This window comes from Haemorhous mexicanus, chromosome 15 (genome assembly GCF_027477595.1).
Source record: "Haemorhous mexicanus isolate bHaeMex1 chromosome 15, bHaeMex1.pri, whole genome shotgun sequence".
In the NCBI taxonomy this organism is placed as follows: domain Eukaryota; kingdom Metazoa; phylum Chordata; class Aves; order Passeriformes; family Fringillidae; genus Haemorhous; species Haemorhous mexicanus.
This window is the reverse complement of record NC_082355.1, coordinates 618,744-747,500: the sequence shown is the minus strand read 5'-3', so window position 1 is coordinate 747,500 and position 128,757 is coordinate 618,744. Positions and strand designations below refer to the sequence as shown.

The 128,757-nt window shown below is 56.7% G+C and overlaps 2 protein-coding genes across 2 annotated transcripts; one reads left to right on the top strand and one right to left on the bottom strand.

Annotated features, from left to right (window-relative positions):
- Positions 1-22,850: 22,850 nt before the first annotated feature.
- YIPF5 (Yip1 domain family member 5) lies at positions 22,851-29,510 on the bottom strand. Its single transcript, XM_059859893.1, has 6 exons — positions 29,370-29,510; positions 29,075-29,183; positions 27,744-27,916; positions 26,690-26,835; positions 24,702-24,883; positions 22,851-23,889 (listed from the first exon to the last, which is right to left on the bottom strand). The coding sequence occupies exons 2-6, from the start codon at positions 29,173-29,175 to the stop codon at positions 23,727-23,729; spliced, it is 765 nt and encodes a 254-aa protein (XP_059715876.1). The 5' UTR covers positions 29,176-29,183; positions 29,370-29,510; the 3' UTR covers positions 22,851-23,726.
- A 7,440-nt stretch (positions 29,511-36,950) lies between these two features.
- Positions 36,951-92,615, top strand: KCTD16 (potassium channel tetramerization domain containing 16). Its single transcript, XM_059860515.1, has 2 exons — positions 36,951-38,076; positions 92,164-92,615. The coding sequence occupies exons 1-2, from the start codon at positions 36,951-36,953 to the stop codon at positions 92,613-92,615; spliced, it is 1,578 nt and encodes a 525-aa protein (XP_059716498.1).
- Positions 92,616-128,757: the final 36,142 nt, after the last annotated feature.

Here is a 128,757-nt window from a genome sequence, read left to right as displayed (position 1 = left end):
CAGGAGCAGCCCTGAAGAGGAGATGAAAGTCAGAGCCTGGAGATGGAGCTGAGAGGGGAAATGAATTAATTCCCTTTGTACTCCGTCACGTGCACGAGGAGCGAGGGATGCTCCCCAGGTTCCAGAGACATTGAAAGAACCTGGGTCCAGCCCAGCAGGGACCTGTCACTGCTTGCCAGCAGGGTCACAGAGGTCAGAGAGGATTTCTCTCTGTCTCCCAGCCCTCAAGATAACATGAAGCAGCTCGTGGGGAGGATCCTGTTTTATTTAAGGGTGTCCTGCAGCTGCTCGGCAGCGGCGGAGCCGCATTCCTGCCAATCCTGCCTGGAAATGATGCAGCTCCTTGCGTGACCAGAAGCTGTAAAGAAACCCTTGTAAGGGCAGGCAGGCAGCCCTGAATGCACAAAAGCAGCCCCAGATTCGATACCCCGGGTTAAGGCAGGAAAACTTTGTTTGCTCTGATTCCAGCAGAGGACACAGAGCAGGAGCTGGTCCTGGGCACAGCCCTGCAGGCTCCTCCTGCTGCTCCTGCAAGGTGCAGCTGTGCCCCTGGAAGGTGCAACTGTGCCCCTGTGCAAGGTGCAGCTCTGGCCCTGCAAGGTGCAGCTGTGCCCCTGTGGAAGGTGCAGCTGTGCCCCTGCAAGGTGCAGCTCTGGCCCTGCAAGGTGCAGCTGTGCCCCTAGAAGGTGCAGCTCTGTCCCTGTGCAAGGTGCAGCTCTGTCCCTGGAAGGTGCAGCTCTGTCCCTGTGCAAGGTGCAGTTCTGTCCCCTGCAAGGTGCAGCTCTGGCCCTGCAAGGTGCAGCTCTGGTCCTGTGGAAGGTGCAGCTCTGGTCCAGCAAGGTGCAGCTCTGTCCCCTGGAAGGTGCAGCTGTGCCCCCTGCAAGGTGCAGCTCTGTCCCTGGAAGGTGCAGCTCTGTCCCTGCAAGGTGCAGCTGTGCCCCTGTGCAAGGTGCAGCTGTGCCCCTGCAAGGTGCAGCTGTGCCCCTGCAAGGTGCAGCTCTGTCCCTGCAAGGTGCAGCTGTGCCCCCTGTGCAAGGTGCAGCTGTGCCCCCTGCAAGGTGCAGCTCTGTCCCTGGAAGGTGCAGCTCTGTCCCTGCAAGGTGCAGCTGTGCCCCTGTGCAAGGTGCAGCTCTGTCCCTGCAAGGTGCAGCTGTGCCCCCTGTGCAAGGTGCAGCTGTGTCCCTGCAAGGTGCAGCTCTGTCCCTGCAAGGTGCAGCTCTGTCCCTGGAAGGTGCAGCTCTGTCCCTGGAAGGTGCAGTTCTGTCCCTGCAAGGTGCAGCTGTGCCCCTGGAAGGTGCAGCTGTGCCCCTGGAAGGTGCAGCTGTGCCCCTGCAAGGTGCAGCTGTGTCCCTGCTGCCTTTGGGCTGAGAGGAGCCCCTTGCCCACCGTGCCCATGGCACTGCAGCCCGGGTGTCCCCAGGCACACAGCACAGCAGGCAGGGGACACCGGGGGTCACCGGGGTGTCACCCCCTGCCACCAGCCCTGCCAGCTCTGCCTTGGCACCCTTGCAGCAGGTTTGGTGGCAGGTGACAAATGGCTCCCAGAGGAGGCACAAAAAGGGAGCCGGTGCTCCATCAGGAAGCTCCAGCTCCAGAAGAGCTGTGGCTCTCCCCAAAGGCTCAGTGTGGCTCCTGCACGTTTCCATGGGCAGGAGTGCTGGTGACAGCTGCATAAATCAGAACTAACTGGAGATATTTACTACAATGCTGAAGCTGAGGAATGAGGTATTTGACCTGGGTTTGAATGCCAGCCATCACATTTAATAACTGCAGGGAGCCCCTTTATTCCTTGGGCTCTCCCAGCACCCATGGCAGCATGATCCATCCTGTGTGCAGGGAAGGGGGATGTTTGTGTAGGCTCTCAAGCCGTGAGCCCACAGATTAAATTATCAACCTCTCCTTTTGGCCCTGCCCCAGGAACGTGAGGATTTGTTCCCGTGCTGTCCCTGGCTCCCAGCGGCCGGGGCACGGCACGCACACAGCTGGCTGCATCTGCACAGCCCCTCCCGCCTGCTGCAGCACCAGGACACCCACAACAGGAAGATCGGGGGGTTGCCACATCCTCCAGCTGTGCTCAACGTTTCTGCAGAGTCAAGAAACCAGGGGGAAAGGAGCTGAGGCTCAGATCTGGCAGCAGCAGCGGCTGCACCCGTGTACAGCAAACACATCCCTGCCTCTGCAGCCCCAGGGCCAGCCTGGGCTCATCCTGCTGCTCACACAGCAGCACTCACAGCAGCGCAGGGTGGCACTCCTCTCTGTGGCTTGCACAGAAAGCAGTTGGTTTTCTCGGGCTGCCTCACCAGCAGCTTGCCCCAAGGAGCAGTAACAGCATCCCCCTGGCCAGCAGCAACAGCTCAGACACCCCCAGGGACACGGCCCAGGAGCAAAGCCCCTGTGCTAAACAGGGCTGCATGACTCATTCCCATTACAGCTTTCATTTAAAAGGAAAATAAATTAAACACCTCCTCAGAAATTAGGAGGTTTGAGGCCCTAGCAACAACAAAGTGCACACGTGGGTTTTGATGTTAAAACAGCGTGGGGCTCCATCCTCATCCTTCCCTGGTTCTCCTGCTCCCAACCCCTGCAGGATTTGTGGGCACCTCTGAGCTGGAATTTCTGGGAAATGACCTTGTGTAGCCCTGAGACAGAATCCCAGGACTGGTAAGGTTGGAAAAGACCTTGAAGATCATCAGGCCCAATTGTCAGCTCAGCCCCACCGTGTCCCCCTCGAGGTCCTGCAGTGAACAAAGCCCAGATCCAGCCCAGCCCAGCCTCTGGCCCTGCAGCAGCAATAAAATGGAAACCCTGCAGATTTACACCTCTTCCCCAATGTCATTCTGCTAATTGGGCCTTACATCACTGCACCTAAAATAGTTCTGTGACTGGGCACATGCATTGCTTCAAAAATAATGATAGAAATGACACAGATTTCCCCCCGTTGCCTTCCTTACACCCCTGGTGATTTCAACTCCCTGGCAAAACACACCTCAGAAGGTTTGCTGTGCTGCCTTGGCAATCCCTGGGGTCAGGTATCAATCAATCCATCCATCAATCCATCCATCAATGTCTCTCCTCAGGTTCCTGTTGGTTTCATTGCACAATTTATGGCCCCTCTGTCCCAGCTCAGTGCCACCCCTCTGCCTGTCACTGTCCCCCACCACCAGGACCAGCACTGGTCCCCTCTGTCCTGCTGGCAGCACACACCAGTGGCAGCAAGGTTGTTTGGGTTGTTTTATGATTGGATTATACAACCCCAAATTAATTTGCATACATTATCCTAAGCCAGAAAGGAAAAATGAAGCAGGACGTCCCCTAGCCAGTTAACAAAGATGATTAATTAAGGAGCAATTGAAGAGTAGGGAAACATCTTTTTGCTAAATATTTTATCCCAGCTGAGATTTTAATCAAGATTCTAAAGAAATCTCTCCAAAGGCTTCAACACAAGTTGCTGAAAAGATTTGCACAGGTAAAACCCACTGTAAATAGTTACTTGTACCTGTCACTAACAGAAATATTCTCATTCTTTGCCTTTTCTTTTTTGAAAGGACAGTTTGTGACGTTTGTAAAACTGTTGTGCTGTGCTTTGAAAGCCAAGATGACAAATCCCCCTCTGAGAGCAGCAGAGTAAAACAAATCTGGCCTGATAAAAGCCCGAGCACAAGGCAGCACAAGGAATTCCAGCATCACCCTGAAGCACCAAGAAACTCCCAGGTGAGCAGCGCTCCCATCCCACCTCGGGGGCCCAGGAGAAGCACACTCTGTCCTGCAGAGAGCTCTCAGCCCCCCTCGTGCTTCTGGGGCCAGTTTAGCAGAAAGGTTTGAATTCCCCACAGGTTTTAGACAGGAAAGTGCAGAATTCCTTCTCCAGGGTTGACTCATGAGCTTTTAGAGATCCAGTGGCACCACTTTAAAGTAATGGCCAGGCCATTATTCACCACCATGACATTTATTTTAATAACATTAATCATAATGAACTCGTTTGGTATTAATGCAGGTGTCACAAGGCCTTTGATAGAATTCCTCAGGCATTCATTAGGCTGGGCCATTATTTTTATTATTTCTCTCAAAGTTAATTTAGCAGTGCCTGAAAGGTGCTGGGCTGGCAGAGCCTGGTTGGGGTCTCTGTTTGCCCAGGGAGCAATCATGAATCAGTTGCTGAAGCACAGAGGCTTTGGCAGGGCCCTGGTGGGGCCAGGAACCATTGCCCTGCTGTGCCCACGGGCACCTGCTGGCACCCAGAGCTCCTGAATCCACCACTCACTCTGCATTAATACCCTCATCTCCCAGGCAGGCCCACGTTGCCAAGCAGCTGAGAGATGGTGCCAGACCTGCCTCTCTGCAGGAAGCTGTGAAATCCCTGAATCCCAGAGTCCCTCCCAGCCCATCCAGCCCCAGCTGTGCCCAATCCCCAGCCCAGAGCTCTGGCTGCCACCTCCAGGGATGGGGATCCAGCCCTCCCTGCCATGAGGAAATCCTTCCTGAAAAAGGAGCCTCTCTTCCTCTGGCTGCTCTTGAAGGGACCAAAGCTGGGTTGGTGTCCCAGAGCACCCCCAGGGCTCCTCAGAGTCTTCCTCTGAACCAGATAAGCAGAGCAGCTGGTCCAGACTCTTCATTTTCCCTAATCCAAACACTGCCTCGGCCATAAATATTTGTGTTTCAAAGTTCCTGGCTCTGCCAGGAGCTCGCAGGGAGAAGGAAAACACTGTAGACATTAAAACTACAGCTGGAAATCCTGAGAGGGAAACCTGCTCCTCAGGGAAATCCTTCCTAAAGGAAAAATGTCCCATTTGGAGCTGGATCCCTGAAGAGGAGGGTGCAGCCAGCCAGAGATGGAAAACTCAAACATAACAGGGGTAGAAGAGAGAGATCAACGCCAGAGGCACAAAAAGAAACCCCCAGCACTGCTGAAATCTCTCCAGCTAAGTTTTAATTCAACAGGCACATGCCCCTTGGATGACAGCTCCTGTAGGGTGTAACAAGGAAATAATGTGAATTCTGGCTTCCTCAGCTGCTTTATGGCACATTCCAAGGGAGAGTTTACAACCACCCACATCCCTGAAATCCTGGGATTGTCATAATCTTGGAGAAAGCACCCAAAGCTCCCGGCAGTAGCACTTGGAAAGTGATTTTCAGTGGAAAAGAACGAGATGTGAGGGGAGGGCAGCCTCCCCACTCCTCTGGGACGGGAATCTCAGCTGTGGCAGTGCCAGGAGCACTGGCATGGGGCAGGAGGAGTTCAGCCCTGGCTGCTGCAGATGTGCAATTCCTGCTGCACAGGCAGGCCCTGCTCTGGCAGTGGGCTCTGCCTGGGGCTTCCCAGCCAGAACGTGCTCAGTTTTATAGTCCAGGCCTCTGCAGGAAGAACTTTCCAGTAACACCAGGTGACTCAAGAGCCTACATAATGCTGGAATGAGTCACCCCGAGAGCAGAGCTGGTACCACAGGAACCCCGAGTGGTTCAGCCACAGCCGGGCAGCGGCAGCAACAGCAGGAGGAGGAGGAGGAGGAGGAGGAGGAGGAGGAGGAGGAGGATGATGCTCGGCAGGCAGACATCGCTGCCGGCTCTCCGGGAGCGGGGGTTTTCCTGCCCGGGGAGAGCAGTCCTGCCCCGAGGCACGCTCCCTGTCACGGGCAGCCCTGAGCCAGCTGTTCCAGCTGTTGGTTCAGCCACAGCCGGGCAGCGGCAGCAGCAGGAGGAGAAGGAGGAGGAGGAGGATGATGATGATGATGATGATGCTCGGCAGGCAGACATCACTGCCGGCTCTCGGGGAGCGGGGGTTTTCCTGCCCGGGGAGAGCAGTCCTGCCCCGAGGCACGCTCCCTGTCACGGGCAGCCCTGAGCCAGCTGTTCCAGCTGTTTCAGCTGTTGCAGCAGCCCGAGCTGGGAGCGGCTGCCCCTGGAGCAGCCCTGCCCAGCCCATCCCCCGAGGGCCAGCGCTGCTGCCAGAGCCTGGCCCCGCTCTGGCATTTAATGGGACCTCAGAAACCCCCCGTGCCCGGGCAGACCCCTCCAGCCAGGCCCCCGAGGACCAGCCCGTGGCACTGTGCTCGTTCAGGCTGCTGGAGCAGAGCTCACAGCCATGCACCAAGCCCCTGTTGCCAGCTCTGTGCCCTTCTGTGCTGTGGGAACAGACACCACCTGCTGAACCTGCTGCAGGCTGGCAGGAGCTGAGCCAGAGCTTGAGCCACAGCGGCCCGGCCGTGTCCCTGCTGAGTGTCACTCAGGGGAGCCAGGGGTGCACTGGGCACCTCTGTGCCTGGCAGAACAGCATTCTCCAGGCACAAGACTCCCCATGCTTTTAAAACCCCTGCCCTTGAAGAGGTAATGGCTGTGTCAGACAATGAAGTTAAAATGAGAGATGTGAAAGTCATAAAACACTCTGCACGGCAGAGCAGGTCCAGCCCTTTCACCCTGACACACCAGGATGTCTCCTTCCCCCAGAAGATAAGCTGAGAGAGATGACTACTCTGAAAATTACATTTGAGCTCCAATGAATCACATTTTCCAGCCTGAAGTTGCTCACAGTGAAAGCACGGTGTGCCCAAGGACTCTGGTTTCCAGAAATAATGCTTGGGGTGGCTGGGAAAGGCCCCACTGAGGGGCTGCAGGGAGGCAGGGACACTGCTGAGATGTGCCTCGCAGTTTCCTCCAAGGAACACCATCATCCCTCAATTTTAGTCCTCCAGGGTCTTTAGCAAAGGACTTTTGTGCTCATTCTTTTCCCAGCCCAGGCGGGGTTACGGATGCCCAGAGGCAGTGCTGGGGACAGAGGGACAGAGCCCAGGCACAGGAACACAAACTGTCTTTTCTTGGTGCTCTCACACAATTCACCTTCCCACTCTCCCCCCATACTTTGTTTTCTCCCTCTGCTGCCTTCTCCACGTTCTGCTGGCAATGGTAATTATGGTTTTAAATGCAAGATGAAAGGGATGAGCTGGTTGCAGAAAATCACAGCGCTTTGTGTACTCACCAAATTGAATGTTTTCCTTTTCTTGGATGTTCACATGAGCTATTAATTTTGTTTTCTTTTAGGTATGGAAGTCGGAGCTTCAAAATAATCACTTGGCTTGTTTATTTGCAGAAGATTTTCTGATTTAATTATTTATAAGAATTATGAATTAAGAACGATGAATAAACATGTGTGACAATTAATGGATTCTTTGTTGAATTCTCCTATGGAACCAGATGGCCTGACTGATGCATGTAAACAGATCATTTATTTCATTTGGAATTCTGAATATTGAATAAGAAATTAGATATTTGCAGTTGAAGACCTCACCAAATGTTTAAGCCCATTCAGAACAGGGCTGGGGAATGGGTTGTACATGGAGATCAATCCAGGGCCTCACCAGAGTGACCTCAGTTTACCAGGAGCTCATCCCAGCTGCCCAGCGTGCACGGGAGGGAAATATTTCCTATTGCCAGTCCCAGTGCCCCAGCCAGGGCAGCTGCAGCTGGGCCAGCCCTGGAGCTGCCCCAGCAGCCTGCCCTGGGCTCAGGGGGCTTTGCCTCCCTCAGCAGTGACCTGCCCAGAGGGCTGGGGGTCCTGCCCTCCCCCTGCCCAGCAGGCACTCTGGGCAGGGCAGGGCCCCCAGCAGCAGCTGCTGAGGAGCCAGGGCACAGACACTCTGTTCCCACTCTGCTCTGAGGCACTTTGGTATCGACCACAACACCATTTTCCTGGGCAATTACTGCAATGGAGCTATTGAAAAGGCAAGGATTTAAAAATGAACTCCCCGGCTACCAAAAAAAGTAAAAAATCCAATAGTTAAAGTGTCATTAGTGATAGAAATCACAAAGATTTTCACAGCTTTTAACTATAGATGGAAGAATGAAAATTTTATCTCTAATTTTGAGGTTTGGGAGGGCCTGAGGTCCAGCTGGGATGATTGGAGTCAGCAGCACCAGTGGAAATCAGCCCCTATTCAAGCACTGAACAGAGGTTTAAAACAGCAGCATTATTGTTTATTTGACAGCTCATCAGCCTTGGCTTTGAAATTCTAGGAAATGCTGGGCACACAGCTGGAAGGGCCTGTCCTGAGCCAGGGGCTCTGCCTCTGTGGCACGGAAGAACCCAGTCCTGGCACCCCAGTGACTCAAAAAAAGGAGCTGCAATGATGCTCCTGGCACCCCAGTGACTCAAAAAAAGGAGCTGCAATGGTGCTCCTGGCACCCCAGTGACTCAAAAAAAGGAGCTGCAATGATGCTCCTGGCACCCCAGTGATTCATAAAAAAGGAGCTGCAATGATGCTCCTGGCACCCCAGTGACTCATAAAAAAGGAGCTGCAATGATGCTCCTGGCACCCCAGTGGCTCAAAAAAAGGAGGTGCAATGATGCTCCTGGCACCCCAGTGACTCAAAAAAAGGAGCTGCAATGATGCTCCTGGCACCTCAGTGACTCAAAAAAAGGAGCTGCAATGGTGCTCCTGGCACCCCAGTGACTCATAAAAAAGGAGCTGCAATGGTGCTCCTGGCACCCCAGTGGCTCAAAAAAAGGAGGTGCAATGATGCTCCTGGCACCCCAGTGACTCAAAAAAAGGAGCTGCAATGATGCTCCTGGCACCCCAGTGATTCATAAAAAAGGAGGTGCAAAGATGCTCCCTTGCCCCTCCCCACATCCAGCCCCCAGCTGTGTCCCAGGCCCACTGAGGAGAGGGCCAAGCCCAGCTCTCCTGTGGGCTCCTGGCTGGTTTTCTTTAGCAGTCCAAGGGCCAGGACACACAGCAGCGACCAGGGCTGTGTGCCCCCCTGCCAAGCTGGCTGTGCCTGTGGGGCTGCCAGGGCAGGAATCCCCTCAGAGCTGTGCCTGGGGCACACAGCAGCATCCCAGGATCCCTGAGGCTGGAGAGCAGCTCCAGGACCATCACACCCAGCCTGTGCCCGTCCCCACCCTGTCCCCAGAGCCCCGAGTGCCACCTCCAGCCCCTCCTGGGGCACTCCAGGGATGGGGATCCAACCCTCCCTGGGCAGTGCCAGTGCCTGAGCCCCCTTTCCATGGGGAAATTCCTGCTGTGCCCACCCTGAGCCTGCCCTGGCCCAGCCTGAGGCCGTTCCCTCTCCTCCTGTCCCTGCTGGCCTCAAAGAAGAGGCCAAGACCCACCTGACCACATCCTCCTCCTCCTCCTCCTCCTCCTCCTCCTCCTCCTCCTCCTCCTGTTCCTTAACCCAGAAAATGGAAAAGCTCGGTTGGGAGCAATTGCTTTTACCTTTGTTTTTCATTTCTAACTTTCCTCCTTGCTGTCTGAAGAGCCTCAGCTCCCCTTCCAGCACAAGCAGCCCTGTCCCTGTGCCTGTCCCTGCTGGCCCCTGGCTCCCTGCTCCCAGGGCAGGCTGAGCTGCAGCCACGGCCACCAGGGAACCTCGGAGCTGGGCTGGCACAGGTCCTGCAGCCCCTCAGCACCACCTGCTCCCCAGCAAACCCTCCCTGAGGGACCCCAGTGCCAGCCCTGCCCCTGGGGCTTCTCCCCAGCTCCCACTGACTGCCAGGGCCTGACCTGACCCCCCAGCTCCTCCAGATCCAATGGGATCTGGGGCCTCCGCTGGGAAGGGGAAGCCTCAGCCAGGGCTGGGGCTGTGCCAGGGGTGCTGCTGCTGCTGTTTTGGGGTTTGGAAGCCAAAGGGAGCCCATGAACAATGCTGGGGGCTGGAGCAAAGCAGTGCCACTACCAGAATTCCAATGATTAGCTGAGCTCAGGAGATGCAGCCACCTCTAAGTGACTATGAATATTCAGGTAAATATGTTTGGCTGAAATATTGAGTCAACAGCAGACACTACATGCACAAAATGTACTCCTGCCTATTTGTCCCTAATTTCAGCACCGTGCTGGCCAGCACTGCTGGCACTGCACGCTCAGGCAGGCTGCCTTCCCCTGGCATGCACAGGGCACCCGGGGCACCAGCTCCTCACAGCTCCACAGAGATTGCAGCTCAGAGGGGCTTGGAGCCCGAGGAGAGGAAGAAAGGGCTGGATGGCCTGGCTCTCCTTACAGAGGGGAGAGTTGTTGTTGTTATGTGTGTTCCTCCCAGATCTCTGGTTTCTGTTGCATGGAATCTTTGCTCAGGTCTGTGCCTGTTGCTGTGTGACCCCAGCCCTGTCCCAGGCTGAGCACAGCCCTGGCTCATTCCCTGCTCTGATCCCCCCAGGAAAGCCTCACCCTCTGTGCAGAGCCTGCCCTGCTCTGGAGCCCAGCTCAGCACCCCAGCTCTGCCCCACTGCCCCTCCCAGAGCAGGACAACCCCACTTTGCCTTTCCCTGTGACCCCTGGGAAAGGGGACACCTGCACAGGTAGAACTGTTCTCTTGCCTGGTGGCCCCTGCCAGCCCAGGACCTGCCTTGGGTGTCCCCTGCCAGCCCAGGACCTGGCCCAGGTGTCCCCTGCCAGCCCAGGACCTGGCCCAGGTGTCCCCTGCCAGCCCAGGACCTGGCCCAGGTGTCCCCTGCCAGCCCAGGACCTGGCCCAGGTGTCCCCTGCCAGCCCAGGACCTGGCCCAGGTGGCCCCTGCTCTCCCTGTCTGGGGAGGAAGGGAGGGTGATGTGTTCTGGGTTAGGAAGGGGTTCCTACAAAGCTCCATTTATTGCTTTACCCATTCCTAGGGCAGAAATCCAGGGTTAGGAACACCAGCCTGGAGAATTGTAACAGTCCAGACAAAGGGTTAAAAACCAAACTGGCAACAGAAAAGGGCAAAGCCAACCCCTAAGGACATGCAAACTTCCATTAATGTAAGAGCTGGGTTTATCCCATGGTTAGGAGGGATTCAGCCAAGAAAATGGCCAAGGAGAGCACAGAGTGGGTGGGAATGGCTGCAGCTTTCCAAGCCCTGGTTCCAGTGCAGTGCAAGGCAGGGCTGGGCTCACTGGGATCTGCTCAGGGCAGGGCTGGGCTCACTGGGATCTGCTCAGGGCAGGGCTGGGCTCACTGGGATCTGCTCAGGGCAGGGCTGGGCTCACTGGGATCTGCTCAGGGCAGGGCTGGGCTCACTGGGATCTGCTCAGGCCAGTGCTGGGCTCACTGGGATCTGCTCAGGGCAGTGCTGGGCTCACTGGGATCTGCTCAGGGCAGGGCTGGGCTCACTGGGATCTGCTCAGGGCAGTGCTGGGCTCACTGGGATCTGCTCAGGGCAGGGCTGGGCTCACTGGGGTCTGCTCAGGGCCGTGCTGGGCTCACTGGGGTCTGCTCAGGGCAGGGCTGGGCTCACTGGGGTCTGCTCAGGGCAGGGCTGGGCTCACTGGGGTCTGCTCCCCTCGGCAGGAGAACTGACCCCTTCCCCTCCCTCAGCTGTCAATATTCACACCCTGTCCTTTTCACACATCTAACATCCAGTCTAATGCCTACAAAGTGTTCTGGATCAGGCATCACCTCTTGCCCTGCACAGGGGCAGAGCCCCATCAATCTCAGCTCAGGGAGAATCCCAGAGCTCCTGTGGGGCCCCACAGAGCCACCTCTGCCCCGGGGTCAGGGGGCACCCAAGACGCCCCTCAGGCAGCGTTTGGAACGTAAAACTCCAGTATCACACTTTTCCTTTTAACCCAGCACTGAGCCAGGATAACTCCCAGGTGCTCACCCTGCCGGTAAAGCAGCACTGGGAGCACTGGGGGGTTTGGTGGCCACAGCATCAGCCACAGCCCGAGGGCTCCCTGCGGGACGGGAGACACCAGGGGAGCCTTGGAGATGGGCACAGCCCCATCCCGGGGGGGCACAGCACCCACCCCATCCTGGGGGCACAGCACCCACCCCATCCCGGGGGGGCACAGCACCCAGCCCATCCTGGAGGCAGAGCTCCCACGTCATCCGGGGCCATCCTCATCCCGATATCCCGGGCCATCCCCTCCCCGATATCCCGGGCCATCCCCTCCCCGATATCCCGGGCCATCCCCATCCCGATATCCCGGGCCATCCCCATCCCGAATTCCCCGGGCCATCCCCATCCCGAATTCCCCGGGCCATCCCCATCCCGATATCCCGGGCCATCCCCTCCCGGTTATCCCGGGCCATCCCCATCCCGATATCCCGGGCCATCCCCATCCCGAATTCCCCGGGCCATCCCCATCCCGAATTCCCGGGCCATTCCCTCCCCGATATCCCGGGCCATCCCCATCCCGAATTCCCCGGGCCATCCCCTCCCCGATATCCCGGGCCATCCCCTCCCCGATATCCCGGGCCATCCCCATCCCGAATTCCCGGGCCATCCCCTCCCCGATATCCCGGGCCATCCCCGTCCCGAATTCCCGGGCCATCCCCGTCCCGATATCCCGGGCCATCCCCATCCCGAATTCCCGGGCCATCCCCTCCCGGTTATCCCGGGCCATCCCCTCCCGGTTATCCCGGGCCATTCCCATCCCGAATTCCCGGGCCATCCCCTCCCCGATATCCCGGACCATCCCCATCCCGAATTCCCCGGTCCATCCCCATCCCGATATCCCGGGCCATCCCCATCCCAATATCCCGGTCCATCCCCATCCCGAATTCCCGGGCCATCCCCATCCCGATATCCCGGGCCATCCCCTCCCCGATATCCCGGGCCATCCCCATCCCGATATCCCGGGCCATCCCCTCCCCGATATCCCGGGCCATCCCCATCCCGATATCCCGGGCCATCCCCTCCCCGATATCCCGGGCCATCCCCATCCCGATATCCCGGGCCATCCCCATCCCGAATTCCCGGGCCATCCCCGTCCCGAATTCCCGGGCCATCCCCTCCCGGTTATCCCGGGCCATCCCCGTCCCGAATTCCCGGGCCATCCCCTCCCGGTTATCCCGGGCCATCCCCATCCCGAATTCCCGGGCCTCCTGGCGGAGCAGCCCCTCTCCGGATTTGCCATTTTTCACGCAGCTGCAATATAAACAGCCCCGGCCCCGGGTAAATGTTAGCTCTCTCTGACAGCCGCGGCACATACAGATTGCATACAGTTTACTCTGCCTGTTTTGCTTAGAAGGTCACAGGAGTGCTCAAATATTTGGAAGAGGCACGAAATTTACAGCACCTAAGGAATTGCGGCGCACGGCGAGCACACCCACACCTATTTATGTGTCTGCACAGCCAGAGGGAAGGGCTCAGCCCGGGCAGCGAGTTCGTTCCTGCTGGCAGCAGCCGGGCAGGGAGCTCCTGCTCCTTGGCAGCTCCTCCAGCTGTGGCACACAGCGGCCGATGCAGATTTCTATTGACATTATCTTTATTTAATTAAACTGCTTTTCGTACACACAGCCCGTGCAGCTGACGCTCGCGGCTCCCCCTCTGTGCCGAGGAAGGTTTCCTCTCCTCTCTGCGGCCCCTCTCCAGATGTTTGCGTTTCGGAGGCTGCAGGGCTCCCCCAGCTGTGGAGGGCGGGTGGGGTGCCCCGGGGCAGGGAGGGGGCAGCAGGAGCGGCCCCGACCCAGCCCTGCCCTCCCTGGCTGAGGATGGGAGCCCGTCCTGGCCCCGGAGCTGGCAGGGCTGGCAGTGCCAGAGCCACCCCAGAGCCCTCCGTGCCAGCCCTGCCAGCTCCAGGGGAGTTCGGCTGGAATCCATGGAAGGATTGCAGCTGCAGCTGGGCTTTGGACACAGAGCTCTCCTCCCTGCAGTGGTTCCAAGAGTGGCTGGAGTTCACTGCTCCTGCACCCAAGGCTGGCCCTGGGCAGCCCCTGGAGGTTCTGCAGCACTGAGTGACCCCGGAGCAGGACTGGGTGCCTCTGCTGTCGTTTTTCAGAGAACAGACTCAGGCTCAAGCCTTGCCTTTCACAGCACAGAACGAGTGGGGAGAGCAAAGGAGTCAAAGCTCCTGAGCTGGGTGAGGAGGGCAGGGAGGGCAGCCAGGTCTGCACACCAGAGCACTTCACCTCCTGGGGGACTCCCTGTAAAGCCACTCCCTGTAGCTCCCTGGCTAAAGATGATTAATTGTCACCCTTTGCCTACACAGCCACCAGCCCACAGCCAAGTCCTGCCCAGCACTCACAGATCAGGGAATCCCAGACTGGCTTGGGTGGGAAGGGACCTCAAAGCCCACCCAGTGCCACCCTGCCATGGCAGGGACACCTCCCACTGCCCCAGGCTGCTCCAGCCCCAGTGTCCAACCTGGCCTGGGCACTGCCAGGGATCCAGGGGCAGCCCCAGCTGCTCTGGCCAACAGAGACCAAGCCATGGAATAGCTTCTGCTGCTCCAGTTGGTCCCAGCTTCCAACAGCAGGGTTTGCTCAGGAAGATTTTTAACTTAACCTAAAGTTGAAGTTTTTCCCTCAGATGGAGCTTCAGGACTGGGACATTCAGGGTCTGAGCAGGACCCCCACAGTCTGAGCTTCTCTCTGTTCTCTCCCAGCTGCTCAGCCCCAGCCTGGCCAGAGCTGCTGCCCAGGGGTTCATCCCTGCAGTGCCTGACCCTTCCAGGCTCAGAGCCACAGGCACAGCAAAACCCACACAGAAACTTCAGAATTCTTCACACAGAAAGCATTTTAAAGCCCTCCTAATTAAAATAAAATGTGGTCATTTTTATGTACATCATCTTTTTCCTCTTGGTCTATTTTTGGGATTTGAGTTGCCATAACAACATATTTTACCATATAGCACATCCTGAAATGAGTCTGGGCTTCCTCGTGGTGTGCAGCAGAGCCCTGACCACCTGCACGGCCCCGGGGGATGGGGTTCCCTATCCCAGGGCACCCCCAGACCCAGCACTGGCCCCACCCAGAGCAGGGCCAGGGTCCCAGACAGGCAGGGGACACAGGCAGACAAACAGCCCAGCAGCCCCAGGCAGCTCTGTCCCGCTGCAGCCAGTGCTGCACAGCCCCAGGAGCCCCCAGGAGCCCCCAGGAGCCCCCTCACAGCCCAGCACAGCCTTACCTGCAGCCAGACCCCTCCCTGCCAGCAGAGCAACCCTCGGAGGGACAGCCAGAGCCCCCTGGATGTACTGATGAACAGGAGGGGGAGGGGGGCACGGGGCGGGGGGCACCTGTGGGCAGGGGCATATTGGGAACACCTGTGGGGATGGGCACATGGGAACAGCTGTGGGGATGGGCACATTGGGCATATTGGGAACACCTGTGGGGATGGGCACATTGGGAACACCTGTGGGGATGGGAATATTGGGAACACCTGTGGGGATGGGAATATTGGGAACACCTGTGTGCAGGGGCACATGAGAACACCTGTGGGGATGGGCACATTGGGCATATTGGGAACACCTGTGGGCAGGGGCATATTGGGAACACCTGTGGGGATGGGCACATTGGGAACACCTGTGGGGATGGGCATATTGGGAACACCTGTGGGCAGGGGCATATTGGGAACACCTTTGGGGATGGGCACGTTGGGCACATTGGGAACACCTGTGGGGATGGGCACGTTGGGCACATTGGGAACACCTGTGGGGATGGGCACATTGGGCACGTTGGGAACACCTGTGGGGATGGGCACGTTGGGAACACCTGTGGGGATGGGCATATTGGGAACACCTGTGGGGATGGGCACGTTGGGAACACCTGTGGGGATGGGCATATTGGGAACACCTGTGGGGATGGGCACGTTGGGAACACCTGTGGGGATGGGCATATTGGGCACATTGGGAACAGCTGTGGGCATGGGCACATTGGGAACACCTGTGGGCATAGGCATATTGGGAACACCTGTGGGGATGGGCACATTGGGAACACCTGTGGGGATGGGCATATTGGGAACAGCTGTGGGCATGGGCACATTGGGCACACCTGTGGGGATGGGCACATTGGGCACACCTGTGGGGATGGGCACGTTGGGAACACCTGTGGGGATGGGCACATTGGGAACACCTGTGGGCAGGGGCATATTGGGAACACCTGTGGGGATGGGCACATTGGGCACACCTGTGGGGATGGGCACGTTGGGAACACCTGTGGGGATGGGCACATTGGGCACACCTGTGGGGATGGGCACATTGGGAACACCTGTGGGGATGGGCACGTTGGGCACATTGGGAACACCTGTGGGGATGGGAATATTGGGAACACCTGTGGGCATGGGAATATTGGGAACACCTGTGTGCAGGGGCACATGAGAACACCTGTTGGCATAGGCACATTGGGCATATTGGGAACACCTGTGGGGATGGGCACATTGGGCACATTGGGAACAGCTGTGGGCAGGGGCACTTTGGGCACTTTGGGCACACCTGTGGGCAGGGGCACTTTGGGCACACCTGAGGGCAGGGGCACACGTGGCTCATCAGATCAGCCAAATGATTGCTGCAGGTCCCTCCCAGCCCAGATGTTGTGCTCCGTGCCATGCCAAGGCATTCCCCCGTGTGCAGGGCACACCTGCAGCCTCCCTGGCCCCTCTCTCCCGGTGCCCAGCAGGCTGGCAGGAGCAGGATGCTCTGTGCTGCCCCTGGGCAGAGCTGGGGCAGGCACGGGGGTCCCAGCTGGGCAGGGGGACAGCAGCAGGCAGGGAGGGGTCTCTGTGCCATGGTGCCCCAGGCCTCAGCCCCATCCCCTGGCACCGTCAGGATGCAAACCTTGGCAGTGAGCAGTGGTGCTGCCAGGGCTGAGGGGTGCCTGCAGGGGGTGGGATTGGCTGGGGCTGCTGCTGCCAGCGCCCCTGAGTCTCCTTGGGAATAGACTGTACAGGAGCTGTTTGCTCCTTCGGAGGGTGTTGGATCTGGGGTGCTTTTCTCCTGCTCCAGCAGGACTTGGCTCCCAGGAGCTGCCTGTCGCTGGTCACTGAGGGCAGGGAGCTGGGCCCAGCCCAGCCCAGGGGTTACTGAACACGGCCTTCAAACACTTCCAAGGGTTTGCTCTCCCCTGACTCCCCTTTCTGCAGTGAGGATGGCAGTGCTCTTTTCCAGCCAAACAAGGCAGAGGCAGGGGCAGCAGGTGAGCCCCCCTGGCTGCTCCTGCAGCTGGGACCCCTCAGCCCTGGGGAAGGACGTGCTCAGACCAGCACAGGGCTGGGGGAGGCACGTCCCGTGTTTGAGCAGCTGAAGGCCTTTAATGAAAACCAGGGGGAAAAGTTTTAAGTATAGAAAACACTATTTTCTCCAAAATTATTTGCTCTGCTTGAAAGCTAATGCTCTGTTTAAAGTCTGGTTTTATATGTCTCTTGGACTTGAGTTACGGCACATTAATTATGGCCAGAGGCAATGAAGAAGTGTTATTTCTTTACAAAGGAGATGGAGAAATTCAGTTAAAAATAGATTATAAGGCAGTGCTGTCAGGCAGAGGCATTTTCCTGCTCCTCTGGATTTCTGTTTTCCATCGACCAAGGAGGAATTTGCTTGCAGAATATAAGGAATTTTTTATATTAGTCAGCACAATTAAGTGTAGCTGGTTAAGTGACTGTGGAGGTCACTAGAACAGCCAGTAACTTTTCCCTGCTAAGGGAAGTGGCAGTTGGCCAGAACCCATTATCCTCTCCACCCCTTTCTGGATTTTTAGCATGGCTGCAGAGGATTTGGAGCTTCTGTGGGGAGGACGAGGAGGAGCGGGTGCATGCCCTGTGCCCCGGGTGCACCCTGGGGTGGCACCGAGCTGGCTCAGGCTCTGGAGTCCCAGTGACCCTCCGGGGACCCGGAGTCATCGTGGGCGTGCTCAGCAGGCACAGAGCCTGGGAACAGAAAACACCGACCGTCCCTTCCTGCGCTTCTCAAACGAGTCCCTGCGCCGGCTGAGGTGTTGGGGCTGGGCTGGGCTGGGTGATCTTGCAGGTCTCTCCCTACCTGGTCATTCTGTGAATTCTGTGAGGCAGGGGCGAGCTCTGGATAATGCTCAGATCAAAGGCAGGGTTTCTCTCTTATGCTCTGACATGTTAAATGTCTCAAACACATCACCAGGGAGTACCCAAAAGCAGCCCCAGCTCTGGCCGTGTCTGCCGGGCTGTCCCCAGCTCTGGCCGTGTCTGCCGGGCTGTCCCCAGCTCTGGCCGTGTCTGCCGGGCTGTCCCCAGCTCTGGCCGTGTCTGCCGGGCTGTCCCCAGCTCTGGCCGTGTTTGCCGGGCTGTCCCCAGCTCTGGCCGTGTCTGCCGGGCTGTCCCCAGCTCTGGCCGTGTCTGCCGGGCTGTCCCCAGCTCTGGCTGTGTCTGCCGGGCTGTCCCCAGCTCTGGCTGTGTCTGCCGGGCTGTCCCCAGCTCTGGCCGTGTTTGCCGGGCTGTCCCCAGCTCTGGCCGTGTCTGCCGGGCTGTCCCCAGCTCTGGCCGTGTCTGCCGGGCTGTCCCCAGCTCTGGCTGTGTTCGCTGGGCTGTCCCCAGCTCCTGCCCGGCTCCGGGACCAGCTCCGGGCCCCGCTGCCGGGCTGGCACCCCGGGCAGTGCCCGCACAAGTCCAGCAGCCGGGGGCGATGGCACCTGCAGCATCCCTCAGCATCCCTCAGCATCCCTCAGCATCCCGCAGCATCCCTCAGCATCCCTCAGCATCCCTCAGCATCCCGCAGCATCCCGCACCATCCCTCAGCATCCCGCAGCATCCCGCACCATCCCTCAGCATCCTTCAGCATCCCTCAGCATCCCTCAGCATCCCTCAGCGTCCCTCAGCATCCCGCACCATCCCTCAGCATCCCTCAGCATCCCTCAGCATCCCGCACCGTCCCTCAGCATCCCGCACCGTCCCTCAGCATCCCTCAGCATCCTTCAGCATCCCTCAGCATCCCTCAGCATCCCTCAGCATCCCTCAGCATCCCGCACCGTCCCTCAGCATCCCTCAGCATCCTTCAGCATCCTTCAGCGTCCCTCAGCATCCCGCAGCATCCCTCAGCATCCCTCAGCATCCCTCAGCATCCCTCAGCATCCCGCAGCATCCCGCACCATCCCTCAGCATCCCGCAGCATCCCGCACCATCCCTCAGCATCCCGCAGCATCCCGCACCATCCCTCAGCATCCCTCAGCATCCCTCAGCATCCCTCAGCATCCTGCACCATCCCGCACCATCCCGGGCTCTCCGGGCACGCTCCGCCTGGCACGCACCCATCGGAATGAGCCGGTTGCCATCTAGTGGCACCCAGAGCTGGCCTCCCAGCTCTGTCCCCTGCTTTGGTGGCCCTGGCCGGTCCGTGCCTCTGCAGGGCTGCTCTGAGCTGGCTCCGGCGTCCCCCCGGAGCCGTGACCCCGCCACTGCCATCCGCAGTGCCCGGGCTGTCCCTGCTGCCCGCAGGGGTTCCCAGGGGACCGGGGTCACCCCTGCTCCCCTTCTCGGGCACAGGGGGTGCCCCAGCTGGCATCATGGCTTTAAGGTGAATAAAGAGCCCGTCTGTAAAGCCTGGGGTGAGTTACCCATCTATGGCCACCTGCCCTAGGGATCTGTGCCTAACCAGGGGAGGTGTGCTGAAATAAAGCCTGGAAACAGTGAGAAGTGGCGAGAACCACAGCAATAAAAAAGCAGTCAGAAACTCCTGCTTCAGAGACTGATGCAGGTAAATTGCTGATAACAGGATTGATGAGAAGAAGGTAAAGGCAACCTGCTGTGCTGGGGTTGTTTTCCCAGCACACCTGGGGGGCTGGGCCAGGCTCCTGCTCAGGGACCTCCCAGCAAACATTCTCCTTCTCTGTGCCCCAGTCCTCCCCCTGACATGCAGAAATTATAACAATAATTAACCAACACCTTTGTAATCTGCTCTGCAAGGAGAGGTGCCAGTGCCTGAGGGACTGGCATAGGCTGGGCAGGGGCTGGGCAGGGACTGGCACAGGCTGGGCAGGGGCTGGGCAGGGTCTGGGCAGGGGCTGGGCAGGAGCTGGGCACAGGCTGGGCAGGGACTGGCACAGGCTGGGCAGGGGCTGGCAGCGTTCCTGCACCTGCAGCACCTCCAGCCCTTCCCTGCCCGGCTCCTTCCCCGCAGAACGGGCACAGCCCAGCCCCGGCTCCCTGCAGGGCTCCATCCAACGGGGTCTGCAGAGAAAACGGGGCCATGGCAACCAGGCCAACAGAGCTGGGTGGGATCTAAACACGAGCCCGGCGCCGGCGGAGCGCGCGGAGTTGTTTGGGGGATCACACTGCAGGTTTCCATGGAAAAAGCTCCCTTAGAACAGCCTTCCAGACAAATTACTGGGTAAACTGCAGAGGTTTCAGAGCTGCAGCCTGATGGTTTTAATGGGTGTTATCTCGCTGCTGCCAGCACTTTACAGGTCCAAAACTCAGTTTCGCTGCCTTTCCTCCGGGGTCCAGAACTGTGCCTGTGTTTGCTTTGAAATAAGGAAGGCCTGAGAAAGGGAGCCCGTGGTTATTCCATCACCTGCTCAGCAATCCAGGGAGCAAACAGGGAATGTGCAGAGGCAGAAGCAGGGAGAGAGCTGAAGGCAAGGCCTGCTGTTCCCCACCAGGAGACTGGCTCTGTGTTGTGGGTGACCCCCACAGCTCCCTGTGCTCGCTGAGGACTCCCCTGGGCCCCTGTGCCAGCCCTGGGGCTTTATTTCCCCCTGGCACTCTCTAGCCAAACCCCTGTGGCCTGCAGTGGATCTGAGGAGGGGGGGATGCAATTCCATTCCATCCACGGGCTCCATCCTGGCACAGCCACCCCACCTGGGAATGGGGGAAGTTAGTGGGAGCACTGACGGGGTGGGGAACTAAGCCCAGCCAGGTGGAGGCAGGAGGATCATCCTTAAATTCAAGCTCCACATTCAGGTCTGAAACAACACTAAGAATAGATTTGAGGCAGAATTAGGCCTTTTAAGCTCAATTAAAGCTCAGGCAGAACATGGAGATCATCATCACACGAGTGAAGATCTCTTGATTGCTACAAATTTATTCTGAATTAGGAGAGGTGGGAAGGAGGGAAGAATTAATCCAAAGATGTGGGCTCGCACTGATCAATCATTTGTAAGTATTATCTTCTCTTTTGTCAATATGCACACTGGAAACCTAATTCTGACGGTGTGTCCAGCAGGGACAGGGCCGGTGGGCTGGGAGGGCTTTCCCCCGGCGATGCCGGGGCTCTGTGCGGGCTCCGGAGCTCATCGGGAGTGCTGCAGACCCACCCAGCGGAGAGGCTGCAAACAGCAGCGGCGGCTCCGCACGGCCCGGCCCGGCAGCAGCCCGGGGGACACGGGGGACACGGGGGGCTCGGGGGGCTCGGGGGGCTCGGGGGGCTCGGGACAGCTGCTCTGCCTTGTCCCCGTGTCTGGGCAGCCGCCGGGCCGTGGGGCCAAGGCTCGGGCAGCTCTGTCACTACCGCAGGGCCCCGGGGAGCAGGGCAGGTGCCCCCTCCCGGCTGTGCCAGCCCAGCCCTCGCCCACAGGGCACGGTGCCAGCCCGGTGCCAGCCCGGTCCCAGCCCGGTCCCAGCCCGATCCCAGCCCGGTCCCAGCTCGGTCCCAGCCCAGTCTCAGCCCGGTCCCAGCCCCCCCAGCACGGTCCCAGCCCGGTCCCAGCCCCCCCAGCCCGGTCCCAGCCCGGTCCCAGCCCGATCCCAGCCCGGTCCCAGCTCGGTCCCAGCCCAGTCTCAGCCTGGTCCCAGCTCCCCCAGCCCGGTCCCAGCCCGGTCCTAGCTCGGTCCCAGCCCGGTCCCAGCCCGGTCCCAGCCCCCCCAGCACAGAGAGCCCCGGGGAACGTTCCAGCACTTCCCTGCAGCCGGCACTCATCTGTCCCACACCCACAGGGGTGACAGGCACAGCAGCACAGTAAAATCACGGGCTGGCACAGGATGTGCCCAGGAATTTGGTACAGGAACAGAACCAAACAGAACCGGGGGCAGCAGCTGCCCCACAGCACAAGGGACCTGAAAAACAGAGCCACAGCCACTGTCACCAACAGCCTGGGGTGACCACGGACAAACTGGGAAAGGCAACTTGCAGCTCTTGCAGGGCAGGGCATGATTTAAAGATTGGGGGAGTAACAAAAGTGGGCTTGAAAAGGCAACTGCAGCATTTGTTTGAGGGCTGAAAGCTGAGCAGCACAAAGGGAGCCAAAGCAGGACAAGGTGGTGCTGAAACCCAGGGGACAAGGGTGGGGGGACAGACTGAGGGGGAGCTCAGACGTGGAAAGCAAATCCTACTAACTGAGGAAGGCAAATGTGGGAGTGCAGAACTCCAGCCTCCAATCCCGACATTCTATGGGATTGGGAGATTGAATCATCTGAAATGTAACTAAAATTGAAGCAAGAACTAGGACAAAACTTCATTACAGAAAATCGATGGGATTGATTTTGGAAAGGCAATAAAGAGTCAAGGCAATCCCATTAATTACTGAACCAGAAGTTTGGGATCTTTAAGACAACCACTCTAGACATAACTGGTTTTTATCAAGTCCTCCATGAAGTCAAGTGTTTGACCTCCTGCTCTCATCTGTTTCTCTCTGCTCCCCAGAGACCACTTAGAAATTCAGTTACAAACTGCTAAATTCTGTGCAGGGGAAACTCCTGGGTCAACTCTCACTGCTGGAGTAGAACGTGCAGAGTTCTCCACTGCTGACTTTGTGAGCATTTAAATCTAAACAAATCCCTTTTCCTGTGGTTTCTCCAAACTCAGCAGCTCTATTGCCTGGGCAACACTGAGTTGTTCTTCCCGTGCACTGAAGTCTGCTCATGCTGTGGTGAAAGCAAACATTATTTATAGTATTTTAATACCCAGGTGATCACCCTGGAAGGTACCTATGGAATCACTGCAAGGCTTTAAGAACTTCCCCTCTGCAATGTGCAGGCTGAGCTGAAGGAGCTGTTCTCAAAGTCCAGTGTCAGAGTGTTAGAACCTGACTTGCTCAAGCAGCTGAGGGAGCTCTTCTGTGTCCTGGAGCTGTGTTTAATTAGGCTCATTGGCAATCAATGCTATTGATGTGCACAGACCCAGGACAGGAGCTCCTTCCTGCTCTTCACTCACTGTAGCAAACACCAAATCCACCCAAATGAATTCAATCTAAAATGTGATTTTGTTTCAATATGAAAGTTTCTATTTTAGTAACTGAACATCAAAAATAAGGTTAGGAAAATCAAACACCTTTTTCAAAATTTAAGGAAAATTTAATCAATATGCCTTAAATTATTTTACAATAACTACAATACTGACAAGCATAACGCTTTCCAAATGGTGTTTTCCTTGGAAGCACTGTGAGAGAGATTCCTCTTCATCCATCCAGCAGAATTTGCACCATGAGGGAAGGAACCTCTGCCCACGTCCTTCAGAAACCCCAGTTAACATAAAGCTACAGACACCCCAATGTGGTCATGTTTCAAGTGTGACAGAATCACAGATCCCTTTCACTTTTAAGCATCTGTTTTCTACTTCATAATTTAGGTATTTTAAATCCTGAAACACCCTCACAGCAAATGAACAAATAATTGAGACTGGAGAGCTTAGGAGGATATTGGTTAAAATACAGGAAATACTCTAATTACTTTTGTTCATTTGTGCATTTTTGGTGAGAGGGGTCAGGAAACAGGTTCCTCTTTCCTGCAGATTTATCCAGAGTCCCCCAAATCCACGGCAGCTCCTTTCTCCTTTAACTGTTTTGGATAAAAATCTACCAATTTGTAACTGCAACCCTTCGCCCTCCCCTACAAAACAAAACAAAACGAACAAAAATCACAACCCTCAAATAAACAACCAAAAGTTACTTTTTCTAAGTATCTAGGAATGGGAAAGAAATCACAGGAACTTGATAAGCATGAACACGTATTAAAGCTCTGGACTCCCCAGGTCACTGAAAACAGTATTCAAGGTCCTAAAAAAGTGAACACGAGACATTTCCCATTGTTCCAGGTGATTCAAACAGGTCTAAGTTTCATGATAGCAACACGAGACAGTTGTTTGCAGCTGTTTCTGGTCCAAGTCCATGTTCCAAGCTGGGATTTTCCTTCTGGCCCCCAGAGTCTGTTCAGAAGACGGAGATGAGGGCGAAGACTCCGTACAGCAACGCGCAGGGGTAGGCCACGAGCAGCTGCTGGCCCTCCATGGCTAAGGCAGAGATAAAGATCTTGGAAGCAGAAAAGCTGCACCAGCCAATAATTCCAGCCGTGAGAATAATCCCCATCATCCCCCTGGAATGGCAGAAAGAACAGAATTCCTGTGAGCCCTGTGTGTGTCCACCTGCAGGAGTCACACCTGCACTCATCCAACACCTTGTGCAGGTGCTGGGATGAATTTCAGCATTTGGCATTAAAAGAAATATTCCCACTAAAAGCACTGGGAAAGCCCTGGCACAGGGTGCCCAGAGCAGCTGGGGCTGCCCCTGGATCCCTGGCAGTGCCCAAGGCCAGGCTGGACACTGGGGCTGGGAGCAAACTGGGACAGTGGGAGGTGTCCCTGCCATGGCAGGGGGTGGCACTGGGTGGGCTTTTCCAACCCAAACCGTTCTGGGATTCTAGAATTTTAGAACAGTATCAGTCAATTATGACAGTAGAAAGGCTCCTCAAAATTCACTCTATGCACATGAAAATTTCAAAGCAGTGAGTAAAAGAACCGTGCCAAGCTGTTTCTTTGCAGTCCCTAAATTCGCAGAGCCAAGACAAATCATTCTCATTTTCTTGTATTTGTAAAATCCTAATTTGTGTCTTCATTAAGAATTACTTTTGGACTTTACAGGTGCTGAGACCTGTCAGATTCAGAGCTGGCTGAAAACAAACCTGAGATTGCTCTTGGAGCCTAGGTAAAAGCTGTTTGATGACTCAGAGGTCAAGCCAGGATTTGCTCCCTTTCCCCCAGCCATTGATAATTAGTTCTTGCCCTTACTGAAGATTCCTGTCACTTTCAAACGATACACAGCTGCAGCACTGAAGGTGCAAACTCCTCGCAGTGATTCCCTCCCCAGGGCAGAGGGCTCTGAGCCCGAGGGGCACAGGGCAGCACTTACTGCAGCGAGAAGACGATGGCGAAGGAGGAGAGCAGGATCATGGGCAGCAGGCAGTAGCCCAGCACGCTGGCCACGCAGCCGAAGGACACCCCGGTGATGCTCATCAGGTTCAGCAGGCAGAACATGCCCAGGCAGCCGATGGCGCTGATCCCGTACACGTACCCGAACTGGATCTTGCCAGCCTGCAGCCAGGAACAGCACGGGGTCAGCACGGGGTCAGCATGGGGTCAGGATGGGGTCAGGACGGGGTCAGCACAGCACGGGGTCAGCACGGGGTCAGCACGGGGTCAGCACGGGGTCAGCACGGGGTCAGCACGGGGTCAGCACAGCATGGGGTCAGCATGGGGTCAGGATGGAACCAGGATGGGGTCAGCATGGACCCAGCACAGGATGGGGTCAGGATGGGGTTGGGATGGACCCTGCACAGGATAGGATGGACCCCACACAGGATGGGGTCAGGATGGGGTTGGGATGGACCCAGCACAGCATGGGATGGACCCAGCACAGCATGGGATGGACCCAGCACAGGATGGAACCAGCCCAGGGAGCAGATCCACCCACCCTGGAACACAGCAGGGGTGGGCACAGGCACTGGGCACTGTCCCCCAGCCCCCTCACTCCCATCCCACAGGGAGTGTTTCCCCCCCTCAGAGTCCCAGGACACTTCCTGCTCCAGCAGCCTGGAATTCCTCCTGACTCTGTGGATCTTAATGAACAGGTTCTGATCTGGTTGTTGTTCTCTGATCTCAGCCCAGGAACTGTTTAGGGTTTAATCAAGGACTTCTCATGATTGATTACTTGCAATAATGATCTTTACAGAACTGGTGTGTAAAGACAACAGAACTGTAATTCAGGAACTTCCTGACAAACTCAGAGCTAAAGTCCTTTAATTTGTGGTAGAATGCATGAAGTTATGGGACAAAGAAAATTATTTTAAAAATCCCAGGAACAGCTGAGGCTGAGCTGCCAAGCACTGGGTGTGAACTTGGGATTATCTGAGGGAGATTTTCAAAAGCCAAACCCAAACTCTGCTTGTTCACAAGCACAGGGGAAGCACATGTGTGTTATGTCCAGGTATTCAGGTCATTTTCTGGTTTTCCCAGGCTGAGACTGCTGCTTCCCCTCCAGCACCTGCCCAAGGCACCCCTGCAGGACACGGGGCTGTGCAGCTTCCAGGGTGTCCCCCTCCAGCAACTTCCAAACTGGATGTGCTTAGACCCAGCTCTCCTCCTTCCCAAGCAGCACAGGACACAATCACACCTGCTACAACCTCTGTGCCAGGCTCAGCCCACTTCCCTTACCACATTCCATGGATTTTTTTAAAAGCATACAGGAGAAATAAATTTTTAGGAAAAGAAAATTCAAACATATCTATTATAAACATGTTCATTAATTTGACTGGCCTACTTTCCATAAATAGAAGTTACTTATTAAAGTAGGCTTGAAGGCCCCTTGGTACCAAAGTGTGTTTTAACTGTCACAGCAATGTGAAATTTCAGGCAGAAATGACAAGCAGTGCCTGAAGCATTTGAAGCTAAACAGATTTAAACCCCTGAAGCTTTCAATGCCAAGGAACACTGTTTGCTGTCATCTATGAGCCATTAAAGCACAATTATTCCAATTAAGCTCAGTTAGAAGAACTGACCAGGCTCCAGCAGGGCCCACGGAGCAACACAAGCAGTGTGAAAGCAGGTTTGCTCCAGAGTGAGCTGACACTGAAATCCCAGCTGGTGTGGCAGAGCTCACCCACCCCAGCAGTGGGAGAGGCCCCAGTGCCTGTCCCTGCACACACAGATGTCTGTCCTGTGCAGGGTGAGGAGCTGGACTCTGATGATCCCCAGGGGTCCCCTCCCACTCAGGACACTCCATGGAAAGGATGAGCTTTCCTGGCCCCCGTGCCCGACTCCAGGGGCCCTGCAGGTACCACAGCCCCTCTGGCACGTTTCCCAGCAGAGCTGAGCCCAGCAGCCCCCGTGGCAGTGCCTCACCAGCAGCAGGGTGGCCCCAAAGGCCAGGCAGAAGACCATGGGCCCGGCCAGGTCCGTCTCGTTCATGATGGTGCCATCAGCCACCTTCAGGGGGTGCAGCACCGTTAGTGTTTTCTGCCAGATGTGGTCGAAATTGATCCCCAATTCTGCAGGTGAACAGAACATGGATGTCATTTCTTCCCTTCCTGGCTGCCCCACTTGCTCCCCTCTTTGCCTTCCCTGCCTCTCCACTTCCCATCTCCCCCAGGTCTGTGGTGGGCACCAGGGAATTGAGCCCTCCCATCTTTCCTCCTGCTGCCTCCACAAATTCCCAGTCTCAGGTGCTGGGAAGTGCCCAGGTGGTTTCTGAAGGACCAGGGAAGAGCCCAGGCAGAGTTCTGGGTTCACAGAGGTCCTTTCAGCCCAGTTCCCTGATCCTGTTTTACTTATGTAAATAAATTAATAAAAAAGCCCAGGAGGTGGAAGGTACCATGCCTGGGGACAGGTGACAGGTGTGACAGATGCCTGTCTCTCCACCCTGTAACAGTGACAGTTTATTCAGCTGTTGGGAACTGAAAAATAACAGAAATAAGCTGGAAACTGATCCCAGCAAGCCAGCCTGAGCTGAATATCCAGCCTGGCACTCTGCACAGGCTGTACTCCACACAGGCACTTCTGCAGGGTTTAGCATTCCTTATTAGCAAGGAAACATTCCTGTTCTAACCAAGAATCAACTCACAGCACCTGCAGGCACTTACTTTACAAAGTGGGCAGTCACAATTATTATTTGAACACGAGGAATATTAAGTGTTTTGCCACAAAGTCAGGTCTCCCAGTTAACTGATTTAATCTGCCACAGAGCAGCTGGTGTGAAGCAAGAACACACAAATTTCCAACTGCACAAGTTCACACAAGAACAAGGATTTCACATGCCAAAATACAGGTTTAAAAAAAAAAAAATCAATGAGAATTTCAAACGCACTGAGCACTCCCAGCAGCAGGGAATGCACACCCTGCCACCAACTTACCCCCAAACTAGGAGGAGTTCTGGATTTAGGCCACAGCAAAGTTATACCTTCTAATAGTGGAGGCTCATCCTCAAAGTTGCTTCCATAAAAAGACTGTGCTGAGGCTGGAGTGTAGCCCTGTGTGGGCTGGTAGATCTGCCCCGTGTAGGGCTGCTGCTGCTGCATCATGTCAGGGGGCACAAAGCCAGCCTGCTGGGGGTACTCGTAGCCTCCATAGGGCCTGCAAAGCACAACCCCACGTTAGGGCACAGTCAGAGCTGCTGCTGAAACACCTCCTGCAAGGCAAAGCTTCTTCCAGTCAGTACGTCACAGCCAACCCTTCCTTCTGTCTTAAAAAGTTCCACGACATGATCCCATAGGTCCTCCACAAAAAACCCCAAACAAAGCCACCCTCTGCCCTAAACAACTCCTCAGGTATTCTTGCCACTAATCTATCCCAAGTCTCACCACAGAGATTTCCAAAAACACTTCCAAAATCTTTAACTATGGAAACAGAAGGAAAATGCAGAACTCCTCACACTAGCAGAGTTCAGCCCCAGCACAAGGGGCACATTTGTTCAGGTCACAAATGGCACTGACCTGCTCCATCCACCTCAGGGATCACAGGGAGGGAGCAAAGCCCTCAGCCCAGGGCTGGATGTTGACATGGGGCTGCCAGGATCCCCCTGCCCCAGGAACACCCACCACACCTCCCTGCTGCAGCCTGGGAGTCACCAGGACACTGCAGGCTCACTTAGGTGACACTAATTCCTAGCTCCCAAGTGAGTGACAGGAGCTGCAGAAGAACAGCATTTCTTATCCCAAGGACATGCAGATCACTCATATAATAAAGATTGTTCATATACTGTCCTTCAGTCTTCTAACACTTGCTCTGAAATCTACCAGGCAGAGAACTGAACACAAAATTCCTTCAGATCTCCATTTACAGACAGTGAGTTCAGCTCTCCATCAAACAGAACAAATGGGACTGATTTCCAGAAACCAGCAGCTGGCTGAAGTGCCAAACTATTCCTGGAGATACAGACTGTCCCAGAAGTATCCTAAGGAAACCTAGAGGAGAACTGGAGAGGGACTTTGAACAGGGGCCTGGAGTGCCAGAACGAGGGGAATGGCTTCCCAATGGCAGAGGGCAGGGCTGGATGGGCTATTGGGAAAGAATTGTTCCCTGGCAGGGTGAGCAGGCCCTGGCAGAGATTCCCAGAGCAGCTGTGGCTGCCCCTGGATCCCTGGCAGTGCCCAAGGCCAGGCTGGACAGGGCTGGGAGCAGCCTGGGACAGCGGAAGGTGTCCCTGCCACGGCAAGGTGGGACAGGCTAAGATCTGGGGTCCCCCCAAGCTGAGCCCCGGGATGCCGTGCCCCGGCAGGGCACACGAGTTACTTGCTGTACGGCCGCCCGCTGTAGTCGTAGGGCTGCGCCTGGTCCTCGATGCTGTAACTGGTCTGGAAGAATTCGGTGTTGAAGCCGTCGAACCCGGACATCGCCCCCTCTGCAAGAGACCAGCGAGGCGCGTTGCGGCCGGCCCGAGCGGCCCCGCGCGGCGCTGCCCGCTGCCCCTCCCGCCGCGGGCCCGGCCCGAGCGCTGCGCCCCGCGCCCCGTTCCCTGGGCCCCGGGCCGTCTCTGCCCCGCGCTCCGTCCCCGGGGTGCCGCTCCGTCCCCGGGCCCCGACCCCACCTGCGGCCCCGGCCCGGCCCCGCTCCCGCCGCCGCGGCCCCTGCGACGTGTCACGGCCGCGCCTCCACTTCCGGGCCGCCAAGCGCCGCTCCGCGCACGCGCGGGACGGGACAGCGCCAGCCCCGGCCCTCCTTCCCTCCCTCAGCCCAGCCCGGCCCAGCCCGGCCCCGCCTCAGCCCCGGCCCCGGCCCGGCGCGGTCCGGCCCTCAGCCCCTCCTCAACCCGGCCCTCCCTCAGCCCCTCCTCAGCCCGGCCCTCCTTCCCTCCCTCAGCCCCTCCTCAGCCCGGCCCTCCCTCAGCCCCTCCTCAGCCCCGGCCCTCCCTCAGCCCCGGCCCTCCCTGGAGCTCAGGCTCAGCCACACGGGGTCGGTGTGGCTCCGGTGCAGCGGCTTCACTCCCTTTTATATGTCCACAAGAAATATTTTCCTGTGCCACACGAAAATAGCTTTGCTAGAGCTGTGAATCTTCTTGTATCACAGCGCGGCTGTTGGGCCACCCCTCCCAAATAAGCTGCCGTACCCGGGAATACAGGGCCACTGAGGAAAACATGACTGGCACTGTGAACACACTCTCATGTGAAGGAGCTCCTTTTAGGGTCACTCAGGGGTTATAACAGGAAAGGATTTTAGAAGCCTGTTAACTAGAATTTGTTCTTACTAACTCTCTCATGTCCCAGAGCTGAGCACAGGGAGGAGCAGCCATGCTTTGCTGGCTTGGGTGGGCTTTGAGGCGGCAGTCAGGGGAAACCCCGGCTGGGGAAGTGCAGCTGAAACTTCCCCATGAGCTGGGTCAGGACGGCTGCTTTATCCTTGTTTCACACCTCACTGAAGGGCTGTGTGGTGGTGGGGCTCAGAACTACACCAGAACCATTTCCATCCCCGTGCATGATGTTCTCTGAGCTCTGGCAACCTCCTGGAGCCGAGCACCAGCCGTGGGGGCACACGAGATCACGCAGGCCATGTTCCTGGTTTAAGTGTGTGTAGGTTTTTCCTTTGGTTTTTTAAATTCATTTTGGCTCAGGACACAGAGTCATTTTGTTACAAACTTGTGTATGTATTATTCTGCCGGTGAAATGGCTGTATTTAAATTGCAGCCCTGTTCCATGCCTCACCTGCAAAGCAGATCTGGCAGTGCAGAGTCCATGGCACTGCCCAGAACAGGCTCCCAGGAAATGTGTCACTTTGTAGAGCTGAATGGAGTACAGTGGAAAATTGCAGCCACGGAGAACAGAGATCAGTAACTGTGTGGTAAACTGCTTCATGCAAATTTACGCTTTAGGAGAATTAGTGTTTGGAGGCTGGGAAGGTGCTGGCGTTCATGCAAGAGCTGCACGGTGTGCGGGCTGCATCCTATGGCTGCGGCTTAGTGCCCCTCGGCTGAGCTGTGTGCCTCGCTGCAGCTCACTGGGCAGGCAAATGAGACCCAAACCCCAGGCACTGGGCTGTGTAATTGGGACCTGCTGGGGAAACGCTCTGTGCCGAGAAACCTGTTTGGGTTTGCTTAGATTATCAGAATTGCCTGACGGCTTAAGTCGAGCTTTCATCGATGAGCTCTCCCTGCACCAGGCATCTCAGCACTGCTGTAGGGAGTCACGGGATGGACTCCCAGCCCTCCGGGGCAGGGGGTGCGCTGACACAGCCCGTGGGTTCAAGGGGAGGGCAGGCACTGCAGCTGCACAGCTGCTCCTTCCCGCTGGTTTGGGAAGGGCAGCCCAAGGACTGCCTGGAGCTGCAGCCTGGGGAGGCACCAAACACCAAGCCCCAAACACCAAACACCAGGCACTGTCCCTTTGCCGAGGCACCAACTCCAGCTGCATGGGGCGCTACCACACAATGCCAGAATCCCACACTGCTTTGGAGTGGAAAGGACCTTAAAACTCATCCCATCCATAGCCCAGATTGCTCCAGGCCCCACCTGGCCTTGAACACCACCTGGACAGGGAATTTGGATTTGCAAGAGACCTTGAAATGGCTCCAGCCTGGGAAGAGTAAAAGTACTCATAAAAGTCTTTGCTTAGTACATGGGTTACACAGTGCTGGTGTCATGATAATGCTACCAAGACTTTGTTTTAGCTGTAATGTTAAAAAACACTATAATTACACCAGTGTTAATAATAGAATAATTTGAATCAGACTGAGAATAAAACTATTATTCAAAGAACTCTGGAGGAATGGGAGGATGGGGAAAGGGAGAGGAGGAAGATGTCTGCTGAAATAGGCCTTCTTATGGCAGAACTTGAAAGGGAGGAAGGAAATGCCTTGCAGAGGGGAGACTGAAAACGGCAATTTTTGTTTGATTTTAATCCTCGGTTGCTGATGTGTCCATGAGGTCTCTGCCTGCCTGCACATGCTGGCTCTCTTGCAGGGTCAGGGCTGTTTGTGTAGCAGATTGCTTTGTTGAACAGTGGCCATGGAATTCCAGAGGAGTTGTCAGCACACATATATCAATTATTCTCCAGAATGTTCCCCGATGTGTAGTGATTGATATGGAGATCACTGGAACATGATTCCCTCGTACTGTCAGCTTTTGGAAGGCTCAGACCTTGTGCTGTGCGTGTGCTGTGGGCCTGGTGCTCACCAGAAGGAGCAAAGGGTCTCTGTGCAGGAGCTGTGACTCCTCTCTGTGTGATGCACGATGGCTGAAAGTGATGTCGTGTCTCCATTTGAGCCTTGCTCCCAGCCTGTGCTCGCATCCTGAGCAACTGGGAAAGCTGCTCTTCCCTTTGCTTGTTTGGGATGAAAATACATGATGCACTTGAGTTATGAATAAAAGATCAAGGGCAAATCTGTGTAATGCTTTACTCTGTGAATAAACCCGCCTTCATGGCACTCACGCTCTTTGCTGGAAGATCCTTTCTCAGGGACACTCAGCCATTTAGCATTGCTTTATGCTTTTTCTTCAAAGTGAAAGATTTGTTAGGGCTTCCTATTCGCACATACTGCTGGATTTGAGCAGTGAGAATTTCACTGTGTGTAATTCACAGTGCTGGATCAGGGGATAATCTCTGATTTAGCTCAGTATCACTTGTTCTTGCCTGGCTTGCCTTGCAGGGAGCTCTGGAGCTGGCTGATGGGAAGGATACACCCCTGCTGGAGAGGTGTCTGGGTTAGGGGGCTGGAACTCGCAGGAGTCTGCGATTGCTTCCTCCCAGGCTCTGTTCTCCCTGTGGTTGAGGCTGGATTGGCAGTCCTGTCTGGGAGAACCAGTGCAGGACACAGTTTCTGCCTCTCAGGGAAACCACTAGCCCTCATGATAGGCCCAGTCCAGACATTTCCTTATTCCTCTGCCATGCCACCATTCTCAGAAACTGCCCTCTTCTCGCTGGCTTGATGGAGTTCTGCCCTGGGAAACATTGCCTGGGCTCAGAACTCAGACACAAGGCTGCTGAGAAGCACAGAATGTTACAGGAACAGGGCTGAAGGATCCTTAGGTGGCACCTTGAAGTTGTTCCTGAATCAAAGTGCAAGCCTGGAACTGGAAGTGCTGTTCTTCTTTCTTCCTTTTTTATTTTAACTATTGTGTGTAAAGATCACACAGAGTGATGAAAGTTCTCATGTGGCTTTTTAGGTGGAATCTTCTATCCAAAATCCAGCTTGAATGTATTTTTTCCTCAGAATTGCTACTTCGGTTTCTGCTGCTTTCAGTTGCTCCTTCTCCAGGCACCTCAAAGCTCTTGTGTTGTTGCTGATAAACAGCTTCCACATTTCTCGCTATGTGTGGGCGACTTGATTCGAATTTCCAGCCTGTGAGTTTCCTCTGGAGATGGGAGGTGATACACACACACACACCCTGCTACTCCAGCCCAGGTAACGCTGCCCTTCCTTTCTAGCCCTCATTGCTGCTGCTTTTCAGACACCTATTTCTAACACCCACCAAATTCAATAAAGTCACTTGTTCCGTGATTTCCTGAAATGCCAATTTAGCACTTTGTCACAAGGAATGACCTCAAACCTGTGAATGATGTCACAGCATTCATGGATTGGCTTCCAGCACAGCTATGCTGGGGCTTTTGGAACATACACTTTAAGCTCAGACTAAATTTTCCCTTGCCTGTGCTGAAGGTTATGAAGGCATCTGTCAGAAGTGAGAAGTGCTTCATCCTCCTCCCTTTGATGGATACTGCTTTTCTCTTCCACCAGAACTGTAGTTGCTCCTTGGTGTGGTCCTGACACATATTTTACATTTAGGTCGCCATGTATTTGGCCCAGATTTTAAAGTTTCACTCTCTCAAGCTGCATTTTGATGGATTTGGCCCATGGCTTGTGTTTAGCTGGGGAGCATTACGTGATGCTTTTACTCCTGAAGTCATTTCATCAAAGGAAATTGTGTTACAGTGAAATGATTGGAACATCCCATGTGAAGAAATAAAAGCAGGTGCTGAATTGCTTTCATTACTATTTGAAAAGTGCAGTTGCATTTCTAAAGCTGTTGTGATTAAAATTCTATGGGTTTTGTTCTTTTCAAAGGGCAATTCTGATGATAATGTTTCAAAAAGACTTCGAGCTTAGAGCTGTCTCTACTGGCTAATCACAGGGAATCCGTGCCTGCTGCTCGTTAGAGCTTGTCAGGAGTCCCAGGTGTGGATAACTCTGTCCCTGCTCCCTGAGCACCTGCACATCCCACTCGCTGTGGGGTGCTGGCCCCGAGCAGCGCCGGGCTGAGCTCCACCCCCAGCCTCGGGCCTTGGAGTGTTGTCACGGGGACATCACAAACGCTTCCGTGCTGGTTTGAGCACTGTCAGCTCTTACTGGGGAGAGGGCATGGATTCTTCAAGCCCTGCCAGTATGGCACCCCTGCCTTTGTGAAAATGGATTTTAATTAAATGGCAGCATACGAACTCACATGGACAACTGAAATATTTGCAAAGGCTGATGCAATTCTCCCTGCTGTGAACAGGGACAGCACTGGGACTCCCAGAGGCAGCTGTCGATCCCGATCCCTCTGGCTGGTCATGCAGGTGTTAAATCCTGTCTGCACCGACTGCACCAGGCTCTTAAAAAGGTAATGAAGACATTTAAGTGAACATGATCTCACATCCCACCTTTAAATCCTCTGTGCAGGGGTTATGGAGCTCTTGACCTGCACAGCTTCAGCTGCTCTGCAGAGCCGCAAGGGCAGGACACAGGACTTGGGCTTTTCTGAGGCACAACCAGCACACCCTGTAGTGGCACCAGATTCTGCTGGTTTGAAAATAAGGATTCTGAACTGAGAGACAGACTCAGTTCAGGAGTGCAGCAGTTGCTTCAGAATGAATGAATGAAGGTAAAAATCAAGGATTTGCTTAACTGTTCAGCTCTCAGATTTAATTTGAAAAGTCTGTAGGTACACAAGAAATGATTTTCTGTCTTAGCCTTGAAAATTATTCTTTTTGGCTTTTTTTTTTTAAATTACTGCCATGTTTTTTTAGAAGAATCTCATCTGCAGCCTCAGCTGGTGCTAATACACCAAGGTTGTGGATTCAGTTCCCGTGTGGATTTACTTAAAAGCTGGATTCCATGATCCTTGGCCCTTCCAACTCAGAATATTCTGTGAATCTGTGAACTTAAGTGCAGTCAGCAACATCTACCCCTGCATGGTGACTCCATCACAGAGAGACTTCACTCTAAAGCTTTTAGTCAATGTTTGAGTAAAAGGCTTTCCTTTCTCATATGTTATCATTCCGAGAAGAGTATTTTTGCCCAGAAGTGGTGTGAGTTGTCACGGGGCTGTGCTGCCCCGTTCCCGCGGATGCCCGGCAGTGTGGGGTGCTCCGGGGGGCCGCTCCCTCAGCTCCTCCGCTGGGTTTCGGCTGCTGCCAGGATGCCGGCTCCTCTCTCCGTGCCCGCAGCGCCCGGGCCGAGCAGCGGGGACGGACACGAGGTGGCGGTGCCGGCGCGCCCGCGGCTCTCCCCGTTAGAGCCCCACAAGGAAAGCGGGTCCTCCGCACCGCCGGAGCCGCCCCCGGTCCCTCCTCCTCCCTCCCGCGCCCCGCGGCGGGTCCCCTCCCTGCCGGCTCGGGGAGATGAGGAGCGGCGGCAGCGGGAGCGAGTCCCGGTCCTGCCCGGCAGCCGCGGCCGCGCGCACCCGGAGCCCCCGCGCCGCCCGCCCGCATCGCCGGCGGGGACCCCGCGGAGCCGGGACAGGCACGTTGCGGGCGGGCAGGGGACGGGCGCTGCCGGCCGAGGGGACGGAGCGGGAGGGACCGCACCGCAGCTCGGGCGGTGAGCAGCGGGCGGCAGCGCTGCCCGGCCCCGGCCAGGCGGGGACCGGCGCTGTCCGCGGCGCTGCTCGCGGTGCTGCCGGGCTGTGCGCGGCGCTGCCGCTGTCCGCGGTGCTGCCCGGGCTGTGCGCGCCCTGCCGTGCCCGCCTGTCCCGGCGCCGGGGCTGCCCGGCGCTGCCCGCTCGCGGCGCTGCCCGGTGCCGGCGCGGGACGCGGCGCCCATCCCGGCCCGACTCCTTTAAGATGATGCAATCGGCATCGCCCTCCGCGCTGCCGACCCCGCGCCGCTGAGCGGAGCCCGGAGCGCGCAGCGGGGCGGAGCGGAGCCGGCGCGGGGCGGCCCCGGCGGTGCCCGCGGTCCCGGCGGGCCATGGGGGAGCCGCCGGCCGCGCTGCCGCCGCGGGAGCCGCCGGAGCCCGGCAGTGCCTAGCGCAGGCTGCGGGCTTTCTGCAAGTCATCGGGGCCGGCGGACGCGCCCCCGCTGCCCTCCCGCTCCCCCAGCCCAGCATATCCACTCGGGAATTATTTTATTTATTTGTTTGTTTGTTTGTTTGTTTATTTTCTCCCGCCGCGCTGTATGTACTGGTTTCCTCGTCACCCGCCACGGTTTACTTCCCTGTGACTCGGTTTAACACTTGAGACCTCCGTGGATGCTGCTAAGAGCACTTCTCTTGCCTTTGCTGTCCCTTGCTGGGATCGGATTCACACTACCCGGACCCTGTGTGCCTGTATGTGTGTTCTGAGTGTCTTGACATTTTGGTTTTCTTTACAAGAGCTATGCATTAATTGTTACCAAGGTAAGACTCCCTGTTCTTGTTCCCTCATGTGCATGTCTAATTTAGATGTTTCTTTAAAGATGAAGTATGCAATTTCTTTTAAACAGTGGAGTCATATGTAGCCCTTCCATTGATGAATACTTGTCAAATAGAAGCGTAGAACTTGCCAAAAAAAAGAGACCTATTTAGCAGATTTAGCTTGGCTCTACAAACCGCTCTGCTTTTCTCTGTTGCAGCAGCTGTGATGCTTAGAAGAGTAATTTGTGCCTTGTTTTGTTTTCCCTTTTCACAGACCTGTGAATGACCATAGGCTTGGCTTGACCTTGATTTTGATGGCTTTGTTGGAAGATCTGATGATGTGATTGCATGTCATGAGGTGATTGCTCTCCAGACTCCAGCCTCCGTGGCTCAGTGTATAAACCACTTCTGCCACACTGTCACTCGTGGACAATTCAAATTTTTCTTTTAAACAATCCTTTTGGCATTTTTATTTTCTCACTTCTCGTTTCCCCCTTGTTTCTTGTCAATGTTGGGAGCTTTATTCTACCCTCTGATGTGATTGGTAGTCCTGCTTCTCTGTGCTGCTGATTTCCAGTTTAAACTACAATGGCTCTAAGTGGCAACTGCAGGACTTACCTTCCTGCCCGGGAGCAGGGGCCGGGGCTGCACTCCTTCCCCGAGGTGGTGGAGCTCAACGTGGGCGGCCAGGTTTACTTCACTCGCCACTCCACCTTGGTAGGCACCCCTCACTCCCTGCTCTGGAAAATGTTCACCCCAAAGAGAGACACAGCCAACGATCTGGCCAAGGACTCCAAGGGAAGATTCTTCATCGACAGAGATGGTTTCCTGTTCCGCTATATTCTGGACTATCTCAGGGACAAGCAAGTGGTTCTGCCCGACCACTTCCCAGAGAAGGGGAGGCTCAGGAGGGAGGCCGAGTACTTCCAGCTCCCGGACCTGGTCAAGCTCCTGACTCCCGATGACACCAAGCAAAGCCCTGATGATTATTGCCACAGCGACTACGAAGAGGTGTCCCAGGGCAGTGACACCAGAATTTGCCCCCCCTCGTCGCTCCTGCCGCCGGACCGCAAGTGGGGATTCATCACCATCGGCTACCGTGGCTCGTGCACCATTGGCAGGGAGAGCCAAGCAGATGCCAAATTCAGGAGGGTCCCAAGGATTTTGGTTTGTGGAAGGATTTCTTTGGTCAAAGAGGTTTTTGGAGAAAGTTTGAATGAAAGCAGAGACCCGGACAGGGCTCCAGAAAGGTACACCTCCAGGTTTTATCTCAAGTTCAAGCACCTGGAGAGGGCTTTTGACATGTTGTCCGAGTGTGGATTCCACATGGTGGCCTGTAACTCCTCGGTGACGGCTTCCTTCGTCAACCAGTACACAGACGACAAGGTCTGGTCCAGCTACACCGAATACGTCTTCTACCGTAAGTACCAGCGGCGGGGGGAGAGAGGGCCGAGCTCCGGCTGCCGTGCCGCCGAGCGAGGGTCCCGCAGCGCGGGGAGCGCCCGTGCCCGCGCCCGCCCAGGCTCGGGCCGTGCTCAGATCCGGGGCACACCTCTCCGTGCGGGCTGTGCAGGTGAAGCGGGGCTGAGCTCGGCGGGCCGGGCCTGGCTAGGTGGCAGCACAGACTGCCGAAAGCGCCGTGCCTGTGCCCGGAGGACGAGGCGCCTCTGGCGCTGTAAATCAGCGCCCGAGTGCCTCGCACGCTTCCCGGGACGTGTGGGACACAAACCGAGGGTGCAAACACTGCGAAATTCATTACAGAAAACCTTTGACTGGGATTCACTTTGCAAAGGTAGTAGAGGTTTGTTAATCATCAGGCACAGGCAGCCGAGCCATCTGTCAGCTGCCCTGACACGCTTCCACGCAGGGAGGGGAAAACACAATTCCATCCCTCTGGCCGCATTTCAGAGGGGCCCTCTCAGAGCAGCTGCTGTGCTCTGGAATGAGGGCTCGGAGCGGAGAGGGGCAGGGGCTGGGCCTGGTTACACAACACGGCCGTGGAAAAGCGAGTGTCCTCTCCAGGAGCAGCGTGTGCCCTGCTTCCCGCAGCCACCCCGGAGCCACGCTGCTGCTGCCCTGAGCTGGAGTGCTCAAGGGCTCATTAACTCCAGCTGATAGCCAGCTACAGCCTGGTTACCAATGGTAACACCGGGCTAATCTGGATCCCGTGAGGCTGTACCAGAAAATCATTCCGCTTCTGCTGTGCCGAAACGTTTGAGAGGTTCATGAGGCTCTTTGCCTCCATTTTCATTTGAGGAGGATGAAGGATGGAACAGTTGCATCCATCAGTGTAGCCAGCTGCTGCTTTGGCAAGTGGCCTTGAGAGGGATAGAGGGACAGAAGGACAGAGGAATAGAGAGACAGAGGAACAGAGGGACACAGGGATAGAGGGACAGAGGGATAGAGGAATAGAGGGACACAGGGACACAGGGATAGAGGGACAGAGGGATAGAGGGACAGAGGGATGCAGGGACACAAGGATAGAGGGACAGAGAGATAGAAGGAGAATGCAGAGCTGCCACCCTGGGTGTGGTGCTCACAGTGAGCAGGCTCCTGGCGTGGGGAGCTGACAAAAGTTTTCGGTGGAGGATGCATCAGGAAGTGAACAGTTTGGGTGTAATTCCATGGATTCAGTGCCATCTACTCTTGTGTGGGGCTCAACAGGCAGCCCTAATCTGCTTATGCAATGAAGCTTAAGTTAGCATCCTGAAAAGCCATCTGGGTTTTTGACATCTGTAGATTTACTTAAAATTAGTTTTCTAGCTGGATTTCTTAGCAAAATAGTTCTAAGGTCATGGATCCGCTTATATTCTGACAGGGATAGATGATTTGTGTTATTAAGAAGCTTCTGTTTGAAATTACAGTGTCTTGTACAAGTTCTAGGAGGAGAATGAATGTAGGTAAAGGAATGGATTAGAAAAGTTGTGCTGGCATTTATATTTGAAATAGGGAAAAAATATAAGTTCCTTAAAGGCACAATGATCTCTGCTAATTGAAGAGAGGATGAACATAGGCTTTCCCTGAATTAGCAGAACAGACTCCTGATTTTCATATTTCTGTAATTTTTACCTTAAAGGATTGCACACTGCTCCCACATCACTTCAGCCAGGGTAGGGACCAAGAGGAGAGGTACGGTAGAAATTTTGGAGAATGAAAGTCCATAGCAGGTGTCACAAAATCTTCTCTCATCAGTTAAATCCAATTGAAGTTCCTGGAAAGATTCCTACTCAGTTCAGCAGGCTTTGGATTTGGCTCTGATGGGTTTTGTGGGGTTTTGACACGGATACAGTTTCAGAGGTGGATTTTTCAGTGTCCTTCCCCAGGTAAAAGCCAAAGCCATGGCTGTGGTGCCAGACGACCCTCTCTTGTCCCAGCCCGAGTGGTTCAGTTCTGCCTGGGGCTGGTGCTGCTGCCGTGGAGCTCTGGCTGTGGATCTTCCCTGGCCCCACACCCAGGGCTGGCTGCAGCCGACGCACCTGACAGCAGGCTCCACCTGGAGCAAAGGAGCTCCCTCTCCAAATCTCCTGAAATGATTCCATTCCCATTGTCCCAAAGGCCTTTCAGCTGAAACTTTGAGGACCCATAAAACTGACATCTGGCTTTGCAGTGGAACATGGCATCTCCTCTGCAGCTGCTTAGCCATAATTACTTCTTTAGATGCTGCCAGCTGTGTCTGTGTAAGCATTAATCATCTAGCTGCTGTGAGCAGGTTAATGGGCCTGAACCTGGAGGAGTCTAACACAGCTGGGGAGGCAGAGGCAGAGGTGGTCTTTGCAGGGCTGCTCAGGAACTCCCGTGAAAGGTCTGTTGGAGGAAATACTCTCAGCTGGAAATGGATGATTAGCTCCAAAGAAGCAAGAATACAGGGAGGAATGGTGTTTCAATACACCAAGCACATTGTATGCTCCAAATAGCACCGAGAAGGAAAATGCCTGTGGTTGGCACAAAGATAAAGAGCATTTTTCATGTTCAAATCCATCTGAAAGTGGCTGAGATGGAGCGGAGGGGGTGTGAGCTGAGCAGCTCTCACACGGGTACAGCGCGTGCAGGGAAGAAATGCACCATCAATATTGCATGGCCCTTTGTCCCAGGGGCCCGTGCCGTGCTGTTAGGGGGTGTAGGAGAGAGAGCTCCCCGTGGGGGAGGCTTTCCCAAACCAGCCCTGCAGGTCAGCCTGGCACTGCCAGCCCTGAGCTGTTTGCTGAGGAGAGCCCGGGGCGTGGGCACAGCAGGGGCACTGCCAGGCTCCAGCCAGCCCCAAATGGGCCGAGGCACTGCAGGGCTTGGGGGCAGGCTGGGATGGGCCAGCAGAGCCACCCCTGAGCAGTTCTGTGACACACAGCTCCCGTGGGGTGGCATGGGGCACTGCCAGGCTCCTGCTCACAGGAGGGGAGGGACTGAGAGCTGAGGGGCTGCCCATGCATTTCCTTTCCCTCCGGTTTCTCCTATAGCAAAGATATTTCCTTAAATTTTCTACTGGCTATGGCTGGATTTCTGACCAGAACCATTTTGTGGGTTCACCCCTCTATTGCTTTAATGATCTTAAAGTAAAACTTCATCTCCAAAGTCCCTCATTTTTGAAGAGGGTGAACAGCCTCTGCTTGGGTCTTCATTTTCCCCTGTTTTCAGCCTTTACAATGTGATGAACTGAAGGTGTGCCCTCGAACATCTGGTGACAGTGGTGTTGGGGACGGGGGCTGTGACAGCAGCAGGCTGGCTCAGCCCTCCATAGCCTGGCCCCATTCCTGGGCCATGGCAGCACCGTGCTCCTCTCCACCATAACCCACAAAGCAGCACTCTGCTCCTTCCATCCCACAGCTCTGACACACTGCGGGTGACACCCTGCGTGTGGCTGCTGGCACTGCCAGGAGAGCAGAACAGCAGGGTAGGAAGGGACAAGGCCTGAGCTCCTGCCAGCAGTGCTGTGACACTGCGGGATGTGTGTGCCTGTGGGGCAGCTGGCACCTCAGGGACACAGCCAGGGATGGCCTGGCATGGCATGGCATGGCATGGCATGGCATAAAACTGCCTGTCAGCCCCGTCTCACACGGCTATTGCCCCAACACCCTGGAGCCATGTCCCCTCTCTCTCTGAGAAGGGCTGACAGGACGGTTGTTCTGATTTGGTGGAGCCTTTCCTTGCACCAGCCCCTTCCCAGCTGCACACAGGGAGCAGCCCAGGCACCTGCAGATGTGCAGAGGAAAAGGTGAGGCGTTGCTGGTGCTGTAGCTTGAAAGCCAAGGATGGATGAAGGATGCTCCTGCAGGCCTTGTGCTGGCTCTGCTCGCTCCGGGACCTGGGGATGCTGGGGGCCCCCTTGCTCTGGGCAGGAGCTGGCCAGGTGTGCCTTGCAGCTGCTGGCAGGAGGCTGATGGGCAGAGATGTTTGTCAAGCAGGCTGCAGAGTATCCTGGGATAAACAGATGAATCCTCTTGGGTGGGGACGTGCAGGAGGAAGGAGAAATGTCAGGCGATGTTCCCGACGCCTGTCCTTTGGGCACTGTTCCCTGGGATAATCCTGGTGTCTGTTTTACAAGAGGATCCATTTGGGATTGCTGCAGCCAGCTGGGGCCTGTCACTGTGCATGTGTGACTGAGCTAAAGGATCCCATACTGATGTGCCTACCACTGACTCATAAATTCATTGTGTGGCAGAAATTTGACTCACAAAACGGAGCAGCCTTTGCACAGTGACACCCACAGCTGTGCTGTCAAACGGGCAAGATGTGGGAGAGGAACATCACCCAGTTCTCTTTAAACCAATACTGTCACATGATCCAGGAGCTGCTTCTGTCTGGTTTTAAATCAGTGAAGATCAAAATGACCCCAAAGTGAGCAAAATGAAGTCTAATCCAATGAATAATGCAAGCTTCTTCCCTGCTGACAGGAGATGTTTCTGTTTCCAGGTAATTATTGTCATCACTGATGCCTCTGGTTCCTCTTGCCAAAGCAAACCCTCTCACCAGCATGATCATCTGCAGGTGGTGGGGCTGCAGCCAGCCAGGTCTGTCAGTCTGTTCATGGCTGAAGGACCTTCCTCCAAGCTTTTTTGCTCTCCCAGTTTGTCGGGGCAGGCTGAAAAACCTGCAGAGTTGATTAGAGTTATTCCATAGATGAGAAATGCTGTTATTTATTTTATTTCCACCAGTGCTGTTATTTATTTTATTTCCACCAGAAATGCTGTTAGTTATGTTATTTCCACCAGTTGTGTCAAATCTGATTGTCAGATTAGGCCAAGAATCTGCTGCTCAGTGAGTAAGCAAAGCAAAACTTGACGGAAGAGTTGTTTGGATTTAGGGCTCGGAGTTGGTTCTAACAATCTACAGACAGTGATGTTGAGGAGGCAGCGAGGGTGGCTTTGGCTCTGGCCTGTCTCTGCCCAGTACTCGCTGCCCTTTGGCCAGGGTTACCCCTGACCCTTGGGAGTGACCCTTATGGACTGCCCTGCTTCTGTCCACGTCTGTCCCCTGCTCCAAGCACCTCCTGGGCATGGCAGCAGCCCCTGTCCCAGCAGCTGCACAGCAGCCAGGCAGGCTGCTGCTGAGGAGGAGCCTTGTCCCTCTGTCCCTCTGTCCCTCTGTCCCTCTCTCCCATGACTGGGGGAAGGAAGGGGCTTCGTGGCTGAGGAGATAAATCAGCCTGCCTGCAGATGTTTTGAGCGGGTTGTGGCCTGCAGTTTGTGTTTTCCCTCCCTTCCCAAGCTGCCAGGAGGGCAGTGTGCCAGGGGCACTGCAAACACCCCCGTGGGGCCAGGGCCTGGCCGTGGGCACAGCTGTGGGCACATCTTCACTGTCCCCAGCCACCAGTGCTGCCACAGGGAGTGGGGAGGGATGGAGGCACTGCCTCCCCTGGCACTTGAGTGCTGCTGCTGCTGCTGCTCTGTGATCCAGAAAAAGACCATAATGACTAACAGATTAACCAAGGAGAGCTGGCATTTAGGGGGGAAAAAAGAGAAATCCATGTATTTGAAAGTGCAGCTTTGAGCTGGCCGTGTGCCAGGAGCAGCACAGGGGTGCCCAGCCCCATCTGGGAGCTGGGCAGGGTTTGCTGTGCTGGAAGCAGCAGTGTGTGCCAGGGAGGGCTGAGGGCACGGGGAATGCCAGCCCTGCTGCCCGGGAGGGCACTCCTGGGTGGGGTGACCCATGACCCTGGGCAGGGCTGAGAAGGGCTCCCAGCAGCCCCTTTCTGCAGCTCCTCCAGCCTGCTGAGCTCTGCCTCCTCCAGAGCTTGCTGAAATGTGGCTGTGGCTCTCAGGAAAACAGACTCAGAAAGAGTGAAGGAGTGCAAATGAGAAAACACAACCCGACGTTTGCCGTTCAGTAAATACCAGCAACATATTGTGCACACAGACAAACACTGCCTTGCAGCAGGTTGGGTTTTTTCTGTCCAGCCATCCTGGATTTGTTTAATTTTGTAACCACAATATTTTCTCAGTTTCTCCTCTTTTTTTTTTCGGCTTTTCAAGTTCAAGGCTAACGTACAATAAATACGGAGACACAAAGCAAAATATAAATTACATCTTTGCACACAGAAAGAAGAACCCTTTTTTCTTTGAGCTTCCTTGCTCAAAATTGTATTTTTTATGAAGGAAGAAAACAGACTAAAGTGCTTTAGGCTTGGTGGAGTCACTTCAATTGTCACTGAGGTGTGATGCTGCCTGAGCTGGCCAGACCCAGGAATCCTGTGGCAGCGATTCCCCTGCTACTTTCAGATGTACTCAGGTCAATTCTGGAATGCACTCAAACATTGCTGCCATTATCAGGGCTCCTAATGCTGCTCCCAGTGCCTGGGGAACAGAGGAGCTGAAGCTGCAGATGTGCTCGGTGAGGGAGTGTGCTGTGGGGATGGCTTGGGAGGTGCTGAACACCTGGCATGCACCTGGCTCCATCCAGGGCTGCTCTGGGCACTCAGGGGTGGTGCCAGAGCTCAGTGCTCAGCGGATGTGTCCCTCCCTGGCTCAGGGCAGCAGCCTGGCGTGGTCCCAGGCTCATGGACCTGACTGAGCCTTCCCAGCCACTCTGGGCTTACACAGAGAGACTGCTTGCCAGGGCATGCAGTGACAGGGCTTCCAACCCACCCCATTCAATGGTTCCCTGCTTCTATGGCTTCTGGAGCAAATGTCCCTTGGAGTGATTGTCCCTTGGCTCTATCTCTGCTAGCAGGGGCTGAGAAAGTGAAGTAGAGAGTGCCCAGCAGAGCCCTGGCTGGGCTGTTTTCCTTGGTTTCCCAAAGCAGCTTGCTAAGTCAGCTGTCTAACAGTGTTTGAAGGAGAGCGAGAAGTCTGGAGCTGTTAGAATTGTTTTGCATTTCAGTAGCTGGTCCAAGCTGAGTTGAAATGCCCACAAATGTAAATTGGTCAATTGGAGGGTGCCCTGGTGACCCCTCTATCGACTCTCACTCATGTCCTTCCCATCCAGGAGCTGCTCATACATCACTTGTGTTACAAATTTCCCTGCACTGCCTCTGACTCTCCTAAGGATGTGATTAACGATTTCCAGGAGCTCATTGATTAGCTGTTAGGGCAGCTAAAAAATTCCTCTACCAGAAACAAAGTGAGGAGAACTGTGGCCATCCTGGTTTGCAATCCATCCTGGAAATCCTGCTGCTGTGGTGTTGGAACTAAACACTAAATCCCAAAGGAGGAGAATGATCCTGGGCTCTGGGGAGTGTTCCTAGAACAGTCTGGAGGCAGCAGCAGCCTGAGGGGTGCTCCCACCCTGGATCTGAGCAGGGGCTGCAGCTGGGAGCAGACCCAGCACTGCCCTCCTGGCTTCAGGCTTGGCCAGGGCCTCAAAGTCAAGTTTAGAGAGAAAAATCCTCTCTGCATTTTTTGGAGGAGACTCATTTCAGGACTTCAGATTGAATTTCCATCAATCTGAATCAGAGTGTATTTTTACAGTGGAATTAAATCAGGCTGAAATAGAACCCAGTGGAACATGCTGATTTTGACTGAATTTTGCACTTTAAATATTTCCAAAGCAAAAAACTCCAAGCAAAGCTTGAGTGAGGAAAGACCACACCACCAGAGAGCTTGGGAAAGTGTTTGTGCTCCTGCAAAGGGAATGTCACTGGGTTTCTCTCAGCTCAGAGCTTTCCCTGGTGTGGGCAGGTCCAGCTCTGGTCCCAGAAGGATCTCAGAGGCTGATCTCGAGGCTGGGAGGTGAACTTGGCTGACTGCAAACCTGCCCTTTGATGCTCCTATAAAAATGGGATTTTTGACCACCACTTACACTCAATCTACCAGCAGGAGCCATGATGGGGCTTTCACAGACAGCTGGAACAGAATTTTCTCTCACAGTGCCATTGCCTCTGTGTGTTGTCATGTGGCAGGTGAGTGTAGGGGAAACGCTGAAGATCTCAAACCCTCTTGTTCTAATGTGCCAAAATCAATAACAAGGAATTTGAGGAGTTACTGCTTGTTCTAAAAGAATGTTGGCTTTGGTTTTCTTTGGTTTTCTCTCCTGACCATCAGGAGCAGTCAGTGCAGGGAACTGGGTCTCAAGAGGCTGCCTGGTGCTTTTTCCTTTGGTTTGATGTTGCAGCATAATTGTGGGGAAAATAAATGACCATTGTCCTCCTGTGGAATTGCAGAGGGAATTCTTTTTCAGAATTAATGGTCCAGCAGTGGTCAGTGGTAACAAAATTTTTATGCATAAATAATGCCACTTATATTATTGATGCCCTTTCTTGTTGATGTTTTTTTAGAGTCAGAAGAGCAGCTCTGAGGAGCTCGGGTTAATGGCAGGAGCTGTGCTGAGCCCAGCAGAGCTGCAGCAGCTCCCCCAGTGCAGAGCTGGCCCAGCATTTGTGCAGCTCTGCCCTGGCAGTGCGTGCTCCCGTGGGGGCTGGCTAATTGGAAAGGCTGCCATGGTGAATCTCCCACTGTGACACAGGGAAAATATTTCATGTGCTTTGCTTAAGAGCAGCTGGGCTGCCTTGAGAGGTCACTGTCGGAAAAACGTTGCTGAAAACTTCTTGGAAGTTGGGATCCTTCTGTCTCAGGAGTTTGGCTGTGACATGCTGTCACAGAATCCCAGAATCCCAGGATCCATGAGGCTGGAAAAGCCCTCCCAGCCCATCCAGAACTGGCTGTGCCTGATCCCCACCCTGTCCCCAGCCCAGAGCCCCGAGTGCCACCTCCAGCCCTGCCTTGGGCACTCCAGGGATGGGCACTCCAACCCTCCCTGGGCAGTGCCAGTGCCTGAGCCCCCTTTCCATGGGGAAATTCCTGCTGTGCCCACCCTGAGCCTGCCCTGGCCCAGCCTGAGGCCGTTCCCTCTCCTCCTGTCCCTGTTCCCTGGAGCAGATGCCAAATCCCACCTGGCTGTCCCCTCCTGGCAGGAGCTGTGCAGAGCCACAAGGTCCCCTGAGCCTCCTCTGCTCCAGGCTGAGCCCCTGCCCAGCTCCTCAGGGATTATCCAGCCCCTGCCCAGCTCCCTCAGGGATTCTCCAGCCCCTTCCCAGCTCCTCAGGGATTCTCCAGCCCCTGCCCAGCTCCTCAGGGATTCTCCAGCCCCTTCCCAGCTCCCTCAGGGATTCTCCAGCCCCTGCCCAGCTCCCTCAGGGATTCTCCAGCCCCTTCCCAGCTCCCTCAGGGATTCTCCAGCCCCTGCCCAGCTCCCTCAGGGATTCTCCAGCCCCTGCCCAGCTCCCTCAGGGATTCTCCAGCCCCTGCCCAGCTCCCTCAGGGATTCTCCAGCCCCTGCCCAGCTCCCTCAGGGATTCTCCAGCCCCTTCCCAGCTCTGTTCCTGCCTGGCCATGCTCCAGCCCCCCCAGGGCTCCCCAGAGCTGCCCCAGCCCTGGAGGTGCCCCAGCAGTGCCAGCACAGGGACGGGCACTGCCCTGGCCCTGCTTTAACCCCAGTGCTCTGGCTGAGCCCTCCTGCCAGCACTGCCCACGATGACTTTGTCTCAACCCTGCCACCACCTCCTGAGCCACAGCCTCCTGGAGACAGAGCTGTTGTACCCAGGGCCTGAGGAATTCCCCTGGGCGCTGTTTAACCCAGCCCACGTGCAGCCCATGGGCGGCTTCTCTCTCCCTGGCAGAGCCACAATTACCAGGATGCAAAACCTCTCCTTTCTAGCTGGGAGAAGAGCAGTTTCCAGGTATTCTTGATTTCATTAATTTGTGAGCATTCAGGAGAACAAACCCTCTATTCTCTCAAGTCAATGCTCTTGTATTACGTGAGGATTAAATCATTCCCTTCCCTCAGAGCAGAGGCTGCAGACAGAAACCTTCTATGCCTTCCCTTGCCTAGACAAAGAATATTTAAATAAGGATGCTGATAAAAATGCTTTCACTGGTAAAGACTTGATTAAAGAATCTGCAGCTCTAGAGTCCTGTAGGTGAAGGCAGAAGTCAAGAGGTGCCATTTCGTGCAGAGGGATTGAAAAGTTCCTTTAAGTTTGGTGCGTGGGAAGCATTTTCACAGCACAGTGACATCTCCAGGGCTGGGGAGAGCCCAGGCACCAGATCTAGTGGAGATCACTGGTGGGGAGGATCAAACCCTGCTCTATCTTATTTCCACTTCCAAATCTTCAAAATACTTGACTTGTACCTAGGAAGCATCAGTGTTCACTTTATACAAGTTTTCTGGATTTAAGAAGCCAAATAATCTTTGGTGTGCTGAGACTCGAAGGACTGGAGCTGATCCACTGGAAACTGTCAATAATTGCCTGCCTTCCCTCCAGCAGCAGCCCACGAGTCCCCAGCAGGCTGGAACAGGCAGGTGGCACGTTGGCAGCCAGGCCCTGCTCGTGTGGGAGGATGACAGATTTGCCCACCTCTCCCTGAGCAGCTCCACAGCTCTCGGGTTCCTGCAGATAAGGCAGGGGACTCAGGGCTGGCTGAGGCTGCTCTGTTCCCATCATGGGATGGCTCCCACCCCGGGAGTGCCTGCTGTGCAGGAGCACAGGGTCTCCAGGCTGGGACCAGCCCAAGCCTGGCTGGCAGCAGGCAGAGCCCTGGCTCCCACAGCACCCCTGGCTGGCAGCACAGCAGCCTGGCCTTCAGCTGGACCCTGCCTGTCCTGCTTTTGCCCTGGTACAAACACCATCAGAATCCCAGCCTGGAGCTGAGAAGCTTCAGGGCCACCCAATTGTGCCCTTCCAGTGCCTGCCCCTGGCAGGGGTGGCACTGGGTGGGCTTTAAGGTCCCTTCCAGCCCAAACCATCCGTGGTTCTGTGACTCTGTGATGCTGAAGTAGAATTTTAGAATGCCTAAAAACATTCACAGATTTTCTCTGCAAAAAGACAATCAACCCACAGGCAGAGAGGGAAGAGCAAACCCTCCCCCAAAGCCTTTGGAAGCAGCCTGTGCTGATGGAAATGCAGCAGAAATCCAGCATTCTCCTGAGGAAAGCTAAAAGCTACATGGCAGACAGTAAATAAATAATTGCAGGGAAACATTGCACATAGATTTCTTGGGGAACAGAACTTAATTAAATTTTGTGAACATGCCTACAGAGTTCCATTGATCAGGAAAAAATGGATATGGGCTACGTCTGTAAGATTTACTTGCTTGGTTGTGTTTTGCCTTTCTTCCCTCCCTCAGCTTCATTCACTTTATATCCTGCAGTGGTGAGGGAGCACATTTCTGGTTTTCCTCTGTGAAGAAATTGATTCTGAGCAGCACAGGACATGATGTATGGTTTGTAACTCTACAATATTGCTAAGCAAAAAAAATCACTGAAGAAGGCTGTGCAGATATTATATTAATTTCCATTTTAAAATGGATTTCTTCCCACTAGGACCAATAAAAAATATGCAAAGACTTTCAACAACCTCTCTAGTAATGATTAATTAAAAGATGGGATAAATCTTGCTAGGCTAATTTAGCAAAGTAGCTTTTTTTAGACATTTCACAGGACATTTTTTGCCATTGAATCCAAACTTATACCTGGTTTCACCCAGCAGCCACTCTGGCTCTGGCTGGGGTCTCAGATCTGTTTGTCACCACCACCAGAGTCAGGGAGGTGAGTGTGGCTGGTGCCTGGCAGAGGAGCAGAGGGGCTGAGCAGTCACAGCCACCTCCGTGGCCAGCAAGGGCACAGGGAGTGCCAGGGGACTGGACCTGCTCCCCTTTGCAGGGCTGAGCTCTCCTGGGAGGGCTGATCCCTCCTGGAAGGGCTGATCCCCTCTGGAAGGGATGATCCCCCTCTGGAAGGGCTGATCCCCTCTGGAAGGGCTGATCCTCCTCTGGAAGGGCTGATCCTCCTCTGGAAGGGCTGATCCCTCCTCTGGAAGGGCTGATCCTCCTCTGGAAGGGCTGATCCCCTCTGGAAGGGCTGATCCCCTCTGGAAGGGCTGATCCCTCTCTGGAAGGGCTGATCCCCCTCTGGAAGGGCTGATCCCCTCTGGAAGGGATGATCCTCCTCTGGAAGGGCTGATCCTCCTCTGGAAGGGCTGATCCCCTCTGGAAGGGCTGATCCCTCCTCTGGAAGGGCTGATCCTCCTCTGGAAGGGCTGATCCCCTCTGGAAGGGCTGATCCCTCCTGGAAGGGCTGATCCCTCCTGGAAGGGCTGATCCCTCCTGGAAGGGCTGATCCCCCTCTGGAAGGGCTGATCCCTCTCTAGAAGGGCTGATCCCCTCTGGAAGGGCTGATCCCCCTCTGGAAGGGCTGATCCCTCCTGGAAGGGCTGATCCCCCTCTGGAAGGGCTGATCCCCTCTGGAAGGGCTGATCCCCCCCTGGAAGGGCTGATCCCCTCTGGAAGGGCTGATCCCCTCTGGAAGGGCTGATCCCCCTCTAGAAGGGCTGATCCCCCTCTGGAAGGGCTGATCCCTCCTGGAAGGGCTGATCCCTCCTGGAAGGACTACACATGCTGCTGACTCTGCAGGATGGCAAATGGGTGCTGCTGTGGAGAACAGAATATGCCCTGTGAGAACCCAGAGGATTTTTTTCCTGTTCACATTTTACGGTTCAGATGTCCAGCCCAAATTTCCCTGGGGGCTGTGGGGGCTCCTGGGGTGCTGCTGGTGGCCTGGGGCTCCTTCCCCCAGCCCAGGGAGGAGAAGCCCCTGCTTTGCTTTGCCTGAGCTGGCTCCAGGCTGCTCCCCTCCCAGTAAAGCCCAGCCCCAGCAGGAGGGTTGGTGACTGAGGGGGCTGCTGTCCTTGCTGCAGGATTGGGAGCTGGCATATTGGTGAGGCATTAAAATTCCAATGGAACAGATGGTGGCAGGATTTTAACTTATGTTTATGAGATGCAGATGGTCCAAGGAGTGAACTTGTTCACCAGTTATTTTTATTTTGAACAGGTTAAGAACAAATTACTCTCTGACTATTGTTGTTACTGCTCTGCTTGTCATTTCTCCTTTCCCTGCGAGCGTTTGTGTCTGTGCACATGTACAAGTCTCAGAATCTCTTCTCCATGGAATGACAGACTGAAATAGCCCAATTTCTGCCTAAAACTCCTCTCTCAATATTTTATTTACGGTTCCCATGTGCTCACCTACCCTCCTCTTGAAGAACTGTCCCAGTGCCAGGGCAGCTCGGCCCTGGCCCAGGCTCAGCCCTGACCCCCACCCTGCCGACTCCACACCCGAGGCAGGGCTTGCATACCTGGGGTGAGGATGGCAGGGCAGGCTGCTGCTCTTGGTTGCACTGAAATAACCCCAGGCTGACCCCACTTTTATGCCATAAAGGATGGGATTATCTAACCTTGTCATGAAACAGGGGGTTGCATTTTTGTCATAACTTATGAGCTTGTTTCATTTTTTATAGAAAGAAAATACATGTACTGCTACAAATTATTAATGTCCACCTGAATATTTTACACCCACCACGCAGCACTCATTTTCATGTGAAGGCCCCAGCGTTTGGCACAAAGCACCTGTGTCCATTTTCCAGCCTGGTGCCCCTGTCCAGTGTCACACACTCAGGGAGGGACCCAGGAGTTCCCTTTCAGCCACGTGCCCCCTGTGCCAGCCTGGCTGTGCTTGGGCTCCGTCCCTGCTGGGGCTGCAGGTGGCACCTCCCGAGGGGGTGAGGAGTGACCTGGCACTCGGAGCTGCCCCTGCAGGAGGTTTGCTGTGTGTGCTGGGCACGGGGAGCTGCTGCCAGCTGCTGCTGCTGTTTGATTTAGAGCCCAGTGCAGAGAGCAGGAGAGTCCCAGAGCTCCCTGCGGCTGGAACAAGCTGGAGGTGTTTGAGATCTGTAGATTGGGGAAAACAACGTTTCCCAAGGGTTACAGCATTGAGGAAGTGTCTGCCCAGCTTTCTCCTAACAAGGAAGGTATTGCTGAGGTCTGACTGTGATCAAGTGCCTGGGCCAGCAAAAATAAATCTCTGTCTGTTCCCTGTCCTTGGTGCAGTTCCCGTGTCCAGCCTGGAGCACGGCTGCAGGGAAGGGTCCCAGCAAACCCCACAAGCACATGGGCCAGGGCAGAGCAGCAGTGCAGGTGTGGGCTAATCAGGTTCAGCTATTCCTCCCTCGTGCCTGCTGCCATTACTCATCCTCTCTCCCGCATGCAAATGTGCAATCACAGCTCTCCCTGCTAAAGCCCACGGAGCCTCGGTGGCTCTGTTCCCACCCTCCAAACACAGCAGGTCTGGGAATGCAGCACTGGGGGGACAGAGGCACCCGGGGACCCTGATCCCACCCTGGCTCAGGGCCCTGGCTTGTCACTTTACTGGTGGAGATGTGAAGGGTTTGGGAGGGGGCAGGGGCTGGCTGAGGGCTGCAGGGAGGCTCAGGGATGCCTGACCACATCTCCAAAGCTGTGAGAAGCCTTGTCCCTGCAGGGCTGGCATGTCCCCTCTTGGGGGCCAGCCAGGCTGATGGGTTGGGCTTTGGGGATCCCCGGGAGCACACAAAATCACCCTCCCACCCATTTCTGGTAATGAGTATTGTCCATAGTTATCCCGGGTAAGATGGCATTGACCGAGAAGGCCGTGCCATAGCCAGAGGTGCTGGAGCTAGGTCGGGTTCCTCGGAGCAGCTGGGCAGGGCAGGGCTGAGGGACAGGGCTGAGGGGCAGGGCTGAGGGGCAGGGCAGGGCTGCAGGACCCCTGGGGCTGGGGGAGAGCAGTGAGCATTGCATGGTGAACATTACAACGCTGTAAGGACAGCCACTGACTCCTGTGCCATCTGCAGCTGCCCCCTGCCCCAGGCACGGGGCTGGGCTCTGTCCCTGGCAGGAGCTCTCCCTGTGCCCACCCCCACACCTTCCTCCTCTCCAGCAGAAATGCTTGAAAGTTCCTGTTGCTTCTTCTGAACCAGGTGCTCAGAGAGCTCTGCAATATCAACTTCTTGCACTTTACACCTTGTTTGAAACCTTCTCTTCAAACCCTGAGCCCCTCCGGGCTGTGGGATGGGAGGGGTCTCCCTCTGCCCCCACCCTGATCCTGTCCCTCCATCCTGGGGACCCCCAGGCCCGTGGGGCCAGGGAGAATTTCCTGTACCCAAATTTCCTGCACCCAAATTTCCTGCACCCAGATTTCTTGTACCCAGATTTCCTGCACCCAAATTTCCTGCACCCAGATTTCTTGTACCCAGATTTCTTGTACCCAGATTTCCTGCACCCGACCCTGCCAGCTTTCTCCACTGCAAGGAATAATCATCAGTATGTTTTGGTGAGTCAAGTAAATGGAATAATAAGTGGAATATCAGAGACACTGGAAAGTGTTTGCTCAGCTGGAGTGACAGCCTCAGCCCCATACTATTTTTGTTTGCAGATGCAGCTTAACAAACCATGGCTATAGGACAGATTAAATACTGTTTGAAAAAGTGATCAGAGATTTTGTTTGCAACTGTGCTGTAGCTCTTCTCCAAATATTGGAAGGATTTTAAATTGGTTTGTATTGATAATGGCACTGTAATGCCTTTCCTTGCTTGTACAGATCATCAGTGGTTTAATGTGCTTATTCCCAAGGGATGCAGTGACTGAAAAGAAGAGATTAAGATTAACTTTAAAGAATGTTTTGTGGGGGAAAATTGTATTTCCTTTGAGCAGGCTTTGTGTAAGGCCTTGGCTTGTATCTGTCAGTGCTGCTGTGAGCAGGCCAGATCCCTGTCTGCCCCACTCTGAGCCCCAGGGCAGAGAGAAGGTCCAAGCCAGGGGTGTGCCAAGAGCCTTTCCCAAAAGGAGGTTCCCTGTGCCTGTCCCTAGGGCTGGGCTGCTGGGCTGGGCCCCCACATTCCTGTGTCCTTGAATTCCAGCAGGGCCCTGGGGCTGCAGCTCCAACCCAAAGCTTCCTCTCCCAGCTGGGAATGCAAATGGGGAGGCCTGGGCTGTGTGTGCTGTGCCCTGGGCTGTGTGTGCCCTGCTCTGTGCTGTGCCCTGCTCTGGGCTGTGTGTGCCCTGGGCTGTGCCCTGCTCTGTGCTGTGTGTGCTGTGCCCTGGGCTGTGTGTTCCCTGCCCTGGGCTGTGTGTGCCCTGCTCTGGGCTGTGCCCTGCCCTGTGCTGTGCCCTGCCCTGGGCTGTGCCCGGCTCTGGGCTGTGTGTGCCCTGCTCTGGGCTGTGCCCGGCTCTGGGCTGGGTGTGCCCTGCTCTGGGCTGTGCCCTGTCCTGCTCTGGGCTGTGTGTGCTCTGGGCTGTGCCCTGCCCTGGGCTGTGCCCTGCCCTGGGCTGTGCCCTGCCCTGCTCTGGGCTGTGTGTGCTGTGCCCTGCTCTGGGCTGTGCCCTGCTCTGGGCTGTGTGTGCCCTGCTCTGGGCTGTGTGTGCCCTGCTCTGGGCTGTGCCCTGCCCTGCCCTGGGCTGTGCCCTGCTCTGGGCTGTGCCCTGCTCTGGGCTGTGCCCTGCCCTGCCCTGGGCTGTGCCCTGCTCTGGGCTGTGCCCTGCTCTGGGCTGTGCCCTGTCCTGCTCTGGGCTGTGTGTGCTCTGGGCTGTGCCCTGCCCTGTGCTGTGCCCTGCTCTGCGCTGTGCCCTGCCCTGGGCTGGGTGTGCAGCAGTGCTCTGGGTGGCTGGGCTGGCACTGCCAGCTCTGTCCTGCTCTGTGCCAGCCAGCACAGGGACACAGCCACTCCAGATCCACCCAGCTGGTAAATCCAGAGCGACACCGTTTGCCAGAAGCTGTTTGGATGTACAGGAGTCACATCTTTACTGAGCTGTTGTGAACACGTCCACCTGGATCCAGGCTCAGCCAGAACAGGCTCCTCCTGCAGGACAGGGACATGTCCCATATGTCCCCAGAGGAGCTGGCTCCACGTGACAAGCCCTCCCTCACAGCCCTTGGAGCTGATGTGCTCCAGCCACGAGGTCCTGAGCAAAAATGGAGGAACCTGTCTGTGGCTGCAGGACCAGGACTGCTGAGCCCATCCACCTGTGGGGCTCAAATCATTTCAGTGAGACCTTTCTTGGGTTTCCAGCCTTTGGAGCTGAAGTTTGGGTTGGTGTGTGTTGCATGCCCAGAGAACAATGTGCCAAATGGCACAGTGACAGCTGTGTGACCATCCAAAGCCACCAGAAGCAGTTCTGCTTTCTACAGCAAGGGAAGATCCCCTTGGCTTTGGAACTGCTGGGTAAATACAGCGTGGCACAAACCCCTTGTCACTGTGGGGTCTGTCATGCCCTTGGCTTTGGGCAGCTGGATGGGGACAAAGCTCAGGCCAGGCCCAGGAGCAGCCCGGGAGCTGGCAGTGTGGATGTGACACTGGCTTTGTTTACTGCAGTAAATATATGACAAAACCCCCACATAACCAATATTTCACTGATCAGAACTGCTTTATTTGTTGGATTTTATTGATGCTCTGATCTCTGGTGAGAAAATAATTGGCTTAAGCAGCAGAAGCCTATTCCATCTAAACCCCGTGACAGCTTTGTTCAGTGACAGCAGTGGGTGACCCTGCTCTGAGTAAACAAACAAACACTCTCCTTTATGGACCAATTATGTGTTATGGGATGGAAACTCTGAAGTACTGGCTTTGCTTTGCTCTAATTGTTGTGCTGCCTCCCTGCCTATGTCTCCTCTTGGTTAATTGCAGTTTTTAAACTTTGGGTTGCACTGTGGGATATGGTCAGAGCTCTGCAGGAGGGCAGCAGCTGGACATGTGGGTGCATATTTCAGTATATTTATATTCATTTTATAGATCTGCATGTAGCCCTGGCATTGGCTCAGCTGGGCAGAGCATGCTGCTAATGATGCCAAGGCTGTGGGCTCAGTCCCTGTGTGGGCCACCCACTCAAGGGCTGGTCCCCGTGGTCCCTGTGGGTCCCTTCCAACAGAATATTCTGTCATTCTGGGATTTCTCAAGGCTTGGGCTGGATGGTCTTCCCAACCTCACTGGTTCTCTGACTGAACTGTCAGCCCCCCCTGGAGGGCACAGGGCAGGGTGAGCTGTTTTACCCAGGCCCAGGCAGGGGCAGGGAGGGTGCAGAGGCCCCCCCAGTCCCTGCCCAGCTCCATGGCAGTGCCAGGGCCGGGTGGCAGCGGTGCCAGGGCAGGGTGGCAGCAGTGCCAGGGCAGGGTGGCAGCGGTGCCAGCAGCCCCAGGAGGTCACAGCCCGAGCCACTGGGTACAGTGAAGTTATGTGAACTGAAAGTGAAGGACTCAGCTTCTAAAAAGAAATGGCTTTGTTTCCCCGAGTGATTTATCTTTGCTGGATGGCTCAGCCATGTGTTGGTTTAGCAGCAGGACAGAGCCAGGGGCACAGGGGCTGCCTTGGAGGGAGCTAGGGCTGGAGCTCTGCTCCTGGCTGGAATGGGCACTTCTGGGCTGCTTTGGGTATTTATGCAGGGATTTTTGACCTGGTTTACTTTCCAGATTAACTGAACTTGAGAGGTTCTTTTGTAGAGGGTAGGTCCAGTGCCTGGGTTCATAATCTGGAGACACACAGGATACATTCCTGTGGTTGTCCTGTGCAGGGCCAGGAGATGGGCTTTGATGATCCTTGTGGGTTCCTTCCCACTCAGGATATTCTATAACTCTAAGTTTTATTTCTTTATGATCATCTGAGTTATCCCGCAGATCAAAGACATCTGATTCTCAGATGAGAACACAAAGAGCAGTGTAGAAATTCAATTTTCTGTTAAGACAATCTGCAGGCACATACAATTGCTCCCTGAGAAAGCCCAGTGTAAAGGAGCTGGAGAAGCTGAGTGTCCCTCACCCTGCAGGGCAGTGCCAGTGGGCCATTGTCACCCAGCTGAGCCCTGCAGAGCCCCCAGCCCCCCGAGGGTCTCTGTCCCAAGCCCAGGGTCCCTCAGAACCCTGGGCAGGAGTGCTCAGCCCCCCGAGCTGCTCCCCAGCCATCCCAAGCCCTTCCCAGCTCTCCCTGTGAGCCACACCTGCACTGGGGCCATTCCTGTCCTCAGGAGGTCCAGCCAGGCTGGGCTGGCTCTCAGAAGCAGTTTTGTTAGACTTGGACTTGCATCTCTCATTCCCCTCCAGCGTGAACGTTCCTCAGATAACACAGCTCACATGAAAAGACTTCTTCAAATTCTTTAAGTGCACATTAAAATGCAAATCGGCCTTCTTATTAAAGACTTCTGGAAGTTCTCTGACAACACATTTAAATGCAAATCAGTGCAACGTAGACTCAATATTAAAATCCAAACAATTGCTTGATCCACATGCTGAAATTAAAGTGGGAGCACATTGTATGTCCCCAGAAAAGCAGTGGCCTTGCCAGCAGCAGGGGAGGCAGCTCTGGCTGGGGCTGCCCTGGCTTTCTGAGGGTCACTGAGCTCTCCTGTGCCACCAGGGGGGTGGCACGGGCTCAGAGCTGTCCCCATGGCACACAGCTCCTGGCTCAGAGCTGTCCTGTGGCACACAGCTCCTGGCTCAGAGCTGTCCCTGTGGCACACAGCTCCTGGCTCAGAGCTGTCCCATGGCACACAGCTCCTGGCTCAGGGCTGTCCCATGGCACACAGCTCCTGGCTCAGAGCTGTCCCCATGGCACACAGCTCCGGGACTGCTGCAGTGCCCAGCTGGCACTTCTGAGACACCAGCTCCTCTCTCTGCCTGGTTTGGTGCCCCCCATGTGCCAATGCCCCCCGAGCAGCCAGGGCAGAGCTCTGGGCAGGTGTGGGCTCCTCAGGATCCAGGAGATACACGGGGAGTGTGGCAGGCAGCAGCACAGACTGCTCAAATCCCCTCCATAAGTAAGGAGCCACAGCTGGATTTTGAATTTTCCCTCAAATGATGCAGTGTGAGGTTAAAGCTCTACCCCCAGCCAAAGTGCTGCTAATTATTTGATGGAGTTTGAGTGGGCATGGGCTGAGGCCAGTTCTAAAAGCTCGGGGTGTCAGGGGAGGCAGCTCAGCTGAGCACATCAGATCTGCTTTATTTTAAAGTGTGATAATCCATTAGGAACAACAGCCTTTAACTAGCTTTAAATCTGAATGAGGCCCTTTTGCTCTTGCTCTGCCGTGCTCCTGATGCTCCTCAAGAGGAGCAGAAGGTGCTTTTCCACCACTCTTTGTTCCCCTCTCTGAATTTTTTGGGCTGTTTTCACTCAGGCTGGCTCTCAGAGGTCAGTGGGTGACACTCAGGGTGTGACAGAAGCATTTATGTGCTGGGGCTTTTCTCTTTCTCTCAGACTTTCCTTTTGGAATGTGGCTGCTTTGTCTGAAAATCTCAGCCAGTGCTGTTTGGAGGAAGGGAAGGTGTGGAGGTACCCCAGGACTATGGGACCCAGGTATTTGGGAAAAGCACTGCCAGAGGGAGGGCTTAGAGGAGCAGCCCCTGGTGACTCTCAGGGTCCTCACAGTGGTTGGAATTATTTGCTTTATCATCTTGAGCAGGCTGAGGGGACAGGGGACACTGCAGGCTCACTCCTCTCACTTGGCCAGATCAGGTTTTGCTGCTGGCTGGTGTGTAGCCACACCTGAGGCTTCTCCAAGAGGAAAAGAGGATTCTTTTCTCTCCTGAATTGGAGATCCCACAAACAAGCTTTGCCAACACCAACATTTTATTTATTTGGGGTGTTTGAGGGATCTGAAGCTCTGCTTTTGTTTGGATCTTTTATGTCATTTCATGTGCTAATCAGGGCTTTTTAACTTGACTCTGTCACTCAAAAGCTTCTTGATGATGATGAGCAAAATTAAGCTGTTTCACTGCTGAGTGTGTATCATCAGTGAATTTTAATTTTAAGGGAAAAAGTGAGAATCTTTCCATTTTTAAAAGTATGACTATTTTAAAAAGAACTCCTAGCGATTTTAGTTAATCTTCTAAGCAAAATGGAATCCAAAGTACAAAATGGATCTGGTTGTTTCCTCTCCTCCACATACCATTTATTAGATGAAAACAAACGTCATACCCAAGTAGATGTGAGTGATGCACAAGGGACAAGGTGTCCTGTAGCTGGGATCCATCAGTATTTGAAAAATGGAAAGAATGGGAAGAGTTTCAGCTGGTGATGCTCATGGGTTCCTCATCTGCCCCACCCTTGATTGCAAATATTTCAGTGTTGGGGAAAATCGAAGATCAGGTCATGAACTGTAACTGAAAATGAATTGTATGTGTGAGCAAGTGGGGAAAGGGGAAGAATCCCAGAGTCCCTGAGGCTGGAGAAGCCCTCCAAGGTCACCCAGTCCCAGCTGTGTCCCATCCCCACCCTGTCCCCAGCCCAGAGCGCCGAGTGCCACCTCCCGGAGCTCCTTGGGCACCCCAGGGCTGGGGATCCAACCCTGCCTGGGCAGCCCCTCGAGGCCTGTAGGAGGTGCCGGGTGTGCAGAGGGATCCAGAGCTGCTCCCGTGTGGAAGCACCGCAGCCGCTGTGCCTGGGCTGACCCGGGCCAGCCGGCCAGGAGGAGGAGGAGGAGGAGGAGGAGGGCTCTGGGGGAGGCAGGCCGGCCCAAGGAGGAGCTCTGGGATGCTCCTGTGGCTGCTCTGGCCCTGGGGCCGGGCTGGCTCCATCCCGCTCGGAGGTTTGTCTCCCATGGGAAGCAGCCAGGCAGAATTCCTGCCCCTGGTGCCCCCACGGGCCGGCGGTGCTGGCGGGAGGTTTGGGGATGATGGGGACGGTCCCTCCTGCCCCTGTGGCCCGAGGGCACCGAGCTGCTCCTGTCCCCGAGGCCATCATCCCTGCAGGGGTCTGTATTCGGGACTCGGGCACAGGGACAGGGCTCTGGCTTTTACAGCTTCAGCAGCGAGGGGGAATCGCCTCGGCCACTGCCTGCGGGCGCTGAAATCCCCGACACGTGCTCGTCATTATGGGCTTAGGAAGCCTGCAAAACCAGTGCCTCGGCAATCCCTCAGCACACAGCACGTTCCGCAGCCTACAGTGCAAATTAGACGGGAAAACCGCGTTATTCCTGAGCTATTTGTCCATGGCTTTGTTGCTAAGTTGGTGCTTTCTCATTCAGAAGGAGACAGAAATGCAAAGTACCCGTTTTCCGTGGGTGCTCGGATCCGTGCGGAGAACATCTGCTTCCCACCACGAGCGCTCCGCTCTGCTCTTCTCCCTGCTCGGTCCCCACGCTCTGTACAGCGCTGGGAGGGGGTTTGAACACTGGCAATGGGCAGCAGTCCCGGGAAGAGTCCCTTGGGGCTGCGGGCACTGACCCAGCTCAGCCCCGCCCGGCACGGCCGCCCCTGGAACGGGAGTGGCTCCGCGGCTCCGGCACCGGCACGGCCGGACGCTGCCCGGGGGCTCAGGGCCCGGTTCCTCCCCTCCCGGAGTACATTCCCATGTCCTCCTGTAGGAAGTGTTCCTCTCTAGGAGCTGTGGGCGTTTGTGGTTGGGGCCCAGCCGCGCTGTGCCCTCGCAGCCCCGCCCGGAGCATCCCTGGGTGCCGCTGCCCGGGCTGCGCCCGCCGCGCTCCCTGCTGATTTCTCAGTTCCCTCCCTCCCCTCTCCCCGTGACCCCCTTGTCCCAAAGTCACCTCTCCACGTGCCCGCTCCCCCTCCCCGTGGCCCTGCCCTCGCTTTCCCCGTGGTGCAGTGAAAGATATTTCCATTTTCCTATTGAATTTCCACTCTCTGCTGGACCCGGCTGGAAGCTGCTCCCCTGGGCTGCGCCGGAGCTTTCTGGGCAGGAGAAGGCGGCCCGGAGCGCCCAGGCCCGGCTCGCTGTGCCCCAGCTGCCCTCTCCCCTGCGAACACAGCCCAGAGACATTTCCCGTAATGATCCCCGAGCAGCAGTCAATATCTAACAGCGCTCGTGCCAGCGGCTCTCTGCGCTCCGAGGAGAATTCCTAAAGAAACAGTTTGTAGGAAATGTATCGGAAAATTAACTCTGTGCTCATCAACACATCGTTAACGGCTTTCTCACTCCAACAATCGAATGTCCCCGATTGTTCCCAGCTTGGAGAAAGGTGAAGGCTGGCACCAGGCAATCTGTTCTCCGGCATTTGCTCGTGGCAGCGCTGCTCCCGGGGGGTGCAGGTTCCTGACCTGCAGGAAAAGGCACCTGCTGTGTTCCTGAGCCTGTTTACAGCGCCGAGCCCAAAATCTCTATGGGTTGGAAGTGATGAATTTTGTTAAAATTTGTTTTTACAAGAAGCAGGCATCATTCATGATTCCCTTTTGCCGTTCTCAGTTTTCCTTGCTTCTCCTTCCCAGTCTCCTCAGCCAGCCAGGGCAGCTTTTCATCTCCTGTGTTTTCTGGCATCTCTTCATTCCGTGTCAGCCTCCTCTGCTGCACCAAGAACATAATTCTTTATTCTGTTTGGTTTTGGGCGCTGGTCCCCAACTCTATGATTTGCTGAAGGAGCCAAAGTTTAGTTTTTCTTTTACTTGCATGGCATCCATGTGAATTCAAACCACCCCCACCACCCCCACGCAGTTTTTTTGAGTCATGAGTGAGTTGCCTTGGAGCCTGTGACTTCTCTCGTTGCTCCCCATAGCAGTGACAGCCAGGCTTGTGGGATGACTTGGCTGCTGGTGCCCAGAGCCACCCCCGAGGGCTGGCAGGGCTGGTGCTGGCAGGGATGGGGGGCTGCAGCTCCTTCCCCACACGGTCACTGCCCTGGGGTCAGGATGGAGCTCTTCCCCAGCAGGCCAGGGGGGACCACGCTTCCCACAGGGCTCTCCAGGGCAACAACCAGGGATGCTCCAGCCCTGGAAGTGTCCAAGGCCAGCCTGGAGCAGCCTGGGACAGTGGGAGGCGTCCCTGCCCATGGCAGGGCTGGAATGGGATGAGGGTTAAGGTCCCTTCCAACCCAAACCAGGCTGGCATTCTGTGCTGATCCCATTTCAGGAGAGAGGAAGGAGCTAAAGCAGTTGTGGTTGTGAGGAAGAGGAGGCAGAGAAAGGGGGACACTGAGGAGACACCTGGGGCTGTGACCTTTCCCAGGATCTTCTGGCAGCGTGTGAATGTCAGGAAGGAGGAGCAGCCAAAGAGAAGAATTTATTAATTATGGAGATGGGATTTTGTTTACCAGGAAATAGCAGAGAGTGCCTTCAATCCCTGGGCCAAAGAGCTGGCACGGTGTGGGTGCAGCCAGGCCAGGCCATGCCAGCTGAGGGTGATGCCCAGGCACGGGACTGAGTTATTGTGTGACCAGGGTGTGACCCCAGGGAAGCTGGAAAGAGAGGGGGACAGTGTCCCCAGCCCTGCAGGACAGACCTCCCCAGGGCTGGGAGCGTGCCTGGATTGGGGCTAGGACTGAAGGAGGGGTGGCTGGAGCTGAAAGATGCATCTGTGAGTCACCAGCACAGAACTGTTAATTAAAGATGTGTTGAGGGATGAAATTACACAGAAACGAATGAGGAGAGGAGACAAACAGGGCAGTGTGAGAACTGCACAGAAAGCGAAGCAAGCTGTGGGAGAGGGGTCTCCAAATGATGGGTGTCAGCAGGGATTTGGTGTCAGGATGTGGGGTTGGAGGAGAGGAGCTGCCTGAGCCCTGTGTTGGAGCAGGGCCAGAGGTGCCTCCTCTCCTGTGGGCACAGCAGGGCCAGGAGAGGCTCCAGCAGAGCGTGGTGACCAGGACTGGGACTGACAGCTTGGGTGGGAGGGGAAGAGAGGACACCTCACAACTGAGCCCCCCTGCCAGCTCTTGGAGAGACCGGGGGCAGTGCAGCAGCAGAGGAGGTGTGGGGTGACAGGGACACTTCCCCTGACTGTGGGGCTTGCTGGGGGCAATGGAGCAGTGGAGCTGTGCTGGGAAAAGAGGTGGCAGAGGAGTTCAGCTGGAGGGGCTCAGCCTGGCCATGGAGTTGGTGTGGGATACCTGTCCCTGGGCAGGAGCAGGTGCTGCCAGCCTGCTGCTCATTTCCATTTTAACTGCTTTTTTCCCCAAGGGAGAACACAGCAGGTAATCTCCTGTTTTGCTTATTCTGACATTAAAAAGGGAATAACAATAGGGTAACAAAAAACAAAAAACAGATTAATTTTCAAACAGTAATTGCCTTTCTGTTGATAGCACTGACAACTCCCAGGCACCTTCCAATTACAGCATTTGTGTCTTACCTTTGCCTCAGCTCCCGTGGCTGTGCCTGGGACAGGACCTGCAGCATCAGCCACCTGCTGGTAATTCCCACAGTTCTGGGGGACAGGGAGGCTCCAGGCGGGGAATGTGTGGGCTGAAGGAACCTCCAGGTTGTAGCAGTGCTGTCTCTGGCTGGAAACAGTGACCACACCAAGGGGTGGTGCTGAGCTGGGCCTGGAATGGGATCCTGGGCTCTGCTCCTTCACTGCACTGCGAGGGATGTGATGTTAAACTGCTCTTCCCACTCCTGCTATGTCCCCTGTGCCCACCACGGGCCATCCCCTGTGCCCACCACGGGCCATCCCCTGTGCCCAGCTATCCCCTGTGCCCACCACGGGCCATCCCCTGTGCCCAGCCATCCCTGTGCCCAGCCATCCCCTGTGCCCACCATGGGCCTCCCCTGTGCCCACCACGGGCCATCCCTGTGCCCAACCATCCCCTGTGCCCACCACGGGCCATCCCCTGTGCCCAACCATCCCCTGTGCCCACCACGGGCCATCCTTGTGCCCAGCCATCCCCTGTGCCCACCACGGGCCATCCCCTGTGCCCAGCCATCCCCTGTGCCCACCACGGGCCATCCCTGTGCCCAACCATCCCCTGTGCCCACCACGGGCCATCCCCTGTGCCCAACCATCCCCTGTGCCCACCACGGGCCATCCTTGTGCCCAGCCATCCCCTGTGCCCAGCCATCCCCTGTGCCCACCATGGGCCATCCTTGTGCCCAGCCATCCCCTGTGCCCACCATGGGCCATCCTTGTGCCCAGCCATCCCCTGTGCCCAGCCATCCCCTGTGCCCACCATGGGCCACCCCCTGTGCCTGCCCCTTCCCTGAGCTCCCATCCCAAGCTGGGGTTTACCTGGCCCCTGGGGCAGGTGCTCTGGAAGCTGCAGCTCTGCAGCTCTGCCCGGGCAGACATTGCCAGCACATCTGCATTTGTATTTCTCCCAGTTTCCAGCAGCCTTTTAGTGTTGTCATTTTATGGGGGCCGGTACCTTCCTGCTCAGAGGGAAAAAAGATCTTTTCGGGGAAAGCAGAGAGTATGGAGCATTGCTCTGCATTCAGTGGCTCCTCTCTATTTCCCTTTTCACCACAAGAAAGAACATGTGAGAGGAGCTGCATGACAGGGAGTGACGAGCAGAGCCCGTGGCTGCTGGTGCTGCTGAGAGCATTTTGTGAGCAGGGGAGTGGTTGGAGCTGGGGGAAGAAGCATTAGCACAAGCGGCTCCACCGGCCAACAAAGCCCAAGGAAAGCTGCCTTTTAGGAAGAGCTGGTGGTGCACTTGTGGTCTGCAGTCATTCACTGCTTTCACCCCATTTTGTGGCAGAGAAGGTTGTGCTTGAAGCCACAGAAGTGTTGATATGGAGTTACCCATGGGCAGGGAAAACCCCACAAACTGTCTGAGCTGCATCAAGCTGTGCCTGGGTGATCAGAGCCCCTCAGCTCCCTGCTCCCTGGAGTCACTGCCCACCAGCACTGCCCAGGGCCCCCCTAGCCCCTGCTGGCTTTGGCTCTCTCTTCTCTTTGGAGGACCTGAGACAGTCCATCTGCACATAGGGGAGCACCCAGAATTAGCTGAGGAGCTGAGGATGTGAGGAGCTGGCAGTGGGGGCTGTGTGGGACCCTGTCCCTGTCCCGGGGAGGGCTGTGTGTCTGAGCCCCTGTCCCTGTCCCTGTCCCGGGGAGGGCTGTGGCTCTGAGCCCCTGTCCCTGTCCCTGTCCCGAGGAGGGCTGTGTGTCTGAGCCCCTGTCCCTGTCCCTGTCCTGAGGAGGGCTGTGGCTCTGAGCCCCTGTCCCTGTCCCTGTCCTGAGGAGGGCTGTGTGTCTGAGCCCCTGTCCCTGTCCCTGCCCCGGGGATGGCTGTGTGTCTGAGCCCCTGTCCCTGTCCCTGTCCCGAGGAGGGCTGTGTGTCTGAGCCCCTGTCCCTGTCCCGGGGAGGGCTGTGGCTCTGAGCCCCTGTCCCTGTCCCTGTCCCAGGGAGGGCTGTGGCTCTGAGCCCCTGTCCCTGTCCCTCTCCCGAGGAGGGCCGTGGCTCTGAGCCCCTGTCCCTGTCCCGAGGAGGGCTGTGGCTCTGAGCCCCTGCCCCTGTCCCTGTCCCGAGGAGGGCCGTGGCTCTGAGCCCCTGTCCCTGTCCCTCTCCCGAGGAGGGCCGTGGCTCTGAGCCCCTGTCCCTGTCCCGAGGAGGGCCGTGGCTCTGAGCCCCTGTCCCTGTCCCTGTCCCGAGGAGGGCCGTGGCTCTGAGCCCCTGTCCCTGTCCCTGTCCCGGGGAGGGCTGTGGCTCTGAGCCCCTGTCCCTGTCCCTGTCCCGAGGAGGGCCGTGGCTCTGAGCCCCTGTCCCTGTCCCTGTCCCTGTCCCGAGGAGGACCGTGGCTCTGAGCCCCTGTCCCTGTCCCAGGGAGGGCTGTGGCTCTGAGCCCCTGTCCCTGTCCCGAGGAGGACCGTGGCTCTCAGCCCCTGTCCCTGTGCTCTGAGCCCGGCTGCTGCTGCAGATCTGTCTGTTCCCTGGGAGCCCTGGCGTGCTGAGGTGGCAGGAGGTGACAGTGACAGTACACCGCCCAGCGTGGGACGGGGCATGCAGACGCTCGATCCTGATTTCTAAAGGGGAATTGTCGCCTCCTTTTCGCCGCTCCATCCCAAGGCGAGCTGGCGCGGCAGGGCAGTGCCCCGGCTGCCCCGGGGAGCCGCAGCAGTGCTGGGGCAGGTTCGGTGTTTGTGGTTGAACGCACAGAACAAATTCGACGCTTTTGGGTGCTCCCCGTCGTTCGGGGCAGTTTTGGGCTCTGGTTGCCCGGTGTCTGAGGTCAGCTTGCTCCGTGAAGCTGGCTGAGCTCCCGTGGGCCCCAGGTTGCTCTGGGTGCGGGGGTCTATCCTCTCCCCCCTGCGGGGATCCCTGCCCCACTCTCGGCAGTGATTTATTTATCTTCTGTTTGCCCGATGTGCGAGGAGGCTGCGGTGAAGCACGCCCCGAGATAGCGGCCATCCATCCTTCCAGCTCCGCTGCCGCCGGCTCCGCTCCGCTGCTCCCCAGCGAGGCGAGCAGAGGCGCTGAGGCACCGGCGGAGCGGGGCAGCCGTGCGGGAGCCGTGCGGGAGCGGGGGGACAGGGGGAAGCGGTGCGGGAGCGATGGGACCGGGCTGCGGGAGCGGTGGGACCGGGGAGCGGTGCGGGAGCGGTGGGACAGGGCTGCGGGAGCGGTGCGGGAGCTGCGGGAGCGGTGGGACCGGGCTGTGGGAGGGGTGTGACAGGGCTGCGGGAGCTGTGCGGGAGCGGTGGGACCGGGCTGCGGGAGTGGTGTGACAGGGCTGCGGGAGCGGGGGGACAGGGCTGCGGGAGCGGTGCGGGAGTGGTGGGACCGGGCTGCGGGAGCGGTGTGACAGGGCTGCGGGAGCGGGGGGACAGGGGGAGCAGTGCGGGAGCGGTGGGACAGGGCTGCGGTAGCGGGGGGACAGGGGGAGCGGTGCGGGAGCGGTGCGGGAGCGGTGTGACAGGGCTGCGGGAGCGGGGGGACAGGGCTGCGGGAGCGGTGTGACAGGGCTGCGGGAGCGGTGCGGGAGCGGGGGGACCGGCGGTGGAACTGGGCTGCGGGGCTCTGGGGCCGCTCTCTGCGGCACCGGGCACGGCTCTGCCTCGCCCGCCCCGCACGCGGCGCTTTCCGTGCCAATTACACCGGAAATAATTATTTCATTACACAATTCTTTGCTAACTGCTTTGCTCTCCATCTTGTCTTTGATTGCTCAGGAGCGATTTGGGGTGAAATAATTGCATGTTCAGGGAATTTGCTTCGAAGCTGGTAATTATTAATTTCCTCATCAGCTGGTGTTCCACGTGCGTTTGGTGCGCACGGGCTGGGAGGGAGCGCGGGGCTGGGGCTGCTCCTTCCCTGCGGGATCGCCGCTAGGTTTTTAGAACAGTCTTTGACTGTTCTGCACCATCCCGGCCCGGGCAGCCTCGCCACGCCTCGGGCTGGTGCCCCTGCTCCTGCTGTGCTTTGCAGCTCGGTGTTTCTGCACCAGCTGCCCTGTGGCTTCGAGCTGCTGACTCCCATTTATTAGTAATGGTGTGCTAATGATTCTGGTTCTGTGCCTGTCGATAATTGCTTCAGATTTTGAGAGTATAGAGCCATTAAGGATGGAAATGACCTCCAAGATCATCCAGCCCAACCTTTGACCGATCACCACCTTGCCAACCAGACCAGTGTAGAACAAAGTTCAAGAAATTACTTTTAGTAGTTCAAAGTAGTTTGAAGTTCATGAATAATATGTAGGTCATCTCAGGAGCCATCATTAACCTGTGCTGAAGCCCACTGAAGAATTTAAACTCAGTTTAAATCTCCCATTTCCTGAGCAGAGGCGATGTCTAGGTGTGAGGAGTGTGACAAATCCTCATCTCCACCCCCCTCTATACTCTCCAGCAAGTGCTGAATTAATCTTTCCCACAATTAGGCCCACTCTGAATTTCCTAACTGTGAAATTTAAAAATCCAGTTTCTTATGTCTCTAGAAGTGACAGTGATGAACCTTTTGTGGATGCAGGAGAGATGTGGCAGGGGAGGCCCGAGGCTCCCTCCTGGCCCATCCTAAAAGCAGACATGGAGAAGCCACTGTGCTTCAGATTGAATTTCTGCTTGGGTCTTCTAGTTGGCAGCCACCGTGGGTTTCCACAACGACTGGTGTAAATTCAAATTTCAGAGAAAATGGCATTGGGATGGAAGCACTGTGGAGGAATTTGGTCACTGCTGGGGGAAGTGCAGGGGAAGTTTCTGGGGCAGAAGTGCTGCTGGGGCTTGCAGTGCTTTGGGGCAGATGCAAACCTTGTGTCTTCCCCAGGTGACTCTGGAGCAGGCCATGGACAGGGAGTGGTGTCAGTCAGAGACCCCTGCAGGTGCTGAAGCACAGAGTGCTTCATTTATACCCCGAATCCCTTGCTTCTCAGGGTTCCCACAGGCAGGGATGGAAAATGTCATTTCTGCCACTCCTGCCATGGCTGCAGCCATGTCCAGCCCTGCCAGCCCCTGGGAAGGGAGATTCCCTGGAAAACTGCCCCAGTCTCTCACTGAACTTTGATCTGCTCGTTGGACTTCAGCTTTTTTCTTCTAAGCTGAGATCGGTGTCTCACTTCTGGGGTCAGGAGGGTGACACTGCAACTCTCTCCTGGTTTTGCAGGAGCTTGGGAAGCCTCAGCTCTGACACAGGAGGCAAGGCTGGGTAGCTGCATGGTGGGGGGACAGGCTTTGTGATGTGTTCTGTGACAAACAGGAAACAATTTATGATTTGGAAAGGATTTAATTGATCATAATGAATTCAGTTAAGCGGCATTAAAAGTTTTGCCCAGAGAATTTGCTGTCTTATTTTTGAATTTCTATGTAAAGAGGTTCCTTGCTGGGTTAGTGCACGTTACCTTGAGGTTTTGATTAACTTCAGTGTTTCCATTAGCTACCTGTAATTAAACATTTATGGTACAGTACGTCCTTGTTCCTGCACAACACTGAGAGCAGAGAGGAAATGGGGCTCAGGAGCAGGAGAGGGGCTGGTGCCGGGGCTGGGCTGGGTTTGTCAGCCTCTGGCTCTGCTCCATCCAAGCTCTGAGCCCAGCCTGGGGGCTCTGAGCCCTGGAGCAGCTGCGTGGGAAGGGCCCAGCCAGGAGCAGCAGAGGTTTCTCTCCACTGGTGCCTCCTCTCGGGCTGCGCACAGCTCATCGGGAGCAGGAGAATTCACCAGCCCTCCTAAATCCCCCTGTCAGTGTTTGCAATTTGGGCTCACAAATCTGGCAGGAATTACTGGTGTGGGACACCTCGGGGGCCATAAAAATGGGGAGCTTTAGTTAGATTTAATTAGTGACAAGAAGTGGTTTTGTCAGACTCTTTCCTTGCAGAAGCCCTGCTGCCAACCCCACCGTGGGCCTCGGGAAGAGACTCCTGGAGCTCAGGCTCCACACATTTGTTTAAAAAGGGGCATCCTGCCAGAGGAAGGGGAAATGTCCTCAGGCTGCCCCAGGGAGGTTCAGAGTGGCTGAGAGGAGCCTTCCTCCCTGCTGGGGAGCCCTGCTCAGTTTGCTCAGGGCAGGGGGAGCAGACCCAGGGCTGGGGGTAGGAGGGAGCCAGGGCACCCACGGCCACAGGGTCCTTCCACCCACTGGAGGGCAGCTGATCTCAGATCAGGCAGAGCCTCCACAACCCAGCTTTGTCTGCTGGGGTGAAAGCAGAGAAGGTGGCATCTCTTTCAGGCCACAAGCTCGGGAGCTATTTCAGCAGGGCTTTCTGTGCTCAAACCAGGAATGTGTTTCTGCTGAAAGCCAGGGGATGTGCTGTTGTTCAGCCAGGGTGGTGTTAGCAGCTGTGGAAATTGGTTTAACTTCATTGACTTCCCCAGAAATGAACCAGTTCTTCTCCCCTGTGGATCTGCTTCCATGGGACTCAACTGATTTTCAAGCTGACATTTTTGCTAGGAATAACATTTAAAGTTCAGATAATACTCATCAAGTGTTTACTTGCTGGTGCCCCCACCATCCTGTCCAGGTAAATAAGGTTGCTGTATGAGCAGAAATCTGATAAATAGATAAAAATCTGGATATTGTGTTTATAATTAACCAACAGTGAGGAGGGGAAGGTGAGGCTGCCTGAGGAGAGCTGTGACTGGACTGAGCTGCCAGCCCACCCTCAGGCCTGGGAGCTGTGTCACTGTCACTGAAATGAGGTGGATCCATTCCCAGGGCTGTGGGATGTCCCTCAGGGCCCCTTAAAAATCAGGTCAGTTTGGTGAACTCAAGCACCAAAGAGCCTTCAGCCTCCAGCAGTGCAGAACCCCTGCAGGTGCTGTACCTGTTCATCTGATCTGTTAAACATGCATCGAGTGCCTGCTGCATCAGGACCCTGCTGCCAGGGCTGCAGCCCTCATCTGCAGCTCCTGCCCAGTCTGGGGCTCTGAACACAGAGCAGGAGGCAGGAAGAGCCCCAAGCAGGGACCAGTGTCAGACCAGTGCTCACTGGCAGCGCTCAGTCCCTGACTGTGGCAGATGTGAAATGCTGGCTCTGGCCAGAAAATTGTTCTTTGAGTCATTGTGTCATGTACTTCAGTGCCTCTTTGATTGGGAGCAATTTGTGTGAGGAGCTGGCAAGTCAGTAATCCCTGGTTTTCCAAGGGCATTTTACAGGGAACAGGGATGAGAAAATCCATCCATGAATCCTCGGGGGAGAAACAGGCTCCTTTCAAGGGGGAGGTGTTACAGCTGGAGTAAGGTGAGCCTTGCAATTAAAACCAGATCCACTCAGTGCTTGGAAATGTCAGGGATGAGGGAGACTTTGAGTGCCTGGCTCTGATTTTTGGCTTTCCCATTTTCCTTGAGCTGAGCCACAGGAGCTGGGCAGGGCTGTGCTGGGTGACCCCATCCTACAAAGTGCCCCCAAGATGACTGTAGAACCTCAAGGAAACCCTTGCTGCAGCTCCTCCCTGCTCATTACTGCCAGGACAGGCAGCCTGAGGTGCCTCCAGGGCTGCTGTTTGCTGTCACTTCAGGATCTTTGAGGTGTCATATGCAGAAATCACAAACCCAGGTGATGTCAGGTATTGTGTTCCCTTTTATTCCTGCTGTATTAAATGCTGCTCCTCCAGAAACAAATGTGTTGTGCACTAATTTGGTTGAGCGCCAGGAACAGCATCTGCATTTGCATTCTGTGAATTAGGAAGCAATCTGTTGCTAAAGGGGAGCTGGTGTAGTCATTTCTAGCTCGGAGTGCTCCTGAGATATTTCACCAAAAACACTCTGTGTCTGGGGCTGCTGCTGCCTCCTGTCTCAGATAAAAATGGCCACACAGGTGCTCTCGGAAAAGAATCATTCACAGCTATTTGTGTCACTTACCTCATGCTGCTCCAGAGGAACAACCACCATGCCTCCTAGCAGGACAGATTTATTTTTTCCTATGAAGTTTTTTTTAGTAAAATGAAATGCTCGGGTTGCTTTACCTTTCTGTTTAGGAAACAGAGCAATTCCCCCTGCAGGGGGTGAGCTGGGGGTGCTGCTGACACACAGCTCCTGCATGATTACCTGAGATGCCATGGGCCCCCCAGCCCCCTCTGGAATCGCCCTAGGTGTGATGGTGTGCAAACATCCAGTGGATGAGGTTCTCCTGAGGGGGAGGGCTTGCAGTGAAAGCAAGGCAAGCTTCACACACAGATGTTTCAGGGCTGGGCTAGCCAGGGCTTGGAGCACCCTGGGACAGAGGAAGGTGTCCCTGCCCATGTCCCTGCCAGGGGTGGCTCTGGATGAGCTTTAAAGTCCCTTCCAACCCAAACCAGTGGGAGTCTGTGGTTCTATGACCTGCAGGGATGCTGTGGGATGGTCCAGGGCCCTGAGCTCCCCTCCTGTGCTGTGCAGAGGGAGCAGGGATGCTGTGGGATGGTCCAGGGCCCTGAGCTCCCCTCCTGTGCCATCCAGAGGGAGCAGGGATGCTGTGGGACCATCCAGGGCCCTGAGCTCCCCTCCTGTGCCATCCAGAGGGAGCAGGGATGCTGTGGGACCCTCCAGGGCCCTGAGCTCCCCTCCTGTGCCATGCAGAGGGAGCAGGGATGCTGTGGGATGGTCCAGGGCCCTGGGCTCCCCTCCTGTGCTGTGCAGAAGGTGGGCTCAGGTCTCAAGGTGAGTTTGGCCTGGCAGCTCTGCAGAGGGGCTGCAGTCCATCCCTGCACCCTTGGGGCCCTGCAGAGCTGCTGGAAGGAGCTCAGTACACTCTGAAGCCTGCTTCAAGTGCTGGGTTCCTTCCCCCATGGAGGAGCAGATCCTGATTTTGATGCCTGTTTCTGTCAGCATCCCTGGAGGTTTTATTTCCTTGAGCTGCTCTCCCTGCACTGATTTGTTTGGCTGAATCCTCGTCGAGGCACTTGGGCTAAAAATGAAATGCAAATGTACAGGAGCTATTCCTGCTTTTTTCAGCTGTATAAAGCAGGAATTGGGAAGATAAATTACCATAGTTCCCTTTAAGCACATATTGCTGGGAAGTGAACACTAAAACATCAAAATAAAGCCTTTTTTTCTCCTTCCCTCTTTTTAAAGCAAGAACATAATTATGCTCCGTGGCTCTCACCAGAGCACAGATCAAAGCCATTAAATAACTGCTCTTGGCTGTTTTACTGTGGCTCTGGGGGCACACCCAGGGTTTGTGGGGTGCCAGCGGCTGTGGCTGGCACTGCAGGGCGCAGCCCTGGCACCCAGGGAGGGCTCAGGGCAGTGGGCACCCCTGTGCCAGGCCCCCCAGGGGTGCTGAGGGCACGAGGAGCAGCACAGCCCCAGAGAGGGGCGGGGGGCCTGCCCTCAGCCCCTGGCCCTGTCTGCCAGGCTGGGGCTGGGGCTGGGAGATGCCTCAGGCAGGTAAAAGTGGATGCTGGTATCCAGTCCCTTGCAGCTTCAGAGTCTGCTTGGCTCCTTCTCATTCAGGATAAAAATCCCTGTCCCAAGCTCAGGACTGCCTGAAACGCCTGACTCCCTCTTTGCAGCAGGACAAACGGGACCCCCAGCACCCACAGCCCTCCCCCTGGCACTCAGCAGAGGGCCCTGGGTCATTTTCCCCAGCACAGCCAGGAGATCATGCAGAGATAAGACTATCCATCATTTTTAACACGGGCAGGCTCGGCAAAAAAAAGAGACATTTCGAGACTGAAAGCAATTTCTGTTTCCCCACAGAAATGTTCCCCTATTTTAAAAACACAGCAGTCCCCTCCTTGCCCTCCCTCTGCCCACAGTCCCCTCCTCCAGGGCATGTTCCAGCACTGGTCTGACTGCAGGGAGCACTCCCAGCTCCTGCCTCCCCTTGGGGAAGAGAACAGCCCCAGGAGACAAGGCAGCTCTGGAGAGGAGTCGGGGAGAGAAGGGATCAGGAAAAAAGGGATGATCCAAGTGGGGAAAAGATGGTGTCCCCTGCAGGAGTGGCAGCTGCAGCCTCAGCCAGCTCCCAGCTAGGCTCAGCTTAAACTCCCACTCAGAGAAACTCACCTGTGGCCAGGTCAATGCCTCAGCACACCAGGCCGGGTCCCAGACCCACAGGGATTCACTCTGATCCAGTTTTGGTGGAGTGCCCGTCCCTGGAGTGCCCAGGGAAGGGCTGGAGGTGGCACTTGGTGCTCTGGGTGGGGATCAGGCACAGCTGGGGCTGGATGGGCTGGGAGGGCTTTTCCAGCCTCATGGATCCTGGGATTGTGTGCCCCATGTGCCCCATAGCTGAAAACCAGCTGAAAACACCCTCAGTGGTGGCAGGGCTGGCATCTCCTCAAGGTGGCTTGGAGGAGTGACTCGGAGAGCTGTCATGGTGACCTCCCAAAAACTGCACAGGGACATTTGTGACACTGCAGAAAAGGAGCCTTTGTGTGAGGGGATGGGAAATAGATCACCACTGGGCTTGGGTCGGATCCAGAGGTTTTGTTTGGAAAAGAAGTTTTCAGAGGAAAAGAACAAAGTCATCCTGAGCAATGCCCTTTCTCATTTGCCCTTTCCCCAGGCTGCCAGAGGAAACTCTCCATCTATGCCAGGGCTGCCACTGGGTCCCCCAAAAAGTAGACTTAAAGCCAGAGTTCCCCTGAAATGAACCAGGATATTAATTAAAATCTGTAATTGCAGAGCTCCCGAGCCAGTAATGATAGGATGTGTGAGTGTTTCTCTGGGATTCCTGCTAATCAAGAGGAGAGCCAAAGAAACAATGCATTAATCACAAAAGTGAGGATTTCTGACACACAGTGATTGGTGAGGGCCCAACTGCCATTGATTATCCCCAGGGGTTTCACACACCACAGCCTTTGGTGCCTTCCAGAGCCTGCCTGAAGCAGAAACCCCCAGATCCTCCTGGGGTGGGTGCTGAGGGAGGGCTGGGGGTTTGTCTGCTGGGCTTGCAGGGAGGGGCTGAGCTTCCATCTGGGCACCTGCAGATCTTGAATGCCTGCCACTGCCACTGGCTTGCTGAAGCAAACCTGGCTGCCAGAGCACCTGGCTGGCCGTGCCTGCTGCAGGGGAGGCTGGGTCTGGGTCCCAGCCCTGCCCAGGGCAGCTGGCAGCGTCCACGGGAGCCCCAGGGCTGCAGCTGCCCCCCTGCTCTCCTGGGGACACTGGGCAGGTGGGGCTGCCTGTGGGAATGAGATTGCACCTCTGCTCTGACAGCCTCACCCACTGATTGCACCTCTGCACCTCTGCTCTGACAGCCTCACCCACTGAGATTGCACCTCTGCTCTAACAGCCTCACCCACTGATTGCACCTCTGCTCTAACAGCCTCACCCACTGAGATTGCACCTCTGCTCTAACAGCCTCTCACACTGATTGCACCTCTGCTCTAACAGCCTCTAACACTGATTGCACCTCTGCTCTAACAGCCTCTAACACTGATTGCACCTCTGCTCTGACAGCCTCTAACACTGATTGCACCTCTGCTCTGACAGCCTCTCACACTGAGATTGCACCTCTGCTCTGACAGCCTCTCACACTGAGATTGCACCTCTGCTCTGACAGCCTGACACACTGAGATTGCACCTCTGCACCTCTGCTCTGACAGCCTCACCCACTGATTGCACCTCTGCTCTAGCAGCCTCTCACACTGAGATTGCACCTCTGCACCTCTGCTCTAGCAGCCTCACCCACTGATTGCACCTCTGCTCTAGCAGCCTCACACCCTGCCCAAGAGCCCGCGGAGCTGCAGCCACAGAGGCTGCCAGGGCTGGGCACTGCCCAGGGGTGCCCAGGGACCAGGTCACTCAGCTGGGGCACGAGCATGGCACCAGCACCAGGTGCTGAGGACAGCCCCATCCCCGGGCTGAGCAGGCACTGAGGAAAGGGAACTGCTCTGGACAAAAACCATCTCCAGCAGAGCAGCTGGAGAGGAACCTGACAGAGCAGGCCTCAGCTGAAATGCCACGGTGGGGCTGGGCAGCTCGGTGGGCACTGCCCAGCTGGGCAGGCCCTGGGCAGCCTTTCCTAGGGGCAGCTCCTCCCTGCCAGGGCACAGCAGCAGGACAAATCCTCTGACCAGACTCAGCAGGAGCTCTGCTGCCTGGGCAGGGTGCTAGGTCCCCTCCTGGGTTATCTGAGGCTCTCCTGATCCCTCTGCTCACTCTCTCATCCCGTTTGTGCCTCTGGTTTGAGATGCATTCGCTGAGCCAGCAGCAAATCTGTCACTCCAGCAAGCGCCTAATTGAGCTGCTCAGTCCTGGGAAGGCTCTGGTTCCTTCCAGAAGATAAATAAACACCATCCACCACAGTATTTCTTCTTCCTTGCCTCCTCCATCCATCCATCCCTTTTTCAGACCCAGAAAACCCAGAATGTTCTTGTCCTGCTCACCTGGGCCCTGCCTTTGGAGCTGTTTGTGGCCCCCTGAGCGTGGCCACCCCCAGCTCCAGCTGGGCCACTGCCCATGCCCTGATCCCCACACTGGCCCAGCTGGGCACTGACACTTCTTCTGCTCCAGCAACTCTCAGTGTCAGATATTGCACTGCTGAGCTCACCAGGCTGCCTCTAATGCTGGGCTGGGCCTTGAAATAAATTGCAGTTCCATCAGTTCCAGGATAAATCACTTCATGGAATTCCCCAGCTCCTTTGAAATTAAGTTTATATTCCCCTAAAAGAATGTCAGGCTCGTTGCTGGGATGGGGGAGCTCTCACAGGTTCCTAGAAAGTCCAACTTCTTTCTCTGCAGCTGGAAGTCCAGCCCCTGCTGCCTGGGCTCCTTGCAGAGGGCAGAGCAGGAATGCCCTGGCTGGCACGGGGTGCCCGCCCTGGCTGGCCCGGGGTGCCCGCCCTGGCTGGCCCGGGGTGCCCGTCCTGGCTGGCACGGGGTGCCCGTCCTGGCTGGCCCGGGGTGCCCGTCCTGGCTGGCACGGGGTGCCCGTCCTGGCTGCCGTGGCACTGCTCCCTCAGCCCGGGCTGCAGCTGAAGGGTGCCAGGGTTCCTTTGGGCCGGGGGCTCCTCTGGGGCTGCTCCAGGGCACGGGGGCTCCTTCAGGGGGGCAGGGGGGGCTGCTGGCAGTCCCAGCCAGCTCTGCTGGGGCTCCTGCGCGCTCCTCTCCACGTGCTGGGGCTTTTCCATCCCTCCCAGGGCTCCCCCAGTGCTTTCATAACCGTTCCAGCCACGCCATCAATATTTAAAGAGGCTCCAAGGGCTCATCTCCCTGGTGCAGGCAGCAGCTCCAGCCGAGTGCAGCCCTGCACAGAAAACTTCTGCTGGGCTCTCCACCCTTCCTTCCTAGGGATGGATTTGACTGCTGTTACGGATATCCTGACAGGAGGATACCCGAAAACATACATTAGACCAATAACCATATCATAAATATGTATTTGCACTGGAGAGGGCAAATTTATCTGTGGAATGATTTAAAACAAAATAAATTCGCGGGATAAATTATGCAGTGATTAATATTTGACCAGGCACAGTGTATGCAAAGTTACCTTAATCTGTTTGGAGGCCTGGGTAATGCACAGCCTTGTGCAGGATTTTTACAGCTGTTAAATATTAAGGGCCTCTTGGTCATGTGCACGGGGGCCCCATAAATCATTTTGTCTCTGTAAAGGGGCCTTGAAACACAAGTAAATCACTTTTCTGCTTGCTTTATGGCCCTTGTGTGCAGCAAGAGAGATATAAAAAGGCTTAATGTGTAAATGAGGCTCTGATTCTGCTGCTTTGGGATCTGGGGTGCTTTCCCAACCCCAAACTCCCTGCGGGGAGGGGGAGCGTGGCTGGAGGCAGCACACATTGAGGGGGAGCAGCTCCCTGGCCTGTCCCACGGCCTGGCAGGGTCCTGGGGCCCCTGTCCTGCCCTGCCCCAGAGTCCTGGCACCCCCCTGCCCTGCCCCAGCCCCCTGGCACCCCTGGCCACCTCGGGGTGAGCCCGGTGCCAGCGCCGTGCTGGGAGGGCGGGCAGCCCAGGGCTGCTCTGGCAGTGACAAGGTGTCAGCTCACCTGCTCACCAAGGTGTGAGCGACCCCAGCCAAGCAGGACCTCTGCCCCAGATACTGCTAATGCTGCTTTTAATTTCAGTGTAGCTTAATATGTAAGAGAAATCTCTTAAAGTCAGTGAAACCCATCAGCTGGCAGGACGGGAACTGCTGGAGCCAAGCTGTCACTGTGATATCATAACTAGAGCAAATGGCTTTGGTTTGGTGATGGCAACGAGACAGACCTTTGGCTGTAAATTATTCATGTACAGGACTAATACAGCAAACATTACAGACCCTGCCAGAATGCTCCGTGGGTGTTTGCTGTGCCTGACTGCGATGCACACGAGCGATCCCTTTGTCGGCCGTGGCTGGTGACTCCCCTCCTCCAGCTACTGCTTATCACAGCACAAATGCAAGCACCCATGAAATGAAATTTTACTCTATTAATTAAATATTTTGTGCTACAGATTAATCTCCCGCATTGAGTAAGACTTTGTTCCATTTTTTGAAGGCAATAGGTTAAATGTGAGAGTGAAGTACACTGTCAAGCCCCAGCGAGCAGATAAATCCTGCCTGGCCCAGCACCCCCCAGGAGCAGCCCAGACCCCAGAGCCCTAACCCTCACCTGGTACAGAAGGTGCTTCCTCCTGGCACAAAGTGCTGAGCTGCCCCGTGAAAAACTCCAGGCACTTGTTTTTAACATTTCAAAAGTTTATTAGTAATAAAATGGTTATAAAGATAGCAATACAATTAGAGTAATAAAAGTTTTGGACAATTTGAATTAGGACAATATGAGACAACAGAAACAAAGAGTTATGGACGGTCTGGGTACCTTTTTCTGGGCAAAATAAGCCTGAAAAAGGACCCACATTAACAGAGGATTAACCCTTAAAAGCAACAGCCTGTTGCATATTCATGCATCTCATCCATGGTGCATAAATTCCACTCAAACACAGGATTCTGCCTGGGCAGGGTCAGCTCCCTCCTCTGAATCCTGATGGCATCTTCAATCCTGAGTGAGGCAGGAAGAAGTTCGTTTCTCCTGATAATGGGGCAATACATTCTCTTTCTCTGAAAGATTCAGGTGTCTGTGGCTGCTATCTTGCTGCAAGCCCTTTCTTCTATAAAGTATCTTACATGGCAAAGTTTCTATTTTAACATTTTGGTATAACCTAAAACTACATTTAGCACACTAAAAAAAATTAATACAGCATAACTTTCTAACACAACACAATATATATATATATATATATATAAATATATAAAATATATATATTTTATATATATATATATTTATATATACATATACATACGTATATATATACATAAAATGTATAACATACAGCATAACTTTCTAACACAACACTATATACATATATATATTAAAAAAATATATTTTATATATATAATATACTTATATATACATATACATACACACACACACACATATATATATATATACACATAAAATGTATATTTAGCCCTGCCCTGGCTGCAGGGCTGAGTGTGTCCCCCCTGAAGCTCCAGCCTGGCTCTGAGAGCTCCCAGCACCAGACTCAGACCTCGCAGCTGGTCAGTAAATAATGGCCATAAAACACTACAACGAGCCCCTTGACCAGCAGGTCACGCTTGCATTTCCAGTGTAATTTATCTTTCCTCAGCAGAGGAGCTGGGCTGCAGCATTTGGTTTTCACCAGATAAAGCTGAAATGAAGCAATGGGTGAGACCTGAGCAGCTGCTCCCAGTGTCAGCACCCAGCAATGACTCCCAAAAACGAGCTGCAGACCATTTCATTAAGGCTGGGGGCTGGCTTGAGGAGAGCTGAGGCAGGGCTTCCAGCCACGGGCTGCTGGGCTCTCCAGCCTTCCCCAGCAGAGAAAGCCCCTTTGCCCTGCTGGGCCCAGTCTGTCTGCCAGGACACGGGCTGAAGGACCTGCCTGGGCTCTGAGCTTCCTTGTGCCCGGAGCTGCCTCCCTCCTGAGCAAGCTCCTTCCCTGACCAAATGGCTGCTTCTGTAGCTGGCTGGATGGCAAAAGGGCCCAGGAGGGTGCAGGAGGGAGGGGGGAAGGAGATGTCTGAAGTGAGGGGTGTGATTAGAGCAGCTGAACGCTCTGCTTCCCTAACCCGGCACAGCTCCCGTGGAGCTGTCTGTCTGTCTGTCTGTCTGTCTGAGGGATGGGGCAGGGCCTGGCCATGGCTGCCTGCTGGGCTTTGCTAAGCTCAGCTGATTCCTGGCTGGTGCTGGACATGAATCCTCCTCCTGTAATGACCTTCCCTTTTCAAGTCAAGTCCCAGAATCCCTGAGGCTGGGAATGCCCAGCCCTGCTCCACGCCCAGGGATTGCCCATCCTTGGGTGCATCCCTGGGTGAATGCAGAAGCAGTGGGGCCCCTCAGCCTCGCCTGCCCTCTGCTTTTATCCTTTCCAGACCTTGCACAGGCAGAAGGAGCTGGGTGCTTTTGGGTGATGCTGCACGAGGGGAGCTCAGGGAGCTGGGGGCCCTTGGGTCCCTGCCCAGCACCCTGGTGCCACCCCTGCTCCAGCTCAGCACCCTCCTCATCCCCTCAAACCCTCCACAGAAGGGAAAAGCTCCTGATCCCAGAGCATTTAGGATGGCCCAGGCACAGGTAACTTAATTGGTCTTGAAACCGGCGCTGAAAGTGTTTGGAATAAAGAAGTGTCTGGAGGGTCTCCCACTGCCTGCATTTATTTGATGCAAAAGTGCTCTGCTCAAGATGCTAAATCAGATAAACCAAACCATTCATTTCTGAAAGTTCAATTCACCACTTAGAGGCTAGCAAATAAACCAAGCTAAGCCACAGCAGCAGTGAGCAGCGAGATACGGGGTTTAAGGCAAAGCCCACTGTGCCTGGGAATGTTTCTCACATAAATCAAATTTATCTCTGTAGAGCAGAAGCCCAGTTTATGAGCTTCAGACAGGGAAAAAATAAGAAAACTTCCAGAGAGGGTGTCTTAAATAGCTCATAAAAACGGAGCCTGTGCCCCTATGGAAAGGGATATCTGATAGTCCCAGAAAAGTGCCAGCCCCGAGGCAGAGCCCAGCTCCACCTGCGGAGCTCCAAGGGCCCAGAGCATCCCTCCCTTCCCGAGGCAGAGCCCGGCTCCACCTGTGCTCCCACAGAGGGCCCAGAGCATCCCTCCCTTCCCCTGCCAGCAGCAGCAGCCCTGCCCATGGTTGTGCTCCAGGGAATCCATCACCAGCAGCTCCTCCAGCCCTCAGCCCTCCCTGGTTCTCTGGCAGGGACAGGGGCAGGAACAGGGACAGGGACAGGGAGAGGAGCAGGGACAGGGACAGGGGCAGGGACAGGAGAAGGAGCAGGGGCAGGAGCAGGAGCAGGAGCAGGAGCAGGAGCAGGAGCAGGGACAGGGACAGGGACAGGAGCAGGGACAGGGACAGGAGAAGGAGCAGGAGAAGGAGCAGGGGCAGGAGAAGGAGCAGGAACAGGGGCAGGAGCAGGGGCAGGGGCAGGGGCAGGAGCAGGGGCAGGAGCAGGGACAGGGACAGGGGCAGGAGCAGGGGCAGGAGCAGGGACAGGGGCAGGAGCAGGGGCAGGGGCAGGGGCAGGGACAGGGGCAGGAGCAGGAGCAGGGGCAGGGGCAGGGGCAGGAGAAGGAGCAGGGACAGGAGCAGGGACAGGGACAGGGGCAGGGGCAGGGGCAGGGGCAGGGGCAGGAGAAGGGCAGGAGCAGGGGCAGGAGAAGGAGCAGGGACAGGAGCAGGGGCAGGGACAGGGGCAGGAGCAGGAGCAGGAGCAGGAGCAGGAGCAGGAGCAGGGACAGGAGCAGGGGCAGGAGCAGGGGCAGGGGCAGGGGCAGGAGCAGGAGCAGGGCAGGAGCAGGAGCAGGAGCAGGGACAGGAGCAGGGACAGGAGCAGGGACAGGAGCAGGGACAGGAGCAGGGACAGGGGCAGGAGCAGGGGCGGGGCAGGAGCAGGGACAGGGGCAGGAGCAGGGGCAGGGGCAGTGGCTGGGCATGGGCAGCCCAGGCAGGGGCACAAGCCACTGTCCCCGTGTCCCTGCTGCTCCAGGCTGGCACTGCTGCCCCACAGCAGCACCGCCTGCTGCCTCTGCCAGCACAGGCTCGTCCTCAGGAGGTGATCAGGAAAATGCAGCTGGTTTGGGGCTGAGGGAAGGCAGCCAGGCCCGAGCTGTTTGTCAGTGCCTGTGGCTGGGGGAAATGCCACTGTCATCCCAGGGGATAAATAACTGGGAATGCCCTGTGGCACTGCTGGGCCAACCCTGCCTGCAGAACCACAGAATCCCAGCACAGTTTGGGTTGGAAGGGTCCTTAAACACCAACTTGTTCCCACCCCTGCCATGGGCAGGGACACCTTCCACTATTCCAGGTTGCTCCAAGCCCCATCCAACCTGGTCTGGGACACTTCCAGGGATGGAGGCTCCAGCACTTCCCTGGACAGCCTGTTCCAATGCTTAACCAGTCTTTCAGTAAAGAAATTCTCCCTGGCAATGCAACCTGAACCTCCCCTGGGACACCCCGGGGCCACTTTCCCTCGCCCCATCCCTCACTGTCTGGGGAGGAGGCTGATGCTCCCCCACAGCAGCCTCCAATGAGGAGATCAGTGATGGCTTTTAGCAGGAAAGAGGGAAGTAATTTCCAAAGTAATTGTTTTCCTAAGCATCTTCTCCAGCTGGATGTCTCAGCAGAGTGTTCCTGGCCGCCCTGCTGCCCTTGCCCCTGTCCCTGTGCCCAGGTGCAGCAGCCACGCTCCGTGTCCTGCTGTAATAGGGACACACATCATGTCACTGTGCCCAGCCAGAGGCAGCTGCTCCTGCTGGCTCTGCCGCTGCCAGCCAGCCCCGGGGCAGTGCCAGCACGGGGCTGAACGAGGCAGGGAAGAAAAAACAGCTCATGGTGGGCTGAGGGCTGCAGGCTGCTCCTGCCACCTGGGCAGGTGGGCTCCCTGGTGCCACACACGTGCCTTTGGCCAGCCCACGTGGGACAGGCTCCCTTCCAGGCCTGGGGTACCCCTGGCAGAGCTGGAAGAGCTGGTGTGCCCCTCTGCCACCCTTCACGTGGCACCCAGCATGGGCACTGAGCTGTGCCAGCTGAGTGGGTGTGCCAGGAAAGGGGGAGCTGCAGACCCCTCCTGAGGGTTCCTCCCAATGCAGACCCCTCCTGGGGGCTTCCTCCCCCTGCAGACCCCTCCTGGGGGTTCCTCCCCCTGCAGACCCCTCCTGGGGGCTTCCTCCCCCTGCAGACCCCTCCTGGGGGTTCCTCTCCCTGCAGACCCCTCCTGGGGGGTTCCCCCCCCTGCAGACCCCTCCTGGGGGGTTCCTCCCCCTGCAGACCCCTCCTGGGGGGTCCCTCTCCCTGCAGACCCCTCCTGGGGGTTCCTCCCCCTGCAGACCCCTCCTGGGGGGTTCCTCCCCCTGCAGACCCCTCCTGGGGGGCTCCTCTCCCTGCAGACCCCTCCTGGGGGGCTCCTCCCCCTGCAGACCCCTCCTGGGGCTTCCTCCCAATGCAGACCCCTCCTGGGGGGTTCCTCTCCCTGCAGACCCCTCCTGGGGGGCTCCTCTCCCTGCAGACCCCTCCTGGGGGCTCCTCTCCCTGCAGACCCCTCCTGGGGGGCTCCTCTCCCTGCAGACCCCTCCTGGGGGGCTCCTCTCCCTGCAGACCCCTCCTGGGGGCTCCTCTCCCTGCAGACCCCTCCTGGGGGGTTCCTCTCCCTGCAGACCCCTCCTGGGGGGCTCCTCTCCCTGCAGACCCCTCCTGGGGGGCTTCCTCTCCCTGCAGACCCCTCCTGGGGCTCCTCTCCCTGCAGACCCCTCCTGGGGCTCCTCTCCCTGCAGACCCCTCCTGGGGATTCCTCCCAGTGCAGACCCCTCCTGGGGCTCCTCTCCCTGCAGACCCCTCCTGGGGGGTTCCTCTCCATCCAGACCCCTCCTGGGGGCTCCTCTCCCTGCAGACCCCTCCTGGGGGGCTCCTCTCCCTGCAGACCCCTCCTGGGGGGCTCCTCCCCCTGCAGACCCCTCCTGGGGGGTTCCTCTCCCTGCAGACCCCTCCTGGGGGCTCCTCTCCCTGCAGACCCCTCCTGGGGGGCTCCTCTCCCTGCAGACCCCTCCTGGGGGGCTCCTCTCCCTGCAGACCCCTCCTGGGGGGCTCCTCTCCCTGCAGACCCCTCCTGGGGGTTCCTCCCAGTGCAGACCCCTCCTGGGGGCTCCTCTCCCTGCAGACCCCTCCTGGGGGGCTCCTCTCCCTGCAGACCCCTCCTGGGGGTTCCTCCCAATGCAGACCCCTCCTGGGGGCTTCCTCCCCCTGCAGACCCCTCCTGGGGGTTCCTCTCCCTGCAGACCCCTCCTGGGGCTTCCTCCCAGTGCAGACCCCTCCTGGGGGTTCCTCTCCCTGCAGACCCCTCCTGGGGGGCTCCTCTCCCTGCAGACCCCTCCTGGGGGTTCCTCTCCCTGCAGACAGCCCGGCCTGGCAGTGGATCCCCTCCTCCCTGGGAGGCTGCCCAGCCGCCCCTGAGCTGCCAGGGGGAGCAGCAGGGCTCCATTCACCCACCTTTAGCAATATTTGCTTTAAATTCAACTCCTCCCAGCAGCAGCCTTTTTCAGCAGTCACTTCAGTTGTGTGTTGAACAGCTCGCTGCCTGCTATAAAGCTTAATTATTGATTGATAGCCCTGTTTTACAGCTTAATTATTGATTGGTGGCGTGGTAACCCCGGCTGTGGGAAGGGAAGGGACTGGCAGGGCAGGGGCAGGGGGCTGCAGCCCTGAGGAGAAGGGGACTGCAGAGCCCTGCTGGCCAAGGAGCCCTGGGAGCAGCTGCTGCAAGGGTGACTTTTGGGAGCAGCACTGGAGCAGAGACAAAGGGACAGCGGGAGGGTTCTCCAAGAATAGCAGATCACTTGATACTGAGAGTAAAAGATGAGAGAGGAGAAACTGGAGCGACTGCAAGAGCAGAACAAACCAGAGGTGAAAGGGGGGAATTTCTCCATGTGGTGGTGGCACCAGAGGCCACCACAGGACCAAGGAGACACAGATTTATCTGTAGTGGAGATGAGGACCAGGTGGGAGATGAAAGGGAAGAGAGTATGGCATTAAATCATCGGGGAAAAAAGTGAAACTCGGGCCTGTTAAAAGGAGAGCTGGGTTTGTTCCAACTGAATCCAAAATAAAATGTCATGAGAAGACAGCAGGACTGCAGCTGGATTAAAAACTGCCCTATTAGCTGGCTGCTAGCAGAAACTCCTCATTTAAGAGCTGGTTATCTCTCAGCCTGGGGATTTCCCTCGTGCCATGAGGGACTAGCCTGTGCCAGGGTGACAGTGAGTGACAGCCTGGCTGTCCCTGAGCTCTGTCCCTGCAGGGGCTGCCTGCCCCAGCTCTGCAGCACACCCCAGCTGCTGCTGAGCAGTCATTTAGGTTATTTCACTCTCACATCAGAATGGCTCTGTTAGGGTTGGGGCCCTGTAGAGCCAAACCAAAGTGCTGCCCCCAGCATTCCAAGCACTGCTTCCTGTCCCCGGGGCTGGCATGACTCAGAGAGCTCGGCTTGGGAGGGATCCTGGAGAGCACCGAGCTCCAGCTCATTAAAGCAGAGTGCTGTCAGAGCTGTCATCTTGCTGAGTGTGGCAGGGGGAGCCCAGGCCCTCCTGTGCCCCTGTGCCAGCCCTCATCCCTTGCCCCTTGAACCCAGAGCTGCTGTGCCATGGCAGCTGCCAGGGGACAGGAGGGAATCAGGAGCCCAGCTCCTGTTCCTCCTGCTCCCTCTGTTTCCTGAGCTTTCCTTGCACTGATGGCGTTCGTGGTGGGGGAAAAGGGGAACATGCAATTTATTCTCCATTATGTTCAGAGTAATGACAAGTCCTAAAATAGCTCTCAATTAGCGATTGATTGCAATTAATTGGAACAACATAGGCTGACATGATAGCTTCGGATCTCCAGAGCATTTTTGAGTTCACGAGCTCTAATTTCCAAAAATTCAAGGATTCTGGCTCCCACATTACCACAGCCATCTGTCAGCAGTTTCTCCCACAGGTCTTCGAGAAGCAGGAGCAATAAACACTCTGGCTTTGCTAATTAAAGCAGGTGTCCAAAATGGGGCTCATTTAATGAGAGCTGGGGGCTCCTCCTAGGCATGGAAATACCCCTGTATTGCCAGGGGGTATTGTATGGTGGGCTCCCAGCCCTGGAAGTGCCCCAGGCTGGGCTGGCCAGGGCTGTGCTGACTCTGCCCTCACCCTGCACTGCTGCAAAGCTCCAGAGCTGGGCCAGGGCCAGGGCACCTCTTTGCTGATCATTGAGAGCAATGTGGTCCTACCTGGGCTTTAATTAGTGCATGGCTGCAGTATCTCCCTTAATAAGAGGTTCAACCCACGATCCTGGTCACTCCCTGGGTGGTGGCTGTCGCTCTGTGGCTGAGCTGAGGGCTCTGTGTGTGCCACTGCAGGGCCAGGGGTCCCTCCAGGGCCCTCCAGGGAGGACAAGGACAACCCCTGCTCCTTAGCCCAGACTGGTGTCTTTCCACCAAACTCCACTGCCAAGGTCTTGAGCACAAATTGAAAGTAACAGAGAGCAAAAGGAAAGGCTGTGTTAAGGTACTGGGTTAATATGGAATTGATGAATCAAAAAACACTCAGAAAAGTCTTAAAACTGAGGAGGCAAGGCAGAACTGGAGGAAGGAAGATGCAAATAGTGGCAGATGTGAGTTCTCTGGGCTCCAAACTCACCCAAGCTGGAGCTGTTTGGCAGAACAGAAAGAGCAAATGCTGTGGGCAGAAGAAAACCGAAGCGCCAGGTTTTCACTCCAGCAGCATTTCCCAGAGGAAAATAGACTGAAATGCCTCAGTCCTGTGGCCAAATATTGTTTCTGTTCACAGTCCTGGGAAAGGGGAGCACCGAGCAAGGGAGCCAGCAGCACTGAGTCATTCCTTCAGCTACTGCTCCCAGGGGAGCCTTGGCTGTGCAGGGGTGGCCAGCTCGGGGGCACCAGCAGTCCAGAATGTTCCCTGCACAGCCCAGGGGGTGAAGTGACCACGGAGGAGCAGCCTGGAAGGCCTGGGGTGCCCACAGCCCCCAGACATGAGCAGCAGCTGCTCCCCACACTGCCTGTGCCTCCCCATCCTGCTGCTCACTCTCCAGGCTGCTCCCTCCTCTCCAAATTCTAACTTCATCACATGTTACTTTGAGAAGATCCCTATATAAATATTTTGGCTCATTTAATATGCCTTCTGGTATTTTAACACTAGGTCTCTTTTTCTTCACCATTTGGGGAACTTATTTTTATTTTCAAACAAATTTGATACCCTTACAGCAGTTCACTTCCAGAACCAAGTGCTTTAGGGAAGATTGCAGGAGTGCTGGTGGAATGTCAGTGTGCTGGGAGGCTCCTGATGGAAGTGTGTGTGCTGCTGGGCACTGGCTGAAAACCACTGTGCCCGAGCAAGACAGACCAGGGAACAGGCCTGGGGTTTACAGTGGGTTGGCAAGTTCAGAATATTTAAATGGAAAACACTTTGAACTAGAAATGTTTAATTTTAATTTAAATTTCAATTGAATTCAAATCAGATGGCAGCATCCGGGTGTCCCCAGCTGCCCCCAGAAGGGTGAAAAATGGTGTGAGCTTCCTGAGGCTCTGCCTGTTCCCCTCCTTCCTTGGTTCCCTTTCTCCCCACTCGCTGCTGCCTCTGAACACACGGGAGGGCTCAAACCAAGGATGTCACTGCCAGTCCCTCCCGGGGTTGTCTCCCACTGAAATCTCACTGCAGATGTTTCCTCCTAGAAGCAAATCAAAGGAAATGCACCCGGGGTGTCCGGGACAGGTCCTGGAGCTGGCAGTGCTGGAGTTTGTCAGCATTCCCCAGCTTTCCCTGGGTAACTTGATTTAGGCTGGGGCATTTTCTGCTGATAAATCTGGCCCCCTTTCTGAGTCAGAATGTGTTTATTCGAACACCAGTCAGAGCTTGGGCTCTCATCAGTCCCAACCCCTCAATGCCCACACAGATGCAGCCCCAGAGGTGCTGGGCAGGCCCCAGTGCCCACTCCTCACCAAGCTGGCAGCACACCAGTGCCACCCTGTCCTCAGCCCCGGGGCAAACCCAGCTTGGAGCGACCCCCTGCACCACGGGGCTGTGCCTGAGCTCCAGCACTGCATCCCGGGCTGTGAGAGGGGCACAGGGTGGCAGGGCTCCTGTGGCACGGGGGTGACAGGGGCTGCTCCCCTGCCAGCCCTGCCCACCTGGGCACGTGGGCATTTAGTGCTCAGACGGGGATCAGCTGCTGCCATCAGCCCCAGCAGAGCACAGAAAGGGAGGAGCAGGCAGCAAAACCCAGAGCAGAGGTGAAAGTCATGGGACAGGAGAAAAGGAGCATGAAACAGAAATAAATCAAACCCACAACAAAGCCCTAAAGCAGAAGGAGCAGGGAAAGGAGTACAAGGTAAGAGGACAGCATAAATGGACCAGAGTGGATTGAGAACAGTAGGAAAATGGCTCAAGTGATGATCACAGGCTGGGAGGTTGGTACAGCCACACACGTGGAGGTAAATGAGCATCTGGGCACAGAAAATATCCCTGTCTGCCTCAAAGACAGGCGCCAGATGTGTCTGAGCTGTTGCCTGGGGACAATGTCCCTTCCCAGCTTGACAGCATGCCCAGCCTGCCCACAAACCTCAGGAGAAAGGGCTGTGCCAGCTGCAGAGACTGCACAAAAGGAACATTTATTGTGGGGGGGGGCTGCAAGGGCAGAGCTGAGGAGAGCTCAGTCCCACCCCACCGAGGGCCCTCCCAGAGCTGCGACTGCAGTCCAAACTCAGGAGGAGTAAAAACGAAAACGTTGAGATTTCCTGGAGAATGGGAATTTGTAACATTTGTTCTGAAATGTGACAACCTTGTATTTCTGGGCACAGAGCCCTGGGGCACCCTCAGACCCCTCTGAGTGTTCCTGCAGGGGTGGGGGGCAGAGGGATGGGATGGGATGGGATGGGATGGGATGGGATGGGATGGGATGGGATGGGATGGGATGGGATGGGATGGGGATGGGATGGGATGGGATGGGGATGGGATGGGATGGGCTGGGGCCCTGCCCTGTGCCCCCAGGGCTGTCTGTGCTGGGCTCTTCATCCCAGGCTCAGCCTCTCCCAGCTGAAACCCTGATCAGAGGTGTGAGCTGGGGCAGTCCCTGGCCCATCTCTCACCACGAAAACTCTTCCCTGGCTTTTGTCAGTCTGGTTTCCTCCCCAGCTCTCTCACAGCATCTGTCCTCCTGCACAGGGATTTCCCACTCCCTCCTCGCAGCCTGCTTGGGAAGGAGGGAAAGGAGAAGGGGAAAACTGGGTGGCTGCTGGCTTGAGTGTCAATTATACATCAGAGGCTTTGCTGCTGCTTCAGAAGCTTCTAATAATAATTATTATAATTAGGGCACTGGGAGAGAAATGTGCTGAGATCAGGGAGGAAAGCAGGAAAGCCAGGCCAGAATTAATTAGCCACTTTTATCTAAGAATCTCAAAGCATTTAGACATTAATTAACGGGAGCTGGGGCTGAGGCTGCCGCTGCTCCTCTGCCGCCGCTGCGGCGCCGGGATGGGCTCAGCCCCTCCTGGCCCAGCCCGGGCACTGCCCAGCCCTGCGGGGCACAGGGACGGCTCCTCCATCCCTCGGGCCCGGCTGCCCCCCGAGAGCCCCCAGGGCAGGTGTGTGCTGCTCACCGGGCACGGCCCTGGCACTCCGGGCACGCCGTGGGCAGCAGAGGCTCCGGCTGAGCCAGCCCAGCCCCGTGAGCTCCCACCTGTGCCAGGGCACCTGGGCCAGCAACGGAGCTGGTCACTGGGGCAAATCCTTCCTGTCTCCTGGCACACCCGCGGTGTGCCCGCTGTTGGTGAATATTCATTAAGAGAAATTAGCATCTAATAGGTCTTAATTGACTTATAAAAGCCTTGGTTTTGCGCTAATGAAGTCTGTACTGTAGCTGTGCCTGACGGCAGCTGGTGGGTCCCTGTGCCCCAGCTGCCACCTCGGCTCCATCCCTTCTCCTTCCCCACAGCCCCGGGAGCTGTGCCTGTCCCATCCCCGTCCCACAGCCCCGGGAGTTGTGCCTGTCCCACCCCTGTCCCATCCCTGTCCTGGGAGCTGTGCCTGTCCCACCCCTGTCCCACAGCCCCCGGGAGCTGTGCCTGTCCCATCCCTGTCCTGGGAGCTGTGCCTGTCCCATCCCTGTCCTGGGAGTTGTGCCTGCCCCAGCCCTGCCCCAGCCCTGGGAGCTGTGCCTGTCCCATCCCTGTCCCACAGCCCCCGGGAGCTGTGCCTGTCCCATCCCTGTCCCACAGCCCCCAGGAGCTGTGCCTGTCCCACCCCTGTCCCACAGCCCCCGGGAGCTGTGCCTGTCCCACCCCTGTCCCACAGCCCCCAGGAGCTGTGCCTGTCCCACCCCTGTCCTGGGAGCTGTGCCTGTCCCATCCCTGTCCCACAGCCCCCGGGAGCTGTGCCTGTCCCATCCCTGTCCCACAGCCCCCAGGAGCTGTGCCTGTCCCACCCCTGTCCCAGAGCCCCCAGGAGCTGTGCCTGTCCCATCCCTGTCCCATCCCTGTCCTGGGAGCTGTGCCTGTCCCATCCCTGTCCCACAGCCCCCAGGAGCTGTGCCTGTCCCATCCCTGTCCCATCCCTGTCCTGGGAGCTGTGCCTGTCCCATCCCTGTCCCACAGCCCCCAGGAGCTGTGCCTGTCCCATCCCTGTCCCACAGCCCCGGGAGCTGTGCCTGTCCCATCCCTGTCCCACATCCCCGGGAGCTGTGCCTGTCCCATCCGTGTGTCACAGCCCCCGGGAGCTGTGCCTGTCCCATCCCTGTCCCACAGCCCCGGGAGCTGTGCCTGTCCCATCCCTGTCCCACAGCCCCGGGAGCTGTGCCTGTCCCATCCCTGTCCTGGGAGCTGTGCCTGTCCCATCCCTGTCCCACAGCCCCGGGAGCTGTGCCTGTCCCATCCCTGTCCCACAGCCCCGGGAGCTGTGCCTGTCCCACCCCTGTCCCACAGCCCCAGGAGCTGTGCCTGTCCCACCCCTGTCCCACAGCCCCGGGAGCTGTGCCTGTCCCATCCCTGTCCCATCCCTGTCCTGGGAGCTGTGCCTGTCCCATCCCTGTCCCACAGCCCCCGGGAGCTGTGCCTGTCCCAGCCCTGTCCCGGGAGCTGTGCCTGTCCCATCCCTGTCCCACAGCCCCCGGGAGCTGTGCCTGTCCCATCCCTGCCCCAGCCCTGGGAGCGTTCAAAGCCAGGCTGGAGAAACCTGGTCGGCTCCTGCAAGTGTTCTCAGAGCACGTGGGTCAGGGTTTTGCAGGGGCTCAGCTCATAGTGCCTTTGCCCAAGCCTAGAAATGGACAAAAGTTTCAGTTTAGCCTTTATTGACTGTTTTCAGACAAGACACAGGGCAGCTTTGAAGGGAGTCTGTAAATGAGAGTGGCCCTGCAGCTCCCAGACTGAGAGACTCCTTCAGCATTGACAAGGACGAGGAGGGAGGAGATGAGGAGGCTTCCTGACTTCTGGTTTTCTGCCTGTTCCTGTAAATTGTGTGCTCTGTGTTCCTGGCTGGGTAAGGATGGAGGCACAGGAGAGTGGGGTGGTGCCAGTGGGGGTCCCAGTGTCACAGCCCCTTCCCCAGGCTCTGCTCCCCGGCCTCAGGGGCTCTCAGTTGGCACCAACGCCTATTGCTCTTTGTCTTTCCTTTTCCCCATTTTCCATGGGGCTCTGGAGCAGGGGCAGAGCAGCAAAAAGTCACCTGAGTCCATGGTGTGAGGACATTTCCCCAGCTGGCCCCACAGGAGCTCTGGTGCAGCTGTGACCTGTCACCGTGTGTCTCTGCCACCTTGTGTCCCTGTCACGGCTGCCAGCCCAGGGCAGAGCTGCAGCTCCAGCCAGACCAGCCCCGTTCTCTGCTGTTCCTCCAGCCCCTGTCCCCCTGTGAGGGACCCTCAGGCCTGGGGGTGACACTGGGGACAGCCGTGGCTCCCTGTCACAGTCAGAGCAGGGCTGCAAAGCCGCTGGTGTCTCCTGTGGTCCGGGGGCTGGCAGGGGCTGGCAGGGGCTGGGCAGAGCTGGCAGGGCTGGCAGAGCTGGCAGGGCTGGGCAGAGCTGGGCAGGGCTGGCAGGGGCTGGGCAGGGCAGGGCTGGGCAGGGCTGGCAGGGGCTGGGCAGGGCTGGGCAGGGCTGGCAGGGCTGGCAGGGCTGGCAGGGGCTGGGCAGGGGCTGGGCAGGGCTGGCAGGGGCTGGGCAGGGCTGGCAGGGCTGGCAGGGGCTGGGCAGGGCTGGCAGGGCTGGGCAGGGGCTGGCAGGGCTGGGCAGAGCTGGGCAGAGCTGGGCAGAGCTGGGCAGAGCTGGCAGGGGCTGGCAGAGCTGGGCAGGGCTGGCAGGGCTGGCAGGGGCTGGCAGGGCTGGCAGGGCTGGCAGGGGCTCTCCTTGCCAGGGAGGATGGATGCTCCCCATGACCCCTGTGTCCGTGCTGGCTGTGCTGCCGTGGGCACGGAGCCGCCGTGCCCGCTGCCAGCTCTGCCCTGGGCACGGACTGCTGCGGCTGGGCAGGGCTCCAGCTGGAGAGCAGAGCCTCAGCCCTGCACTGCAGGATGGGGAATTGTCACTGTCCTGGGCTTCCCTGCTGGGCTCTGCCAGGGAAGGACCCCTGTCCCCAAGGGCTCTGCCCTCTGCCCAGGCCTCGCTGAGGGAGGCAGGACTGGGGTGTGGGGAGGGAAGGGGGTGATGCTGGGGGGTGATGCCTGCCAGGACAGGCTGGCAGTGCTGGCTGCCCCAGCTGGCTCTGCCCTGGAGCCCCAGAGCAGAAACAGTGTCTGCAGAAGTCAGGGGGCTCTGGCCATGGTTGTTCAGTCAGACACTCCCACGGTGGTTCCTCCCTGAGGATTTCTGCAGAGGTTCTAGCCCATGCTGGATGTTGAACAGCACATGGCAGTGGGGTGGATGAGGAGCTGCAGGCTAAGGGGATCTGCTGCTGGTCCTGGGGGAGCTGCAGGGTAACAGGGATCTGCTGCTGGTCCTGGAGAGCTGCAGGCTAAGGGGATCTGCTGCTGGTCCTGGGGAGCTCCAGGCTAAGGGGATCTGCTACTGGTCCTGGGGAGCTCCAGGGTAACAGGGATCTGCTGCTGGTCCTGGAGAGCTGCAGGCTAAGGGGATCTGCTGCTGGTCCTGGAGAGCTCCAGGGTAACAGGGATCTGCTGCTGGTCCTGGAGAGCTGCAGGCTAAGGGGATCTGCTGCTGGTCCTGGGGAGCTCCAGGGTAACGGGGATCTGCTGCCGGTCCTGGGGAGCTCCAGGGTAACGGGGATCTGCTGCTGGTCCTGGGGAGCTCCAGGGTAACAGGGATCTGCTGCTGGTCCTGGGGAGCTCCAGGGTAACAGGGATCTGCTGCTGGTCCTGGGGAGCTCCAGAGTAACAGGGATTTGCTGCTGGTCCTGGGGAGCAGTGCCAGCACTGTGTGCTGATGTCCAGGGGAGGTCCCTGCGAGGGTTCCTGTGGCCCTGGCTGCCCTGCCGGCCCAGGGGTCTCAGCAGCCTGTCCTGGGGTGTGGGAGGGGTCTGGAGCTGCCGTAACCCCGGGCTCTCTGTCCCCCTGCAGGCGAGCCCTCCCGCTGGTCCTCGTCCCACTGTGACTGCTGCTGCAAGAACGGCAAGGGCGACAAGGAGGGCGAGAGCGGCACGTCCTGCAACGAGCTGTCCACGTCGAGCTGTGACAGCCAGTCCGAGGCCAGCTCCCCCCAGGAGACCGTCATCTGCGGGCCTGTCACACGCCAGCCCAACATCCAGACTCTGGACCGGCCGGCCAAGAAGGGCCCGGTGCAGCTGCTGCAGCAGTCCGAGATCCGCAGGAAGAGCGACCTGCTCCGGACTCTCACCTCCGGCTCCCGCGAGTCCAACTCCAGCAAGAAGAAAGCGGTGAAGGAGAAGCTCTCCATCGAGGAAGAGCTGGAAAAATGCATCCAGGATTTCCTCAAGATCAAAATCCCAGACAGGTTTCCCGAGAGGAAGCACCCCTGGCAATCGGAACTGCTGCGGAAGTACCACCTTTAGGCGTGGCTGGGCAGAGCGCACGACCTCGTCACCTTAGAGCCAGAGCCCAAGAGATACAAAAGTAATTCCCAATAATAACTATCTGTTAGGTGGCCAAAACCAAAATCCATCTCTAGTACTGCCTAATTTGCCTATTTCACCTTAACATTTCTAGTCGTAGGGGAAGGATCTTTTTGCAGTCCTGGAAGCACAATGACAAACGCTTTTGTTTGTAAACTCGGAGTCTTACACGAGCTGAAAACCTTAAGGGCACAGCCAGGCCGGCCCAAGGGATGCTGGAGCAGCCCGGAGCAGGCAGGGCGGGCTGGGAGGGCCCGGGGCCCTCTGCTGCTGCTCGGAGCCTGCAGGGAGGAGCCCAGCACAGAGCCCCAGCTCTGCCCCGGCAGTTTAAGCATGTGTATTTATATATGTGCATATATATATGTGTGTATATATATATCTGTGTATATATATATATGTATATATATATCAATATATATTGCTTAAAGATTTTCTGGCTCTCTCCTTATAACTGCACTTTCTCAGAAAAGAGCATTTTTTTTAGTCTGTGGATGTCCCGTTTCTTCTCCAGGCCTTTGAGGGCTGAACAGTAGAAACCCCTCTCCCTGTCTCTCTCCTCTCCCCCTGCCAGTCCTTGCCCCTGCCCGGGGCACTGTAAATGTGTGCCAGTGGAGAGCAGGTGCAGTCTCTGGGTTTGTGTTACCACCAGAGCAATATTCCGTTTGTTTGGGATGCTGTGTCCCTCCTGTGTTTCCCGAGGCTCTCGGCTCTTACAGGCGTGCTGATCCCCCTGGAACGCTGCAGGGGTGCCTCGGGGCTCTGTGGGGATGCTGGATCCTGCAGGTGCCAGGTGTGTGTGCCAGGAGGGGCTGTCCCAGCTGGCAGGGGCAGTGGGCACCGCGGCCCCAGAAACCCCCAGCCCGCCCGGGGGGCTCAGAGCTATCACTGCAGGAGGGGGCAGGGCTGTGCCAGGAGAAAACACAGCCCTGCAGGAGCTCCCTGCAGCCCCTCCCGCGGGTGCCAGCCCTGCCAGGGCCCTGGTGGCACTGCAGCAAGGCACACCCTGTGCCCGTGTGCCCCAGAGCCACGGGAAGGGCTGGGCTGCTCCTGCACTGCCCCAAGCCCCGGGAAGGGCCAGGGGAGGGGGACACGGGCTGGACAGAGAGGGGCTGGCACAGGCAGGGGACAGCCAGGGCTGGGGCTGGCACAGGCAGGGGGACAGCCAGGGCTGGGGCTGGCACAGGCAGGGGACAGCCAGGGCTGGGGCTGGCACAGGCAGGGGACAGTCAGGGCTGGGGCTGGCACAAGCAGGGGACAGCCAGGGCTGGGGCTGGCACAGGCCGGGGGACAGCCAGGGCTGGGCAGGGGGCTCGGGCTGCTGGGGCAGCTGTGGAGAGGGACAGAACACTCCAGTGCTCCAGCTGGGGAGGCCACAGCTGGGAACAAACCAGCTGCAGGATTTGGGATCAATCATTTCTTTTCTAGAGACATAGGGAGAAGATTTTATATATATATATATAGATATATAGATATATGAATATAAAGCTGTGGGCAGTGCCAGTGCTGGTGGCACAGGTCACTCAGTTGTGACTCAATGAGTGTCCTGCAGGTGCCAGCGTCCCCTCCACACTCCCACGCTGCTGTGGGAGCTGCAGTGCTGCCTGCACAGTCCTTTCTGTGCTCCTGCTGCAGCTCCAGCCAGGAGGATCCCCGGTGCCTGCAGGGCTCCACCGCCCCGGGCTGGGCGGGGGTGCCAGGGAGCCCGGGGGTCTCCAGGAGCCCCCGGCCGTGTTTGGGGTCGGGTGCACCTTAGAGCAGCTATAAAAGGAAGCAATACGTGTCCAGAGGGGTGGGCAGGTAGGAGCTGGCTGCAGGTGGGGAGCCCTCGCAGCAGTGCAGAGCCGGGCTGGCACGGGGGGCTGGGGTCCCCTGTGGGGTGCTGTGGGTGCAGGAGGAGCTGTCCCCGAGGGAGCTGTCCCCGAGGGAGCTGTCCCCCTGTGGGTGCTGCAGGAGGGGCTCTGCCTGGGAAGTCTCACCGAAGAGACTCAGCACTGCTGGGACTGTGGTGCAGAGCCAGCTCGGGGCTCAGGACATTCCCTGCCTCTAGAATTCAGGCCCTTGTGCCACCCTCTGCTGACAGGCTCAAAAGGCACATCTTCCCACGGAAATCACTGATTTGTACGAGCTCCACAGATTTGGCCCTGCTTAGTTATTTCATGGTTAGTTTTTAGCATTTTTCTCTCCCCGCTCAACATTTCCTGCATCCTGTCCCCCTGGGAGCGCTGCCCCCTTGCTCGGGCAAGAAGCAGGAGCAGGTAGAGCTGTGCTCTGGGTCTCAGCAGGGCACGGGGCCAGGCCAGCCCTGCTCCTTGGCAGCAGGCTGCAGCTGAAACCTCCTGCTGGCCCCCGGAGCTTCCCCTGGCTGCCTTCAGCACCCCAGCTCTGGGCTGCAGGCTGCCGGGGCAGGGTGGGGGAGCACGGGTGGGGGTGTGAGTGTGAGTGTGAGAGTGTCTGTGTGTGTGTGAGTGTGTGTCTGAGTGTGAGTGTGCGAGTGTGTGTGTGTGTGAGTGTGTGTCTGAGTGTGAGAGAGTGAGAGTGTGTGTGTGTGAGAGTGTCTGTGTGAGTGTGTCTGAGTGTGAGAGTGAGTGTGTGAGAGTGTGAGTGTGTGTGTGTGAGAGTGTCTGTGTGAGTGTGTGTGTGTGAGAGTGTCTGTGTGAGTGTGAGTGTGTGTCTGAGTGTGACAGAGCGTGTGTGTGTGTCTGAGTGTGAGTGTGCGAGTGTGTGAGAGTGTGTGTGAGAGTGTCTGTGTGAGAGTGTGAGTGGGCATGTGTGAGAGTGTCTGTTTGTGAGTGTGTGTGAGTGTGAGTGTCTGTGTCTGTCTGTCTGTCTGTGAGTGTGTCTGAGTATGTGTGTGAAAAAGTGTGAGTGTGTCTGTCTGTGTGAGTGTGTCTGTCTGTGTGTCTGAGTGTGTGTGAGTGTGTCTGAGTGTGTCTGTGTGTGTGAGTGTGTCTGAGTGTGTCTGTGTGTGTGTGTCTGTCTGTCTGTGTGTGAGTGTGTCTGAGTGTGTGTGAGTGTGTCTGTGTCTGTCTGTGAGTGTGAATGTGTCTGAGTGTGTGTGTGAGTGTGTCTGTCTGTGTGTGTCTGTCTGTGTGTGTGTGAGTGTGTCTGTCTGTGTGTGTCTGTCTGTGTGAGTGTGTCTGTCTGTGTGTGTCTGTCTGTGTGTGTCTGACTGTGTGAGTGTGTGTGAGAGAGTGTGTGTTCCCAGGGACACGGGCCTGCTCCATGATTAATCACTGAGGGAAAATGAGACCAAATGAAATGTGCCCAGGTGGGCTTGGTTTATGTGGCCTTGAGGTCTCCAGCTGGAGATGAAATGGTTATTGCTCTGCAGTGCCACAGGAACAAAGGTCTTACACTTCAGTCATCCCAGCAGGCACAGCCAGGGCAGTGCCAGGCCAGGGCACTGCCCGTGTGTGCTTGTGTGGGTCCTGCTGAGGGCCCTGCCTGTGCCCTGAGCCCCTGGGCAGCTGCTTTGTGAGTGCTTTGTGCAGGGCTGGGGCTGGGCTGGCAGGGGCTGTGCTGCCCACGGGGACTGCTGGGCTGTAGGTGGGGCAGTGCTGGGGGGGCACCAGCTCTGCCCAGAGCTCCCCTCCCCTCCCTCCTCACTCACTGCTCTCTCTACTCCACCAGGGCCCCACAGCACCCCTGCACCTTTGGGACACCTCCCTGTGCCCCCCTGGGACAGGGCTGGGGACACCTGGCAGGGCACAGGAGCCCCACGGCACCCCTGCACCTTTGGGGCACCTCCCTGTGCCCCCCTGGGACAGGGCTGGGGACACCTGGCAGGGCACAGGAGCCCCACGGCACCCCTGCACCTTTGGGGCACCTCCCTGTGCCCCCCTGGGACAGGGCTGGGGACACCTGGCAGGGCACAGGAGCCCCACGGCACCTCTGCACCTTTGGGGCACCTCCCTGTGCCCCCCTGGGACAGGGCTGGGGACACCTGGCAGGGCACAGGAGCCCTGGCAGGCTGGGACAGAGCAGGGCAGGTGCAGAGGCTGCTCCTGATGGCCCCGTGGCTCGGGGCTGGGGCTGGTGGGTGCAGGAGGAGCACCCCAACCTTCTGCAGGCAGCAGGATGGTGGCAGGAGGGTGAGGTCCCCCGTGAGCCCTGGAGGTCCCTTCCCTGCATTGGTGCCATGCTCACTGGCATCAGGGCCATGCTCAGCTGCACGGGCACCCCTGCTCAGCCGCCGAGGGCAGAATTCCCAATTTCCAGGAGCTTTGCCCCCCTGAGCCCCCTGAGCAGGACTCAGAGCACTGGGGGGACACACAGAGAACGTGTCATTTCCACAGTCAGACCCCTGGGGACCAAATGCTTTGCTTTTCTCCCCGGACCATCTGCCCTCGCACCCAGAGCCCTCCCAGGGCTCCGGGAGCACTCTGGGCTCACTCGGTGAGTCCCTCAATAATTCCACTGGCAGGGCTGGGCTGGAGGAGAGCACGGGGTGGGTCTCCTGGCAATGGCCATCACCACGCACCAGAGTCCCTCAGCCGTGTCCCCCCTGCTCTCCCAGCCCCCTCCCCAAGCCCCCAGCCCTGCCAGCAGGGGCTTGGCTCCCCGAGTACTTTATGCACAAGGCCCCATGTGTATCATGGTACAAAATAATTGTCCAGTCTTATGGATAGTTTATGCCCCAGCGGGGTTTTGTAGATTAATAGTAAAAGAACAAAAAAAAAAAAAAAAAGAAAAAGCACTTTTAAATTATTTATATTATAAAAAGACATTCTTTATTTTTCTTGGCATTGATGTCACTTAGCTAAAAAATCCGTTTATAAAGAGGATATTGCAGATTTTAAACTATAGCAAAGCTGGAGCAAACACGGATCCAGAGCTCCAGAGAGCGATGCCCGAGGTGAGGCAGGGGGGCAGGGCCCAGCTGGCCCAGGGTGCTGCTGAGCGGGGACACGGGCTGTCCCTGCGGGGTCCCCTCTGGCCGCGGGGCTGGGCTGGGGGCTGCCGGTGCAATACTGCCCAGCCCAGCCCCGGCGCGGCCGCTGGGGCCCTCGGGCTCTCCTTGCCTTTTCGGACCTCATTCAGCACTAAATGACTTTGCTGAGGCTGAGTCAGCCTGTTGCACATTGATGTAGGCTAAGTGGCACCCACTGAATTACCTCTCGACTTTCCAACGTGGTTCACTTGTACATAAGTGTCATGTCAAACTGTTTACAGGTTCTTTTGTGCGTAATTGTGGAAAAAAAAAAAAAGTTTTAACTGCAAATTTAAAGGAATCGATTTTACTGGAAGGTGTTTAAAAAAATGAATGTGCTTAATACAGTATAGACATCCTTGCTAATGGTCTCACCTGAATGCATGTATCCGTGTTGTCAGTCCCACCAGTGAGGTTATTGGCAATATTCTGCAGTCTGTGAATAGCAAATATGCATCAACTACTGTGACTCTGACAAATATAACTCGGTAACTGTTTCTACTGTGGTGTGTGAAACAAATCCTGTAGCTTTTAGCCTGCTGTATTTCCCTGGCGCAAGGAGCACCAGGAAAGAGAGATCCGGGAGGAACGAGGTCACAGCTGTGCCCGAGCAGGGCGGTGACAGCCCCGCCGTGCCACACGGGCTGCAGGGGCCGTGTTCAGGGGCTGCCGGAGAAGGGAAGGAGCTGCTGCCCGGGAAGGCAGAGCCCGGGGCAGGGCTCCGGGACCCTGCACGGGCAGCTCAGCTGTGCTCGGGGTGCTGGCTGCAGCCCGCTGCCATTGCCACTCCAGTTCAGAGAGATGGGCTGTACTGGGAGCTGCCATTGCCACTCCAGTTCAGAGAGTGGGCTGTACTGGGGGCTGCCATTGCCACTCCAGTTCAGAGTGATGGGCTGTACTGGGAGCTGCCATTGCCACTCCAGTTCAGAGTGGGCTGTACTGGGAGCTGCTATTGCCACTCCAGTTCAGAGTGATGGGCTGTACTGGGGGCTGCCATTGCCACTCCAGTTCCCAGTGACTGGGCTGTACTGGGAGCTGCCATTGCCACTCCAGTTCAGAGTGATGGGCTGTACTGGGAGCTGCCATTGCCACTCCAGTTCAGAGTGGGCTGTACTGGGAGCTGCCATTGCCACTCCAGTTCAGAGTGATGGGCTGTACTGGGGGCTGCCATTGCCACTCCAGTTCAGAGAGGGCTGTACTGGGAGCTGCCATTGCCACTCCAGTTCAGAGTGATGGGCTCTACTGGGAGCTGCCATTGCCACTCCAGTTCAGAGTGATGGGCTGTACTGGGAGCTGCCATTGCCACTCCAGTTCAGAGAGATGGGCTCTACTGGGAGCTGCCATTGCCACTCCAGTTCAGAGTGATGGGCTGTACTGGGGGCTGCCATTGCCACTCCAGTTCAGAGAGTGGGCTGTACTGGGGGCTGCCATTGCCACTCCAGTTCAGAGTGATGGGCTGTACTGGGGGCTGCCATTGCCACTCCAGTTCAGAGAGGGCTGTACTGGGAGCTGCCATTGCCACTCCAGTTCAGAGTGATGGGCTCTACTGGGAGCTGCCATTGCCACTCCAGTTCAGAGTGATGGGCTGTACTGGGAGCTGCCATTGCCACTCCAGTTCAGAGTGATGGGCTGTACTGGGAGCTGCCGTTGCCACTCCAGTTCCCAGTGACTGGGCTGTACTGGGAGCTGCTGTTGCCACTCCAGTTCCCAGTGACTGGGCTGTACTGGGAGCTGCTGTTGCCACTCAGCTGACAGTGGGAGCACACAGGGAGGGCACAGACCACAATAAAGGTCTCGGTACCCCTCAGCTGTCACTCACTCCCCGGGGTGCCTCCATGGACTCATCCAGGCCTTTTTGCTGACGGGGGTTCAGCGCTGGCTCGTGGAACCACTTCCCTCCCTGCTGCCTGGGCATTGTCCTCCCTCCAAAGCAGTGGGGTTTTCCCCAGGATATTTCTGGGCTGTTATTATTGTATTTAATCTGCAGCACTTGGCTGTGGTCGGGAAGAAGCCCTCTGCCATGGCCCTTCCTGGCAGGAGGTGAAAGCTCTGTGTCTGCAGCGTTTGCCCCGTGGGGTGCTTCCCCAGGCTGGGGTTTGGGTGCTGCAGTGCCTGCCCCGTGGGAGGCTGTGAGCTGTGTCCCTCAGTGCCGAGGGGATGCTCCCTGAGCTCCCCTGATGCCCCAGCCCGGTGCTGGCAGTGCCAGGAGCCAGGTGATGCCAGGATTCCATCCTGGCACAGCCCCTGCAGAGCCCCTGCCCTGAGCCCTGTGCCAGCACCTGCAGGGGGGCCCTGTGTCCCCGAGTGCCCTCCCAGATCTGGGACGAGCTCCTCCCCAGGAAACAGCTCTGTCTGGAGCCTGGGGAAGGTGCAGAGAGGGGCTGCAGGACCCCCCTGCTGCTGCTGCTGGGCAGAGAGGGGCTGCAGGACCCCCCTGCTGCTGCTGCTGGGCACAGAGGGGCTGCAGGACCCCCCTGCTGCTGCTGCTGCTGGGCACAGAGGGGCTGCAGGACCCCCCTGCTGCTGCTGCTGGGCACAGAGGGGCTGCAGGACCCCCCTGCTGCTGCTGGGCACAGAGGGGCTGCAGGACCCCCCTGCTGCTGCTGCTGGGCACAGAGGGGCTGCAGGACCCCCCTGCTGCTGCTGCTGGGCACAGAGGGGCTGCAGGACCCCCCTGCTGCTGCTGCTGGGCACAGAGGGGCTGCAGGATCCTGCTGCTGCTGCTGCTGGGCAGAGAGGGGCTGCAGGACCCCCCTGCTGCTGCTGCTGGGCAGAGAGGGGCTGCAGGACCCCCCTGCTGCTGCTGCTGGGCACAGAGGGGCTGCAGGACCCCCCTGCTGCTGCTGCTGGGCACAGCGGGGCTGCAGGACCCCCCTGCTGCTGCTGCTGGGCACAGCGGGGCTGCAGGACCCCCCTGCTGCTGCTGCTGGGCACAGAGGGGCTGCAGGACCCCCCTGCTGCTGCTGCTGCTGGGCACAGAGGGGCTGCAGGACCCCCCTGCTGCTGCTGCTGGGCACAGAGGGGCTGCAGGACCCCCCTGCTGCTGCTGGGCACAGAGGGGCTGCAGGACCCCCCTGCTGCTGCTGCTGGGCACAGAGGGGCTGCAGGACCCCCCTGCTGCTGCTGCTGGGCACAGAGGGGCTGCAGGACCCCCCTGCTGCTGCTGCTGGGCACAGAGGGGCTGCAGGATCCTGCTGCTGCTGCTGCTGGGCACAGAGGGGCTGCAGGACCCCCCTGCTGCTGCTGCTGGGCAGAGAGGGGCTGCAGGACCCCCCTCCTGCTGCTGCTGGACACAGAGGGGCTGCAGGACCCCCTTGCTGCTGCTGGGCACAGAGGGGCTGCAGGACCCCCCTGCTGCTGCTGCTGGGCACAGAGGGGCTGCAGGACCCCCCTGCTGCTGCTGCTGCTGGGCAGAGAGGGGCTGCAGGACCCCCCTCCTGCTGCTGCTGCTGGGCAGAGGGGGGCTGCAGGACCCCCCTGCTGCTGCTGGGCAGAGAGGGGCTGCAGGACCCCCCTCCTGCTGCTGCTGCTGCTGCTGGGCAGAGAGGGGCTGCAGCCCTGCTCCCCCTGCCTGGGCGGGCTCCCAGGCTCCATCCCTGCCCCCTGGCAGCTCCCAGGGCAGGAGAACAGCCCTGGCTGCTGTGGCCTGGCTGGTGGCAGCCCCTGTGCAGCCAGGACAGCCCTCAGTCCTGAGCAGGGCTCAGCTCCCTGGCTGCCCTCTGGCACTGGGAGCAGGAAGAAGATTCGGTGATTCTGAGCACTGGCTGCTTTCGGTGTCAGGGCAGATGTGGAAGAGCAGTGGGTGTGGAGGTGGAACACCTGCACAGAAATTACTGAGGGTGTAATTACCTCCCCATGCAGCACGGGGTGATGTGCATGGGAAGGAGGAGAGATTCCCTTTGAAACCAGGTGATACCAGAAAAGGATTTTAATCTGCCTTACAACTATATAATTAAGAGAGCTTATATATAGAAATACCTATCTATCTGTGTATCTATCTATCTCCCCAAGGTGTATTTCTGGCTGGGAGCAGGGTGGGCAGCACCAGGCCTGGCTGGCCCTGCTCTCTGCCCCTGCTGCCACAAGAGACAAACTCAGAGCTTGTCCAAAGCCTTTTCAGAGGAGAGGGGCCCCTCCCAGGGACAGCCCCCACCCCAAAGGCTGAGCTGTCCCAGCAGCTGGAACGAGGAGGGGCTGGGGAGGCAGGGAGGGGTGACCCTGCAGGTCATGGTGAGGGGTGAGGGGTGAGGGGTGACCCTGCAGGTCATGGTGAGAGGTGAGGGGTGACCCTGCAGGTCTCAGTGAGGGGTGAAGGGTGAGGGGTGACCCTACAGGTATCAGTGAGGGGTGAGGGGTGACCCTGCAGGTCATGGTGAGGGGTGAGGGGTGACCCTGCAGGTCATGGTGAGGGGTGAGGGGTGAGGGGTGACCCTGCAGGTCTCGGTGAGGGGTGAGGGGTGAGGGGTGACCCTGCAGGTCATGGTGAGGGGTGAGGGGTGACCCTGCAGGTCTCAGTCAGGGGTGAGGGGTGACCCTGCAGGTCATGGTGACAGGTGAGGGGTGACCCTGCAGGTCACCGTGAGGGGTGAGGGGTGACCCTGCAGGTTACAGTGAGGGGTGAGGGGTGACCCTGCAGGTCATGGTGAGGGGTGAAGGGTGACCCTGCAGGTCATGGTGAGAGTCGAGGGGTGACCCTGCAGGTCTCAGTGAGAGGTGAGGGGTGACCCTGCAGGTCTCAGTGAGAGGTGAGGGGTGACCCTGCAGGTCTCAGTGACAGATGAGGGGTGAGGGGTGACCCTGCAGGTCATGGTGAGGGGTGAGGGGTGACCCTGCAGGTCTCAGTGACAGATGAGGGGTGACCCTGCAGGTCATGGTGAGGGGTGAGGGGTGACCCTGCAGGTCATGGTGAGGGGTGAGGGGTGAGGGATGACCCTGCAGGTCACGGTGGGCTTGCCAGGGTGGGACTGAACTCTTGCCATGCCCCAAACCCGAGCACAGGAGGAGCTCAGTGGCTCCCTCGGGCAGGAGGGGCAGGAGGGCAAGGCTGGGCTGCAGAGCATCCTCCAGGTGCCCTCTCTGTGCCAGGGCCAGAGCAAACCTGCTGCAGGGAGAGGGGCTGGGGCTGCGCTCGGGGCTGGCCTCGGGGGGCACGGGACACCCCCTGCTCACCCCCGGGTTCCTGGAGACACAGGACAGCACAGACCCCCCTGCTCAGCCCGGTTCTCCCCCGGGGCTGCCCTGCCCCTGTCCCGTGCCGGGCTCTGGGGGGAGCTCTGTAAATACAGCAGGTTAAAACCGGCGCGGTATCAGCGAGGCTGTGCCCAATGCAGATGTTTCCCATGTTTTGTAGTATTGTTTTATTGATAAATAAAAATCAACCAAAGACAAAACCAGAGTTTGGCGTGGTCTGGGTGGGCAGTTAGAGAGACTGGCCTGGCACAGGGGCTGCGGGCCCCCAGCCTGTCCCTGCCAGCCTGGGGATCCTCCTCCCGAGCACAGACTGTGGAAATGGAAATAATGGAAATGGAAATGGAAATGGAAATGGAAATGGAAATGGAAATAATGGAAATGGAACTGGAAATGGAAATGGAAATGGAAATGGAAATGGAAATGGAAATAATGGAAATGGAAATGGAAGTGGAAATAATGGAAATGGAAATGGAAATGGAAATGGAAATAATGGAAATGGAAATGGAAATGGAAATGGAAATGGAAAGGAGGGGATGGGAAATCCTGCCCTGAGCTCTGTGGCAAGAGGAGCCCCGAGCTTGTCACCATCCTGGGTGTGCCCTGCACTGCCCCAGCTCTGGGGTGACACTGAATCACCCAGCAGGGCTGGGATGGCACAAACATCACTAATGGCTCCAAAATCATCCCAAAACGCTCAGGATTCTTAAAGCACAGCAAGAAACGCAAAACTTGCAGCAATTAAACTGCATCTTAATGAGCTGCCTCCCAAAGAAAAGCTTGAGAAAAATGGGTTCATCAGAGACTCGTTAAAAAACCACTAAAACCATTAATACTATAAACATCCTCTCCGTGGCATAAATTTTGCATCTTTCCAGATGTGTTTTTATTATTATGCCAAATTTAAGGGAGGAGAAAACAAGGCACAGCCCTTTGGGTTGTTTTGTCCCAGGGATGCCAGCAGGGACAAAAACCAGCTCCTCTCACCAACTCCCTGGGCAGGTGCGCCCGTGCCACCCCAGGCTGCCTCATCCAAACCCTTCAGCAAACTTTATTTGGTTTTTCCAGAGCAAAAGATTCCTGATTTTGGGACTTTGTGCTGACTGAATGGGGAGTGATGTCAGTGACCCTGGGAGTGGCCCCTTGCCCGTGGAATGGAGCTGAGAGTGTTGCAGCACAGCGTCCCCAAAGGGTAACAATCAGCACTGACTCCAGATTCCAGAGGGCGGATCAATCACTTTATTATCCTGTACTCTTTAAGAAACCCATCACCCTTACAGCAGTCTGACACAGGTGGACCCCACTGGTCCTTGGACCCAAAGCCATCACCAGTGGCCAGCCAAGAACTCACCCTTGGGTGAACAAGTCTCCCTAACACATTCCACACGTTCACAACAACAGGTACAGCAAGTGGAGAGAAGAATTGCTTCTTATTCTTGTCTCTGTTCTTCTCCCAGCCTGCCCCAGGGCCTGGGAAAGCTGTGCCTGCTAGCAGAAGGAGTTTGGGCAGACTGTGCTCGGGATTTAACCCTTGAGCTGCCTGGGAAGGGTTGGCAGCAGCTGCCAGGCCTGGGCAGTGCTGGGCTCTCAGGATGCTCAGCACTCTGAGCTGGGTGGCAGCAGCTGGGCTTGCTGAGCTGTGCAACAGAGTGAGGTGGGGCTGTCCCTGCCCCTGTCCCCTCTGACATCCCAGACTGGCCACAGCCCTGAAATCTGGGGGGTCCCAGATGGGAGATGGGGCAGGGCTGGGCTGTTGGGAGGGGCAGTGCTGGAATTTGCAGAGCAGGGAGGGAGCAGGCTGGGGGAGCCCCTAGCTGTGCTGGGGACAAGGGGACACTGCCACCCCTGCAGCCCTGGGGTCACCCCAGCCCAGCCCAGCACTTCTCCTGTTCCCTGTCCTGGCTGCTGCCAGCTGCAGACAGAGCTCCAGCAGTGCCAGGGCAGGGGCAGTGCCAGGGCAGAGCCAGGGCAGTGCCAGGGCAGAGCCAGGGCAGAGCCAGGGCAGTGCCAGGGTAGTGCCAGGACAGGGCCAGGGCAGAGCCAGGGCAGTGCCAGGACAGTGCCAGGACAGTGCCAGGGCAGGGCCAGGGCAGTGCCAGGGCAGTGCCAGGGCAGTGCCAGGGCAGGGCCAGGGCAGAGCCAGGGCAGTGCCAGGACAGTGCCAGGGCAGGGCTGCCCGTGGCTGAGGGCACCAGCCGTGCCCTTGGACCCCCAGCAGGAACCCACAGCTCCCTCTCCAGTCACCCCTGACACCAGCCCTGAGCTCCATCCTGCTCTGGCCCAGCTGGACACCTGGAAGCCAAAATGTGAGTTCTGCTTTCTCTGAGGGCTTGCCTCTGCCATTGAAGTTGTTATTAAGCTGCCCCAATTATTTTTGAAATCCAATAAAGGCATCTAATATGTGCAATTTTAACATAATGTGTTGGGAATGGCAGTTCAGTGCTATTACCAGTGCTAAAATCAATGGCTCTGCTCATGGAGCTGTGAGCTTTTATTTTCACCATTAGGCCAAGAGAACAAGTCTGTATCTGTATCTATCTATATCTATATCTCTATAGCTATCTATATCTATATCTATATCTATATCTATCTCTATATCTATATCTATATCTAATCTATCTCTATATCTATATCTAGATCTATATCTAATCTATCTATATCTATATCTCTATAGCTATCTATATCTATATCTATATCTATATCTAGATCTAGATCTAGATCTAGATCTAGATCTAGATCTAGATCTAATCTAGCTATATCTATATCTCTATAGCTATCTATATCTATATCTATATCTATATCTATATCTATATCTATATCTATATCTATATCTAATCTATCTCTATCTCTATATCTATATCTAGATCTATATCTAATCTAGCTATATCTCTATAGCTATCTATATCTGTCTCATTATTAATGGGAAGCAGAGTCACACAAGATTTAATAGTATAAAAGATGGGTGATTGTTCATGAGAGCCATTGCACCTGGCCCCTGCTGCTGCTCGTGAGACACTCTCTGCTCCCCGGGAGCACTGCTGGGCCATTGCTGGGCTTGCTCTCTGTGTTTCTGCCATCACTGTGCCCAAGCACAATGAAAAGGTTGCTTTTCAAATTCCTGTTGGCTGGATCCATCAGCTCTGAAGCCGCCCCTGTCTCAGTGGGAGCTGCAGCTCCAGAGCCCCTGGAGGTTTAAAGTTAATAAAGGACAGAGCATTCTATCTGGCTGGGGAACCCAGCTTCAATAAATGAAGCAGGATTTTCTCCTTTTTTCCCCTCACCCAATATTCCATCCCTCCTTCCCCAGTGGAGCTCTGGCCCCTGGCAGCTCCTTGCTGCACCTGGCTCAGCCCAGGGCACTGGAGCAGCCACACCTGGGGATTGCCCCAGCCCTGGAGGGAGGGAGGGTGTTCCCTGCAGGGCTGCACGGATGTTATTCTGCTTTTTACAAATGCCCTAACACGGTGTCCAGGCTCTTTCTCAGAGGACAAAGCCAGTGAGGTCTCTTTTCCAGGGAGGGCAGGTTTCCATCCTGCAGCTCTATTTCAGCACTGCCGTGAGTAATCATCTCCTCCGGGTCAAACCAAAGATGTCCCAAATCATGGATTGAAATTATAGCAAAAATTCCCTCAACTCCTTAAAGTTAATGACCATCTTCATTTTCATTTGCCACATATTCCTCTCCCCTAATGGCCATGTGCTAAATCTTCATGAGATTTTTTATAGTTTCACTGAAGGAATATTTGCATAATTATTAGTGCATAATCTGCTTTAATGGCCTCGCTGATTTTACTGGTACAGATAAATGCATGTGCTGTCAAATCTGAGCCCATGAAGGCCTGGGCAGGGCTGGCTGTGCTGGGGAGCAGTGCCCACGGCTGTGCTGGCTCCTGGGGACAGTGGCCCTGCTGTGGGACAGCAAAATGCCCTGGGCAGCCAGAGGGACACAGGGACTGCTGTCCCTCAGTGTGCTCACAACATCAAACCCCAGCTGCTCTGGGGGGATGGACCCTAAATCCCCCCAGTGGCACCCCTGCCATGGCAGGGACACCTTCCCCTGTCCCAGGGACACCTCCCCCTGTCCCAAGGACACCTTCCCCTGTCCCAAGGACACCTCCACTGCCCCAGGGACACCTCCCTTTGTCCCAAGGACACCTCCTGCTGTCCCAGGGACACCTCCCCCTGCCCCAGGGACACCCCCACTGTCCCAGGGACACCTCCACTGTCCCAGGGACACATCCCCCTGTCCCAGGGACACCTCCCCTGCCCCAGGGACACCTCCACTGCCCCAGGGACACCTCCACTGCCCCAGGGACACCTCCCCCTGTCCCAGGGACACCTTCCCCTTTCCCAGGGACACATCCCCCTGTCCCAAGGACACCTCCCACTGTCCCAGGGACACCTCCCACTGTCCCAGGGACACCTCCCACTGTCCCAGGGACACCTCCCCCCATCCCAGGGACACCTCCACTGTCCCAGGGACACCTCCCCCTGTCCCAGGGACACCTCCCTTTGTCCCAGGGACACCTTCCCCTGTCCCAGGGACACCTCCCCTGTCCCAAGGACACCCCCCCCTGTCCCAGGGACACCTCCCTTTGTCCCAGGGACACCTCCCCTGTCCCAGGACACCTCCCCCTGTCCCAAGGACACCTCCACTGCCCCAGGGACACCTCCCCCTGCCCCAGGGACACCTCCCACTGCCCCAGGGACACATCCCCCTGTCCCAAGGACACTTTCCCCTGTCCCTGGGACACCTCCCACTGTCCCAGGGACACCTCCACTGTCCCAGGGACACCCCCCAGTGTCCCAGGGACACCTCCACTGTCCCAGGGACACCTCCCCCTGTCCCAGGGACACCTCCACTGTCTCAGGGACACCCCCCTGCCCCAGGGACACCCCCCCTGTCCCAGGGACACCTCCACTGTCCCAGGGACACCCCCCCTGTCCCAGGGACACCTCCACTGTCCCAGGGACACCCCCCCTGTCCCAGGGACACCTCCACTGTCCTAGGGACACCTCCCCCTGTCCCAGGTGCTCCCAGCCCCAATGCCCAGCCTGGCCTTGGGCACTGCCAGGGATGCACAGGGGCAGCCCCAGCTGCTCTGGGCACCCTGTGCCAGGGCTGCCCACCCTGCCAGCCAGGCACAGCCCCAGATCCCTGCTCCAGCCCTGCTCAGGGCTCAGCCCCCCGGGGCTGGGGGCTCTGGGTGCTGCTCACACCCCATTTGGAACCTTCCCTGCACTGACGTGGGAAGGGATAAAAAGGAGCTGTGAGGCAGGAGGAGTGAGCAGTGGGGAGGGGGTGATGACAGCAGCTCTGTGAGGAGGCAGCACAGAATTCTTGAGGGAAAGCATCAAACTTCTGCTATTTTCCAACCAGATCATACCCTCGCTATGAAATGTCATTTCTAGAATTTTTTTAGGCTCTTCTAATAGATACTGATAAATGTTCCTCTCCTCAGGGCTTGTCAGGAGCAGACGTGATTGATGCTATCTTCAGAAGGAGACAAAAACGTTCTGTGCAGGATCTGCCACTGTGGCAGATCTCAGAAACAATGGGCTGAGCTGAGCAGTGCAGAACACTTCCAAAATATTTAAAATTCCTACAACAGCAGTTGGGTTTTGAATCCTACCTCCTTCAGAAAGCCACAGGAAAGACCTTTTCTAAATCTGGGAAAAGAATAAGGAAAGAAAAGCATCTCAAAATCTGTAGGCAACAGCACAGCCTGAGTACAGTCTAGGGCAAGCTGCACTTCCTGCACCATTTTTGAAAGCACCAATATTCAATTGATAACTTTAATAAAATATTAACATGTTTTAATGGAGAGATTCTGCAGGGCTGAGTCTGGAGGCAGGGAATGGCTCTGCTCTCCCAGATCCCAGCAAAAGCCCAAAATTAAGCTCTTAAAGCCTTCCTAAGGCAGAGAGTTGAGTGTACAATGACCTGTTCTTTAAGTGATATATTAAATTAGCTTTCCTTATGTATTTTCAGATGGAAGTTAAATATTTTCACATAGTTCTAGACTGCAAAAGACCATCAAAAGGGATTAGATGAGATTTTTTTCTCTGTTAAATGAGAAATCTGGCACGGTGAGTGCAGCAGAGCCCACCCCACACCCACTCCCTGCCCTGCTCTCCTCTCCTCTGAAATTCCCACAGACTCCCACCAGGACCCCTCCCTGGTGGCACTTGCCCTGGCAGAGGCCACAGGAATAAGGAGCCTCCTCCTGGTGTTTGTCACATCCCTCTGCTGCCCGGGGGTTTCAGCTTTCTGAGGGCAGGGTCACAGATTTGCTCTTCCACAGAAGCTGACAAAAGCCCCGAATTGTTCCCCTGTTATCCAGGCAAAGGCGGCGTTGGAGATTTTCATTGCTGTAAGCAGAACCTGTCGAAGTGCCATGAGTGAGTGCTGTCACAGCCCCAGGCTGGGCATGCCGTGAGCCTGCAGCCCTGGCAGCAGCTCTGCTGGCTCTCCACCTCCATGAGAGGCTGGAGCCCTGGGCTGCCCTGCCCGGCCAGCCTGGGCTCCAGGGCTTTGTCACTGGGAGCAGGGAGGGCCTCCTCCCCGACACAGAGTTCACCTCCCCAGAATGAGGATGTGAAAACCCTTCAGGGATCTGAGGCTTTCTGTGGCCTCATCTGCAGGGGCAGTTTTTATAGTCACTGGTTAGTAACTCTAACCTGTAGGACACAGGGAATGGCTCCTACTGCCAGGGCTGGGTGGGATCTTGGCAATGAGGAATTGGTCCCTGGCAGGGTGGGCAGGCCCTGGCACAGGTGCCCAGAGCAGCTGGGGCTGCCCCTGGATCCCTGGCAGTGCCCAAGGGCAGGCTGGACACTGGGGCTGGGAGCACCTGGGACAGGGGGAGGTGTCCCTGCCATGGCAGGGGTGGCACTGGGTGGGCTTTGAGGTCCTTCAACCCAAACCAGTCTGGGATTCTGGGATTTTGGTTCCAAGCTGTGCAGCAGGCTTCCTCTACTGGGTCTGGGGCATTTCCTTGGCACTTCCAGCAACATTTGTGGAAGAGGAAAACCCCCCCTGCACAAGGGATCCTGACCTGCAGCTGGAAAGCCTTGGCTGCTGAGGCTCTGCCTGCCTGAGGCCAGCCAGGAGCAGGGTGCTGAGGGGAGCTCTGGAGCTCAGGAGAGTCCCTGGAGCTGCCCTCCACCGCGGGGTGAGGAGCACTCAGCCCTTTTGTCTCTCTGACAGACTCATGATCCCTCCTTTGCAAGGGATGCAGCTGGAAGAGATCAGGAGATGACTTCTGGATAAATAGATTTATTGGTGCAATTTGGTTTTACATGGCCAGACTGGAGTGTTTATAAAATATTTATGGAGTTTTCCTTTGCAGTGATGGAACAAGAACCAGTTTAACAATGTGTGGGGCTTCATTAGTGCTGTTCCACAGTCAGGTTTGCTCTGTCTCCTCTTGTCACTTCATTAAGCTGGCCCTCGTGATAGATTGGCCCAAATCACTAATTAATAATTACCTCTTCTGTATAAAATCAGATGCCTTGAGCTGGCACCAGTGGCCGTGAATTGAAGATGCTGCACAAACCTGTGTGCGTTTCTCTGCTCCGTGTTTAAGTCATCCTGCTATTCATCCAAAACCTCATCAGAACAGATAATAAAGCACTTCATGAACAGATGTGCCACTTATTCATCCAGTTCTATCATGATAATGACGAAAATTTAATCTGGAGTGTCTGTGGAAGATGATCTGAAAGCCAGATTGGTGTGAATAATGAAGGCCTGCAGAAGATGCTCAGGCTGCCTGGAGAGGGGCTCATTAACTCCCCGAGCACAGCCCGGCTTTGGCAGCCCCCAGCAGGGCCAGAACCAGCTCCCCCCGGGCTGGGCCCCCAGCAGAGCCTCCTCCTGCAGGTGGAAGTGCTCTCCATTGCTTTGCCTTTAAAGAAGGATAAAAGGGAATGGCTCCTACAGCTGTGAGCAACATCTGACGCTGCAGAACGCTGAAAGCACTTGGAGGAGAGCTTGGAGAGCCCAGATACATCCAGGCTGGGGGGATAGCACGCAGAGCTGAAGATTTAGCCAAAACGTGAAAAAAATGCAGAGACAAGTAGAAATTTAGGAGGCCAAGTTGCTCTGAAGAGCCATTTACCCCTCGTTATCCAGATATACATTTATTTATCTGTCTCCTCATACGGGCTCTATTGATCCTTGTCAATGGAAACCATCAGGAATGTGGTACAGGAGGGAGCCACGCTGGAGTTGGATATTGGCAACCGGCTCTGCACAGCTCTGTAAATTCTGTTAACAGTCAAAAAGATCATTCAATCCCCACAGTGCCTTTGAAGAACAAAAAGCCTCTCCTTCAGCGCTGGGGAGGTGGCCTGGAGTGACAGCTGCTGTCCTGCTGATGCCACAGCAGGAGAAGCACAAACCCTGAGGGCAGGCGCTCCAGAAAACCACCAGCCTGCACGGAGGGGTGGAATAGGGCACCACCCTGGCTGCCGGGGAGTGGCACTGAGTGCCAGGCTGCCCCATGCCCTCTGTGCCCCGAGCAGGGACACCCCGAACGTCCCCAGCCAGCACAGCCAAAGCTCTTCCCTCCCAAACACGGCCCAGAGGGGAACCAGCCTCATAACAGCAAATCTTTCCTTCAACAGCTTGTCAGCAAAGAAGTCCTGCTTTTCTCACCAGAAATACTGCCAGCCTCCCCCAGCATCTGTCACAGCAGCAGCCAAGCCACAAATCTGGGTTCGAGAGGTGGGAGGGAGGGGTTGGGGGCCAGTGTGGGAACTGGGGCTCTCTGGGGCCAGGACCTCAGCCCAGCAGAGGGAGGGGAGGCTCTGGCTCCTTCCCTGGGGGCTGCAGGAGCTGGGCCCTGCCAGGACCTCTGCTGGTCCTGTACCCAGCCCTGGCCAGATCCCAGGCTGTGCCTTTGCTGCATTTTTCCCACTGCTTTTGATGGCAGCGGGGTTTGCTTTCCCTGCCCGGGCCCTTGTGCTGTGGCAGCCCCAAGGGCAGCAGCCTGAGCTGGTCCTGCTTGCTGGACCCCCTCAGCACCTGGGCAGTCACCTGTGCAGGACAGGACAGCCCTGCCCTGCCTCCTGCAGTCCCAGGCTGGAGGAGCCTTTTGGCAGCAGAGATCAGGGGGGCTGGGGGGCTCCAGCCCCGAGGGAAGGCAGAGGCCCAGCTGGGAGCAGCTGAGCTGTCCTTGCCCGGGGCAGGAGCCTCTGCCTTTGTGGGCTGTGAACAGCCACCAGCAGATTTCAGTTTCCTTGGTGATGGCTGTCAGATCTGAGACACAAAACTGAAATGAAAATAGGAACGTATCAGAACTAATTATATGCATTCATGTTAATTACACACCTTCTCTCACAGCCTTTCACGGAGTCAGTTTTAGTGCTGGCTCTCTGCCTCTCCAGGACTGCCAGGAACTGGTCAAAAGGATGAGCATTTAATCTTCCAGAGGCAGGGCAGACGTTTTAATACTGAAGACTGTTTTATTCTTTGGGTACCCTCGATACAGGATATGCATCTTCCCAAGGACAAATAATTACTGCAGCAGCCTGGAGCAATTTGTCAGGAGAATGACCCTGAGAGCAGTTAAAGTTCATAAGGTACAACATGAGTCACCATTAGCAAATAACAGAACTATTCCTCTCAATGACAAGGGGAGAGAATTCAATAGCAAAGGGAGGTGAAATATTGGGACCCCAACTAATTCAGGGATGAGTAGATGAGGGATTACAGTCGGTGCTCATTTGGGAAGCAAATGTGAGACGATGTGTTTGGAGTGCTTGAGAGAAAATTTGGTATCTTTGGTAACACAGCTAGAAAGGAAGAACCTCCAAATAGTTCCAGTTTCTTACTGCAGTCATGGAACTCAAAAAGGCAATGAATAATGAATGAGTCATCCCAGGAAGCATCTGAGGACTCACAGTCCAAGTGCTGGGGGCTCAGGGGCCAGCAGAGAGGACAGCAGGACACAGGGACAGCAGGACAGGGGGACAGCAGGACAGGGGGACAGCAGGACACGGGGACAGCTGGACACAGGGACAGCAGGACACGGGGACAGCTGGACACGGGGACAGTAGGACACAGGGACAGCAGGACAGGGGGACAGCAGGACAGGGGGTCAGCAGGACACAGGGACAGCAGGACACGGGGACAGTAGGACACAGGGACAGCAGGACAGGGGGACAGCAGGACACGGGGACAGCAGGACACAGGGACAGCTGGACAGAGGGACAGCAGGACACGGGGAGAGCAGGACACAGAGACAGCAGGACACGGGAGAGCCCAGTGCTGCAGAGGAGCTGCAGGAGGGGATGGCTGTGCCCAGGATGCCAGGGCTGTGCCCAGGTGCCAGGGCTGTGCCCAGGTGCCAGGGCTGTGCTCAGGTGCCAGGGCTGTGCCCAGGTGCCAGGGCTGTGCTCAGGTGCCAGGGCTGTGCCCAGGATGCCAGGGCTGTGCCCAGATGCCAGGGCTGTGCCTGGGATGCCAGGGCTGTGCCCAGGTGCCAGGGCTGTGCCCAGGTGCCAGGGCTGAGCTCCCACCTGGAGCAGCTCCGTGGCTCCCAGGGCTCCCCAGCCCTGCTGCAGCCCTGGGCTCGGGGCAGGGCAGGGGCAGGGCTGGGGCACAGCTCTCCCCTTGCCCTCCTGGCCATTCCCAGGTTCACCCCTGTGCCAGGAGAGCCCCAGCCCTGGCAGGGAGCCCTGCTGTGCCCGGCAGCAGGCAGAGCCCAGCGCTGCCCTGCAGAGCTGCACGGGCTCTGATGGATGGCACACAGTGGGAAATATTACAGCAGAGTGTATTTCATCCAGACAGGGAACTTTAAGCAGGACACAACAGACATTTTTCTTACAATATTAACAATTTACCATGTGAACTTTATCTTCTCCTTGGATAATAACCACCAGCCACGGGGTAAAGGAACAATTGATTTAAGATCTCAATCAAAGGAAAGCATTCCTCTTATCTGGATAGCCAAGCAAGGGAGCAGCACTCAGCTGGGGCTGGCCTGCATTTGTCAGTCCATTAAAAGCAAAGGCTCCCGATCTATAGAAGGGCTGTAAGACATTTGTGGAAATGACTCTTGCAGAAATCTTTAGTGGTTAAGTGCCTGCCATCTAAACCTTCCCCTGATTTCCACAAAGTTTACTCAAAAAGACAAGGCGAAAAAAATATATTCCCTGTACTCAGACTTTCTTCCCTTTCTGCACATGCTTTTCCCTGATGACTGAGTAACTCCACGATTTAATTGCTGCTCTGATGGCTGGGGCAGGGCTGGATGGAGCTGGGGCTGCCCTGGGACCCCCCAGCAATTCCCCCCCTGAGGACAGACCCTGCCTGCTGCAGGACTGGGAAGCTGGGGTGAAAGGAGAATGCAGCCCAAAGAACATTCTGGAATGTGTGATCTGAGCTGCTGCAGCACCAGCAGGACAAGGATGGGATGAAAGAAGAGCAAACCTTGTGCAGAGGCCCTGCTCCCCCCAATCCTCCCTTGGAGAAGCCAGTGCCTCTCCAAAAAGAGGGGCCCAACACCAGGCTGGCCCTGAGCCCAGGGACACAGACACCCCAGCAGGGCTGGGGACCCCTGCTGCCCCTCCCCTGGAGCTCAGAGCAATGAAAAGTATTGAGTCAGGATGGGTTGGAAATCTTTTTACTCCAGCAGGATGATTTCCCTCTGCCTCTCAGTATCCTGCATCCATGTGATGATTCCTAACATACAAAGAACTGAAAGAAAAGTCACATTAAAAATACCTGAGCTCCCTGGAGTCTGAATTCCCAATGAATTGTGCATCATCAATCAGGCCAAACGATTAACTGAATCATTAAATCTAAAATTATTCCAGAACCAGAGGGACCTCGGTGCAATGTAGGAGAGTCAAAACAGGCTTTAGTGCCACTTTGGCTCAATCCTGCCTTCATTCACTTCCCTCCCTTCTCCTGGCTTTCCATGAGGAATTGTCCCTTTGCTCGAAGGGCTCCTCTCCTGGAAGTGCCAGCCCTGAGCTCTCCCAGCAGCAGCAGTTCCTCCTCCTCCTGCTCTGAGAGAAGCTTTAAGCAGGAGGCTGCTGTGGGAAGCCTCCCTCCTCAGGATCCCCAGATTGTTCCTGTTTTCACAACAAAAGTTCTGCCCAGCTCTTCCGAGTGCCCTTGGCGTGTCGCTCCCTGCTGCAATGCCCACCTCATATCCAGACCCCTGGGCCATGCTCTGCAGGCTCTGGCACTGCCCCTGCTCGTGCTGGCACCTGGCTGGGCAGAGGGCAGCATGGCACGGGGGCACTGCAGCCACACCTGTGGGACACTCCCGTCCTGCTGCTCCAGGTGACAAACAGCAGCGGCCTCACGCTGCCCAAGGCGCTGTCACTGTCACACCCTGCTGCTCCTGAGCCTCTCCGTGGCTGCTCCTCCCAGCCCAGCTCTGCTCATGGGCGCCCATACACACGGAGGGCACAGCTCAGCAGCCTAAAATACAAGGGCAAGAAGGAGGGAACGGCCACAAAACATTTACTGTCAAATAAGCTCCAAGTGCTTCTGTGACTGTTACTCAGGCCGTGAGACACTGCTGAGACACGGTGATAAACACTTCCAGCCAGAAAAACCTCCTGTGTGTGCTTTCTAAGTCACCTCCAAGTATTCCAGGGCAGGAAACTTTTTGATCAGGTCAATGCCCTGAGCTGTGGGAGCTCCTGCACCTCCTGAGCTCCACCCAGGGCTCTCGTGGGATGTTGGACCCCACCATCTGTGAGGTCTTTTCCAGCCCCAAGGAGTTCAGGATATGAGCAGGGTCACATGAAGGGCCTTGCCAAGGTCACCAGGACAGGCTGGCAGGGTGGAAACCGTCCCTGACTCCAGAGGAAACCCAAACTTGCTGGACCCAGTCGCTGAGTGACAGCCTGGCATTGGTTAATATTTATGGACTCCCTGCTTATCCTCCTTCCCCTCTCTCCATCCTTCTTTTTCAGCAGAGGCCACACGGACCAGGACAACCTAATGGGGTGGGTTTGGTACTTCAGGGCTTCAATCTGTTACAGGGACACCTTGGGACCAAAATCCAGATGTTCTCACTCTCATCTTTCCCTTTTTGTTCCTGCCTTCCCATCTCAGCCAGATGGGCCCCAGCTCCTCATCCCTCCAAGCTGTGGGCAACGAGCCAAAGGGGAACTTCTCTTTTTCTTCCATCAGCAATTTTCTACAGTAAATAAGAAAAGAAAATGGAAAACCTTGTAGGAAGTCCCAGGCTGCTGAGGCTGTTTAAATGGGTTCAGAGCTCAGGCATGAGACAGATTAATCACAAAGCAGACACGTTGAGCCAGCACAGGAGATGGCATCTGAGGGCTCTGAGGGAAGAAAGATGAACTGAGGGACAGGACTGGGAGCAGAGGAGAGCAGAGCACGAGCCACCAGGTACAGGAGGGTCGGGCTGTGACAGCCCTGAGAGCATTCAGCACATAAAAACCTGTCCTGCTTGCAGGAGCACCGTGCTCTGCCTCTGACACACCTGCAAGGGGCTGCAGCTGATGGGCTGGAACATCTCCAGCCTGCTCTGAGCAGGGCAGAGCTGCTGCTGCTGCCTGTCCTGCAGGGGGGCTGAGCCCTGGAGGGAGCTGCAGGGGGGGTGAGCAGAGGGGCTGAGCAGAGGGGATGAGCAGAGGGGGTGAGCAGAGGGGGTGAGCAGAGGGGGTGAGCAGAGAGGGTGAGCAGAGGGGATGAGCAGAGGGGCTGAGCAGAGGGGGTGAGCAGAGGGGCTGAGCAGAGGGGGTGAGCAGAGAGGGTGAGCAGAGGGGATGAGCAGAGGGGCTGAGCCCTGGAGGGAGCTGCAGAGGGGGCTGAGCAGAGGGGGTGAGCAGAGGGCATGAGCAGAGGGGATGAGCAGAGGGGGTGAGCAGAGGGAGCTGCAGAGGGGGTGAGCAGGGGGGTGAGCAGAGGGGGTGAGCAGAGGGGCTGAGCAGAGGGGGTGAGCAGAGGGGCTGAGCAGAGGGGGTGAGCAGAGGGGGTGAGCAGAGGGGGTGAGCAGAGGGGGTGAGCAGAGGGGGTGAGCAGAGGGGGTGAACAGAGGGGGTGAGCAGAGGGCATGAGCAGAGGGGGTGAGCAGAGGGGGTGAGCAGAGGGCATGAGCAGAGGGGGTGAGCAGAGGGGGTGAGCAGAGGGGGTGAGCAGAGGGGGTGAGCAGAGGGGGTGAGCAGAGGGGGTGAGCAGAGGGGGTGAGCAGAGGGGAGGAGCAGAGGGGGTGAGCAGAGGGGGTGAGCAGAGGGGGTGAACAGAGGGGATGAGCAGAGGGGGTGAGCAGAGGGGATGAGCAGAGGGGGTGAGCAGAGGGGGTGAGCAGAGGGGGTGAGCAGAGGGGAGGAGCAGAGGGGAGGAGCAGAGGGGGTGAGCAGAGGCACTGAAGGAGAGGCAAACCAAACGTTCAGGACATTCATCACCCGTGAAAAGGCACAGGGAGGGGTTTGCTCCCCCAGAGCCAGGCAGGCTCCCAACCCTGTCTGGTAATGGGTGTTTCCTGTGGGAACCAGCTGGCCACGGGTTTCATCTGGTGCTGAAAATCTGGAGTGGCCTTAAACAACCCTAAATATCCTTAAATAACCTTAAATATCCTTAAATAACCTTAAATATCCTTAAATAACCTTAAATATCCTTAAATAACCTTAAATATCCTTAAATAACCTAACTGGGGAGTCTTGGGCACGAGGTCCTGCTGCCTTCTTGGGGAGACACCACCATGCTCTGGAAGGATCCAGAAGGATCCAGGAAGGATCAGCTTCTCAGAGACAAATACCCAGAGTTCTGACCCCAAAAGGGGAGATTTCCTCTTGTGCACCCTCCCCAAACCCTTCCAATGAACCCCTGACTCTCTCAGCAGCACTAACTGGCTCTGCCATTGATTCACTGCTCAATTCCTGAGCAGTTTGAAGAGTTTTTCCCCAGCTAAACACCACTTATTTGAAGTAGAAATTGAATCTGATGGGAAAGAGTCTTTTAATTTGCAAAACCAGAGAAGGTTAAAAGGGACAGAGCGAAAACAACCCCTAAAACAGCCCCCTCACCCCTCTGACTGGCAGCTTACCACAGCAATGGTACAAGAGCAGTTCTGTGCTGTTTAAAGGACAGAAAACAGACCCAGAGCTGCCTCCCCAAGCCCACAGAGCTTGAGGGGACTCCCAAAGGTGAGGAACTTGCATTGGCTCATGGCAGAGAAACCCTGTCAGCCACAAACCCTGCTCCCTGCTCCCTCACCAACAGCTCCAAGGCAGAGACTCACTTTGGAGAGTAAAGATGATGTTTGTAAAGATTGTTTTCTGCAGAATAATTCGAATGATTCTAATAGGATTATTATCTATTACTATTGTCTGTTAAATTATCTATTAATAACAGATTATTCTAACAGGAGAACAGAGGGAAAAGCATGACAGAGAAAATCCAGCTTTCCTGTAGCTCCTGCCCAGGCAGCAGCCCGACAGAGGGAAGTGGAAAATCTTTTTAATGCTGGGCATTTGGCACAGCTTTCACCTGCTAGGCCAGCTCAGGGCTCTGAGCCTAAAGTGAGACCCATTTCCAGGCAAACAACCTGCACATCCCCCAGCCCAGGGGAGACAAGGCAGGAGGCACGAGGAGAGTCTGTGCCAGGGAGGGCACGAGGCAGCTCTGGGCAGGGCTGGGGAGCAGCTCTCAGGATCAGGGATGCTGTGAAGGGCTGCTCCCACACCATCCCAGTGCCCAGGAGCTGCTCCCACACCATCCCTGCATCCCTGCCCCAGGAGCTGCTCCCACACCATCCCTGCCCCAGGAGCTGCTCCCACACCATCCCTGCCCCAGGAGCTGCTCCCACACCATCCCTGCCCCAGGAGCTGCTCCCACACCATCCCTGTGCCCCAGGAGCTGCTCCCACACCATCCCTGTGCCCCAGGAGCTGCTCCCACACCATCCCAGCCCAGGAGCTGCTCCCACACCATCCCTGCCCCAGGAGCTGCTCCCACACCATCCCTGTGCCCCAGGAGCTGCTCCCACACCATCCCTGTGCCCAGGAGCTGCTCCCACACCATCCCTGTGCCCAGGAGCTGCTCCCACACCATCCCTGTGCCCAGGAGCTGCTCCCACACCATCCCAGTGCCCCAGGAGCTGCTCCCACACCATCCCTGTGCCCCAGGAGCTGCTCCCACACCATCCCTGTGCCCAGGAGCTGCTCCCACACCATCCCTGCCCCAGGAGCTGCTCCCACACCATCCCTGCCCCAGGAGCTGCTCCCACACCATCCCTGCCCCAGGAGCTGCTCCCACACCATCCCTGCCCGAGGAGCTGCTCCCACACCATCCCTGTGCCCAGGAGCTGCTCCCACACCATCCCAGTGCCCCAGGAGCTGCTCCCACACCATCCCTGTGCCCAGGAGCTGCTCCCACACCATCCCTGCCCAGGAGCTGCTCCCACACCATCCCAGTGCCCAGGAGCTGCTCCCACACCATCCCTGTGCCCCAGGAGCTGCTCCCACACCATCCCTGTGCCCAGGAGCTGCTCCCACACCATCCCTGTGCCCAGGAGCTGCTCCCACACCATCCCTGCCCCAGGAGCTGCTCCCACACCATCCCTGTGCCCAGGAGCTGCTCCCACACCATCCCTGCCCCAGGAGCTGCTCCCACACCATCCCTGTGCCCCAGGAGCTGCTCCCACACCATCCCTGCATCCCTGTGCCCCAGGAGCTGCTCCCACACCATCCCTGCCCAGGAGCTGCTCCCACACCATCCCTGCCCCAGGAGCTGCTCCCACACCATCCCTGTGCCCAGGAGCTGCTCCCACACCATCCCAGTGTCCAGGAGCTGCTCCCACACCATCCTTGCCCAGGAGCTGCTCCCACACCATCCCTGTGCCCCAGGAGCTGCTCCCACACCATCCCTGTGCCCCAGGAGCTGCTCCCACACCATCCCTGTGCCCAGGAGCTGCTCCCACACCATCCCTGTGCCCCAGGAACTGCTCCCACACCATCCCTGTGCCCAGGAACTGCTCCCACACCATCCCTGCCCCAGGAGCTGCTCCCACACCATCCCTGCCCCAGGAGCTGCTCCCACACCATCCCTGTGCCCAGGAGCTGCTCCCACACCATCCCTGTGCCCCAGGAGCTGCTCCCACACCATCCCAGTGCCCCAGGAGCTGCTCCCACACCATCCCTGTGCCCAGGAGCTGCTCCCACACCATCCCTGTGCCCAGGAGCTGCTCCCACACCATCCCTGCCCCAGGAGCTGCTCCCACACCATCCCTGTGCCCCAGGAGCTGCTCCCACACCATCCTTGCCCAGGAGCTGCTCCCACACCATCCCTGTGCCCCAGGAGCTGCTCCCACACCATCCTGCCCCAGGAGCTGCTCCCACACCATCCCTGCCCCAGGAGCTGCTCCCACACCATCCCTGTGCCCCAGGAGCTGCTCCCACACCATCCCTGTGCCCAGGAGCTGCTCCCACACCATCCCTGCCCCAGGAGCTGCTCCCACACCATCCCTGCCCCAGGAGCTGCTCCCACACCATCCCTGTGCCCCAGGAGCTGCTCCCACACCATCCCAGTGCCCAGGAGCTGCTCCCACACCATCCCTGTGCCCAGGAGCTGCTCCCACACCATCCCTGCCCCAGGAGCTGCTCCCACACCATCCCTGTGCCCCAGGAACTGCTCCCACACCATCCCTGTGCCCCAGGAGCTGCTCCCACACCATCCCTGCCCCAGGAGCTGCTCCCACACCATCCCTGCCCCAGGAGCTGCTCCCACACCATCCCAGTGCCCAGGAGCTGCTCCCACACCATCCCTGTGCCCAGGAGCTGCTCCCACACCATCCCTGCCCCAGGAGCTGCTCCCACACCATCCCTGTGCCCCAGGAACTGCTCCCACACCATCCCTGTGCCCAGGAGCTGCTCCCACACCATCCCTGTGCCCAGGAGCTGCTCTCACACCATCCCTGCCCCAGGAGCTGCTCCCACACCATCCCTGTGCCCCAGGAGCTGCTCCCACACCATCCCTGCCCCAGGAGCTGCTCCCACACCATCCCTGTGCCCAGGAGCTGCTCCCACACCATCCCAGTGCCCAGGAGCTGCTCCCACACCATCCTTGCCCAGGAGCTGCTCCCACACCATCCCTGTGTCCAGGAGCTGCTCCCACACCATCCCTGTGCCCCAGGAGCTGCTCCCACACCATCCCTGCCCCAGGAGCTGCTCCCACACCATCCCAGTGCCCCAGGAGCTGCTCCCACACCATCCCTGTGCCCCAGGAGCTGCTCCCACACCATCCCTGTGCCCCAGGAGCTGCTCCCACACCATCCCTGTGCCCCAGGAGCTGCTCCCACACCATCCCTGTGCCCCAGGAGCTGCTCCCACACCATCCCTGCCCCAGGAGCTGCTCCCACACCATCCCTGTGCCCCAGGAGCTGCTCCCACACCATCCCTGTGCCCAGGAGCTGCTCCCACACCATCCCAGCCCAGGAGCTGCTCCCACACCATCCCTGCCCCAGGAGCTGCTCCCACACCACCCCTGCTCCTCTGCCCCCAGCCCCTGACCCCAGCACGGCCCCATGGCTGGGACACCCCGTGCTCTGTCCCCTCCCCGTGCTCTGTCCCCTCCCCGTGCTCTGTCCCCCTCCCCGTGCACCCGGTGACAGCAGTGCCGTGTCAGCTGTCACCACCCCCCGGGCTGGAACTGGGTTAGATTCAATCTGGTGGAGCAGATTTTGGTCACCTTACAAACAACAACAACCCCCTTCCCTCACAGCCCTCCCACTCACACATCTGCCACGCTCAGGCTGCAAAAGCAGAAAAGCAGAAAATCAGAAAATCAGAAAATCAGAAAATCAGATCACTTTTGCACTCTGCGGGCAGAGCCAGCCCCTAGCTCAGGGGAACGAGCTGGTTTTAACAAATTAACCCTTTCAGCAGAGCAGCCAAAGGTGGGCTGGGGGCCCGGGGGTCTGTCCTGCACAGGGACAGCCAGGGCAGGGGCTGCTGGCACAGTGGCACACAGCAAGCAGAGCAGAGCTGGCACTCTGGGGACCAGGGGGACACAGCCAAGGGTCCCACGAGGGGCTGGGGCAGGCTGGGAGGACACAGGCAGAGCCTTCCCCTCACAGAGAAAACCGTGGGCTCCCCGTTTGGGGACCTTCAGTGGCAAAGAGACGAAAGGCCTCCCGGAGAACTACAAACATGAATTACTTCTGTGCTCAAGTGCTGCTTTCTCTGCCTCCCAGAGACCAGAGGCTGCAGCCTCGCTCACGAGCCCTGGCTGTGGTGGTCCCATCGGGGTGTCAGCCAGCTCAAAGGTCCTGCCACGTGCAAGAGGGGACCTTTTTCTTCGGGAGAAGCTCCCCCATGCAGCCCCCATCACTGCTGGGCTGAGCTGGCACCGAGGTGCATTTCCAGAGGGACAGCCTGCCCTCACCAAAGCTAAAGCCATGCCAGTAGTTAACGCCACTTCCAGTAATTAATTAATTAATCCCAGCATTAATTTCCAGCCAAAGGAAGACCCCAGACCAGGGACTCTGACCTCTGACCCCCGCTGGACCCCACCGTGGAGCCTGGAGTGCTCTCCTGGCTCTGACCCTGCAGGGACCTGGTGCCCCCCAGCTCACCAAGCTGCTGCAGGCTCGGGCACGGCCAGGGCTCGGGAATGCCACCCTGGGGGACAGCTCTGTGTCCCTGCTGGCTGTGCTCCTGCAGCCCCGCTGAGCATCCTCCCGGAGCCAGCCTGCCCCGGGGCCCCTGCCCGGCTCCTGCCCCCGGGGCTTGGCCAAGGGATGGGCAGGGCCGGGAGGGAGCGGGACGGGGTGGGGCTGGGGTGCCCCAGGTGCTTGGTCACAGCCCAGGGTGGCTGGGGTGCCCCAGGGTGCCTGGTCACAGCCCAGGGTGGCTGGGGAGCCCCAGGGTGCCTGGTCACAGCCCAGGGTGCCCAGTCACAGCCCAGGTGTTTGGTCACAGCCCAGGGTGGCTGGGGTGCCCCAGGGTGCCTGGTCACAGCCCAGGGTGGCTGGGGTGCCCCAGGTGCCTGGTCACAGCCCAGGTACCCAGTCCCAGCCCAGGGTGTTTGGTCACAGCCCAGGGTGCCCGGTCACAGCCCAGGTACCCAGTCCCAGCCCCAGGTGCCCAGTCCCAGCCCAGGGTGTTTGGTCACAGCCCAGGTGTTTGGTCCCAGCCCAGGTGTTTGGTCACAGCCCAGGTACCCGGTCCCAGCCCAGGTGTTTGGTCACAGCCCAGGGTGCCCAGTCCCAGCCCCAGGTGCTTGGTCACAGCCCCAAGTGCCCAGTCACAGCCCCAGGTGTTTGGTCACAGCCCAGGTGTTTGGTCACAGCCCAGGGTGCCCGGTCACAGCCCCAGGTACCCAGTGATAGCCCCAGGTGCCCAGTCCCAGCCCCAGGTGCCCAGTCACAGCCCAGGGTGTTTGGTCACAGCCCAGGTACCCGGTCCCAGCCCAGGTGTTTGGTCACAGCCCAGGTACCCGGTCCCAGCCCAGATGCCCAGTCACAGCCCAGGAACCCGGTCCCAGCCCAGGGTGGCTGTGAGCAGCCCCAGGGTGAGCAGGAGTGGATCAATCCCTGCCCCTCACAGCTCCACCACGACCCGAGCCGTGCATTATTCAGCAGAGCCTCTGCTGCCTTTCCATTTAATCTATGTGAAAATTGGATTTATGGCACAGGAGTAAGAGCTATCTGAGCACGGCCCATAAAACTGGAAGAATCATATTTTTCTCTTCAGCAAGCAACTTTTAACAGCTCTGCTGGGTGCTTATTTGCAGTCACCAGGCAAAAATTTTCTCTCTGCTGTTTACGAGCCTTTTCCTCACTCCCGGGCAGGGGGGGTGCTCCGAGCGGCGGCTCCTGGGTTTGCTCCCATCGGGGACTGCGATGCGCAGCCCTGGCTGCCCCCATGTCCCCATCAGCCCCGACTGCCCGGCGGGGGCTGTGCCGGCCCAGGGCTCGGCAAATCCTCCTGCAGCCCCGAGGTTCCCTTGGGAACGCTCCCTCGGCTTGTGCAGGAACCCAGCCGGGCTTTGGAGCGATCCCCGTCTCCGCCCGTGTCACTGCCCGCTGCAATGCGGGATGGCTGCTCGGGGCCGGGCCACCAAAGGCGCCCTTTGTGCTCGGTCCCTGCAGCGGGGACACGCGGGGACACGCGGGGACACGGGGCAGCGAGAGGCAGAGCCACGAGTGCCAGCCCAAAGCTGCTGCCAGCAAAACCTGAGAGCAAAAATATCTATTTTTGGGATGCACACACACACTCACACTCACACACACACATACAAAAATAAATAAGTAAATAGATAGATAAATAAATAAATAAATAAATAAATAAATAAATAAACATATGTACACACGTATACATACATATAAACATACCTGCATATATATATATATATGCATACACCTATATTTATAAATATCAACTATCCCAGTGACAGAAGGGCTGGGGACCAAAGGGCTTTAACTTTAACATACAGCATGCTGGAAGGATAATTAAAAAAAAAATGTTTTTAAAAAAATTAACTTAGAATTGGATACTGGCCTAAAATAATCGCCAGTCCAGGTGGTTATTCCCACATTCTGGAAGGTGGAGCTGGAATGGGTGGAGATTTCCTGGTGACATTTCGCAGGGTTCCTGTTGGTGGGGAGGTGAAATAACGACGAGGTTCGGTTGGTGGCTGTTTCTCTGTGACACAATGCAAAAACTGGAACGGAAAAGTGACAATGAGGAGCAGAAGGTGCCTCAGAGGGCTGTGCCCCGGAGAGAAGGGTGGCTTTGGAAAGGCAGCTCTGCTGCTCGGGCCGTCCCAGCCCTGTCCCCTCCCCTGTCCCGGCAGCCGCCGGAGCGCGGCAGAGCCCCCAGCGAGGAGAGGAAACCTGGGCACGCTGCTGTCCCGGGCTGCCCCTCGCTGGACACCTGCAAAAAACACCTGCAAACGCCTGCAAACACCTGCAAACACACACCTGAAAACAAACACCTGCAAACACCTGCAAACACCTGCAAACACCTGCAAACACACACCTGCAAACACCTGCAGACACCTGCAAACACCTGCAAACAGACACCTGCAAACACCTGCAAACACCTGCAAACAGACACCTGCAAACACCTGCAAACAGACACCTGCAAACACCTGCAAACAAACAGCTGCAAACAGCTGCAAACACCTGCAAACAAACACCTGCAAACACCTGCAAACAAACACCTGCAAACACACACCTGCAAACACCTGCAAAAAACAGCTGCAAACACCTGCAAACAAACACGTGCAAACACCTGCAAACACCTGCAAACACCTGCAAACACCTGCAAACAGGTGGCTCCGTCAAATCACCCCAAGAATCCCCCTGTGCCCATCCCCAGCACCTGCTGGGAGCCTGGCATGGCATGGCACTGCAGGGCATGGGGTGGCATGGCATGGCAGGGCATGGCAGGGCAGGGCATCGCACGTCATGGCATGGGATGGCTGGGCAGGGCATGGCACAGCATGGCAGGGCATGGCGTGGCAGGGCAGGGCAGGGCATGGCAGGGCATGGCATGGCACGGCAGGGCAGGGCATGGCACGGCAGGGCATGGGATGGCATGGGGAGCTGCTGAGGTCCCGGGAGAGGAAAGGCTGCTCCTGCCTGGAGCTCCGGGGCTGTGGAGCCGCTGTTTTTGGGCTTTGGCAGGATGCAGATAAGGAGGGCATCGAATTTGAATGTTATGCTAATAAGAACATCTGTGTACTTAAATCAGCACCGAGCAGCTGGTACATTTAAAACAGCCCCCAGCATGTCTAAACACTCTGTAAATACAGAGTTAATATCTCCTGAGATCAATTCATCATTAGTAAGTTATAAAACCAGGATTTGATGCTCACAGAAATAAAAATAGCCCGTTCTTTGCTGCCGTTTCCCCACCTCAGCCCGGGGGTGTGAGGAACAGACGGACAGACAGACTGAGCTGCTCAGGCCGAGGGCTCAGGGCCGGCCCCTGCAGAGGGCCCCCAGGCTGGGCAGGGCTTGGGGCAGCCTGCCCTGCTGGGAGCTGTGCCTGCCCAGGGCAGGGGGAGCGGGATGAGCTCTGCCGTCCCTTCCTGCCCAAAGCAGCCTGGGAGTGATTCTGCACAGACACCTCTGAACCCTCCAGCACCTGCCCTCCCTCAGCCTGGGCAGTGCCACTGAGCAGGCCACACGGACTGCACTGCCCCAGAGGACTCCTGAGAGCCTGAGCTCGGGGTGAACGCCTCAGAACGACACCCAGCCAGCTGCAAAGGTTAGAGCTGGTGGCTCTGATGAAATGAATCCCCGTTCTGCAGTATTGTTCACAAGGGTCCCAGGAGGAGGGAAGAGACGAGAAAGTTGACTCCATGTATCAGCAAGCTAGGTTTATTATTTTATGATAGAAAATATATTGAAACTATACTAAAAGAACAGAGAGAAAAGATTTCATCAGAAGGCTAAGCTAAGAATAGAAAAAGAATGAATAACAAAGGCTTGTCTCGGACCGAGACAGTCTGGACAGGTGAACTGTGGTTGGCTGTTAATTCCAAACACCCAGATGAGACCAATCCCAGATTCCCCCTGTTGCATCCCACAGCAGCAGATAAGAATTGTTTACAGTTTGTTCCTGAGGCCTCCCAGCTTCTCAGGAGGGAAAAATCCCAAGGAAAGGATTTTTCCTAAAACATGTCGGTGACACCGTTCCTCTGCTGTGAGCAGGCAGGGCACACACATACTCTGTACTTCACTTTTTAGGCCTCCTGGATCCACAGACAGAGGCTGCTTCATTAAATGTGAGTTTATGCATGCTGTAGGCTCCGGGGATCTGTGCAGCTCCAGGTAGCAGCCAGGGTGTGCAGGTGGCATTTTGATGGATGCTGTGTGCAGCTGTAAAACCAAGATACTCCTCTGCACACTCGGAGGGGCTGTTTGCTCCTTCCTGCTCCTCTCTTCCTGGAACACTTTTATCTCACTCCAGTAATTGCCAGCAACACTCCCAGGCAGTGAATCCACGAGTGAACCGAGTCAGCCACGCTTCCCTGCCCAGCTCTGGCTCCCTCAGGGGTCCCCCCAGGTCTGAGCATCCTGTCCCAGCCACGGCACTCCCTGGTGTCCTCATCCCACGGGGCTTGGAGCACGCAGACCTGCCTGCAAGGGCTCCAGGGAGGGGGCTGTGCTTTGGTTGCTGTGTTTGTTGCAGCCCTGATCTGCCCCAAGAGCCAAACACACTCGAGAGCTGGCTGTTCTGCCCAGATTTCCCTGCCTGGAGCAGGGGGCTGACAGGCAGGGCACCCCAGAGCTCACTGCAGGGGCCTGGGGGAAGGAGCCCGTCCTGGCCTGGCAGCAGGGCTGGGAGAGGGCAGGAATTCTGCAGGCAGCAGGAGGGAAGGGTGGCCCAGCCTCTCCCAGAGCTGGGACAGTGCAAATAACCACGAGCACAGCACCTCTTTTCCAAGCAGTATGAATAGCAAAATGAATGGCATTTTCCTGGCCAGCAGCATTTCCTGATGTATTGGGATGCCATAAACTGAGAATTTGCTGTACAGTAAAGTGCATTTAACATTTACTCTCTCTCCTGCTCCATCACTGCTAAACTGCCAATAACTCCCCCTCTTCACACACAGTGAGTTTCTGCTGGGGATTTGGAAGTTTCTGCAACATTAGGAGAGACTAATTAGGGAAACAGCACTGAGACCCCTTTGTGCTCAGGGGAACAGCACTGAGACCCCCTGTCCTCACAGAAACAGCACTGAGACCCCCTGTCCTCACAGAAACAGCACTGGGACCCCTTTGTGCTCAGATTGCCCCGTCCCTGCTCGGTGCCTGGCCACCACCCCGCCGTGCCAGGGCCACCACCCCGCCGTGCCAGGGCCACCACCCCGGTGTCCCCCAGTGCCACACTCCCAGCCCTGCCCTGGGCAGCTGTGCCAGTGCCCAACAGCCCTCTGGGGAGGAATTTTAGCGTGGGAGGAATCCCATTTCCCCAGCACACGGGCTCACCGGCCAGGAGCATTTCCACACCACTCCCTTCAAGGGTGAATTGCACAGGTCAGGCCTCAGATCCGTGACCAAAGGTGCAACAATTCCTCCTCTCCCTTCCCTCCCGGGCCAGCCACTCACCCAACTCACCTCCAGCAGCACTGCACAGAACTTAAAATACCCTACTCTTTATTTAATCTGCATCTTCAGTCCCCAGTTCCATTTTTAATCCTCACAATTACTGAAACAGGCAGTTCAGACTCACAAAAATTAATTTTCCCCTCCAATCTTAGTTGTATCTCTGAGAGGTCGTTCACAGCCTTAATTAAAATCCATACACCAAAAGCAACAGCAACATCAGGGTAAATAACACCAGTAGGAGCCCCTACCCTTCAGCACCTCATTGACTGCTTTACTCAAGACAATTCAAGAATCATTTGATTGCCCCATCAGCATGGGAATGGCCATGGAATGAACCCCTGGGAGCAGGGGCTCCGTGCCCCAGCCCAGCTCCTCTGTCTGGCTCTGGAAGCAAATCCCCAGCACTGCCCACTTCAGCAAACCCACCTGAGAGAGGCAGGATCAATAGCTAAATAGGAAACAGGTCAGCTCATTACTTTTAATATTTTACTCATTGACAAAGGTATTGACTCCCATTGATGTTCTACAATATGTGTTTAAAGAGCAGATGATGCTTTACAGAAATATTTGGAGTGCACTAAGAAAAAGAACAATTACCCTCATGACAGAAAATCTATTTTTGTTTGCCATCATTTTTCATTAGGAGGAGCATTCACAGCAAAAAAAAGATGCATCAGGAGGCAGAGGTCCTTTCTGGGCTCCCAATTTGTGTAGTCAGAGAGCAGCTCTGGAGAATTTAATTGCAGGTACTGGATTTCTGCAGATTTATCGATTGCCTTGATGGGATTTAATCTGAAGCCACGTCTGTGCCACACAATTCACAACCAGACAGAGATGATGATTTTCTGCTGGCTGTTACAGACTTTTGAAAAACCTGCAAAGTGCTTTTCTGTTTCTTTGGAATT

Excerpts from the sequence above, each read along its gene's own strand:
- YIPF5 (XM_059859893.1), bottom strand. The coding sequence starts at position 29,175 with ATGTCCGGGTTCGACGGCTTCAACACCGAATTCTTCCAGACCAGTTAC. Across the intron at positions 26,836-27,743 it reads TGAGCCTCCACTATTAGAAG|AATTGGGGATCAATTTCGAC; the intron begins GTATAACTTTGC and ends GTTCACCTGCAG. Across the intron at positions 24,884-26,689 it reads TTGGGGCCACCCTGCTGCTG|GCTGGCAAGATCCAGTTCGG; the intron begins GTGAGGCACTGC and ends TCCTGGCTGCAG.
- KCTD16 (XM_059860515.1), top strand. The coding sequence starts at position 36,951 with ATGGCTCTAAGTGGCAACTGCAGGACTTACCTTCCTGCCCGGGAGCAG. Across the intron at positions 38,077-92,163 it reads CCTCGCACGCTTCCCGGGAC|GCGAGCCCTCCCGCTGGTCC; the intron begins GTGTGGGACACA and ends GTCCCCCTGCAG.